General features: G+C 32.0%; 18 protein-coding genes and 1 long non-coding RNA gene across 39 annotated transcripts; 11 read left to right on the plus strand and 8 right to left on the minus strand.

Annotated features, from left to right (window-relative positions):
• Positions 1-11,762: 11,762 nt before the first annotated feature.
• LOC108329280 (UDP-glucose 6-dehydrogenase 1) lies at positions 11,763-14,546 on the plus strand. Its single transcript, XM_017563424.2, has 2 exons — positions 11,763-11,914; positions 12,837-14,546. Exon 2 carries the CDS (start codon positions 12,846-12,848, stop codon positions 14,286-14,288), a length of 1,443 nt encoding a protein of 480 aa, XP_017418913.1. The 5' UTR covers positions 11,763-11,914; positions 12,837-12,845; the 3' UTR covers positions 14,289-14,546.
• A 1,293-nt stretch (positions 14,547-15,839) lies between these two features.
• LOC108327784 (uncharacterized) lies at positions 15,840-18,875 on the plus strand. Its single transcript, XM_017561487.2, has 2 exons — positions 15,840-16,319; positions 18,102-18,875. The coding sequence occupies exons 1-2, from the start codon at positions 15,966-15,968 to the stop codon at positions 18,645-18,647; spliced, it is 900 nt and encodes a 299-aa protein (XP_017416976.1). The 5' UTR covers positions 15,840-15,965; the 3' UTR covers positions 18,648-18,875.
• Positions 18,876-26,210: 7,335 nt separating this feature from the next.
• Positions 26,211-28,058, plus strand: LOC108327825 (BAG family molecular chaperone regulator 8, chloroplastic). The gene is made up of 2 exons (XM_017561541.2): positions 26,211-26,826; positions 27,103-28,058. Exons 1-2 carry the CDS (start codon positions 26,266-26,268, stop codon positions 27,847-27,849), a joined length of 1,308 nt encoding a protein of 435 aa, XP_017417030.1. The 5' UTR covers positions 26,211-26,265; the 3' UTR covers positions 27,850-28,058.
• A 2,185-nt stretch (positions 28,059-30,243) lies between these two features.
• LOC108328325 (uncharacterized) lies at positions 30,244-31,039 on the minus strand. Its single transcript, XM_017562185.2, has 2 exons — positions 30,659-31,039; positions 30,244-30,556 (listed from the first exon to the last, which is right to left on the minus strand). The coding sequence occupies exon 1, from the start codon at positions 30,946-30,948 to the stop codon at positions 30,664-30,666; it is 285 nt and encodes a 94-aa protein (XP_017417674.1). The 5' UTR covers positions 30,949-31,039; the 3' UTR covers positions 30,244-30,556; positions 30,659-30,663.
• Positions 31,040-36,156: 5,117 nt separating this feature from the next.
• Positions 36,157-43,635, plus strand: LOC108329244 (probable galacturonosyltransferase 14). The gene is made up of 6 exons (XM_017563373.2): positions 36,157-36,718; positions 37,611-37,666; positions 37,758-37,913; positions 40,023-40,613; positions 42,034-42,336; positions 42,671-43,635. The coding sequence occupies exons 1-6, from the start codon at positions 36,502-36,504 to the stop codon at positions 42,953-42,955; spliced, it is 1,608 nt and encodes a 535-aa protein (XP_017418862.1). The 5' UTR covers positions 36,157-36,501; the 3' UTR covers positions 42,956-43,635.
• Positions 43,636-46,733: 3,098 nt separating this feature from the next.
• Positions 46,734-50,714, plus strand: LOC108329797 (membrane-anchored ubiquitin-fold protein 2). Its single transcript, XM_017564186.2, has 4 exons — positions 46,734-46,892; positions 47,338-47,627; positions 49,030-49,194; positions 50,083-50,714. Exons 2-4 carry the CDS (start codon positions 47,495-47,497, stop codon positions 50,136-50,138), a joined length of 354 nt encoding a protein of 117 aa, XP_017419675.1. The 5' UTR covers positions 46,734-46,892; positions 47,338-47,494; the 3' UTR covers positions 50,139-50,714.
• A 1,441-nt stretch (positions 50,715-52,155) lies between these two features.
• LOC108329110 (chaperone protein ClpB3, chloroplastic) lies at positions 52,156-58,595 on the plus strand. The gene is made up of 10 exons (XM_017563143.2): positions 52,156-52,669; positions 53,301-53,519; positions 53,633-53,870; positions 54,110-54,305; positions 54,912-54,966; positions 55,206-55,356; positions 55,619-55,927; positions 56,468-56,733; positions 56,977-57,903; positions 58,122-58,595. The coding sequence occupies exons 1-10, from the start codon at positions 52,439-52,441 to the stop codon at positions 58,455-58,457; spliced, it is 2,928 nt and encodes a 975-aa protein (XP_017418632.1). The 5' UTR covers positions 52,156-52,438; the 3' UTR covers positions 58,458-58,595.
• A 559-nt stretch (positions 58,596-59,154) lies between these two features.
• LOC108326854 (EID1-like F-box protein 2) lies at positions 59,155-64,155 on the minus strand. Of its 8 annotated transcripts, XR_008247026.1 has the most exons (5): positions 63,910-64,155; positions 61,123-61,299; positions 60,849-60,925; positions 60,143-60,739; positions 59,155-59,470 (listed from the first exon to the last, which is right to left on the minus strand). XR_008247026.1 is itself a non-coding variant. In XM_017560442.2 (4 exons), the coding sequence occupies exon 3, from the start codon at positions 60,905-60,907 to the stop codon at positions 60,161-60,163; it is 747 nt and encodes a 248-aa protein (XP_017415931.1). In that variant the 5' UTR covers positions 60,908-60,916; positions 61,123-61,299; positions 63,910-64,154; the 3' UTR covers positions 59,155-59,470; positions 60,143-60,160. The 8 variants fall into 8 exon arrangements, 7 of the variants coding, with proteins under 7 accessions (XP_017415931.1, XP_017415930.1, XP_052729090.1 ...); XM_017560442.2 differs by having other exon boundaries at positions 60,143-60,916; positions 63,910-64,154; XM_017560441.2 differs by having other exon boundaries at positions 60,143-60,925; positions 63,910-64,154.
• Positions 64,156-65,158: 1,003 nt separating this feature from the next.
• On the minus strand, positions 65,159-68,171 carry LOC108328329 (uncharacterized). Its single transcript, XM_052872143.1, has 3 exons — positions 67,971-68,171; positions 67,742-67,872; positions 65,159-67,038 (listed from the first exon to the last, which is right to left on the minus strand). Exon 3 carries the CDS (start codon positions 66,970-66,972, stop codon positions 65,416-65,418), a length of 1,557 nt encoding a protein of 518 aa, XP_052728103.1. The 5' UTR covers positions 66,973-67,038; positions 67,742-67,872; positions 67,971-68,171; the 3' UTR covers positions 65,159-65,415.
• Positions 68,172-76,439: 8,268 nt separating this feature from the next.
• On the minus strand, positions 76,440-78,334 carry LOC108327834 (uncharacterized). 4 transcript variants are annotated; one of them, XM_017561554.2, is made up of 2 exons: positions 78,301-78,334; positions 76,440-77,725 (listed from the first exon to the last, which is right to left on the minus strand). In XM_017561554.2, the coding sequence occupies exon 2, from the start codon at positions 77,623-77,625 to the stop codon at positions 76,819-76,821; it is 807 nt and encodes a 268-aa protein (XP_017417043.1). In that variant the 5' UTR covers positions 77,626-77,725; positions 78,301-78,334; the 3' UTR covers positions 76,440-76,818. The 4 variants fall into 4 exon arrangements, with proteins under 4 accessions (XP_017417043.1, XP_052729681.1, XP_017417042.1 ...); XM_052873721.1 differs by having other exon boundaries at positions 76,440-77,644; positions 78,301-78,321; XM_017561553.2 differs by having other exon boundaries at positions 78,193-78,317.
• An 18,717-nt stretch (positions 78,335-97,051) lies between these two features.
• LOC108329198 (cyclic nucleotide-gated ion channel 2) lies at positions 97,052-103,386 on the plus strand. Its single transcript, XM_017563293.2, has 8 exons — positions 97,052-97,337; positions 97,615-98,269; positions 100,187-100,402; positions 100,493-100,803; positions 101,390-101,501; positions 101,582-101,818; positions 102,431-102,517; positions 102,620-103,386. Exons 1-8 carry the CDS (start codon positions 97,309-97,311, stop codon positions 103,103-103,105), a joined length of 2,133 nt encoding a protein of 710 aa, XP_017418782.1. The 5' UTR covers positions 97,052-97,308; the 3' UTR covers positions 103,106-103,386.
• A 463-nt stretch (positions 103,387-103,849) lies between these two features.
• Positions 103,850-109,007, plus strand: LOC108328909 (phosphatidylinositol 3,4,5-trisphosphate 3-phosphatase and protein-tyrosine-phosphatase PTEN1). Its single transcript, XM_017562810.2, has 8 exons — positions 103,850-104,332; positions 105,219-105,530; positions 106,180-106,356; positions 106,876-106,989; positions 107,215-107,409; positions 107,696-107,932; positions 108,154-108,255; positions 108,596-109,007. Exons 2-8 carry the CDS (start codon positions 105,255-105,257, stop codon positions 108,746-108,748), a joined length of 1,254 nt encoding a protein of 417 aa, XP_017418299.1. The 5' UTR covers positions 103,850-104,332; positions 105,219-105,254; the 3' UTR covers positions 108,749-109,007.
• A 676-nt stretch (positions 109,008-109,683) lies between these two features.
• On the minus strand, positions 109,684-112,934 carry LOC108328911 (uncharacterized). Its single transcript, XM_017562814.2, has 5 exons — positions 112,329-112,934; positions 111,502-111,640; positions 111,147-111,208; positions 110,736-110,874; positions 109,684-110,142 (listed from the first exon to the last, which is right to left on the minus strand). Exons 1-5 carry the CDS (start codon positions 112,835-112,837, stop codon positions 110,014-110,016), a joined length of 978 nt encoding a protein of 325 aa, XP_017418303.1. The 5' UTR covers positions 112,838-112,934; the 3' UTR covers positions 109,684-110,013.
• A 157-nt stretch (positions 112,935-113,091) lies between these two features.
• LOC108328912 (isoliquiritigenin 2'-O-methyltransferase) lies at positions 113,092-115,914 on the plus strand. The gene is made up of 4 exons (XM_052873158.1): positions 113,092-113,605; positions 114,937-115,250; positions 115,335-115,399; positions 115,509-115,914. The coding sequence occupies exons 1-4, from the start codon at positions 113,154-113,156 to the stop codon at positions 115,803-115,805; spliced, it is 1,128 nt and encodes a 375-aa protein (XP_052729118.1). The 5' UTR covers positions 113,092-113,153; the 3' UTR covers positions 115,806-115,914.
• A 98-nt stretch (positions 115,915-116,012) lies between these two features.
• On the minus strand, positions 116,013-118,502 carry LOC108328908 (probable mitochondrial saccharopine dehydrogenase-like oxidoreductase At5g39410). The gene is made up of 2 exons (XM_017562809.2): positions 117,671-118,502; positions 116,013-116,787 (listed from the first exon to the last, which is right to left on the minus strand). Exons 1-2 carry the CDS (start codon positions 118,334-118,336, stop codon positions 116,095-116,097), a joined length of 1,359 nt encoding a protein of 452 aa, XP_017418298.1. The 5' UTR covers positions 118,337-118,502; the 3' UTR covers positions 116,013-116,094.
• Positions 118,503-118,645: 143 nt separating this feature from the next.
• Positions 118,646-119,781, minus strand: LOC108328910 (uncharacterized). Its single transcript, XM_017562813.2, has 2 exons — positions 119,567-119,781; positions 118,646-119,490 (listed from the first exon to the last, which is right to left on the minus strand). Exons 1-2 carry the CDS (start codon positions 119,712-119,714, stop codon positions 118,718-118,720), a joined length of 921 nt encoding a protein of 306 aa, XP_017418302.2. The 5' UTR covers positions 119,715-119,781; the 3' UTR covers positions 118,646-118,717.
• Positions 119,782-121,733: 1,952 nt separating this feature from the next.
• LOC128195462 (uncharacterized) lies at positions 121,734-122,527 on the plus strand. Its single transcript, XR_008247039.1, has 2 exons — positions 121,734-121,814; positions 121,928-122,527. It is a non-coding gene; the product is annotated as an uncharacterized LOC128195462 (long non-coding RNA).
• A 660-nt stretch (positions 122,528-123,187) lies between these two features.
• On the minus strand, positions 123,188-126,722 carry LOC108329704 (pentatricopeptide repeat-containing protein At3g29230). Of its 10 annotated transcripts, none has more exons than XM_052873157.1 (6): positions 126,172-126,722; positions 124,873-126,055; positions 124,677-124,792; positions 124,282-124,518; positions 123,959-124,060; positions 123,188-123,617 (listed from the first exon to the last, which is right to left on the minus strand). In XM_052873157.1, the coding sequence occupies exons 1-4, from the start codon at positions 126,447-126,449 to the stop codon at positions 124,356-124,358; spliced, it is 1,740 nt and encodes a 579-aa protein (XP_052729117.1). In that variant the 5' UTR covers positions 126,450-126,722; the 3' UTR covers positions 123,188-123,617; positions 123,959-124,060; positions 124,282-124,355. The 10 variants fall into 10 exon arrangements, with proteins under 10 accessions (XP_052729117.1, XP_052729116.1, XP_052729109.1 ...); XM_052873156.1 differs by having other exon boundaries at positions 126,142-126,722; XM_052873149.1 differs by having other exon boundaries at positions 124,888-126,721.
• Positions 126,723-136,124: 9,402 nt separating this feature from the next.
• LOC108329212 (probable WRKY transcription factor 3) lies at positions 136,125-141,458 on the plus strand. 2 transcript variants are annotated; one of them, XM_017563318.2, is made up of 4 exons: positions 136,125-136,635; positions 137,661-138,388; positions 138,474-138,632; positions 140,907-141,458. In XM_017563318.2, the coding sequence occupies exons 1-4, from the start codon at positions 136,249-136,251 to the stop codon at positions 141,187-141,189; spliced, it is 1,557 nt and encodes a 518-aa protein (XP_017418807.1). In that variant the 5' UTR covers positions 136,125-136,248; the 3' UTR covers positions 141,190-141,458. The 2 variants fall into 2 exon arrangements, with proteins under 2 accessions (XP_017418807.1, XP_052728344.1); XM_052872384.1 differs by lacking the exon at positions 136,125-136,635 and adding an exon at positions 136,666-137,120.
• Positions 141,459-142,317: the final 859 nt, after the last annotated feature.

Here is a 142,317-nt window from a genome sequence, read left to right on the forward strand (position 1 = left end):
ATTTGTGGGAGACAAAGAGCGCTGTGAGAATCTAGTCAGTGCCATCCTGGCTGAAGTTTATGGGACCCTTAATCGTTGTTACGAACTTAAGGGGGGAAAGATGTTATGTTGTCTACCAGTGTTTTATTTGTGGTTCATTTCCCGTGAGACTGGAGACGCCTAAAATTCCCTATACCCCATGGACGAGTTATTGCAGTATATGATCGATTACAAGGACACTGTAAACGATTACCCGAGATAAAATTGGATTTTGTACAGAAAGTCCATCACAGGTACTCAGTCAGGTGAACAGGGGTCACCATTGGAAAAAGAAGTGATTTTTAGGAACGTTCGTTCAGACAGCATCAGAGTTGGAAATAGCGTTCGGCAATAATGCATAATCCGTGGGTGTATTTTGAAGTAATTATTGAGAATTGTTGGTTATTTCCTTGATCCAATATTGGTTTAGTTATACATATTATTGAGAATATGTATGACTTCGTGATTGAGCACGTTTATTCTATTGGTTTAGTTATACATATTATTGGGAATATGTATGACTTCGTGATTGAGCACGTTTATTCTGTTAGAGGTGGTACATACACTATGTTATTTACTTGTAACTTTGTCTGTCTTTTGAGCATTTTTGCTAGTCTCACGCGTGAGACTGAGATTCGAGTGTCACCTTCTTCTGCGCGAGGAGGTGAATGTCTCGCCCAATGACTTCGGCTCGTGTTGAGTATAGTGCATCGTTACGCGTAGTATCGATGTTTTTACTCGTTAGTCCTTGAGGAGTCGGGGAGATAGGTCTGAAGTCGCGATGGATGACGGCTCGGGTCGCCTGTTATTGAGAGCAGGTTATGACGACGAATTACAAGTAAACGACATCAGTTTATGAAAGACTAGTGTGCAGTGTCATGTGAGTCGATTTATCATGGGAATTGTTATAGTATTTGTAGTGGGTTTATAGTGTGATAATTCTGGTTATTCATCTTGCATGTTGTGGCTGTGGTTTCTAACCGTGATGGTCGTACGGATACGAGAGAGATGGTAGTGTAGATAAAGTTGGATTTGGAGTACTTCTGCGAAAGAGACGGGGAGTAAAACTTGTTGAGTCTATAGGTAGTAACGAGCGTTCTTATTAGTGACGTTCGGTCTTGGTGTTAATTATTTTCCGGTAGCGAGCGTTATTAGATAACAGTTGATCTTGATGTTAGTGGATCTGAGGTAGCTAGCGTCCGATCTTAATTTGGTAACCTGAGGTTTAGTTTGATTACGTTCAGTCAATACTGAGGTGTTCAACAGAGTACTCTAGGCGTTTAACCCAGACTCAAGCGTTCCTTATTATAGTGTTCTGTCTAGTAGCGATGGTTCTCAGGGAATGATCTTTATTGGTGGTGTTGCTTTGAGGTTGTAATCATTTATAGGGAGTGACCGGCTTTGATAGTCGTTGAAGTATCGATCGATTGATAAATAGTGATTAGTCGTGATGATACATGATTCAGGAAATGATCATTCATAGGTAGTGCTCGGGTCGGATGATGCCTGTCTCGGGTAAAGATCATTAATAGTTAGTGGTTGTACGTAGGGAACATTCGGTCTCGATGAGGTTACTCTCAGATAGAATTAAATTCAGTAAAGTGATCAATTAAGTGTTCGTCCGAATGGTACTTAATCTGTGGTGTGCGAGATTTGATCTTTGAGCAATCGTTCGAATAGTGTTCGAAATAATAGTAATTGTTTTAGTAGAGTACATTGTCTTAACGTGAAGTCTATGTACTTGATCTTAATTAGCGTTTGATCTTTTGGTATTCGACCTAATGGTATTCGGTATAATAGCGTTTGATGCTCAGTTTCTAGCTTAAGTGATCAATCTTAATGTTCGTGTAAACAGTATCCGATGTAATATAAGTTCGTTGTTTTATCGTTTGATTCAGTAATGTTATGATATCTGGGTATGTATTGAGGTTGAGGGTACTGTAGTAGGATGTTTGATCTGTGGTTGATTGTGGACATATTGAGGAGACTAAGAATGAAATCACAAGTGGGGCACCTTCCGTTGATTTGCTCATCAACGTATCATCCGGATGAGAGTTTATTGTGTATTAGGTATTATTGTGGTACATTGGTTTGAGGATGTCGGACTTAATTATTATATGATATTTGTATTGAAATAACTATGCATGTTTTATAAATGATGTGTTTCAGGTTAGCTCACCCTTACTTTGCTTGTTTGTGCATGTGAATGCGATGATCGTATAATGTGTGATGTTATACGGGAGCAGTTGAAGGATTGTCACGTAATCTTGTGAAAATGGAGGAAGAGATGGAAGATCGAATTAGAAGGATTCAAGGTTATCTTTGTTGTTGCGTTTGAGCTTAAGACTGATGTATAGATTTTAGTTTATGCTCGGGATGTTATGTATTATTACAACATTTAAGTTTTTGAAAAATTTATTTGTTTTAGGGTGATTTTTTTTTTGGATGTTACAACGCGCGTTAGCAAACCCCATATATATATATATATATATATATATATATATATATATATATATATATATTATATTTAGATTATTCAAAATTGTATATCAAATTTTTTTCTCTTTTAAAATTATTTCAAGCTTTTCATTCTTTTAAAATGTTTAATTAAGATCCATTAGAAATGTTACAAGGCATTAACATATACATTTGTTCTTATATCTTCTTTTAATTATTTGTTTAAAATGATTGAAATAATTATTATTAGGCTTAAATGCTTACTTCGTCCTCATGTTAAGAGGTGAATTTTTGTTTAGTACCCGATTTTAAAAATGAAGACATTCGATCCCTATGTTATGAAAAATGTATGAATAAGGTCATGTCCATTAAGTTGACAACAACGGCGTTAAGTCCATGCTGATGCGCTCGTACTTTTTTTCTTCTCTCTTCTGCTATCTAACTTTTTCTCTCTCTTGTTTAGCTTTTTCTTTGATGATTTGTTGAACTTGTTCTTTCTTTGTGGACCTTATTCATATATTTTTCATAACATAGAGACCCAATGTCTTCATTTTTAAAACCGGATACTAAACAAAAATTCACCTCTTAACATGAGGACGAAGTAAGCATTTAAGCCTTATTATTATTACAGTTATTTAGATGAAAAATAGGTTTCAGGATTTAATTCTTATTTTTTTGTGTTAATTTTTAAATTAACGAGTTAGCATGTATAACTATAAACAAATCTAATAAACATAGGAGCAATACCCTTTTTTGGTTTTTTTGTGTTGAAAATTTTCAATATTCAAACTAGGGAAGATCATATAATTTCATTTATGGAAGTTGATGGCAATACTCTAGTTAGGACAAGCCAAATCTAGAAGTAACCAAGCCAAAAAGACCAAGGAGCTCAAAGTTTCATGTTTGCGAAATGGTAATGGATGAAGGTAGAAGGTTCACGATTTTGGTGTATTGAATGGTGAAGGATGAAGTGTTTAGAGTTTGTTAAGAGAGGTTGAGCCAACTTTTGAAAGAAGGTGGCTAGAGGACCACTTGGGTTGCTCTAGCCTAGGATGACCTTAGAAGAGGTTGTGTACACAAAATGGCAGCATAACTTTACTCTATTTCCAAAGGTGATTACATGATGGAGAGCACCTCTATTTATAGGCTAAGGTGTCTTAAAATGGGCAGAAACTAGGACTTAAAAGAGTCACCTTGGTTGGCATGGAGAGCAAGGAGAAATCTTCTCCAATAAGAGGGATACAAGTGACAAAAATCCTCTCAAATGAGAAAGTGACATATGGCCACTACCTATGGAAAAATGCTTCACTCCTAGAGTGACACATGGTCATTAACTATGAGGAAAAGTCTCCAATGGGAAGCCTCCACATGCCTTGGACGAAATTTGCTCCCTAGTCCTCCAAGCTTAGCCAAAATGTTGACTCTTTGGTCAACACCCCCATTTTGGACGTCCAAGCATAGTCAACTTTGGGCCTTGGCCTTTTGTTGACTTGTTTGGTCAAAATCTTATTATACTTGACCCAAAATATAAGGCCCAATTGAAATCCTACATTACTAGGCCCATAATACAAAGCCCAAATAAAATCTAGACTAGTTAACCCATAATATAAAGTCCAAATAAAATATAGACTACTTGGTCCAAAATACAAAGCTCAAAATTATTCTTACTCTTCTAAATCTTCATGATGGCTTAAGATGACCCAAGAGAAAGAGTCTAAGCCCATCTTCCATAGATGTCTCCAACTCTTCATGAATGTGTTAGGCCATGACTAGGGGACATGCCATCAGAAGTAATATGGCAAGTTACATATGCAAATTAATTTAAGATGAATAGTGATGCTAGGAATTGTTTTAGTTTGGCTTCATGTACTAGTATTTTTAGAAGAATATGTGAGTAGTTTTTTAGCTTTTTGAAGGATACAAACTTCTATTTATGCTGAATTTATGAGGGGTCATCTATGCACTGAAACATGCTTAGAGTGAGGGCTTTCAAAGACTTTGGTTGGAGAGTGATTCTTTTGGTCTTTTGGATCAATAAATGGTTTTGTGATGTCTTATAAGGAAATGGTGTCAATACTTACATTTTTGTAATTGTATACAGTTCAATGTTTCTCATGTTTTTCGTTAAAAAAATCATTGTGCATATAATTTAGCTAATTTAGCTTTAATTCATAGAAAACATATAAATGAACTCCATACATATTTTTCATAATATGTATAATTTATTTATGTTTCGTAAAGTATAATTTTATCATGAATTTAACGGTATCTTTTCATGCTTTGTATTTTTTATTTTTTTTAATAAATTTTTATATAATAACAAATAATTAATAATTTTTCGGGTATCAAAATAGCATAAATGTGAAAGTTCATAGTGATATCTAACCTAATCTTATTTGAAAAAGTGTCACAATACTATAAAAGTAGTAATAATATGTACTTATAAATAGATCATGATATGATAAAGATGTGTAACATACAACATAATTTATGCATCTCGTTACTCTAATAATATATATGCATTTTCATTACTCGTGCATATAATTTTCTGTCACACATTACATTAACGATTATTCTCAACTTAAGTAATCTTACTTTCTTAAATAGAAGGAGATTCCATGATTTAAGTGATATTATATCACTTAAGATACTAAATAAAATAAATAAATAAAAAGAAAGAAAGAAAGACAAGAGATATAATTAATATGGTATCTCGTGTCCAAGCAATTCATTGCTTAAGTAACCAAACCATATTAAGAATAAAAAGTCTTGATTTTATCTTTTCATTTAAAAAGTCTTGATTTACTTGATCTCACATATTCTAGAATCTCATGTACCACTAACACACTCCAACACTTTAATAACCCATTATCGTTTTAACACTATTTGTTTTATAAAAAATTTTGTCTCGGGAGCTCTATCAATAAAATCTTGAGTTATAACTTGAACAATATATTATAATGCTTACATACCTTATTGGTATTTGAGAAGCACTTAATAAAGTAACTCAATTTAAATATAAATATCACTTAACACATTTAGATGTAAATGTCACTTAACACATTTAAAAGTCAATGTTACACCAAGTCTTCAAGTTTTTTTCAGTAAGATATTCTTGTAACCCAGCAACCACATGCATGAAACTTTTACACTACAAACACCAAAATTGTTTAGAAATACGAACTCAAATATTTCTTCTGTCTTAAATGTTTTGATTTAAGGAATCAAGTTGAGATAATTTAAAAAAAAAATTACATAATCAGATGAATTTTCAGAGATTTTGTGTAAATATAAATTTTTTTAAATATTTGTATAAAAGAGTGTTAAGATTAAGATTTTATAGATTTACAAAATATTTCTAATATAGGATCGATCTTCACAATACACTTGTTCACACTTTTCTCCAATTCAGCTTAGGTAATTCTGAATACTCTTAATCAAAATCTTTTTCTGTTCACACTCCAGACCGTCCGGGTATACCTGTTAAAGACACTCTGACGTTCAAGTTACTGATTAATCTGATAGGGGGTCATAGTAAAATCTCAAATCCGTAATAAATGCAATCACCTACACTTTTACTTGGACCTCTATTTATAGGTTTCGATATAAGTTTGTGATTAGTGGAACCTAATTGCGACTCTATCATGGTCAATTTCCAACTAAATAATTCTTATCAGTAATCTTGATTAGAAATGATGTTTAGGAGTTTCTGTTGCTGAGACCATTCTACTGTCTTTTTGTCTTCCATTTTTGTGGTCGTGCAGTCAATTAGTATTTAACAAATAGTACTTAACAACGTTGGTTGTAGCCAATTAAGGTGTGTCATCCCCTCTCATAATTATATTCGATCGGTCACACTATAGATCTATATAATCAGACAATACACTAAACTAGCATATTTTAAAAAGGAGAAGGTATATTATAATGCAAACATTTAAACTTCACATATTTCATTTCATATCCATTCATTTCCCAATATTATTCAAATTAAATATTTATTACCATTGACTATGCTTACGAAAGAGTGGTGTTTTGAATATGCTTAGATTCTTTACATCACCCACACAGTGTCACAAATGGAAAACTAAGTTCTCCTTGTATAATAAAGTAATTATTTTTTACTATCTGGTTTTATTTTTTGACATCCCCATTAAGATATAAGAACATACTTCTTTAAATTTAACATTTGTTGTCTTATCTCATAAAATAAGTCGGTAAAATGCAAGCCATGACTTTTAAAGTTTAATTAAAATATATGTACTCTATTAAAAAAGTGTCATTATTGTCAAATTATACGTTTTACAATAACTATTTTAAGGTCAATATTTTAATTAATTAACAATGTACAATAGTGAAAATTCCTCTTTTATTTATATTTTTTAAATCATGGCATTGTTCAATTTTTTTGTTATTTTTTTTAAATCAAGATCAGCAAAAAAAATATGATTATGGTTTTTATTTTTTTAATATTCCTGCTCAATTGTCATAAGTTCATTTTGTAAAGTTGTTGTCAGCAACTATTAAAACTTTAATACCTACAAAAAATGAAATATGTTTATTTTCTTCTATCGATTTTAAAAAAAAAACTTTTCTCATTTTACTTTTTCTAAAATATATTAGGTATAATCACAGTAATTACTATACATATTAGTAATGTGTTTCATTATCCTTGTAGTTGCTAAGAAAAATGACAATGATCAAACTCATAGATCTTAGTTATGACGGGCCGATTCATGTCTTTGGCATGACTTGCAAAGTGGACTTATCATGTGGACATATTTATGCATTTTTCGTTTTTTTACACCCTATCATATTTTTCAAACTGCATTCTAGAACCTTCTCTTCGTTTTTTCCCCTATATCTCTAATTATTAACTGCACTTTAAAACACACAAGTTTTGATATTTTTTTTCAAACATTTTGTTCTGAAAAATCTGTTCAAGAAATTATGTTCTGAAATTCTAGAAAGCATTCTCTGGAAGATTTTCAGAGCAGGAAATATGAAAATCACATTTATGAAGGGTAAATAGATCATTTTCAAAATAATGGGGTGTGGGAAGAAATTATGGAAGTGCAAGAAGAAAAAAACACATTCTCAAAAATCCATGATATACAACTTGGGTTTGTAAAGGTAAATGTTTGGGCTTTGGTCTAATGATTTGTTCATGGGCACTTCTTCTTATACCTCATCGTTTCTTTCTACATCTTCTTCTTGTAATAGTTAACCATAAATAACTGTGATTAAGTGTATTGTGTGATACTATGATGGTCAAATAAGAATGGGCCGAGTCCGTATGAACATAGTAGTCCGACATTTATTTGGTCAGAGAAAAGTCTTATATTAGTATGGTTGAGAGGTACTCATATATAGTACAGAAAGTATATAATATTTTGGAATTTCATTAGTAGGATAAAATAAATAAAGAAAAATACTAACAAAATTGGTAATTAGGACGTCATATTAAGGTAGTATCATGACAACATTTGCGAGACCTATGAAATGTGTTTATCATAAGATTTTTTGTTCACAAGTACTAACTTATATAATTCGATATGGCAAACAATAAGAGGAATAATGAATCAACGAAAGTAATGCAAACTATTAAGGGCATAACTATTGCTCTATTAAGGAATCAATGACCTAAAGGAATCACTGAATTATAAGGTTTAGCTAAATTTAGGAGAAACAAACCTCCACAGTTTTCTAGAGGACATGACCAAGAAAAAGTTAAATTATGGAATAGAGAAAATATTTTGAGTTACGAACTATGATAACAAACAAAAGGTGAATTTTTTTATGTTTATGTGAATAGGAGAAGCTAAATACTAACGGGATAGTACCAGAAGACTACTCAAAGGAGGAAGAATAATCATTATCTTGAAAGTATTCATAATAAATTTTTTAGAAAAATATTTTTCAAATGATGTGAAGAGACCAAAAGAAATAAAGTTTATGCAATTGAAACAAGGAAGTATAAAATAGAAGAATATGCTTCCAAGTTTGAAGAATTAGTAGAATACGTTTCTTTTGTCACCGAGAGAAGGAGGTGATACATTGTATAAAGTTTGAAAATAAACTTGGGATTGAATTGGTCCCTAAACAAATGAAAAGAGAGACAATGAGAGAAAACATTATACTCTAAGGAAATCCCAACCCGATCACTCTTCTTTGATAATTCTAGTAGACATATGAATCATCATATCATATGTTTTAAGTGCGAACAACGTCATTATACTTAAAATTAACATATTAAAGAACATATTGATTTTAAGTTTGGAAAATATAGTTTATGTACATATTAACACTGTGTTCACTTCAGTGTTACTGTTCAAGTAAAAATGCGAGGAATGATTTGTGATTAAAGAACATATTTAATTTTTTTACATTTTAATAATTTTTTTAATTTTTTTCTCTTTATAAATATTTTTACAATTAAATATGACTTTAACAATTATTCTTTTATATTACTTTTATAGTTAGAGGCATTTTGGTAATCTTCAATTTTTATCAATTAAACAATTTTTTTTATCTGTCACATCATTCAAAATCTACACTAATTTTCAGAAACTTTACTTTCAAATTCACTTTCGATTACCTCGAAATCTACTCAAATAAACAACAAAAGATTCACCCCCAAATTCTGTTAAATCCATTCAGTCACTCTTCCACAAATCCTCTCCTCCAAAGTGAAGACACCCTAAGAGTCACATTTCAATCATCTTACACCTAAGAAAAGACCTACCACAATAGAAAGAATCTACACCAAGATTATGGTAAAATTGCTTAAAACCATGACCTGATTCAAGATATGTGTTCTATTAAAAGTAAAACTTTAAATATATTGTATGACTTAAGTGTTATTATTCATTTATTTATATTAATTATACTCAACACTTTGATTTGTCAATCTTTTTTTCTAAACACTTGATTGTAATTATCAATAAAGTTTATTTAAATTATTATATACTCATTAAAAATAATTTTTTTTTAATTTAGTTTGTTTATCATTATCTTAATTAGACGTAATATTAGGGATGACCTATAGTTCTTTTGAATTGTACATAAAATTCAGTAATATTTTGATATATTTTTTTGTTATCAGAAAAAGAAAGTTGATTTGGAAAATAATGGTTCAAAATTTTCCTCATAAAATTTGTTATTACAGAACAATTTAAAATATATTTTATTTTCTTAAAACATAAAATCTGAATCTTTTTATAAAACTTTAGATTTATTTTCCAAAAAGCACGTTTTTGGTGTGACAGTGTTGGTGAAATTAGCATATAGTCTGGTAGGACAAGGTAAGGAATATAATAATAAAAAAAATCTCATTATATTATTTTGCTACATTCTCTTAATTGGCAGACACGTGATCATCAAAAGAATTTAATTTTTTATAATTCAATATAAAAATTTGTTAATTTTTTGCTGTTTTATGTGTCTTCAAAAGCACTCTATATATTTATTTATTTACTAACTTCTGAAGCAAAGCCCATTCTTAGTTTTGAAGCTTGCTCCATCTGCTTCCATGAAAAAGCAGTATAATTATAGTGATTTGGTCAATTCATAAGTTCACCTAATCACTCTTAATGATCATATCATGAAAAACATTGTTTCTAATAATAATGAAAATATTACACAGGACTTAAGAAAATAACTTGTTTCATAAATAAAAGAAAATAAAACTAAGCCTTATTATATTCAAAACACAGTGGACAAATTTCACCCTTAGAAACAAGGAATAAAATTTCAATTATAAAATTAGACTCATGAATGTGACTCTTTAGATTTTTTGCTTCAATCAATTTTCAATTTATGCCTTATTTTGTAAGAAAATGTACTTGTACTTTATATTGTTAAATTAGACGTGAGAGAAAAGTTAGACGTTGTGGAATTTCTGGTAGATTACGTTAAAAGTAGGCAGAAAGACAAAATTAAGGGCATTGAAGAATTAATTGATTTAAACAATTGACCACTAAATCAATTAGATTAGGGAAAATAAAATATTGAATTTTGACACACAATGCATGGCTTCATTTCATGTCAATTTGAATGGCAAACATATCAATTTTTATTTTGAAAATTATATTAACTTGTGATTCATAATCTTTTGCTGATTTTTTTTACAATAATATTTAATCTTTTTTCTGATTATTTGTTTAACGAGTCTTGTCTTAAATATGAAAATTAGGCTGTAGAAGAATTCAGTATTACTTAGTCAAAGACTAATGAATCCTTGAAAATCATCAATTCAAGCAAACTTAGACAATAATTAAATTATAAACACCCTTATATTTTTTTTATCCTTCAAAGTCAATCCAAATTAAATTGTAAACATCCTTTTATTTTTATTTTTGACGATTATTAGTAATACCTTTTTCCTAAAGTTCTTATAATCAAATATATTCCAACGTCTTTACTTCAATCGCACATTATTTACGTCTAATGCATATTCTTTAATTCCCTTGCACGTGGTACAACTAATATGGGATTTCTTAATTAACAACTTAAACAATCAATTAAAGTTAGTTGCAAATCTAAGTTTGAACAAAAAAGACGAAAACAAAGGAAAATGTAATGAAGAGAATATGTTGTTATTATTATTGATTATAGTGTTAATTATATTTTAATGAAAGTATATTTAAGTTGGAGGATGTTGTTGTGAGAATGCTCAGCTTGAAGTTGACTCGCTCCCAGAAAAATGAAAGGAAGCAAAACGCGTGGAACGCGCGAATAAGCTGTAAACCCATCTTTGCCAGTTGCGTTAGAATCAAAACCATCAACTCATGCCCATTTCTGTAAAATCACTTCAATTTCCACTTTTAACCCTTTCCATAACACAAATTCAAATATATATCTAGGGGTATAATAGAAAACTACACTCATTTTATAATAATCAAATAGTAATAGATAATATGAATGAAAAATTTGTGATTATCACACCATCCTTCAGTAAATTCTTATATATATATATATATATATATATATATATATATATATATATATATATAATAAAGTTGATGAATATTTTTAGTTAAACACGATAATATAAAAATAATTAACACTAGTATATGTTTATCTTCTTTTTTTTAAACAAGTAGATTCATATTTGCTTCAAGATGCAAATTCAATCCATTCATTACGTGAGTGGTTTTATTTTTATATTATCTTATAAATAATAATGAAAACAAGGAATTATTTTTTAATAAATAAAATGATATATATATATATATATATATATATATGATATTCAATTTGAAAAGAATAGAAAGATTTTTTACACCGACTGCAATGGTGTCCGTTTTGGTAATAACATGTTTGGCTGGTGGATTTTCGTTGCGTATATATAACCTTGGTCACGCTCGTTCTCAGCATAACATAATTTTCTTCTTTCTCTCTCCCTTAGTCAAAGGGATTCATCTTTCTTTTTCCGGAGGAGGTATGTTTCCGACACTCTCATTTTCTGTTTTTACTGCCTCTCATGTGAAATATTATGCTCTGTTTGTTTGATCAAACATTCGAGGTTTGAAAGTTATGCTATGTTTGTGTGTGATCGTGCTGTTTTGCTTGTTTGCTGATATATTTTTTTATCTGTGATTGCTGGGTTTTGCTCTGGCTTGTGTGAAAGTGAGACAGATCTGTGGCAGTTTTCGCTTTCTTTTGTTGCTGTGTTGTTAAATTTCGATGCTTTAGTGGATTTTGTCGGTGGGTTTTGTTGTCACCTTGTTTTGAAGCAAAATTGACTGTGGATCTACTGGGATTGGTGGCATTTGGCTATGAAACCACGTGCATTTAGTTCATGCTTCTGCTCTTGGTGCTAGATCTGCTTTGATATTACTTGTTGTCTAGTAGTCATACTGAAGATTGTCATCAAATCACATGTGTTTGCATGTGTGTTTTAGATCTGGTTTCATATAAGCTCGCATATTGGTTCCTACTTCATCGTTGGGTCATGTTCATCTGTTGACTTTCGACTCTTTTAATCAGATTTCTTGTTTTCTGATATGAAATTTTTACATGGTATTGATTCCAAGATGCTGGGTAGGAACTGTTCGAAAATAGAAACATGCAATTCTGTTGGCCATGATTGGCCAGGTCTTAGATCCTGAAGTCTAGGTAGAACAAAAGGATGATACTTGATATGACTTCTCAAAAGTAAGAAACCTGGTAGATGTGGTGACCTGTTTCCTTTTTTTCCTAGATGATAATAGTTGCAATTCGCAGAATCTGATAGTGTATATCATACTGTTTTAATACTATTATGTAAAGTGATAGTTGTATAAGGCATGTAAGTGACTTATGTTGCAAGCTTGTGTTCTAACTCTGACCTGTTTAAAACCTGATTTCGATTGGTTATTTAGAAAAGCAAAATGGTGAAGATTTGCTGCATTGGCGCTGGTTATGTGGGGGGTCCTACAATGGCAGTTATTGCACTTAAGTGCCCATCCATTGAAGTGGCTGTTGTGGATATCTCTAAATCCCGCATTGCTGCCTGGAACAGTGACCAGCTTCCTATCTATGAACCTGGTCTTGATGGTGTTGTGAATCAATGCCGTGGCAAGAACCTCTTCTTTAGCACTGATGTTGAAAAGCATGTCTTCGAGGCTGACATAGTTTTTGTCTCTGTCAACACCCCAACTAAAACTCAGGGTCTTGGAGCTGGCAAAGCAGCAGATTTGACATATTGGGAGAGCGCAGCTCGCATGATTGCTGATGTCTCAAAGTCTGACAAGATTGTGGTAGAGAAATCCACAGTCCCAGTCAAAACTGCTGAGGCCATAGAGAAGATTCTAACCCACAACAGCAAGGGAATCAAATTCCAGATTCTATCAAACCCAGAATTCCTTGCTGAGGGAACTGCAATCCAGGATCTCTTTAAACCAGACCGTGTTCTTATTGGAGGCAGGGAGACCCCAGAGGGCCAAAAAGCTATTCAAGCTTTGAAGGATGTTTATTCTCAATGGGTTCCCGAAGAAAGAATACTCACCACAAATCTCTGGTCAGCAGAACTGTCTAAGCTTGCTGCCAATGCTTTCTTGGCCCAAAGGATTTCATCTGTTAATGCCATGTCAGCACTCTGTGAGGCTACGGGGGCAAATGTTCAACAGGTGTCCTATTCTGTTGGTACGGACTCAAGGATTGGACCCAAGTTCCTCAATGCTAGTGTTGGTTTTGGTGGATCATGCTTCCAGAAGGATATCTTGAACCTTGTTTACATCTGTGAGTGCAATGGCCTTCCAGAGGTGGCAGAGTATTGGAAACAAGTTATCAAGATCAATGACTATCAGAAGAGCCGGTTTGTGAACCGTGTAGTTTCATCAATGTTCAACACTGTTTCAAACAAAAAGATTGCTATTCTTGGATTTGCCTTCAAGAAAGACACTGGTGATACGAGGGAGACCCCTGCCATTGATGTATGCCAGGGACTACTTGGCGATAAGGCCAACCTGAGCATATATGATCCACAAGTAACTGAGGACCAAATCCAGAGGGATCTATCAATGAACAAGTTTGATTGGGATCATCCGATCCACCTGCAGCCCACAAGTCCCACTACTGTGAAGAAAGTCAGTGTGGTTTGGGATGCCTATGAAGCAACAAAGGATGCCCATGGTCTCTGCATTCTAACCGAGTGGGATGAGTTCAAGACTCTTGATTACCAGAAGATATTTGACAACATGCAAAAACCAGCATTTGTTTTTGATGGCAGAAACGTTGTGGATGCTGATAAGCTACGTGAGATTGGCTTCATAGTTTACTCAATTGGTAAGCCACTGGATCCATGGCTCAAAGACATGCCTGCTGTGGCATAAGATAGATCATTAATCAAGTATACTGCAATATCAGTCAAGTATTGAGGCAGTCAGTTTGATTCTTTATTATTTTTTAGTTTTTCTTTTCTTCCTTATCTTTCTCATAATAGTTGACATAAATGAGGTAAAAATTGTGGGGAAGTCGGAGGTTTTATGTTCTTCCTTGTTGCTTTACTCCAGTCTGTTATGAATGTACCAGAGAAACTTATTTTGTTTGATTAATCTTCTTTTAATATCACATAGTGAAAATTTATGTAATATTGAGAGTAATATTTGAGGTGGCAAGAAGGGCCTACAAGAAAATTTAGAGTGTATCAAAATTCATATAAATTTTAATGGTTGACGTTTCAATATACTTTAACTAAAATAATTATCAATGTACCTCTTATTCTGTACTCTAAAGAAAAGTTTACTTTGAGAAAGTTACAATATTAAAAGGATCTTGTAAATGCCTTTTTATGCACGACATTTGAAGCACCGCTCTTAGACTCAAAGGTGTTTTTTTTCTTTTCTTTTTGGACGAGAAGAAATTTTATGGAATTAATGTTAGGCGAATTTATTCTTGCAAGTGTTATAAAATTCTTGCAAGTGTAATAAAGGATTTGGTACGCATTAAATGTAATCAAGGTGGTCATTCTTAGGGATTGATCATGAATAATAGAATAATAAATTTTCATTTGAAGCTTTTGTTAGTTTGAGAATTTTGTAGGTAGAATTTTCTATATTTACTTCATTAAGCAAGCAAATTAAATGAAAATTTGGAGTCTTGTTAATCTGTGCCTTAAAAATTTACATTATAGGTAAGAAATCAATAAATAGAAAGCTTGTATTAAAAAACTGGTAAATAGAAATGTTTTAGTAAAAATTGTAAGAGATGTAGCCATATTAAAAGATTTGAGGAAATGTACAAGCATTTATCTTGTTAATTATAACTTTGTCGTTGAAATGTTAAAACTAATATTACTAAATTATAATAACGTTTGAGTATCAAACAAATTATAAAGGTTAAATCAATTCTAAGTCTTTTTTTAACATAATTGATTTTTAAAATATAAAATAACCAAATTGAACTATTTTTAAAATATAAAATAACTATCTATGATCAAAAAAAATATTTACAAAATAAATAAAAATTAAGGATAAACTTAAAAGAAAATGTATACGAACAAAAATTATTTTTTATATAGAAGTATAAATAATTACTAAAAAAATAAATATTATTTTATAATTTAACAAAAAATTTGCAATAGTAAAACAAAAGTGTTAAAGACTATTAGTTTTATTATTTGATATTTATTTTTTTACATACGACCGTTTTGTTTATTAATTAAATTATTTTATTTTCTAATTTCATAATTATTTTATAAAAATATATTTTATACAATCTAATAATATTTTTATTTTAGTAATAATTAGAATAATTAATGTTTATCTGTTATTATTATTATAAGGTAAATATGGAGATACATGCGTGTAAATAAAAAAGAAAAATAGTTATTATCTTTTTGTATTTGTTAATTTTGGGTATCTTATTAAAAAAGAACAAATAATTTTCAGAAACTTTGTAGACAAGTAGTTTTGTTTGAATTAGTGTAATCATACAGCATCTTCTCTTTCTTTTTCATCTTCTTCATCATCTTCAATTCAATTCTTCATGCTACTCAAACTCATTTAGTCATGGAGTACGGCAATTGGGCTGAATCGCTGCAAACAGAAACCCCACTCCTCTCTTTCCCCCAACCTTCCTCATCATCTTATGCTCCTCCACCATCTCAGACCACCCATTATCCCTCTTACCCTCAAAACCCTAACCCCTCTTCTTCTCTTCCCCTCAAACCTCCTGGGGTTGATTCCCTTCCGCCCTCCAACCCTATTATGTATTCGAATCATGAATCTGTTCCCATTCCCAGTTTGATCTATCCCCAGACCCATGTTGGGACTGGTTCTGATTCTGGGTACTATGTAAACCAGAACTGGGCTGCCAGAGAAGCTGTTAGGCAATTTGGTTCTGACCCAACTGTCTATGCGCCTGTAAGTGCCTGTTTCTTTCTCAGTTTTTGGCTAAAGTTTTGATCTTTTTAAGGGAAAAAGGCGGATTTGGATAATGTGTATGCATGAGTTTGATTCCTTTTATACTTGTGACTGGTTTATAATGACTGATTTGAATAATTTTATACTGTTTTGTGGTTGCATGTGTAGAGAGTAGAGCATAGAGCTATGTTTATAATGTTGGTCAACAATTATTGGTCTCTTTTAAACAGGGTTTTAAGTTGCAGTCTAGGTCCTAGTTTTGTTGAGATCCTTGATACTGTAGGAAATTGTGGTCAAATACGGATTACTGTCGAGGACGCCCCTGTATCCTTGCGTTGTTGTTCAAATTGTTCTGACACAGTTTTTAAATCTTTGCTTGTGTACATTTCAATTAGTTTCATGAAGTAGTTGAAAATTAAAATCGAAGTGAACATGTTCTTGTCCAGTGGCAGCTAGTTGAAGTGTTATAGGAAATTGATTTGTTGATAGTGATGATTGGATAACTATGCTTGTAGTGTCTACCAATGATGTATGACTGTTTTGTTTTTTATTTTGTTTAGATATAGGGAGGTAAAATCCATGTAGAAATCAGTGGATACCATGTTTGGACGCTTAGACATGCTCATTATATCTTTCATATTTTCATTCATTGACATTATTAGAATTTCTTGTATTATTAGAATTTACACTATTGGCTATAGCTAAATTGCAGATTATACAATGGTTTTGTATTTCAGTATTGAAATGACTCTGGACATATAGGGCCATGGATGGGTATGAGAGGAGTTAACATATTAGTCAATACTGTTTTACATAAACCTATTCTTCTGACCCATTATGTTCCTCTTGCTAATCTAAATACACATCCTCTATATCTGGGTAATGAAAGTTTTATGACTGCGACACTGTTATCTGATTGTTTGGGTTTCACATGAATCAATTTGACATTGTTTGTTATCTCGATATCAACTATCTTTCTGTCGTAGTTATCTGAAGTTAAGAATGTAACCAGAGGAATGTAAACATTTATTCTATTATATATTTCTGAAATAGAGTGGATTATGATTTTGAATTTATTTAAGTTGTCTATAGATTTCAAGTTACTATGAATTTTGTTTGGCAGCCATTTCCTTTGTGTCATTGACCGTGTTATTTTTGGTCTTCCATAAAAAATTGACCTAAACAATCTAAAAGGCAGAGAAAGTGAAAATGAAAGTGAACAAGTTTTACCTACTAATAGGATTGGAGTGGTAGCTCATGACATTGATTAAGTCATTCAGCCTATACTTTATGTTAGAAGTTCATTGTGTATTATCTTTTATAAATTACAGTCTCTGTAATTTTCTCTACATTCATAGTATTTGAAATCTGTTTTATAAAGAAGTGCTTAACAACCAACATGTTGGTTCGAGTAGAACTAAGTTTATAGAGACCTTAGTGGAGTAAAATGTATCTGGGAGGAGAGACCCGGCTAAGATGATCGGTTAGATTTTCATGAAATTAGTCAGGTTTTTGTGGGGAAGATTAGTCATTGTCAAATACGCTGCACAAATCACATGGTGACCCAAAAAGGCATACGCTGTGTTAAAAGAAAAATTCATTGAGTGACTCTGGGTTTTGATTGTATTGTTGTTTTTAAGATTGCTTGATTAAGGATTGGAATAGTATATTGAAGTTCGTTTGTTGGCTGTATGCAAGTCTGAGTTCTCCATTCATTTTTTTAAATTCCACTGTTATTATCTAGATTTGGAAATAAAAACATAAATACATGCAACCGTGCAGGGTATCTCTATACCATCCAATGGCTCAGAACAATCGGCTATGTGGTGGGCAAATACTGCAGCTCAACTTCATGGCAATGGAATACTGAATAAAAAACAAAAGAAAGCTAAAACTAAGGTTGTGCAACCTGCATATTGTGAAGTTTGCAAGATAGAATGCACTGGCAAGGAAGTGCTGGACCAACATAAATTAGGAAAGAAGCACAAAAGGAACTTGGAAAAACTAAGAGAATCATTGAAATCAACCCAAGTTCAACCATCTGGGTCATCTAATCCCGTAATAGGACCCCAATTACCAGACAACAAGAGCAAATCAACCACCAGTGGGAACAAGATTAAGAGAAAAAAAGCTGAAACCCATGAAGACTTGGAGAAAAAGAAAAAGAAGGTTCTTGATGGTGGGGCAGCAGCTGAAGCAGTTAAGATATGTGCTATATGTAACGTGGTGTGTAATAGTGAGACAGTCTATAATTTTCATCTTACTGGACAAAAGCATGCTGCTATGCTGAAGAAAGCATATGATCATACACAGTTCTATGCCAGTTGAAATCTCCCCTTATATTTAGGAACATAGCTTGTTTTGGCACCTTCATTCTGCATTGGAATAGAGTATCCAATTCTCAATTTTTAGTTTAGATATGAACTTGGGTGAGTATATACACTTTTAGATTGTTTTAGCAGATGAACACTCGAGATGTATGATACCTTCGTCTCAGCAAGAACATATAATCTTGCATGCTCAAAGGTATTTTTTTAATGGATATTGTGATCTAAATTAGTAGCCTTTATCATATAAACTAGGCGAGACAAACAAACTCTTAGCAAAGGCTTTCCAATTTACTCTATGTAATCAAATTATTATTATTAGTCTAAATTTATGAATTACATTTAAAGTAAAAAGAAAAACTACTTTATAATTTTTTAGAGGAAATAATGTGGTGCCTACAAACTTTGCCACCACCTTAATAATACTTCTACATACCCCAACCTCCTTTTTTTTGGGTCTTTCTTTTTTATGTTTTTAAGAATTATGTTTTCACAATATATAGGAACTTTCTATCATTACCGACACATTTGTCTGATTCTCTATACATACACTCAGCTATTTCAAAAATAAGTTGAAGCTATGGTATTTAATCAAAACTATACCTGAGTAAACTCACATTTAACTGTTAACCATCATAGTAAGTATGCAATTTTAGTTTAACTTATATTTTTTCCTAGTTAAAAATATTTGACAATTTTTAAATTAATTAACTAGTTTATATATTTAATATTTTTTACGTTCAGAGTTATATTAAATTATATTTTTTACATATGTAGATAGGTTATTTTGCCTTAGTAAGAATATAAAAGAAATTGATTATCTTTTTCTGTTATTTTATATTTTTCTCTTCTCTTTTTTTTTTTCTTATTGAAGATAGTTTCATTTAACAAACTCTAATAGAAAATACAACTAACAACGTTTTTCAACGAGAATACAGTAGAGATTGGATATTTGGCTTAACTTTATTCAGTAATTAAGTTTCATTTTGCAAATCATCTAGTAATTATGTTTTACTATATTAATTCTTGTATTTTTTTTTTCCAACAATGACTCGTGTATGCACTTTAAATACAAAGGTTATTAAATTCTTAACCAATTGGAAATAAGTGAATATCGATAATAAAGTTATTATTGTTTAAGTTATCAAATGTAACATATCTAATCATTTATGATCAGATAAGGTTCAAATATTTACCAATAATTGCTTCTTCTTCTTTTTACAAACTTCATTTTCAAATATATTTTGCATTTGTGTCTTTAAGAAAAAGTTGTTAAATTAAATTTTCAGTTAGACAAAAATGTATGACTTATTTACCAATAGTGAAAATTCAAATGCAGAGATATTTTAACTTATAATTTTACGAATGTAATTTTCATTACACACCAAATATTTTTATTGGTCTGTCTATTCAATGTTGGAATAGAACCCGTTAGTAATGTTGGTATTTCAATTTTCAGAATTGGATTAACGGCTACAATAAAACTTAGAAAACAGTAGCTGGTACATTAAAATTGAAATTAGTACCATTGGCGTGAGTTCATGAGATTTATTTAGTATTTAAAATTTGTTATTGAATAACAATTTTTTTCATAAAAACAAAATCTCTTAAATTTTTTTTTTATAAAAACAAAATCTCTGAAAAAAAAAATTAATTTTCAATTGAATAAACCTCTAACTATCTAACTGTACTAAATTGAGTCTTTATATTGATAAACCTATCTTCTTTTTTGGTGTTAGGTTTTGTTTTTTGGTGTTTTCTTTTTTTCAAATAGACATTAAGCCTGTATTAATAACTTCAATATATAAAAATAAAAATAGTTTTAAAACTACTTTCTTAATAATACATTGCTTAACCTCATATGAAAGGTACAATCAAAATGTCAACCAAATGCAAAAGGTAATTTATGTAATCAATTATTTCACCCAACAATGCTCTAATTGTTTTGTAGTTATAGAATTAGAAAAAGAAAGTTCACATGATACAATCAACTATAACAAATTTTGTTCTTAACCATACTTAACATGAAAAGCAAAACTCATCATAAAGTATATCAATACCATCATGTTCATCACACAATATTAATGGAGTAATGATATCAGTGGGATTAATATTTTCTAAATGCACTCACTCAAAATAAAGAAACAGAGGAAGAGTTTGATATTTGATTCACTTGACAAACTTGTGCGAATCAGTGCATTAGAGTTGCCTTTTTTATAGGCTACAATTACAATATAATAATAGCAAATGTTTCCTAAAGACAAAGAAAGATACACCCGTGAATCAAAAGCAGATATTATATGGTCCCATAACAAAGATGCGGTACACTACTTGATTTATTTCTGACATTGCCTCCCTTAAATCAAGTTTCTACCATTCCAAGCATTTTCTTCAACTTGTAAAATAACTCAGTTTTCAGTGGCTTTGTAAAAATATCTGCAACTTGTTCATCAGTTGGAAGATATTTGATTACTACTTCTTTCTTAGCTACTAGTTCTCGGATCTTGTGAAACCGAATATCAATGTGCTTGGATCGTCCATGAAAAACTGGATTTTTTGATAGTGAAATTGCAGACTTGTTATCACAATGTATCACTGTAGGAGTATCTTGCATCTGATGCATAGCTTCAAGCATCCTTCTCATCCATATTGCTTGTGTAGCACAACTTGTTACAGCTATATATTCTGCTTCGGCTGTTGAGAGTGCAATTGTTGGCTGCTTCTTTGAGGACCATGATACAACTCCAGTGCCTAGATGAAACGTGTACCCCGACGTGCTTTTCCTTGTTTCAATATCTCCTGCCCAGTCACTATCTGTGTATCCAACCAGCTTTACATTAGAATTATTAGAATAAAAAATTCCCTCAGTCAGAGTACCCTTGATGTATCTGAGAATTCTTTTTGCTCCTTGTAAATGACTTGCACGTGGCTCTTCCATGAATCTACTGAGCAATCCTACTCCAAATACAATATCTGGTCTAGTGGCAGTTAAGTATCTCAGACTTCCAATCAAACTTTTGTAGTATGTTGAATCAACCCTTCTTTCATCACTATCTCTTTTCAATTTCAACTTTTCCTCAACAGGTATTGAGATTGGCTTTGAATACTCCATTTTGAATTTCTTCAAAGTGTCTGTAGCATACTTCTTTTGAGATATAAGAATTCCATCATTCTGCTGAACCACCTCAATGCCAAGAAAATATGACATTAGACCCAAATCTGTCATCTCAAAACATTGAACCATGGCCTCCCTGAATTCTGCAATCATCTTTGGATTATTGCCAGTAAAGATTAGATCATCAACATAAAGGCATACTATAATAATATCATCTGGATCAACAACTTTAATATATAAAGTGTGCTCAAATGGACATCTCTGAAATCCATGTTGTAAAAAATAGGAATCAATCCTTTTGTACCATGCTCTGGGTGCCTGCTTCAAGCCATATAATGCTTTCTTCAATCTGTAGACTTTATTTTCTTTTCCTTTAACTTCATATCCTCCAGGCTGCTCAACATATACTTCTTCTTCCAAAGTACCATTCAGAAAAGCAGATTTAACATCCATTTGATGAATTTTCCAATTATTTTGAGCTGATAGAGAGATGAGCATACGAATTGTATCTAATCTTGCTACAGGAGCAAATACCTCAAAATAGTCAATTCCTGGCTTTTGTTTGTACCCTTTTGCTACCAACCTTGCTTTGAAACGATCAATTTCTCCGCTGGGCTTGTACTTAGTTTTGTACACCCACTTCACTCCAATTGGCCTTTTGTCTGCTGGTAAGTCTGTCAGCTCCCATGTTTGATTCTTCTCAATGGAATGAATTTCTTCATCCATTGCTTTTCTCCAATGTTGATTATTTGATGCTTCTTCAAATGATATAGGCTCGCAATCTGCAAATAAGGCAAAATTGATAATTTCTTCATTAAATGAGTCATTGTCATTACCCACAACATAATCCTCTAATCTGGCTGGTAGTCTCCTTTGCCTCTGTGGTCTGCTTGATGTTTCTGGCTCATCAGGTGTTGAATCTACATGTCCATTCTCCTCTTCATAATTTTCTAGAATTATTGTAGGCTTATTTTGGGATTTGGATAGCCAATCCCACATTCCTTCTTCATCAAAGGTCACATCTCTGCTGATAATTACCTTCTTTGTCTCCGGATTGTAGAGCCTGTATGCCTTTGAATTTGTGCAGTAGCCAATGAACACACATTTTTCTCCTTTATCATCGAGCTTCTTCCTTAGCTGATCTGGTACATGGGCGTAAGCTATACACCCAAAAACTTTGAGATGTCGAATTGATGGTCTCCTTCCACTCCAGGCTTCTTCTGGTGTTTTCTCACAAACACTCTTTGTTGGACATCTGTTCAGGATATACACAGCAGTAGCAACAGCTTCTGCCCAAAACTCTCTAGGCAATTGTTTTGCTTTTAACATGCACCTTACCATATCCATGATGGTCCTGTTCTTTCTTTCGGCAACTCCATTTTGTTGAGGAGTGTATCTGGTTGTTAGTTGATGATGTATTCCATGTTGCTCAAAATAATCTGCACAGACAAGGTATTCTTGACCTCTGTCTGTTCTCAATGCTTTAATCTTGCAGCCACTTTGTTTCTCCACAAATGCCTTAAATGACTTAAAGGCATCACAAGCATTTGATTTCTGCTTCAAAAAATATACCCATGTTTTTCTACTGAAATCATCAATAAAGGTAATAAAATACTTACTACCACCATGTGTTGGAATTTCAACTGTGCATAAATCTGAATGAACAATCTCCAGTGGCTTTCTTGCTCTCCATGACTTTCCTGTAGGAAATGATTCTCTGTGTTTCTTTCCCAATTGGCAAGTCTCACACACACTCTTGGGAATATTTATAACAGGCAAACCAGAAACATATTCTTTCTTTGACAGATAATTTAATCCAGAAAAATGAAAGTGTCCGAAGCGCATATGCCACAACCAATCATCATTTGGTATGATAGAACTCAAACAAGGATATTTTTCATGTTGAATTTTCAAAGGGAATAGGCGATTCGGAGTCATTTTTACCTTGGCTATAAATCTCCCACTCTTGTCAATCAATGTGCAGTTCCCATGATGAATCTGCATGTTGTATCCTTTTTCTGATAGTTGTCCCATGCTTAATAAATTATGATGAAGACCAGGAGCATAAAAAACATCAGAAATGAAATTCTGTGAACTATCTTTCAATCTAATCATTATTTGGCCTTTTCCCAAAATTGGAATATCGCTGTTGTTGCCAAACTTAACAGTTGAAGTAACTGTTTCATCTAGCAAAGAAAACAATTCCTTTTTTCCACACATATGATTACTACACCCAGTATCTAAGTACCAGATATTTTCATCTTCTGAGAAGTTATTGCTTGTCAAAAATAAACTTTGTGGGTTATTAGAATTCTCACCAATATCCTGGTACTGATTTTCTGCAATGTTTGCTTGCTGTCGGAATTTGCAATCTGCTACTCTGTGGCCATATTTTCCACAGTGGAAGCAATTAACATTACTTCTTTCTTGATAGCCACCTCTTCCTCTTCCTCGATGGGCAGGTACAAAACTATCTCCATCTCTTCCTTGATTGTTTGGTCTGAATTTGTTGTTTCTCCAGTGATTAAAATTATCACGACCTCTACCTCTTAAATTTCCACAACCTCTACTTCTGAAATTTCCTCTTCCTCTATTATTGAAATTATCACGACCTCTACTTTCTACTTCTTGATTGGACTCCGCAACTTTATTGAAATTCACTTGACTTTTCAATGCTTCGGCTCCTTTTTCTGTTTTCTCCAATATTCTGCTCACATGGCTTTCAATGCTTCCTTGCAATTCTGCAACTGTCATGGTGTCTGTGTCGTGAGACTCTATTATTGTAGTCACCACATGATCAAACTTCATCGGCATGGTGCGTAGAATTTTTTCAACCACCTTGCTTTCAGAAATATCTTCTCCATATACTCTCATCTTATTGACAAGATCTGTGATACGTGAAAAATATTGTTGAACAGTTTCTGAACTAGACATATCATACCTTTCATATTCTCTTCGCAAGGACTGCAGTTTGGATTTTTGAGCTTTCTCTACTCCTTTGTATGATAACTTCAATGTATCCCACGCATCTTTGGCAGTCTTGCAATTTGCAATTTTGCCAAAAATTGAATAATCTATTCCTTGTTGAATTTGTGATAGCGCCAACTGCCTCTTCCTTTGATTTTCTGCATTAGCTTGTTCTTGTAAGCCTGGTTCAATAAAGCTCCAAATGTTGTGAGCTTTCAAATGGGTGGACATCAACAATTCCCAATAATTGTAATCCATTTTGTCATCTAATTTGGGACCAGACCAAACAATATTGTAATTTGTGGCCATCTCTCTCTTTCTCAAATAGACTCAAAAATTTTGTTAAGGTGAGAACGCTTTTGTTCCTCACACACTCAGAAAATTTTATACTGCTCTCTCACAGACTTAAAAAACTAATGCTGGATCTAGCCTGCTCTGATACCAATTTGATATCAGTGGGATTAATATTTTCTAAATGCACTCACTCAAAATAAAGAAACAGAGGAAGAGTTTGATATTTGATTCACTTGACAAACTTGTGCGAATCAGTGCATTAGAGTTGCCTTTTTTATAGGCTACAATTACAATATAATAATAGCAAATGTTTCCTAAAGACAAAGAAAGATACACCCGTGAATCAAAAGCAGATATTATATGGTCCCATAACAAAGATGCGGTACACTACTTGATTTATTTCTGACAAGTAAGATTAAAAGTTTATTGTGCAAGACAACCATTACTCTTAAATGTATTTGAAAATGAAAACACATAATTAATTAAGATTGCTTTTATTTTACTTTTTTAAAATATATTTTTATTTTTATTTTTATTCCCTCTCTTATATTTTATTGTTCCAACCAAATCACCTTAATTCTTATTCATTTCTCACATATTTCATTTTCCTTTCACTCTCCTAATTTTTTCCGCCACATTAAACTACACAAATATAATATATGTACTGTAGGATCATTTATTCGGTTAGGCACAAGACGACTAATCATCCAATAAAAAAATATCGAATGGTTCGAAAATTAATTTGAACAATTATATTATTAATGGGCAATTAATCAAAATAATAATTATTAATTGACAATTAATATGAATAATATCATTTATTTATAATAAATAAGTCAGACTTATGATAACTTTAATATAATATTTATAAATATATATCTAAAAGAGAAGATAAGATAAACAAGAAAAGAAAGAAGGAACAATATAACTGTTGAAGGATCATGAATAAACTTATTAGTCTGCATGACAACTTTAAATGAATAAGAGACATGGTAGGAAACAATACAATATGTAGAACTAAAAACCTAAAGTTCAACATTCAAGTTTACCATATAAAAATATAATCAAAATATGTTTTCATCGTAAACTCTTTTACCAAAGAAAGTAAAATATCTTATTACTTTTGCAAATGGTAAACCAATTCGTCAGAGTGTCTTAAATACCCTTTGAATTGACCAAGCACTCGCCAACAACACCAAAACCCTTCTTCCGTCGGAGTGTTTCTGATTCTCCCACACGCTGAATGGCCTCTCACTGCCACTGTCACCACCACCACCATCACCAAGCTCCTCCTCCTCCTCCAACCACCACCCAATGCTGCTGCTACCACAACCCTCCTAATACCTGTTGCACAACCCCACCACCCCAACACCACCTTCTGCACCCCGTTGCATCACACCTCTCTCAGCCCCAACCTCACCCTGTTCTTCCCTCCCAACAAAACTACACCAAATCTCACATTCACCACAACCTTAACCTCCCCACCCATAACCACCACCTTCAACACCAACACCAAACCCATTCAGCCATCTCGTCTCTCCTTCACCGCATCGAATCCCTCGAGTCCTCTCTCAACCAATACACCCGCCACTCCCTTCGCCACACCGCGGCCACCGTCATCCAAACCCATTTTCGCTCCTTCCTTGTTCGCAGATCAAGAACCCTAACCCAGCTCAAACACCTCGCATCCATCAAATCCACATTCAACGCTCTCAAATCCTCTTGTTCCAGCCATGGTCATGTCGATTTCGCAGCCCTTTCTCTCAAAGCCATGAACTTGCTCCTCGAACTCGATTCTATTGAGGTAATCTAGTCATGGGCATTTTCTTTTGAGTTTATTACTTTTCAATAAAAAGTAGAAAAAAAAACTGTTAATGTTAGTTATGTGGATGAGGATCAGAATCCTATCCGTGAAGGAAATGACTCGGAAATCCTCTAGGAATGTTAAGATTTTGTTGGTGTGCAATGTGTAAATACTTTATAGAAAACTTTTCTAGTCTCTGAGATCTGTGCTTGTGCTTTTTAGCCTAATAGACTCTCCACCCACAACAAAACTCAAAAGTTTCAATTTTGATTCTAGGGTTGTGATCTGATGATTGTAGATGGGAAAAGGTCGATCAGCAGAGATTTGGTTCGGTTTTTGGACTCAATAGAAGAGGTTGCTTTGAGAAAGCACGTGCTTTATGTTAAAGAAGCAAGAAATGCGAGGTCTGGTAAGAAAGTTCAAACATCAAGAAATGCAGGTGATGACGAAAGGAGGAAGCTGCTGCATAATTTGAGGGATAGGGTTGAAAAACTTAGTAGACTATGTAAGATTTCTGCCAATGATGAAGAAGATTCTGAGTCTGAGGAGGGCATTCATGATGATGGGGTGACGAGTGTTTTGATCGGTGGAAGTAGGGACAAAAATGGCATCTTCCTTGGTAAGCAAGGAGTTCAACCTGGAGTGAAGAAGAGTGTGAGGTTTGCTGAGAATGGGAATATATATGAGGTTTATAGCAGGGATGTAAGATGTTCCGATGGAAGTTGTTCATCTAGTGATGAGCAAGGAGAGGTTTTGGATAATGTGAGCGGTGCAGTTGAAGATGATGGTGTAAATTTTTATCAGGGTGCTGATGAGGAGGAGGAAGTGTTGGTGTTGGAGAGTGGAGTAAGTGATGATGGTGAGAGGAGCAGTAGAAGGGTTGTGGAAAATGAAGGAAGAAATGCGGAGAAAGAGCAGCTTCATGCGCACCAAGAAAAGCTCCTGTTTTCTGCTCCTTTGCCACTTAAGATGGAAAACAGAAATGGTGTGAAGAAGAGTAAAGGTGTGAAAATTTTGACATGAATGGCCATGACATGTATCGTGTAAGACTGAGTATTCGTACTATTTGTATTGTTTGATTGTAATGTAGGAGTTTTTTTTTCATTGGATTTCAGATTGGAGGAGCTCATTTGTGTGTCTAACAGATCGCTGGTTCTGTAATGCAGTTGAAATGTTCAACTTCATTTGTTGTTTACTGTAAGAATGATTAGCACATTTTGGATTTTTTTTTACCATTCTTACTTAATTTCTCACCAAAATTATTAAAAGGACATATTCTAAACAATTTATGAGGGATAAGTGTGTCGCGCTTGCTATAAATGACTTCATTTTATAAAAGTCGTGTTCACAGAACATGGCTTTAGTTTCAACATAAAGATTAACAAAGGAATAGGATAGTCACAGAATGATCTTTGTTGCGGAAATCACAAATACAGAAATTGTTCTCACAAATACAGAAATTGTTCTCAATAAGCACGACTTTGATTTTCTCTCCCAACTTCTGCTAATTAACATCCTTGATTAACAAAATCAAAATCATGCTCTGTTAAATATGACTTTTGTAATTTAGATTTTCCCAACAAAAATCTTTTTCGAATTGCACGATTTCTTTATTAAATTTTAAGTTGAATTTTAAGACATGTTTTGTGACTTCCATAATATTAAGTCGTTCATGATAAACACAATTAAGCTAAGTTTTTGGATAAACACAATTAACCTAAATTTTTGGAAACCTACTCATTATGGTAATTTTGGTAAAAAGCAAGAAAAAAAACCCCCACATTTTGACTAAGCGGCTCAAATTTGAACTTTTCCAAAATAAAAGAAAAAAACTGATCTAATCCAATTTTCTTCAAACATTTTAAATTTAATGTTTCTTAAGCCAAACAATTCGCTTAGCCATAAAAAAATCAAACCGATAAAAACAGTTTATTGTATTAAAGTATAATGTTAATTAACAATTATGAAACATACATGCATATTTTACTTAAACATTGTTCTATAGTTCAATTATATTTTACTTTAAAAATAGTAAATATGTATGTATATGTGTTTACATAAAAACAAAATACCATAAACTTGTATAATTTATTTATAAATATGAAAGAAAGTTATACATTATAAATATAACACTAATCATATAAAACCATTCACAACTTATTTCTCTATAATAATCTTATATGGTAAAATGCTCTACCGTTTGGTTAACAAATTTATAATAACAAAGTATAAAAATAATTCACTGTATATCTCTTAATTTAATATTTTTTTCATTGTAAAATATTTTACATTTATATTCTTTTTTTTATAATTTTGGTTTAAACCTGATTATTTCTCGTGATTGTTAAAAATTTCAATTAAATAATCAAATTTTAATTGATCTTATTTTAAAAAATGTTATGCAGTTTAGTCTTTAAGAACAATAATTCATATGTAACGTATTAATTTATATTTTTTAATTTTTTTTTAAAATTACTTTTTTATTATATCATATATCAAATGAAAATTTGTTATGTGACATTTAAAATTTTAAAAATATTTATTTTAAATTATTATAAAACTATTTTAAAATTTTACATTTTGAATTTATAATATTATTATTTTTTAAATCAACTCTAATATTTTTATAAAAAGATTAATATATAAATATTTGAAACAAAATTTAAATAAAATTCAATATAAAATATAAATTTTTAACATTGTAAGAAATATTTAATAAATATATCAATTTTAATAAAAATATTATTATAATATTTATATAAAAGTTAAATTTGATTTTAGTTTTAAAAAAATGAAATAACTTTCGTTTAAAAATAAATTAGAATTGAATTAAGATAATATAAATAGAAAACCTAAATTTTATATGTCCTAATACACGTGATTAAAAAAAAAGCATGAATTAACATGTGACACAAATTATCTTATTAGTACTATTTTAACAAAAATAACTATATTACATCACATTTTAAAAAATAAGAATTCCATTAAAATCTGATGATCTAATTAAAATTTTTGAGCAAATAAGAATTCAATTAAAATCCGATGACCTAATTAAAATTTTTGAGCAAACAGAGATGTTCTAACTGAGAGTTTAAACCTATAATTTTATAATATCAAAAACAGCCCAAGCCAAGTTTCCCGTCCCAGTGTTATGATCCTCTATGTTTGGCCTCTCCAACAATATTTTCCAAAACACCTTCCTTCCTGAGCACTAAGGACACGCCCACATCTCTATGTGATCATGTATTTAACTAATAATTACACATTCCAAATTTCCAGTTTAAACTTCTTTTTTTTTCTGAATTTGCAATTCGAGTTTTAACCTATTTACACCCCATTTTATGAAATCCCAAAAGGAAAGACTTACAAAAATCACAGGAGTAGCCAATAATTAAGCAAAAGAAAACATTGCCCTGCTAATAATGAGGCATGACAACTTGATTATTAACAAGAGCTCAAAAAGATCAACTCTGAAGCATTTCACCAAATTGATATCACCATCAAACAAAAAATTATCAAATTTTCACACTAATCCGTCCCTTCTAAACCCTAGGAAACGATTTTCCATTTATTATAGAAAAGCACCACTCAAATTTTGAAAAATACGCATGAAGTTGTCCTAAAAGATGACTGCGGGAAATTAAAGAGCAACTCTAGGTTGAGACCTGAAAAGATCTTCACTTCCTTACAGATTATGAAAACACAAGTCTCTCGAATTAGTTCTCAGAACCTGAATCAATACCAACACAAACTATCATCAATCAATACAGCAAGTAACAAATTAGCGTCACAAAGAGGCATAAACCCTAAACCCTGTGATGCTAGAGGTTACCGTTACTAGAAAGGAACTTGCTGGAGTTCCATGACGCTGCGGAGCGGAGAGGCGTAGAGAGAGTACACTACGGCCTGCCGTTTGACGACGGCGAGCTGAGACTTGCCGTGGGAATAGGCGGAGGAAATTGAAGATGGATCGGAGAGAGAGGCGTTTTGCCGAAACGCATCGATGGTGCGTCGTTTGGTGTATTCCCTGATGTTGTAATCGGGAAAGTCTCGTGCGACGCGTAGGATGGAGCGGAAGAGAGAGAGGATTTGGTTGGGTGAAGGAGTAGAAGATGCACTCATGGCTGAGTTCAGATACAGAACACAGATTGAGAATAATAAGAGAGAGAAAATTGAAGGGAATTTGAGTGACTATGGGTTTATACCTATTGGGTCGAAAAACCTTGGCCAAAATCAATTCCAACTAAAACCTACTCTATTTTTTCCTGCCTCTTTCTTTTTTAATGTATTTACTTTTTTTTTCTATAATTGCACAGTTCATAATTTGATTCAATTTCTTTTTATTTTGATTTAATTGATTCTTATACCTAAAATATTTATCTAAGATGTTGTTAAAATTTAATGACTTAAAATATACGAATAAAAATATTAAAGACTAAGTCAAAGTTACGACTTTTTAAAATTTGTAAACAACAATTATTAAGAATATCAAAATTTCAGATAAAAAATTAGAAGGGTACCGAAATTTAAATGTAGCCTACGAATTATCGAGATGGTGGATGACTGATAAACTAGAGTAAATTATTTTTCATAGTTTAAAGTTAATGTATGTATTTTAATATTTAAAAAATTGTTAAAGTTTTTATAAGTTGCAAAATATTAATGATAATTTATAAATTGTATTGCAAAATAAATTAGTCTAAGTATCAAAGTGAAAACATACAATTTACTTTAAGAACGAATAATTGAATCATGCAGTAATTTATTGTTTTTGCTAGTTCAATAGATTTGTCGTTATATTGAATCATGCAGTTATATATTAACTTGATAGACTATTCTCAATCTAATTTCATAAATCTTGTTTAGGAAAAACTTTCCTTTTCTAGTTAATAACATTTTAGTGACGTGCAATAAAAAAACCAAGGCAAGATTTACTCTAAAAAAATTTATACTAATTTGTTTCTAAATAAAGATTGTATTGAGTTTTCTTTTATTAATGCAATTGAATTTATTTTCAAGATTAGGTGTTTTTGAGGTCAACTACTTCTAATTGAGAAAATATATATTATTTGAATTATAACTTTATGACGAAATTGTATGAAACACAACAATTTATAAATAACACAAACAACCATTGTTTAGATCTCAAACTTTTAGTTAAACTTAATTGTTTGAAGCACATTTACAAACAAAATTAGAGTGTAGTGGTATAATAGATGAACATATATACTTAATAAATATAATTAAATTTCTTAGATCATGCTATTATATATATATATATATATATATATATATATATATATATATATATTATTTTCATTATATAATGAAACACATGTTGAGATTATCTTTTTCTTGTATGATATCCTGAGTGTCTCTCTTATAAAAACATCGTCTATTTGCGTTTGATGTCATATACTTATTATTTTTTTCATACCTTTTCATAATTAAAGACTCTATTTCGTTGTCATCACTCCCAATCGTCGTCACACATTTCCTCTATTAAAAACTTGTTTCCGTACTTTCATTCACTTCCTTCTTCATAAACTCTAATATCGATTCTTTCTTTTTGAGTAAACTTAAATTTTATTCCATACTCTCGATTACTAATATTCGAAATTCTTTTAGATCAGCTAATGAACACACACATGGTTGAAATTTCAAAAGTAATAACTTAAGTTAAAGATTGCAAAAGTAGTATTAGTTTCATCATAGTCAACCTTCTTTATTATTTTAAAGTATCTTTAATTTATAAATTATTAGAAAAAAAAGTTGTTAAGAATCCTTTCTAATTGTCATATAATGTATTATTTTTTAAGTTGCACCTATCCACGTTCAAGTATAAAGATGTGTTAAGTGTTTTTCATGCAACACATTTTATAAAACGTAAGACAAATAACTTTTATCTAAATTGTAGTAAAATGTAAATTCGTACGAGATTGATGGTATTTGTAAAACATTAACTCTTTCTATGAAACATGATAACTGACATCAAACAACTTTAACATATTCTCAAAAAGAAAAAAAAAATTATTGATGTAGATAAGTCTTTGTGAGGAGATCCACTCGTGAGACATACAAAAAAAAACATTATTTACAAAAAAAAAAATAAAACAAACATTTGACATATTTAAATTGTACCAGCTTAAAAATCACATGTCTTTTGTCTTTTGTTCAAGTGCTAACTCACTAAATAAAAATATATACACAAGTTATTGTACATGTTGAAACAAGTGTTTTCACATTAAGATAAAATTTGTTTTGTATATTACACTTTATTATAAAAGCATTTGGTGAAACTATCCTCATGATAAATTTTTGTCATACTATTCCTTTCTTAAAACAATAAAATTTAAAACATAATAATTTTGAAAAAAAGATTTTGTTATATATTGAATTTTCTGTAAACATTTCCACATTAACCCATAAAATATGTACTCAATAATAGAAATTTGGAAAAATTTGAAACTTTGTCAATAAAATTTAATTGTGATAAATCTTTGCTTAAAAAGATTAATATATATATATATATATATATATATATATATATATAATACAATTTTATTTATATAAAACATGCTTCAATAATATCATTTTAGATTTAAATTTAACAACTTATTACTAGTCTCTAACTTCTAAACTGATTGTGCCAGACAAACTCTCTTAACAATATTGAGTTGTAAGTTATAAATATATAGTTATCTTACATAAAAAGAAGTATTCATTTATAATATCTAATAAAATATATAGAGATTTTTTTATAAATTTTGAATTCTTTTGACCTTTAATTGTATTTTAAAATCAAAAAGGAAAAAGTTATAACAATATACAAAGATTTATCCATCTAGTATAAACATCTCGTGTTCCATTTCTTGATCTCATTTTCAAATAAAACTTAAATCATTTAAACACTAAAACTAGATGTATATTCATTTTAAGAGCACAACAAACAATAACGCTTTTTCAAAAAGGATATAAAATATCACTTAAAGTTAGAGCTGTCAAAATGAGTCACAATCCGCGAGTCAATTCGGCCCACTACGGGTTTGAGTTGGATTGGGTTAGAAAAAATTGTATTTTTTTATGCGGGTCAAATTTCAACCCTGCTCGTTTAAATCGGCTCATGCGGGTTGAACCCGTAGTGGGTCGGATTGGCCCACCAACCCACCTATCTAATTTTATTTTATTAAAAATTAATTTTAATTTTATAAAAAAATATTTATTATTTTGTTTTTGCTTGAAAAAATTATTTAAGTTTTTTATTTTCAAAATTAATTAAACACCCATGGGAGTGAAATTTGTTTAGATTTGCATTGTAGAAAGTTTGTAATTTTTTTATTTAAAAAAAAATATAATTAAGTGAGTCAGTGAGCCAACCCGTTTACCCACCAACTTGTGGTGGGTCAAGCTGGGTTCAAATTTTTCTAGCTCGTTAATAAATGAGTCGGGTTGGGTTGACTCACTAAGTGACCAACCCGTGGTGGGCCGGGTCGGGTCAGGCCAGGAGTCCGGTTTTTACAGCTCTGGTTAAAGTTATTTGTTGGTTTATTTTAATTTAAATAAATGTTTAAAATAACTAGTTATTTTCAAAATAACTTTTTTAATAAGAATATAGAATTCACGTTTTAAAACGAGAAGAGAAAAAGATATATCATAAAATTTGTCTAGTATTTTCAAAAATAATTTATTTTAAAGACCAACAACAAATACATTGTCCTTTTTTTTTAATCAAGATATTCAATGAAGAGTATCTAATCCAAGCAGTGAAACACTCGATCGTATTTAAAAATTTATATGTTAATTATTCTCATTAAAATCAGGTTTCACAAAAATTAATTCCTAAGTATTATTCCAAATAATTATATATAATTGTAAGTAATTGCTAATTTACTATAATATTAAATTCCATAATTATATGCATTTTTCATAATTATCAATTTTGATATTTTACATAATTTCAAACAATTTGTTATATTGAAAGTTGGAATAAAATTGCTAGCAAATAATTTTTTTTATAATAAATTATAAAGAAAACAATGGTTGATAAGTATATACATGTTTTTGAATTTTATTTCCTAATTTATTCCAAATAATTTATCACATAAAAAATCAGAACAATATTACAAGTGTAGGTAAAAAACACCAATAAAATAGGGTAATTCCCTCTCCACATGCCTTTGGCTACATTCTTTCATATTGTTAACATTTATGGAACCTATGTTCTTCCTTTTTGTGGAGCTAATTTATCAACACTCAAATGTGGCTACAAAGAGAGACCAAAATAAAGAAAGATTAGATGGTTTTTAAAAGTTGCTCCAATGTTTTTTTTTAATATTTTTTTTACAAAAGATAAATTCACTAATTTAAAATTTTTCTTCTTTAAATATTTTAGACCCAATTTTTCATCTTTAAAAGAAAAAAAAATTGTATTATTCAATTTAATGAAAGAATATGATAATCCTTTAGCAATTTCCAAGTGTGGTGAAGGATAAGGGAGAATGAATCACCCTGCACATGAAAGCATGTTACTTTCATTGATTCCACACATTTCATTTTCTCAGATTTTGACACCTGTCATTGTTAATATAAATCGTTTTGTATTCTTTAATCATATCCTCCAAATTCCAACTCAGCTTAAGATGCTACTCTATACTTTGGATTTAAGTTGATTTAAAAGTAAATATAATTACACAATTATTTATATTTTATTTTTAAAATTGTATTACATAAATTCGTACAGGGTTTATTTTTCATTTGCAATATTACAACTAAGATTACCTTATATTCTCAACAAATATCGCGGTTTTTCTTACCTTATATTCTTCTTAAATTTAATTGATTCCAACTAAGTATATTATTTAAATGTGTAGTTAGAAGTTTCATCCTTAAATTAGTGTATTTAAGATAATACATATTAAGAGATTTCACATCTCATATTTCAGAAGAATTAGTCTGTAATTTCCTATCTCATAATCTAAACTAGTACTCTTCTTACATCCCAAGCTCTTAATAAAACTAATTTTCCCTAATCACCTTCCCTAACACAACCTCACACAAACGCAAAATCAAGAAACTTAAACCAAAACTAAGGACTAATTTCCACATAATGGTATTCACATAATGGTTTGAACATTGTCCATAAACATAGTAAACATCCAAATTTAGGTATTAAATCCCTAATCTCAAGGTCAAACACTCACCACATTTCTCTCTCTAAGCACAACACGCTTTTCAGATTTTGACTCATAATACAATTACAATGTTTTTTAATTTTTTTTGGGGGAAAACGAAATTTTAGATCGGACCAATAAGAAGGCTCCGCACAAAGTGAGAAAAAAATGAAAATAAAAATAAAAAATAAAAAGAAAAGAGAAAAAAAGACCCAAAAATTTCTCTCTTCTCTTTCTCCATCTTTTCTCCCTCCCACACACACTCTCTCTCATTGTTGATCGATCCATGGGAGAGGAACTGGAAGCTTAGCCCGAACGTGAACCTCAACCACGATCGATTATTTTTGACAATCTTGCGTGGGATTGACAGGGTTGGATAGGGCGTGTGGTTTTGAGATCGGAATAATGGGAATGTGATGGTGTGGGCATGGGGGTTGTCGTTGTCGTTTTGGGGTTGTGGTGGTGGTGGTAGGGTTGTTGCGGTGGTGGGGCTGCGCGAACGACGATGCAGCTTCACTTCTCGCCGAGCATGAGAAGCATCACGATATCGAGCAGCAACAACAATGGGTTTATTGACTTGATGAAGATCAAGGTCGCAGCTCGCCACATTTCCTATCGAACCCTCTTCCACACCATCCTCATCCTCGCTTTCTTGTTGCCTTTTGTCTTCATTCTCACCGCTCTCGTCACCCTCGAAGGTGTCAACAAGTGCTCCTCCTTTGGTACTCTTTCCCACTCCCTTTCATCTTTCCCCCTTCCGATTTTATTCTTCATTTCTTTTATAAGCTAGATCACGATTTGGACATTGTGTTTGTTGTTTGTATACATGTGATGGGATTTCTAAGAAATGAAGATTTGGCGGTGGAATTGTTTTAGATTTACATAGCAATAATTGTGTATGACCGCCTGATCCGTGTGACCGACCTCACCTGGTGGGATGCTTTGTTTTTGCAGTTGTTTGTTGTTAGTGATCTGTGTTTGGTGTTTAGGAGAATTGAGGGTGGCTTCTTATCCATGTAGTTGATTCTTAGTGAGATGGATAATAAAACTTTTGTTGAGGTAATGCAATTTCTGAAGGTGTTTTTCCTCTTGATAGTTTTGTAGCTGCTGGCTAGTGTTAATGTATTATGCGTCCTTATGTTTTAGGATCTAAATTTTGAAGTGTGACTGTGTTATTGAAGTGTTCTGTATGGGTGGTTCTTGATTTCATTTGAGCTTGAAAATTAGTGATGGGATGGAGATGCTTTTTGCCGCAAGTGTTTCTGAATTGTTTAGGCTGTTTAGTATTGCATTTGAGGAATGAAAATTTTCCTCTTGTTCTTGACTGGATAACTATTTGTGCTGGTGTGACATGTCAGGGAAAAACATTATGGGCGATGTTTGATTTTTTAAGTCCCTGCCTAAGCATGCTTGGTTCGGCTGTTTTCAGTATGTTGTTGATGATAGAAGTTTTGCTCTATCTGTTTCTGTCTTACCAAAACATTAGCTGTATGGCACTTTTTTAAGATATCCGGAATAGGTTCTGGAAATTTATTATTTATGCCTTTCTTTATCTCTCACCCTCCCATTGTGCTTGTTTTAGAACATTAATTGATTTCTTATTTTGTGCTCCAGATTGCTTAGGTAGGCGGTTGGGGCCAAGGCTTCTTGGTAGGGTTGACGATTCAGGGGTAAACAATTTTTATTATCATATCCAATATAGTTTTGGTTTAAGTTGCTTTCTGAACCTGAGTGGTTATAATGCAATCAATGATGTTGCAGAGACTAGTTAGAGACTTTTACAAGATCCTTAACGAAGTGAAGGCTGGGGAAATTCCACCTGATCTAAAGCTGCCAGATTCTTTTGATCAACTGGTTTCTGATATGAAGAACAATCAGTATGATGCAAAAACTTTTGCGATCATGCTAAGGGGAATGGTAAGTTGCTTGAATCGTTCAAGACGAAGTGTTGTCTGTTTCTTGATTAATTGATATTGTGCAACGAATAGGTTGTCTCAAATTGAATTCTATCAACATTTTAAAATTTCATGCGTTATGGCTTACTAGGAAGATACATTTTTTTATTATTTTGTTGTGTGTTCTGAATGATTTGAATGTACGGGTCTTTGGCTTTGGATGGAAGTCTTGCTAGACCTGATTTTGTATTGTTTGGTAGAATTGTATGAGTACTGACTGTTTGAGATTTAGATTTTCCTCAATTTTTACAATTAGACTGCTTTTTTTGGTTCATCTTTAAGTAATATTACAAAAGGAAAAGAAAAATCTAAACACGGTTTCGTTTTATCTAGGGAGAGATTTGACAACACTTTTGAGTTATGTAGATGCTATGCTTCGATGTTAATTTACTTTTTGACTGGGGGGAAAGGGTTGTCTTGCTTTTGTTGATGTTGCTGCTAACTTGGTTGATTTGTTCTTGACCAATATTATTTTATTGCTTTTATTATAGATATACTGGCTTTTCATCTACCATGAATGCCATTTATCATTTTACTTGAATTTGGTATGATGCCACTATTCCAAAAGATAGATAAAACCATGATTGTCCTTCCCTTCAGTTTTTCACCATGGGTTGTAAAGGAAACTGTAGAATGGAGAGGTTTCTTACATGTCTAGCACTAGTTAATCCTGCTGTCTATACTGGTAATGTGTCTTGTGTAGCTTATTGGAGACTTTTTGCAGGTGTTTTCCAAACAAATCATACTGCTATTAGATGGATAAAGTTCTCTGGTTGTTGCACTTTTCTTGTATATAGATAATAATAATAATAATATGTTGCACTTAGAAATACAATATTTTATCCTCAAGCTGCTTATATTATATCTGCGCATCTTTTAGCTTTTGTATATTTAATTTAACCTGCAACTGAAGCTGACGCCCTGTGTTTCATTTAAAAAGTAAATTAAGATGAAGTGAAGAAATTACGATGAATTTGGTGGATTAGGAATTCTCCTTAACATAAGTGCAAAACACTAAAACAACAAAGAAAAACTTTACATTAATGGAGCCAAGATGCCCTATCGCTCAACATATCTCATGGACGAGTTCCATCAAAAAGGCTTTGTACTTCAGACTAAACGGAAGCCAATTGTCTAATATTATCCCAAATCAGTTGCTGTGCACAAAAACAAAAATATCCTTAGGTACTATAGTTATGCTCCACCCGTATTCATTAAAATGTTGTGTATATTGCACATTATTACAATTTTAGCCTTGTTATTTCTTCCAAAACTGTTGAACTTGACCGTAAATAATTGTTCCAAGGATATATGCTAAAACTAGCTATGTAAGAATAGTTGTGGAACTGATTCTGAGCAAGCCCTGCAAATAACATTGACTTGGGGGAAAGAGTCTGATGTGTCCTTTGAACCTGCAACATTTTTATTAGTAATGTGCTAGTAAACATCATAGTTCAAGTGTAAAATAATCTGAAAATCTATGTATTTTCCTTAAATCTTTAACTAGTTTATTGTACTTTAAAGACTAATTAAATCCTTATATATAGTTTTAAAATTCTATAATTAAATCCTCAAAATTGATGCTGTTGAAACACACATTAGATATTGCTATCGTGATATTTTTTACATGACAATCTCTCACCTATTTTCCTCCATTCCCATCCACCCTCCACACCCACCAATATGTGATTCAAGTGTCATGTTCGTTCAAGTATTTTTTTTCTCTTTGTTATATCAGGGAGAAAGGCTCTTCCTTTTCATCTGTTATATATAACTGTAATCTTTCAAAAAACAAATATTCATTAGTACTGTCATTATCATCAGTCTGCAACGTTAACTACTCAAACTATAACCATCGGTTTATGCATCCCCATCAAGACCCTGAGAAATTGTATGAGTAGAGGCAAGGTTGATGTGTGAAACTTTAGCACGAGTATATCCATATTTTTAATTCATATTGCAATAGCTTAGTTGCACTTTTCAGACTATACATTACCGTTGTTGTATTGAAATTTGTGATAAATGGTGATTTTTTATTGATCTTTGTTAAAGTGCTGTGTTTCTTGAGCAGATGGAAAAACTTGAGAGAGAAATCAGAGAGTCTAAATTTGCAGAGCTGATGAATAAACATTTTGCTGCAAGTTCTATCCCTAAAGGGATTCATTGTCTGTCTTTGCGTCTCACTGATGAATATTCATCAAATGCCCATGCACGCAAACAATTGCCTCCTCCAGAATTACTTCCTTTACTTTCTGACAACTCGCACCACCATTTTATTCTGTCAACTGATAACATCTTGGCTGCTTCAGTAGTTGTTACTTCAACTGTCCAATCATCTCTGAAACCTGAGAAAATAGTCTTCCATGTGATCACTGATAAAAAAACGTATGCGGGTATGCACTCATGGTTTGCACTGAATCCAGTCAACCCTGCTGTAATCGAAATCAAAGGAATTCACCAATTTGACTGGTTAACTAGAGAGAATGTCCCTGTACTTGAAGCTGTAGAAAATCAAAACGGGATCAGGAATTACTACCATGGGAATCATCTAGCAGGAGCCAATCTCAGTGATACTAGTCCACGTAAATTTGCATCTAAATTGCAGGCGAGAAGTCCGAAGTACATATCTTTACTCAACCACCTCCGTATATACTTACCAGAGGTAAATTGCATTGATTACGATGCGCTTTCTGATTTCTTCCTTCGTCTTTCTCGTACACTCACTATATACTGTTGATACTTTTCAAGCCATAATTTACCCTAATGCAATTCATTGGTTTTTGTTATTATTTTTGTATCTTATATTATATGTGATTTTGTATGTTAAATTGAACGTAACATTAAAAAATGGACAATTAATCTAATATGAACAATTAACTGATCACTGAAGCTGAACATTTTGGTGTAAATTACTGCGTTGTACTTTTATGTGTGCTTTTATAAACTGAATTTGTAATGGTAAAAGTTCCTATGGGCACTGAATGCCTCTGAACATTTTACAAACTACAGTGATTTAAGAGAACATAAAACCCTGTTTTAAAACACAGAATATGTTGTGCAGACTTAATTCAAACCAAATATTTGCTATTTTGCCTAAGTTGCTTCTAGGAATTTATAGAACATGAAGCATGAAATATGATTGGAGATGAACAAAGAATAAAAGAAAGCCAACTGAAGTGAGACAAAGCAATTATAAGGAATATGACAGTTAAAACTTTTAGGCGGTTAAATAGTTGAAAGGGGCAGTATCAAAGCCTTAGCTTCAATTGAGGGGAAAAGTGCGGAAGAGAGGGCAGTCTTAGTTGTTAGTATTGGAGATCTGAATATTGGATCAACTGTAAAAGGGAAACCCTTGGAAGTTGCGTTATGTCCCTTTTTATTTAAGATAGAAGATATCCTTGCAAATTGTACAATTTCTCTATCTTTCAGTGCTATGAATAGAGTGAAGAGCACATGGGGAACTCACCTCTAAAAGCTAATTGTTAAGGGGGAAAACCAAGCTCTTAAGTACTGTGCTGAACATCCCATAGTAATTTATGTAAGACTTAGACACCCATAATACCCAAGTCCCTATCATAGCATATTCTTTAAAAGTGGAAGTCTACAACAACACTTCATTCAACTTTTTCATATGTCAGAAAACCTTCCATGGATCGAAAGCCTTTGTCCATGGGTAGCCTTTTTTTAAGACATTAACAACAGAATCTGATACCTATTAATAAGCACCCAAACACAAAGAACTCACCTTTAAAAGCTAAATGTCAGCTGTGGAATGCCAAACACTTAAATATTTCAGCAAGCATCCCATAATACTTGATATGAGACTTAGGCATCTTATAATTCCCAAGTCCCTATCATAGAGGAATGTTCCCCTCTCTCCCCTTCAGTTGTTTGTTCAATTAGATAATTATTAACTTTAATTTTTTTTGCGTTGTGTTGCTTTCATCAGTCTTTACTTTTTAATAATACTAATATTGACAATAGGTAAATATTCTTGTTATTGCAGTAATTCTCTTTTGAACATAAATTGTATTCTGTTTGATATATTTGTGCTGATTGTGTTAGTCTTGTATGTCAAACAGCTTTTCCCAAACCTTGACAAGGTGGTGTTTTTGGATGATGATGTGGTAATTCAGCGTGACTTGTCTCCACTTTGGGAAATTGACCTGGAAGGAAAAGTTAATGGAGCTGTGGAAACTTGCAGAGGTGAGGACGACTGGGTCATGTCTAAGCATTTTAGGAACTACTTCAATTTTTCTCACCCCCTCATTGCAAGGAATTTGGACCCTGATGAGTGTGCATGGGCTTATGGAATGAATATCTTTGATCTTCGGGCATGGAGAAGAACTAATATAAGAGAAACATATCATTCTTGGCTGAAAGAGGTAAAATTCCAAATAGATTCTGACTAATATAATTTTGGTTTTTCAAAACATTAAATTATTCTTTGATTTTCTATAAGTTGAGGTGCATACAAAATCCACGCATTATTATAAATTAACTTTGTGTGGCAACTGATTGAATGGCTTAAAATATCTGCATGGTCAATAAGGTGACCTTTTGTTTCCTTCTGTTTTTGTTCTTCTTATCGAGCCCCCTGTGAAGCTGAAAAAGGGGGGCTGGGGATTGGGAATTTTTGGGCATTTAGTTCTTGGGCATTTGGTCTTGCAATGTTCCTGTTACCCAAGAATATATTTATTGACAACTTCACTATGGCAGAATCTGAAGTCAAACCTGTCAATGTGGAAGCTAGGAACGCTGCCTCCTGCTTTGATTGCATTTAAAGGTCTCGTTCACCCAATTGATCCCTCTTGGCACATGCTTGGATTGGGTTATCAGAACAATACCAATATTGAGAGTGTGAAAAAGGCTGCAGTTATTCACTACAATGGTCAATCAAAACCTTGGTTGCAAATTGGCTTTGAACATCTTCGTCCATTTTGGACCAAATATGTCAATTATTCTAATGACTTTTTGAGGAACTGTCATATCCTGGAATCATAGTCTGCCAGCAAGGAGCGCAATATTTTGTACAACAGTGAATATGAAAGGGACGAGTAATACAGGTTTCATCTAAAATTTTTCAGCTTGAAATTTTCTTCAAGATGAATTTGACAAGGCAAATATAAAATTGGTTGAGAGGGCCAATTGGTAAAAAACACTGGGTGGATTTGCTTCCATTCCCTACATTTTTACATACGACACCACCGTCACTGCACGGCCTTAAAGAATCATTTGGGTCCTTGAGTTTTGACATAGAAACACATCCTCTAATTTTGGTTTGTGAAAGGATATACTATTATTGGTCTTCTATGGGACAAATGTAGCAAAGATTCCATAGTGGATTATTGGAGAATAAATTGGATGCTGGAGATAAAAAAATCAGGCATGTTTCATCAATCTAGTTGGTGTTGAGAACACAAGTGCTAGCTAGGGCAGTTAATTTGCGAGGTTCCCCCCTCTAGAGCAGCATTTTACCCTTCATTTTTTAGTTTCTTAATTTTTGTTAGTGTCAATTTTTACCTTCACCTGCTTTGATTTGATATCATGATGGTGAATTCTAGGAGTAGTTCATGAGATTGCTTCGTTACGGGTTCATTGAATTGGGGAACTGTTTGTAGGATATATAATATATATTGTTATTCGTTATGTACTATTACAAGACATTGCAAATGTGCAGAAAATTCATTTTTCTCTCTTCTCTATCCTTGCAATGCCGGGTCATAATTGTACTCAAATTTTGTGCCGCATGCTTTAACAACTTTGTTAGTGCACAATGTTCCCCATTTCCCCGCAGGAGAGTAATGAGCAAAATTAAAATGGAAATCTTTTGGAACTCAAGTGCTACTTACATGGTAACAAAAGCTTGTCTTTTTTGGTAAGAAATATTGAAGACGCTTCAATCACATTCGTTAAGAAAATTAATGAGAAAAAGACGTTGTACTACTCCTTTTAACTCAAGTGGGGGGTTATTAGGGTGAAGTGGTAGATCACTCCAAGTAGAGCTAGTATAGATAGCTAAGTTATGTGGGGTTAAAAGGCACTATTGGTGAATTATTTGTCACATGCTGCGTGTTAATCTGTCAAATATTCATCAGTTTCCTTTTTACTCAGGATAATAATTCATCTAGTTTATAATCATATCCTTACTTTCTTCCCAACTTTGTTCCTCCTTCTCCATGAAAAATTTCCCTTTCCTTTTCATACAACTTTCTTGCTTCTTCTGCCATAATCCGCCAAATATTACATGTGATGTGAAGTCGCACAAGAAAGCTTTGTAAGTAGAAAAGACAGCTCTGATCAGAGTTACAAACAACAACTTTCTTCGCTTTTTGTTTCTCAATACAGAGTACCCTCCTTAATACAAACAGAACGGAAGTGAAAGAACCATCGTATAAAAGGCTTATCATTATTTTTCCCCCTTTAATTTACCAAACCATCTGGTGTTTTCTGTTAGGACAATATTTAATCATAGTACTTTGTTGTTTTTAATACTGATCGATCTGTAATTGAAATTAAGATTTTACTTAAAAACATTGACCTTTAGTATTGACTTTTATAAACACTGATCATTTTAGACTCTTAACTTTTAATTTGCAAATTACGTAGGTAAAATTTTAGTTATATTATAAAATGAAAGAATATTTAAGTTTTGTGTCTAAATGTTTTACTCTTATCTAGTTATCACTTATTGTGTAGTTTTCTTTTTTAGGAAGCACTCTGCTTTTTATTTGCCGTAATCTCTTGTGTTTTTTAACTGACACTCGTACTAGAGTATTAATTTATTTTTAACAATGCATTGATAAATGATGACATTACTCACATGTAACAGATTTTGGAGACAGAGTTACTCCATTAATAAACTTTGCTATCATGAAAGTAGTTGTGGTAAGAGACATTTGTCAACCAGCTAAAGTATATTACATATCATTAAAATTATATATTTTTAGTCTTTGTTTGATTTAGAAAGTGTTTTATTTTTATAAAAGATATGGATATATAAAAAATCCTAAGTAAAAGCAACTAATCTTAATTAATATTTAAAATAAGAAAGAGGAGAATGATGTTGGAGGAGTTTGATAAGTTGATGATGACATGATTTCCAATTAGAACTATTTTAACGTAAAGCCTTCTTCATCGCTCTCTCTACAAAATTTGGCCGTAGTGTGGGTGCCTTCAAATTGCATGCAGATATTATCTTTTACGAGTTTTCCAACAAAATAGTATGGACCCACAAATAGGCCTCTTTCTGCGTTTTCTTTATCTAAGCTTTGTCAAATAATCGACAATTTTTGTGTGAATGATTGAAATTTAAGAGTTGTGTCTCTGTTTTAAACAAGTGTCAATTCACCCAAAATCTTACGTGAAACACTATCAAAGATTCTTTAGCCATGAAAGAGAAAGGAAATAACCATTATTATTACTATTACTACATATTACAACTTTATACCGTGTGCAAGAAATGGACCACAACTTTATCGATATCTACCATATTATTTATATTCTTTTATCTATTTCTATACATAAAAGTTAAATAAAAATAACTCATAACTATACTGTTTAAAGATTTTAAATTTAAGATAATGCCAATTTTTTTTTATGTCTTATTTGATACCAAATGTTTTTTCTTTTAAAAAAACAACATAAAGTAAATAAAATATAAAAAAATAATACACTGTTATTATTATAAATTAAAATTCTAGCCAAAACTATTAATTTAAAAGGTAAAATCATGAAACGAGAATAAAGATTTTTCATGACTTTCAGCAAATGAATTAAATGTGTTATTTTCTAACCATAGACTATTCTTCTTTTGAAAGAAATTGATTGTCCATAACAATGGATATTTTCCTTTCCACACTTTATTTCATAATGTAGTATCACTACATTCAAACCCGATTCAATTACTTAAATATATAAACCACTTTTACGAATTTAAATATTAACATTTCTTTAGTTATAAAAAGTCCATAATAATATTTCTTTTATAGGAAGTGAAAGACCATTTATTATGTTGCTTTTTTATTTTATTTTGTCTGACCCCGTAATCAAAGGACTTGGTGTTTTAAAGTATAAGAATGGATTTGAACATAGTAAGACCTTTTAGTATTAGTACTACTGTCTATAGGATTATATATATTTTTCCACTTCAATTTTTGTTTACCGCAGTCATAATTTTTGTGCGTATTATTTTATTTAATCACAATTTATAATATACGCACCTGACAAATTAAGTACTCATTATACAATGAGTAAAAATAGTATAAAAAACCGTTGTAATGTAAGAATATTTAAACTAAATTTTATATTTATACTAGTTTATGTTACTCTTAATCATTATTTTTGAAAATGTCTCTTGAAAGTACCTTGACTTGATTGTAATTTTTTTAATCTAAAAAAAATTAACTGAACCTTACATACACAAAGAGTACTTAATCAATGTTTGCATACAAACAAATTGCATGTGTATTATATATATATATATATATATATATATATATATATATATAAAACAAGTATTGTAAGAAAATAATAATTTTATATGATATGTTAAATCATGACCATTTCTGCATTTCCATTTTCCACAGCTTTGGGAGGCTATGAAGTGGGAAAAGCAAAGAAAGAAAGAAATGAGTGATTGACCAAACCAAAGATTTGCATGACTTTGAAAATTCCGAAGAAGCCTCCTTCCTTGTTACCTTATTTAATTTATTTTTTTCTCTTTCACTATTTATTTATTTATTATTATTATTATTATTATTATTATTATTATTATTATTGTCCAAACCAACCAAAATAAAATAAAGCATCCACTTTCCCTTTTTCTTCTTCTTGTTCTTCGTCTTCCATTTGGGTTTTCCCAAAAGTGAAAAGCCAATTCACCCCTCAGATCAGTGACGCACATACCCATCTAAGAAACCCCACATCAACAAAAACTCAGGTTTTTCCATAATCTGTTCTTTTTTTTTTCTTCCTTTTCTCAATCCTTGCTTGTTTTGCAGGTGACCCAGTTGAAAATTCGAGATTATTTTTTCTTGTTTGATGCGTACCCATTTCAAGATTGGATCTCTTCTTGATTTAGCTGTTTGAGATTCTCTCTTTTTTTTTTGGCTGGCGACAGTGTGTTGAATTATGTTATGATGTTGGATTTCAACAATTTCATTACCCTTTTTTGTAATTTGTTTTTATTTTGTGAGAAGATGTATCCACCTCAGTTATTCACGATTTCTTCGTTCATATTCTTATTAAACGATTTTTTTCATAAGAAATTTTCATACCTCTCCAAATTTTTCCTGATATAATAGATTCTAATATGTTTAGTGAGCATGGATGCGTGCATGAGAGGGCTCTAACTCAACCTTTTCTTTTGTGTCTGAACTTTGCAGAACTCACAAGATTGGCTTTGAATGAAATCCTGTTTTTCACTGATGAAACTTAGCTGAACGAATTGATTCAGTGGAAAACCTATTTTTCATAATATTTGACGTAAAACTGAAGCTGTAATATTTCTTTTAACTACACGAGTTCGTTGGATCTCCGAACATGGCTGGGAATCAAGATCAGTTTGAGATCAAGTTTCGGCTGACTGATGGCTCTGATATTGGCCCGAAAAGTTTTCCTGCAGCTACTAGTATTGCAACATTAAAGGAGAGTGTTCTTGCTCAGTGGCCAAAAGGTTACTCGTGTTACTGTTGTTTTTTTTCTTTTTACTTCTCTTTTTTGTTCTTCTGGTTTAATAGCTAAATTTCCATGTTAGAACTGAGAAGATGTAATATTGTTCTGGTGCTGTGCGGAACTCTGTGGTATAAATTAAGAGACTTCTGGTTTGGGTGGTTTCGAAACAGGGTGATTGAGGGTGCATGAATATTTATGTTGGTTGTATTATTTTGGTTATAAAAAAGTTCTAAGACCTGGTATGGGCAAGCATAGTGGGCTGAAGAAGGTACAAAGTGACCTTAGAAAGATTGTTAACAGGATGAAGTAGTCCCTTAAGGAACCTGATGTCACCTCAGTTGAGGCTCTTGGGCTTAACGAACTTTTATTTTAGAAGATTTACGCTGGGGGCGAATAATTTATAAATTCCTTTTAACATATAACTATTACTTCTTGAGTGAGTGCAGAAGTGGTCTCCGTTTTCCATTGCCAAAATGATGAAGAGCAATTGAAATAGTTCATTCTTTTGATGAGATAAGAAAATTAACTATATGAACAAAAATATTTTCCATTTAGTGTTATACAGTTACTTTTAATATTAGTCAAAGATATGCCGTCCGGCATATATGCATACTTATGTTTAATGCGTCAATGTTGGTCAATTCCTTGAGAAGACTTTACTAACATTAACAGAACGGCATTTTGTTTTCATATAAAGGCTCTTTTGGGAGTTTATAAATTCTGAAAGTATCTAAGGTGATAAGACCTGTATAACAGCCTTAAATTAAAAATGTGGGCAGTCTTGGCATAAGTCCCTTTTTTTTATAGTTCATCACCAAGGAGTATCACCCGTCAAACGCCCGAACTAGCTTCATTAGGGGGTTTGGTAGACTCTGAATAGGTGGACATTCCCTCCCAGCTTGAGTATAGGTCCCTAGTTTAGTTGTTTATTTCTTAAACCTCAATTTCTTCTCCCATGTACTGGCTTTACTTGCTTAGGAGGATTGATGCCTACCGATTGTTAGCAGTGTAGTTACAAGGAGATATTATGTGTCTTATGATTTTCCTATTTCTTTAAACTGAAACTTTCTAAATTTTGAGAGGATGTTTGTAGCTTAGAGTCCACGCAATTGTTCATTGTTTATGGATAGATGTGTGTAAACATAGTATTTATGTCCTTATATTGAGAATCAAGGTACCATTTTCCATGGTACGCTACAACTTTCTGGCATATTATAAGATATAACTAAAATGACATTTTCCAATAGTTGTATTTCACAAAGTTAGCAAGACTAAAACTGATATCTTCAATTAGATTCTGTGGTGAATTCTGATGTTGGTCATATTGTGAGCTTCTTGCTAAAATTTTTCCGTGGTGTTTTTGTGATATATGAGATTTATAAGTTTGTGTTTTTGTTTTGAAGACAAGGAGAATGGACCAAGGACCATAAAAGATGTGAAGTTGATCAGCGCAGGAAAAATATTGGAGAACAACAGAACAGTTGGGGAATGCCAGAGCCCATTATGTGATACTCCTGATACAGTTACGACAATGCATGTGGTTGTCCAACATCCTGCTACAGAGAAAGGTCTTTTATTTTTTGTTTATTTGAGACATGCCTAAAGCTAGTCTTAATAGCTTTTGTATTTTTTTTAGTAAGCAATTTTTTTTTTTTTGCTCATTTCAGCAAAAAATGCCTTCGTAATTACACTTTCTTAGTACAAGAAATAGTTAAATTCTTTTGTGTCATCTTTTTATTTGGGATTGTCGTTTAATCACTTGAGGGTCAAATATCACTTACATTGTTGGCATAAATTTATTTTTTAAGAGTATTTGTAGAAATTATAGGTTTTTAGGTATAGAGGGAATAACAGAAGATCAAAGAAACTAATTCACTAAAATATAGACCCTAAGCTTCTTTTAGAAAAGTGATTTTATGATATAAGTTATATATATATATATATATATATATATATATATATATATATATATATATATATATATATATATATATATATATATATATATAGAAATAAATCTTTCTTGCTCGAGAAATCCACTGAGGTTCTTTTTGCCTAAAAAGTTGTTTTTCTTCGTGAGAGAGAAACAAACAAATGGGTCATTGATGTGTGTCAAATTACTATTTGTTCTAATGCATTTCTTAGACTTATCTTGTGTCGGACAAAACAGTAACCATCTTTTTGAAAAATTCAAATAAAAAGACAGTCTTTCCTGAAAATTATGGGAGAAATAGAAAACTGAAAGATAAAATTTGTAGTAGGTACTTAATAACTAGAAGAACTTCTTTGGGAACAATTTTGTTTTAATTGTCAGTTAGTAGCATTTCCAGAACTAAAATAACCACTCGCATCTAAATGAAAAAGTGGTGCTATTCTGTTTGACTGATTTTGTTTTCATTCAGTCATGGTGCCTTATCCGGTAGTTGCTGATAATTTAATATTTTTGCCCGATACAGAGAAGAAAGCTGCAAGCCAAGCAACACAGAACAAATGTATGTGTATTATCTTATAGCATCCAGATTGAATAGCAGATGTCATCTATCTTAGAAGGTTAGGGACACTTCATTTTTACGTAACCTGCGGCGTTGAAGATTTCAACATACACAGATTATTTGGTTGCATGTGTCATTCATACTACAGGCAAAGAGTACTGGACTGTTTACCTAAAAAAAGCACTTTACTTGGTGAAGATTGTGAAACTAGTAGTTCCCTGATTCCTCTGCGGCTCTATATTTCTTGCACAATTTGATAGGAGATGTTCTTCTGCTGGTCTCAACATGTATTAGGTGTTGCCTCATCAGGCACTTGTTATATTGAAATGAACAATACTAGTTTGCCATCTTGCACCTCATATATACTTTACAATTCCTCTCTTGCATCTGTCTGATACAACATGCTTTCAGACATGTATGTGTTGAACATTTGAATGCGTTTTAATTTGCTTGTTATTTATTTGGTACCCTTGCCACTCTTGTATAGCAGTTGTTGGAATAGTGGTTTGCCCACACACCTCTTACAAAATGGAGATTTGATGCTTGAATTAAATCTCCCTGGCCTTCATTTATTGTTTATATTTTAGAAAAAGAAAGTCTCATGTCTTACAATTCAAGTTTCATGCTAGAAGTCGCATACAAAATGATTTAATCCTCTTACACCATTACTATTTTACCACAAGATATGCAGTATGTCTTGCCAAGATTGTAGGCCTACAAAAAAAAAAAGATTCTTGTGGCATGCCCTATTTCTTGTCAGAAATATAATGAAATTACCTTTCCTATTATTTGCTCGTGTTCAACTATTGGGAGAGGTGTTCATTTCTTATAACATTCTAATTTCTCACTGCTTGAGGTTGTTATTATAACCTTATACTGATTTTTGGGAGTAATATCTCATGCACACTAAACAACAGCTGCAGTTCCAGTCTCAAACATGGTTCTACAGTAATTACATCCTTGTTTTTTCAAAGTAGGGATACATTAGGGGCAAAAGACCTCAGGTTCGAACATGTTGGTTACCTTTTTCTAAATAGTTTCTGAATTATTGTAGCCATACTTTTTGCAGTCTTCAATATACGAAAAACACAAGAATGAAATAAACATAAGTTCATCTTACAAACATTTTATTTCTTATAGTTTTTCCTTTAATACCATTGTTTATATTTGTGTTCATTTTGGTTTTGATCCTCGGTGTTTAAATCAAGCGAAATTATAAGTACTAATTGCTTATTTCATGACGAAATAAACAATACTAAATAATAGTACTTATCGCAATGGTTTGGAAGAAAGACATCTAAGAAAAGGAAGGAAAAGAAAAAAAGAAAGAACATAAATTAGAGAGAGAAACGATTCTTCGATTATTTTGTCATAAAAAAAATGAAAGTGAAAGAGTTTATACTACTAATTATTATAATACTTTTATTAATACTATTGTAACCACAATTAAGTACTGAAACTTAAACTAGTCTCTTTACCAGTTTAATTTTCACTTGACAGCAATTACTTTTACTTCTCAATTTTCAACTTTCAAAATTTAAATAAGTGCAACAGAGAAGGCAAAATTTAATGATGTCCACAACAGATTTTGAAAGACTCATAACATCATATATTGTTGGACCGGTTCGATGAACAGCATTTCCGGTCTAAAGGATCTTATGGACCAGCCATTCTACAGGTTTTCATTCAGATGCAGGAAGATAATAATTTTTGTATAGGAATATAATAAATTATTTATTAAGGAATCATTCTTTGTTAATTATAATTCAAGTTCAAATTCCAATAATTCTTATATAATTCATTAAAACGATATAGCAGTATCACTAGTAGTCCATTAACAAAATTCATGAAACTTTGAAATAAATCGTACAGGCAAAATACACTGAAATATTCTTATAATTACACTACCGATTTCAAATTATCTGTCCTTTAAAGTTGTAAAACATTACCAGTAATAAATATATAACTTTTGCAGGATAAATTTCACGTGATGAAGGTAGACATTTTCACAGCAACTGCATAGTTCCAAAAGGAACAAGAACACGTGTTGAGTGGCTGCATATCGATACAAATCACCATTTCAAGAACCTCCCAGAAAGCTCCACTCTCCACTCTATTCCATGTCCAAGTCTCTCAGTCTTTCATTCCAAGCTCTGTTTCAATTCAGTATCACGCTTTTCCCTTTCTCTCTGTTTCTCTTTTTCTTTTCTCAATACCCACGCAACACAAAGTTCCTTCTTCCTTCTTCCCTTCTTTAATTTTCCACTCTCATTCTTTCTTTCCACTCCCTCTTTCCTCAACGCTTTCTTCCTCCTCGCCAATGGCCTCTACGACGTCGTTTTCTCTCTCCCACGTCGCTGCCCCCTTCTCCTGCAACGCTAACCGTGCTCGCTTTTCTCACCGCCGTTGTGCCTCCTTCTCAAAACCCATTTCCCTTAAGCCACTCCAATCGCTCCCCGTCAACAAACGACACCCTTTTGCAAATGGGTTTTTGACAATTCGGAGAAATTCCTCACCTTTCACCGTTCGCTGTGAAGCTTCAAGTGGAAAGGTAACACTTCCCAAATAATTAAATAAACGAATAGCGCATTTGCTTCTACTTTATTCTTTTTCCTTTCCTTTCGAAACATGCAATCACCATGTTTGAGTCAGGTTCAGAATCGTTTTACTAGGTCCAGTTGGATTAATTGCTATCTAAGAACTCTTAGAAAAATGAAACAAGAAAGTAATTGAACTAAGCTAAGTTAAAATTCATTGATGAAAGTTTAGGTAATTGAGAGAACTGCTGTTTTTAAATTATGAGATATCTTAATTGATTTCATCTTTTTATTCCTTCATCTAAAAGTGTTTATGGAAAAATTTATCCCGATCTGAACAACTGGTTTAAGTTTTCTCTATTTTTAAATTGTCTTCATTGGAAAACATGGTGAAGAGGAGAGACAGTTGAGAGAGAAAAAGAAAGGTTGAACGGAGAAAAGTGGTTCAAAATTGAACTTCTATTTAGTAGCAGAGAAGCACGCAGTTATCAACTAACTAACCAAACTCAACCAATTTAACTATGTTTGTCATTTTTGTCAGCTTATTTAGAATTTTGAATGTTTGTGAATTTGGGTTGTATGATGGCCTTAGAGCTTGTTAAGTAGGGTGAAGTGGTTGATGCTGAGGTTTTGATGCTATGGCAGATTACGCAGCAAGAGTTCACAGAGATGGCGTGGCAGGCGGTAGTTTCGTCGCCGGAAGTGGCCAAAGAGAACAAGCATCAGATTGTGGAGACAGAGCACTTGATGAAGGCTTTATTAGAGCAGAAGAATGGGCTTGCTCGTAGGATCTTTTCTAAGGTTGGGGTGGATAACACTCGTCTTCTAGAAGCTACTGATAAGTACATTCAGCGGCAACCCAAGGTTGAATTACATATTCAATTAAGATTGCAATTATTTTGTTGTCTGGTTGAGTTTAACTGCTAGTTATTCCTCCCGAGAACCCCAGACGTTTAATGCATGTTCAATTATGTTAGGTTCTAGGGGAATCGTCTGGTTCAATGTTGGGACGTGATTTGGAGGCATTGATTCAGAGAGCTAGGGACCACAAGAAAAAGTTCGGGGATTCATTTGTTTCAGTTGAGCACTTGGTTCTTGCTTTTACCCAAGATCAGCGATTTGGGAAGCAATTATTTAGAGATTTTCAAATATCTGAGCCCGCTTTAAAATCTGCAATAGAGTCCATTAGGGGACCTCAGTCAGTTATTGATCAAGGTAGTCATATTTTTCCATTTCTCTTCTTTTTATAACTTTTAGTATGTCATATGTAACCAGGTGTTGTCTTCTTTTTATCTTCATATCTCTTTTCTTTTTGGAGGAAGGTTAGTTAGAGATTTTCGATATATACATTTGTTGTTGTTGTCCTTCATTTTTTTTTTCCTTGAGTTTGAACTGTATGCTTAAATGATTGGCAACTTTGCATTGCTTAAGCCTCATTTTAAGTTTCTATACAGATCCTGAAGGGAAATATGAAGCCTTGGAAAAATATGGAAAAGATTTAACTGCAATGGCAAAAGCTGGAAAACTTGATCCAGTCATAGGAAGAGATGATGAAATACGTAGATGCATCCAAATTCTCTCCAGGAGGACAAAGAACAATCCTGTGCTGATTGGTGAGCCTGGTGTTGGAAAGACTGCCATTTCTGAAGGGTAAGTGCGTAGACCTTTATCCTCCATTGCCTATTATTGATTACATTACCATTTGTTTAACATTATTGCTGTTAAGATCTTTTTAAATGGAATGGAAAATTAAGCTTAACTAGTTTATAGCAATATTGACTAGCCTTAATTTCAATGTCTAACCTGCTTCATAAATACCAGCAATGCCATCTGTTAAACAGGTTAAAGAGTAATAAAATCTTGTCTGAACATACGGAGTTATATTATGAAAAAAGGTAAATGAAATTTTAATGAAAATATGTAATATTGTAAAATTAAATTTTAAAGGTAAATTTTTGAATGGTCTTTTGGAGGTTGCCCAAGAGATATTTTAGATAACGATTTTTTCCACATAGTTGTATAAATTAGAATGGAAAAATAAATTTGTTTCATTTGCATACTCATTACTCAATACGTAGTGTGAACATAATCACCTTTGGAGCACACATTTAGCAAAATTTAGCAAGGCTTTTCTTAACCTTATTGGAAAACAATCGGGTTAACTAGTTTTGTCTTCTTGCTTGTATCTTATTTGATACTTTTGTTAATGTTCCTTTCTTTGTTCTGTTTATTGATCTAATTCGACCTTTGAAACAGACTAGCTCAGAGAATAGTGCAAGGTGATGTTCCTCAAGCTTTGATGAACCGTAGGGTATGTGCTTAATCCAAATGAATTGGCTATTTCTGATAGAGCTGTAAATGAATGGAACTTAATTTCAAGTGTCTATTCCCATTTCAATTTCATATAATATTCTCTTTGACTTTATTCTATCCTCTGCCACCCTAGTTTTACTGTCATTTCTAAAGTAAAACGCCATATTTCCCTTTTCGGAAGTTTGTAGATTGTCTAGTAATTGTAAACTTAGTCTTTTTGCACTGGTTTCTCTTCAGCTTATATCGCTTGATATGGGTGCACTGATTGCTGGTGCAAAGTACCGTGGAGAATTTGAAGATAGGCTGAAAGCTGTGCTTAAAGAAGTAACAGAATCTGATGGTCAGACTATCCTTTTCATTGATGAGATTCATACTGTTGTTGGGGCAGGTAAGAAGCTTGAAACTCAACCATTTTGAACAGCTTATTTTGGGTATTGTTAAAGATGCTCAAAGGGTCAGACTACTACTTGATGCAAAGTTTTAAATATCAAGACCCTTGGGATCAGTTGGGATTCTTATCGTGGATGATGCATTTTAGTTCACATCATTTTCCTGGGATGTGTTTTTTTTTGTATCTGATGCCATATAGAGAGTTAAAATTAACATGTTGGGTGTTGAATTTGATTGCAATTATTATCTATTCCTGTTAGGAGCTACAAATGGTGCTATGGATGCTGGTAATCTCTTAAAGCCTATGCTTGGTCGAGGTGAGCTTCGATGTATTGGTGCAACAACATTGGACGAGTATAGGAAGTATATTGAGAAGGACCCAGCACTAGAGAGACGTTTCCAGCAAGTTTATGTTGACCAACCTACGGTTGAAGACACAATTTCAATACTAAGGGGACTGCGGGAAAGGTATGAGCTACATCATGGAGTTCGAATTTCTGACAGTGCACTTGTGGAAGCTGCAATTCTTTCAGATAGATATATCAGCGGGAGATTTTTGCCGGACAAAGGTGATAATACTTATTTTAAACTCTAAATATTGTGCATGAGGATTGAGAAGATTCTGGAGCATTGACATTCATGCTACTGATTAGTACTATAATGACACAAGTTTTACTTGAAAGAGATTTGAATTCCAAATTAGAATATTTTCTAAATGATGAAAGCATGCTTTTGAGATTTTATTAATTCAGTTGAGTTTGATGGAAAACAATTAATTTACAGATGATTGTTAGAAAATTAATGGTTCTTGATACCCTTGAAATGACAATGCTTAGAGAATCTTTTGCTGCTACAAAGGGATTGATAATATTAAAGTTTAAAATCATTTGTAAAACCCTCAAGTCTTTAGCACTTGGCTGCTGTTAGTAACATACATAGACCACATTATTGGTTTCTGAAGGGTTTGGCCTTTAATGATCCTAATATAGTTCTGACTTGTGAGTGATTCATCTCTTTTTGTTACACATCTAAGTTAAACTTTCACTGGAATGGTATCAGCATCAACAATGCCCATGAAGCACTAATTGCTAGCTTCATCTAAATTGCAGCTATTGATCTGGTTGATGAGGCAGCTGCCAAACTGAAAATGGAAATCACTTCTAAACCAACTGCACTTGACGAGATCAACCGGTCAGTCCTAAAACTGGAGATGGAAAGACTCTCTCTCATGAATGATACAGATAAGGCTACTAAAGATAGGCTGAATCGTCTTGAGACTGAGCTCTCTCTCTTAAAAGAGAAACAGGCTGAACTGACTGAACAGTGGGAGCATGAAAAGTCTGTAATGACTCGTATTCAATCAATCAAGGAAGAGGTGTGTTGTTTATGTCTTTCCTGCTGGAGATTTTTTTTTTCATTTTGAATTAAGCAATTGTTCAGAAGAGGGGTAGGATTAATTTTGCATTCTGAAGTATTTTCTGCACATATAACTGGTGCAACTATTTGGGTTGATTTGGCTATTATAATCTAAGATACCAATTCAATCAAGTAAAAGATCACTGTATTTTTAATATATGATTTACAGCTGATAGTCATGATTTCTGCATTTATGCAACAGATAGACAGGGTGAATCTTGAGATCCAACAGGCTGAGCGGGAGTATGATCTTAATAGGGCTGCTGAATTAAAGTATGGCAGTCTAAACTCCTTGCAAAAACAGCTTGAAAGTGCAGAGAAGGAACTAGATGAGTATATGAATTCAGGGAAGTCTATGCTTAGAGAGGAAGTTTCAGGAAATGATATTGCTGAAATTGTAAGCAAGTGGACTGGGATCCCTGTTGCAAAGCTTCAACAATCAGAGAGGGAGAAGTTATTGTATTTGGAGGAAGTACTTCATAAGCGTGTTGTAGGTCAAGACCCTGCTGTTAAAGCAGTTGCTGAGGCTATCCAACGCTCAAGAGCAGGTCTTTCAGATCCCCATCGGCCAATTGCCAGCTTTATGTTTATGGGACCGACTGGTGTAGGAAAGACAGAGCTTGCTAAGGCACTTGCAGCCTACTTGTTCAACACAGAAGAAGCTCTTGTACGAATTGATATGAGTGAGTACATGGAAAAACATGCTGTTTCAAGATTGATTGGGGCTCCACCTGGATATGTTGGGTACGAAGAAGGAGGGCAACTTACTGAGATAGTTCGCCGCAGACCATATGCCGTTATTTTGTTTGATGAGATTGAGAAGGCACACTCGGATGTCTTCAATGTATTCCTTCAAATTTTGGATGATGGAAGAGTAACCGACTCGCAAGGTCGTACCGTGAGTTTTACCAACACTGTTATCATTATGACCTCTAATGTTGGATCGCAGTATATTCTGAACACGGATGATGACACCGTGCCAAAAGAGTTGGCTTATGGAACCATAAAACAGCGAGTAATGGATGCTGCAAGATCCATCTTCCGCCCTGAGTTTATGAATAGAGTTGATGAATATATCGTTTTCCAGCCTCTAGACCGTGAACAAATAAGTAGCATTGTCAGGTTACAGGTAATATATTCTTGTTACCACATTCTCAATGAGTTCAAGCCTTCCCATTTCCTAAAATTGCTTGATTCATATGTTCATATTGATTGTCCATGCTTCTAAGGATGACAGTGGTTATTGCAAAGTGTCAACTTCATTAAACCATATTGAATTATTTTCATGGTGCTGTTACATGGTTTTAACATCCCTAATAACAAGTTTCCCTTTGTGGTGTATTGCAGTTGGAGCGTGTGCAGAAGAGAATTGCAGACCGCAAGATGAAAATCCAAATGACAGATGCTGCTGTCCAACTTCTTGGAAGCTTGGGGTATGACCCTAATTATGGTGCTAGGCCAGTGAAGCGAGTGATTCAGCAGAATGTGGAGAATGAACTTGCCAAGGGTATTCTCAGAGGAGAATTTAAGGAAGAGGACGCAATTTTGATAGACACAGAACTCACTGCATTTACCAACGGCCAACTTCCCCAGCAAAAGCTTGTTTTTAAGAAGCTTGCAGCTGAATCAGAATCTACCACTCAAGAAGACTCTTCCTTGGAACCCTTTCCACAGGCTCCGTGAACTCCTACTACTCTTCCTTATTTTTTCCTTCACACAAATTTGAGTATACAGTTTCCTTATACTATTGAACAATGATCCTTCTGCACTTTGCATCTGATGTATATTTTCTATTACCAATACGAATAACATTTGTCACTCGATAGCAGTGTAATTGCCAGGTCACCCCATCATATAATGATATAATTGTGATAATGTACATGAGCTAGGCTGAGTTTTATTAAAGAATTAGTATGAGAAGCATCAAACTGTTCCTGATATAAGCTATAAGACTGGATTTAATTCAATGATTTGGTAAAGTACTTCTTTAAATAAATTTATATTTAAATTCTTATGTAAATTGAAAAGTTCATTTACAAGTTTGTTCTTTACGAGTTTTTAATATTTGATAAACAACTACTTTATATGTAACAATGATTTTATAAATAGTTTTTTAAAAAAAAATCCATTTCCGTATAAACTTTAGTTAGAAACTTATATCCTTCCAGGATCCATTTGAGTGTTTATTTAATTACTGATAAAATAAAATAAAAAAGGTATACGTTTCCTAAACTTCATGAATTTATGGAATAACTAGAGTCATCCTTTTATCCTTTTATAAATTGATACAAGTTCTACAGGAGTTCTAGTTATATCTCAAATACATTTGTATCCCTAATCTCACGCATTCTTATTTAGACCTATGAAGACCGAGAGAATATTTTTTCTCATTTAAATCCAATTTATTTTGTATTGTTCAGCTGGAGGGTTGGATAAAGGATTCATTACATTGAACTAGTGCGAAGTATTGCAGAGACATCTCGTATCAATCAATATATTTGGGATATCACATATTTCACACTAAACCTTGTCTATTAATCATTCCAACAAATGCTTAATATCTCTGTATCGTTGGAAATATTGGCTTGGAGAGACTGAAGCAACAAGCTCGATGTAACAACCACGACTTTACCAGCTCCGATTGGCTGAATTTACCACCAAAGTTTTCAACCAACTTGTGAAGATTTTCTGCCAACCTGTCCAAGGATAATAAGATGTGTCATATTGCCAGTTCTTCAGAATAATTCTGTACTCTTGTTGTCGTAAGTAGAAGGGAAGAATTTCAAGAATGACAGCAAATAACACATCTTTAGAAGAGACAGATTATCATTATTAAGAGAATTATGTACCACACAATAATTATTTGGTTTTGGCTGTTCGTACCACTGGCCCCACCACCTCCCATCCAGGGGTCAATAAACATTCTACAAATATCCCTAGTATCGAATCTACGTGGAGGAACCCTATACCAATTTGATACTTTGAAAAGCGATTTAACTTGAAAACATTCAAACTACTGCCGGTGATGAAATACAATTTTTATTTTCAATGTTCAATTTTAAATATAATGTAAAGTTTCTTATTTGTAATCTTTGAATATTAACATAATCAAATTATATACTTTATAATCCATTTTAGGAAATATTATTTCATTATTAAAAGAAAAGAATAAATATTAACTACAAGTAAAACATCCAATTAAATTCCACCTAATGGCATTCTAAGTGGGTTCAGTTCTCAATGAAATCCAATTGTTACAATTACTAATACACATTTCAAACCTTATTTCCTTTCCATATTGAAATGTGAACAGATAACATAAACATCAGAGTAAAATAAGTTATGATTTTACAGATAAACAAAAATACCTGAGAATTATTTTGGTGTTATCTCAATTCAGATGCCTCTTCTGAATCTGACAGTGGTAACAGAGTACATATCCCAAGCACATGGCCGTTGAGGCACACATAATACTCAATACAGTCATCATAAGAACCCAATCTGAGACTAGCACTTTGAGGTATCATTTCGGCTTGCAGCATGCTCCACAACTTTGCCTTACAATAAGGGCAGACTTCACTTGGATGGAGTTTGGCACCTTTATTAATAAGCATCTTTCTGACCTTTGAGGTAGCAAACGACTTAAAAATTCCACGGAAGAACCCTACATCCCCTTCTTCACCTTGGTCAAGATGCTCACAGGGATCAGACACATACAAAACATCAGTTCTGCATTGAGGCAAAAGAAAGCTCTTTCCTGATGTTCTAGAAAATCGGGTTTGATAAACAAAGTGACCAGGGATCTGAATGCTATTGAACAAGCCACCTTTTGTGCATCCTGAACAGTATATCAGCAACTTCCCTAAAGCTCTCCAGTTTCCATCAACGATGTGGCTCCCATTAGATTGCAGATCCTGCAGCATCTTTGGAGCTCTCGTTCGACAAAACTCTTTCCATAGAACTCGCTTGGCAAGATCATCAAACCATTTGCACACACAGGATAGAGTAGCAATCAGCCTGGGATTCCAGTTCAAATTATGAAATACTAAGAATATCACATCTTCACTTAAATACCCTTTGGTACATTGACAGCTAGCCGAGTGTATGCATCGGTACTGCTTTGTGAGAATCATTTTCTTCACCTAGAAAGACTAAAAAACTATCAGTTCATGACAACCCTTTATTGGAAAATACAAGGGTATTCACATAAAGTTGACAAATTCTAAATACCAAATTTATTAATTGAATACTTCTTAGTGATGAGGAGAAATCAAACCAACAGATGAAGCCAATATTGAACAATTCAAACAACAAATTAACGATTATACATTTAAAGCAAATAACTTACAATAAAGAAATAACCTAAGCAAGTTCCTTTTTATGTTACGCCAAAGTTAGCTCAAGAAAAGAATACAAGAAATTCTCTTCTCCTTCCAATGCTTTGGTATGGAGTGGATTTCCAGTGAACAGTAACTTCGATTACTTCTAGTCATGCAATCCATAAAATACCTTGTCTGTCGCCAAACTGAAAATGAAGACTGCACATTAGAGTGTTTCTTTTGGCCATTTTCAGTTTATATGTTTTTATCATAATTACAAAATAACAGTGTTTTTATTTTTCTCACTACATGCTGAACAAGATGACTATAAGGGATTGGCCAGGTATCAAAAGGGCACTCGATCAATCATGAGGCTTTGGACCAAGGGTTAAACATATTTGGTAGTGTGGTGAGTCAAAGCACGAAACATAAGGTAAAGGTTAAAAGGGAGAGATATAAATCACAGTCCTTGTGTAAAAACCTGAAAATTGAATGCACACATACATATAAACGAAGTGTATGTTACAGCACTTGACAGATTATACCAAATTCTAATGCTTCAAGAAAAGAAGTATATACTTGTTATAGGTATAAGAAAGAAAGACAAGAAAAAGAAGGTAAACTTGTACCGTTATAGTCATAGAAAAAGATACAAGGAAAAGTGGAAGCGTTACTTTGAAAAGCCACTTAAAAAATGACAGAATTTTATTTCATCATGAGAGGCTAAACCAAACAGACACGAAGCATGACTAAAATTGTACTTCTTTTAGTAGAATATAGAAGTCTGAGGTGAAAAAAGAAAAGATGAGAATGAATAATGATAAAATAAAATAGTTGGATATCGTAATAACTATAACTATTGAGATACAAATGGGTTAAGGAGACAGACATAAAATTTACCATAAATATTTAACAAGATTGTAACTCTAAGATAACATCAGACAAGTTCGAGAGTAGTTATAACCCTATCTAAGAATAAGAGTGACTGGCAAAAATTGTACAAATCATAGAAAGATTAAGCTTATAGTCATACTAAGAAGTTATAGGAAAAGGGTAATAGAGCAAAGACTCAAATGATATTGACAGTATAGAAGATTAATTAGATTTTGTTATGGCGAGCTGATCAAGTATGAAATCAATACACTTGCTATGAATGTTGAAGAGTGGTAACAATGATTGATCGAAGGATATTATAGGAATAAAACTATAAAGTAGATATTAGACGAATAAAACTATAAAAGGACAAACATGGTTTCCACATTGATATGAAAAGTGTATAATAGGGTGCATAGGGAATTATCGTGGAATACGGGACAAGAAAATTTTTTATATTGTATATATTCAAGCAATCAAATATGCAAGGATTTTGTGAGAACACAAGACCAAGTAATATATAATTGCAGAACTGAATCAAGGGCAACTGCAAGCCCTATCTTTTTAACCAGGTTTTGATGAGTTTACTGAATGTATACAAGTGCCAGGGCAATGAAGCAAACTTTATGCAGATACTATGGTCCTAGAAGGGAGGTCCAGAAAAGAAATAAATTAGAGGTCAGAGCTGTGACGAAAAGCTATGGAAAGACAGATTTTGTAGAACTAGAACAGAAAATATGAAATAAGTTTATCAGAAGGCATAATAGTTCTAGCATAGATGTTATACCATACTATAAGTCACATGGTATAAGTATCTTGTGTCAACCATATTACATTGACAGGTATGTAGAGGAAATTATAAATCAAAAGATTCAAGTGGGTTCGATGAAGGTGAGGAGGACTTCAAGTGTTATTTGTTGCATAAGTAAAAAAGCACCACTCAAGCATAAAAGGAACATTTTATATATAACTATGCAGCCTACAATGTGAAGTAGAGCTGAATATTAATTTGTAAAAGGGCAACAAAAAAGGAAGCTCAGTGTTGCATAGATGAGAATGCAACGATGGATGAGGGGACACACGCTGAAATAAGATTTGAAATGAATGGATTAGAAAGAAGACTTAATTTAGCTACTTGTCCATTGTGATTTGGGTATAATATTGTCCTATGTGATTTGGGTATGTTTGAAGAGTTAGAGAAGATCCAGTAAGAAAAGTAGATCAAATGGAGGGTGGTCCAATGGTTAAGAGGTGAGAAATCAAGAAAAACAGCAAGTCAAACCGATAAGAAGACTTAATTTAGCTCGTTAAAATAGCTATCTATTTATAGACATAACGTACACTAAAACGTAATGATATTGTCTAACCCACGTAGTTAGTGGGAAAAGGCATTTGGACATTATCGCTACCTCAAAATTTAGTTTCAAACTTTCTCTTACATCTAAGCTCCAAACCTAACAACGAAAACACCATGTCAATGGACATAAAATGGTGTTCAGTTGTTCAGTTCTCGCAGTGATGCACAATCTTACACCAAATGTTCAACATACTCATATTTGATACACCTACGAGTTCAAACTGCCCCAAATGCCTTGTGTCACACCAATATTTCCTCCACGACATATAATATATCCAAACACCATAGGGGAAAGGCTAATCAGAGCTTCGGGCAACAGAGAAACACATTTTCAAATCTCCCAAAGTACCAGCCCCAAAATCTCAAATTCCAGACTCGCGTTAATAAAATGCTCCCTAAATCAATCACAATCCCTCGCAGACACAAATTCAAATCCACCCCCAAAGCAGAAATTCGCTCACAAACTAGAAACTTCAAAAAGAAAAGAAAAACATACAAATAAAAAAAAACCGAATTTGAGAATTACATGGCTGCTTACAAATTAAAAAACTAAAAATATATAAAGAAGGAGACATATTTTCCTTACCTAAGCTTATTTAACCCGCTTTCGGCATAGCCTCCAAACCCTAGAAAAACCCACTTCTGCATGCAAATTCCAAAACCCAGACAAGAAAAAAAAAAGTTAGAAAAAATGAAGTAATTTCACTTCTGAGCAGGGGCAATTTGGTAAAGAGATGCATAGAATAGAACACAGTGAAAGTTGCAACAGTGGCAACAACAAGAGAGGAAGTTGCAAGTGTACAATTGCAAGATTGAACTGATAGATATGTAATGATTTATGGCAGCGTTTCTTATATATTTCAGGATAATCATTGATTCACAATATTGGTGCAATCCAAAATCAAGGTCCAATTATGTGATGAAACGTGTCATGTGACGTCATCAACACTTAGTTGTCACCAGATAGAGGCGGGAGGTGGGTCCACATGTAGTGAAATGCCATGAAGACAATGGAGGGTCTTTTTCGTAAAATGAGGTGTGCGAGAAGCACGCCACACACAACCTTATTTTCAACAATAAAAATACACAGATAGATTTCTTTGTCGGAAGAACACAGAACTTTTTTATGACCATTATGCCACGTGTTTGGTCAATGATTTTCTCTCGTTTTCTGGTCAAACTCAGCATTTTTAGTCAGAAGTTCTGTTATACGTGGCTGAATCAATAGTGAGATGCACAATTACAATTATTTTTTACCCCTTTAGATTGAAACTCCTAATTCAATTTCTAATGTCACATGTGTATGTTTTTCATAGATGAAAAAATGTACTTGAAAATAAATGATTTTTTAGTGGTGTGATGTTTTAATAGAAATTAATTATTAATAAATTTGGAGAATAATTTACATTTATAATACTATAGAAAACACGCGTGTATTTTTTATATGATAATAAAAAAAAGTATAATTTTATTGTAAATATAAATATTTTTTAAAACTTTTATTGTAAATAGATTATTTAATTTTTAGATAATTTTATAATTAAAAAATGGTTTGTGTGTGACTTGTAGCTATCACATTCAGAATATCTAACTTTGCATCAATCCTATCCTAATCAATCCAAATTCGCGAAGTGCTGGAAGCAATTGCCCTCCTTTAGTATGGCAAGAAAACAGCCACTTTGATTTGGGAAGATACACAATGTTTTTCCTAAACATATGCACAGTGCCAACAACTATTACTACACAGAATTGAAATTTTCACAAGTTCAGAGCACTTTTCATTTGCTGGCTAAATGAATTCCTAATCCATGCTATATTTTTTGAGTCAGATAAAATCAATAACAACAACAGATATGAATTTCAAGAACAGGATAAAGAGTGAACATAGTATTTTGAGCAATCTAATGAGTGGTGGTGAACAGAGATTCCTCTTTCAACTCTACACACCCAGGTTTTCTACAGGCAAGGCCAATCTATCTTTACTTCAGCTGAACCAACAGCTTGTTGGTTAACATTTACTGCAACAAGCTTGGATTTATTTTCCTATCATCTCTTTATAGAGTAAGAGAAATCTGGAAAATGTCTACCCAGATCAGTTGAAAATGTTTGCCAAAGTCCTTTTCTCTTCAAGAGATATTATATTTTCAAAGGCATCAATCAATGCTTTAACCTTGCCCTCTTCAACAAGCTTACTTGCTGCTGCTTCAATCACATTATCATACAATCCTTCTCCATCTTTCTTGTCCTTCACATCTTCAGGTCTCAAAACAACCTTCTCTGGACCAGTTCTAGCAGCAGACTTGGCATCAGTGCCGTTGTCCCTTGACACCTGTCCTCCCTCCATTTTAAGGATTTTCAGATTATCTTCATCAATTTGAGTTTCAGCTAATTCTCCACTCAACTTTTGCCCGTCCTTGTCTTCAGAAAAAGCAACCTCAACATCTTTTTGAGTCCTTCCATTCTCCTCAGTTTCCAGTGTATCCACATTAGCCTGGTATTCAAATTCATGATTTTGGGGAAGAACATCCTCTTCAGATTCAGTATTTGCACATTCAGAGTCCTCTTGGTCTTCTTGGGGTGAGGTTTGAGAAACTGAGGAGGGTGATAAGGAATTAGAACGGGGCAATTCAATTTCCTGGCTTTCGTTTTGATCAGATTGTGGACTTTGGTTTGCACTTTCTATCTTGATGACATACAAAGTCTTTTCCCGAGCCTCCTTATTGTGCTCTTCAGGTTCTACTCCTATAGCGGGTTGATTCATAAGATGAGGCACAATTTTCAGGCCTCTGTGCTTTCTTGCACTAACGCTTCCAATGCCTCCGGGTGAAGACCTTGGTGAGGTTTTTCTCTTTTTTAACTTAATCTTACTAATCCTTTGGCCACCAAGTCCCTCAGAAGAATTCATAGAAGATGTGATCTTCATTGAAGTAGCATGCTTTTCGGACAACTGCATTTCTTTATCTTCAAAAGAAGACACCTTTGGTGAAGCTTGCTTCATCGTAGACATAGATTTTGATGAAGCTTTGACTATTTTGGGAGTTAATTTGGGATGAGTTTGCACCCTCTCAGAAGTTGCTGCTGGTGAAGATTCCACCCTTTTGGAAGTTGGTTTTGATGGAATCTCCCCCTCAAAATTTGAAGATTTTTCCCCTCTCCTTGTTTCGATGATTGAAGAAATGTGTGATTTTGAAAGGAATGATGATTCGGCCCTGAGCAGTGATGCTTTGCCCGTGTTTTCCAGAACTTTATTCCCTATCTGCTTTTGGCTGCCAGTTGATTTTGATTGGAGTTCCACCTTATTTGTTTCAGAGTCATCAGAAATCTGAATGACAGAATTAACTGATTCACTGCTTTTCACTGTTGAAATCTGTGTTGGCTTGGAATGAAGTGAAGCTTTCTGTTTGGCAACTGATATCGTTATCCCACCATTACTGTCCTCTGAACTTCTAGAAAGTGATTTTCTTCCAGCTCTCTTAAGCATGGAGAGTGTCTCCTTTGCTTCCTCCACATTCATCCTCCCATATTTACAAATATCATGACAGGAGCCAATAGATGCTCTGAGATAACGAGGAACAACAACTTTTCTTTCATTATTTCCAGAGCTTTCTATTCCAACTGAGTGCCTTCTTAATTCGGCACCACTTGACATTGTTACTTCTGAGATCAGAGATGAATCAACCCTTTGCTACGCAGAACAAGATCTGCGGCAAATATCCTTAAATAAAGAAACAAAGCTATTTTTAAATAAAACCAAAAACGAAGTAATGACTGATTAACAGCAAAAAGCAATATAATGATCAATATTCAAATTTGTTAAGATTAGAAGCAACAAAATTTATCAACCGTGCTTCAAAACTAAATACGAGATAATGTCAGATAACAAGAAAAGTACCGTTCTCAGCGCAATCTTTGGAAGCTAACAAAAACAGAATATGTTTAAAGCAAATCTCAATTTAGGCTAGAAAGTTCCATAGTGTTCAGAAAAAAAAAATGATTTTATAATTTTTTATGATTTGAAACTCACTGAAAATGAACAAAAAATCTTTACTGCACAAAATGAATTTGATTCAAACATATCATTCAATAAATAATACTCTCACGTCTAACACTTTTTCTTATAATATAAGCGTCTCGACCATGCAGCTATAAACTGACCATAATGAAAAAAGAAGAAGGCACGTATGAAGCACATCAATAACAAAAGTACCAACGCAATCAACTAAGGGGAAAAGAACTAGAAGATTACATTACAAACAGGTACATTTTGATCGCGATCAACGTAAACTATACTTGAGATAGAGTCTAATAATATTCATCCAAACAAAATTATGCATGCATCACTGATCATCACCCATTTCACGCAAACGAAAAAACACACAATTGAAGAAATTCACATTTATATTCTAATTAAAGCATACCTTAAGCCGATTCTTCAAGCTTCAGAGCACACAGCTAGAAACCGTAACGGCCAAGCAAACTTCTCAGCAAAACACACACCGAAATTAACCAATCCAAGACAAAGCAGCAGGGACAAATATCCAAGCATGATCTTAAAATTCACCAATATCACATATTTTTCAGCAAATCCATTCGTTTTGGGGAGAAAACCTGCAAAACCCAGATGATGATATTTTCAAAATAAGGTACCTTTGTTTTATACGTTCAAAGCGGAGCCTCGGAAGCAAAAGGGTGCTTCAACAGAAAAGCGAGGCAAAGGGAAACGGAACGTAACAAATAGAACACTGAGCCATTCCTTTTGAAGGGTTTTCTCTTTTGGGAAGAGAACGTGCGTGCAAGAAAGCAACAGTTTCTGTTTTTTGTTTCTTCTGCTTCGTTCGTTCAGCTTGTTACTTCACTGCGCGTTTCTATTGTTATGTTATCTTATCATTTATCATCATTATATAATACAAAATAGAAAATATAACGAAAATAGAAAAATAAATAAATAATTTTTTTATTTTTGGTGTCCCATTCGAAATCTAATATTTAATGCACTCATGAACTGGTTTAATGACTTTTTTTTTTCAAACTTTGCAAGCATTAAAAGGAAAATATGATAATCTTGTCAAAATGTGAAAATGTATTTTTAAAATTTGATGATATGGAAAATTAATTTTGGATTTTAATTATTTTTTCAATTCAAATTTCAAATTGTTAATAAGAAATTGAAATTCCTACATTAATTATCTTTTTATTTTTTTTTTACTGAAACACACACAAAATTTTAAAATCCAATACATTCACTTCAAGACATTAAAATTCTCCAAAAATAATAGAAATTCAAAATTTGAACTAAAAAAATCAACAAACACATTCACTTCAACACATTTTTTATTATTAACCAAATTAAAATTTAGCAAGAATCATAAATACGTGGTCCACATCTTGTCATTTAATATTATCACACCAAATGAATGTTTTCATTTATTTTGATCATTTAATATTTTTTTCAGTTAAAATTTGAATGAACATAACGTTTGGTTAACGGCATGTTGTTAAAGACGTCAAAAAAAAGTATATTTTAGGACATTAATACACAATTCTTTTGGTTTGAAATTCATTTACCAAACTCTTTTGGCAATAGGTTTTAATGTTAAATAATTTATTATTAACAATACGTGATATTGCAGTAAATAAAATCAAATAGATGTGAAGTAAATTATTAAAACTAAGATATCTCATATTTATTAATATAACTATAATTCATTAAAATTTTAGTAATTCAAAATTCTAATTATCTGAAAAAACATTTCGTCAATTTGAATGTGTATTAGCAAAGGTATTCAAAATAGAAAAATACAAAATAAAATTAAATATTCAATGTAAGAAAAGGGTATAATAATATTACTATATAAGGATTTCCATGGATTCATTAATCGTGCTATTAGGGTTTCTATATATATATATATATATATATATATATATATATATATATATATATATATATATATATATATATATATATATATATATATATATATATATATATATATATATATATATATATATATATATATATATATATATATATATATTATTAATCAAAACCCTTTTTTAAGATATCAATTTAAATATAGGTCAATGTTTTATGTAACAAAAATAATCCTTTATAATATAAGAGGTTGAATTAACACTTAATGTATGTAAAAAGCTGAAACAAATGTTTTATATAATTTTTAAAAACAAAATAAATTGATTTTTATATTAAAGTAAATCGATCCAACAATTGAATTTGAAAGCACCAACAAAAATGTGTAATTTTTTATTTTATCCTCAAATAATAATATATTGTATTATATTTGAAAATGACTTAATTTTTGTAACAATTACTTGAAAATTTATACATGAAATATTTTTTGGTGTAAAAAATCATATTTACAATATATTAAAATTAGGTTTATTAGGTTCGGAAGTCCCTATATTTGCGGGTTTGTTTCAATTGGGTCCTTCAATTTTGGAAGTGATCAATTGGGTCCCCACCACCGGCCTAATTTAATATTTTTAATAATTTCTAATTATATTTTCATTTATTAATATATATAACAATTAAAATGTTAAAAATTCATCTATACAGCTCAAACGGTGCCACCTGGATGCCATTTATATTTAACGAAAATGCTATTATTGAATCAAATTGACCAAATTAGGTACCCAATTGATCAATTCCAAAATTAGAGGATCCAATTGAAACAAACTCACAAATATAGGGACCTCCGAACCTATTAAACCTTAAAATTATATTCTAAAAATGTAGTTCATTTTTCTTGAAAAGAAAATAATTCAAACGAAATGGAATATGATAGAGAGTGGGAATGAACTCTCAAAAGCTATATGACTATTTAAATTTATAAACATCTGATTTACATATATTTTACCACAAGTAATTTAATAGAAGAAAGTTTTTAGCATAAATATTATAGTAACAAGTTTTTTTAAAAAAATTAAAAAGTTGTAAACAAAAGATAAATCATTTTACTAATTTTTCATAAAAGCTATTTTAAATGAAATTTGATTTCTATACACGACCAGTATATAGAGTTTTAATTACAGTGTGGAATGTTTTTTAAGAACAACGAGATCATTATAAACATACTATATTTCGAAATAATTGTTATAAAAACTTACAAAAGTTATCATCATATACGTCGATTTGTGATTAAATGATAATGTAAAAAACCTGGTACATGAACTATTTATTCATATTTTACAAAAATAAATATAAATAGATTATCTTGTCTAATTATGGTTTTGGTGGTCTAGCTAAGTTTTTTTTATGTAATTAATTAGATCTGGAATTTGTAATATGATCATAAATTTTAAATTCAATAAATCAGATTCAACCTAACAATGTAATAAAATGTTATTTTATCATTTCAATATTATTAATATATGTTATAAAGATTATTTATCGTGTAAAATATTAAAAAAAATATATATTTATTTTGAAGTACTTATTTCTTAAAAATTTAATGTTTTTCTTTATAGTTACTCAAATTGATGATCCACACAACTTAATTTAATACGGTTCCGATTTCAAATCCGATGAGTGATATATTTAGGTCAATCACTTTATATATATAAATTGTCTATTTTGAAACTCTGTCATAGTTTTATTCTTAAGAAACACATTAAAAGGTGAAAAGAAAAATAAGTGTTTAAATTATGTTTGACATCGACTCCAAGAGTATTAGGTGTGATAGAAACATAAGGCATATTTGAGGTTTAAATGGAATGTTCTCTTATCTTCAACGAAGGACTTGAAAAATTGAATATTCCATTATTGATTTAAGAACGAAATTTTCTCTTATCAACCTCATGGTGGGTGTCACCTTCTTTATTAGATTTTAGAGCGTGACCTTTTACTAAATGACAACGTTTAATTGATCCAAAAGAATTTAAATATGTATTCCGAAAAATAAAAAAGTGAGAGAAAATTCACCTTTATAATTAAACTTAATTAGGATAAATAAAATAGTATATTACACTTCAATCATACTCTTATTACCATATTCTTTCATTTCAATAATATTTTTATCATTGAGTGCTTCAACTTCAAAACCTTGAAAACAAACAAGTCTTCCACTATGATATATATATATATATATATATATATATATATATATATATATATATATATATATATATATATGTCTTCCTACCTTTAAATTTTGGTAAAAGTAAGAAAAAAAAAAAGAACTCTGATTTTCTTAAGCAAATAAGAACATTTTAAAAAAAAATTAAAGTATGATTCCTTTTGATCTTTCACCAAAATTTATAACAAACAAAATAAGCTAAAATTTGTTGAATTTCAGCTGGTAAAATATAGGATTTAATACTTATAATACTTAAACTTCACTAGAATTTAGGCTTAATTTGTTTTACCCAAGCACTTAAGATTGCAACCTATATCCGATTGGCTTACCTAATTACCTAATAACATGTTTTATCATTTTCGCAAAAGTCAATTAACTTTGACACCATACATGTTAAAAACCCCTAGTAACAATTAACTAAAAATATGTATTTTGTTTAAATGATAAATTATTTACTAAACTTGACAAAACAAAACGGCGAAAGAGAACACAAAAGGAATTTTCAAGGAAAAGGAAAGAATTGAGGTTGTGTTTGGTATTGTTTGGAATCACCCATACTATGTCCAAACACTTTTCTTAATTTCTTACTATGTTCCAAAAATATCATTACCTGAATTTCTGTAACTTAGTTTGTAGTAATATTTAATCATTGATTGAACACACTTTATAATACAAAAACAGCATATACTATGTTATATATAACATTCAAATAAAGGTTAAATTTCAAAATGTTAAAAAATTTACGTCGAGAATAAATCAGTTTAAAATATATAAATAATACAAACTTTATTTTATATAAAATTAAATTAAATTTAAAGTCTATTTTTCTTATAAAAAAACCAACATATATTAAAAGATGTAAAAATTGTATGCTCGAAAGCATTCAAAGAGACAGGTAATGGATAAAATCCTTGCTAAATTTATATAAAATATTTAAACACTTTACTTTCATGATCTTTTAACAAATAAATTTTTCCTTCCATATTTTTTATTTATAATCATCAAAAACACTAGTCCGTTGTATCCAAAACTTGCTAAATTCCAGAAATATGTTTGGGTTAGTTTGAAAATAAAAATATGGAAATTTAATTCAATTCAATGTTTTAACAATAAATATTTGGTCTTAAGTAACAGTTTAAAATTTAAATTCCTTACGAAATTTCTAGACAGCTTCCTATTGAGTTTTAGAGAAGGTGAATACGTATATGCAACCATTCACTTCACGTCTATTTATGAAAATTACAATTTAAATCATCACAGAAAACAATTTTTTATTTAAACCTCAAACAAACACAATAATTAAAATTAACTAAACGAAGAAATTTAAATACAAATATAATTTTAAAAATACCACCAAATATGGTACACACCTTTCATTTGCTTAAAAAAGTCCCTATTATTCTTCTGCAAAAAAAAAAATTCTGATTATAACCCAAATGTAGAAAATCTGTTGACAGTCTTTTATTTCTCAGAATTCTATTTTTATGTTAATTTTGTTGGTTTATTTATAAATTGTGTAAAATTTGTCAAACATGTTTATCTTCAAATACTCAAAATAGTTTACGATTGAATAAAACATATTGAATTTCGTTTACCTATGAAAATGATTCCAAAGATGCACGAAGAAAAAAAAAGTTTTGAAATTATTCAATTGTGCTAATTCTGGTTGAAATTTTTTCTTTAGACATTGATATAAATAATTCATTTAATTATTAATTATTATTTACAGGGTGAAGTGATATTGATTTATTGATTTAATGATTTACCATGTATTCATCTCTCTCTAATGAGATTAGATTTTCATAAAGTAATTCAAAAACACTTTATTACCAATTTAATCAGTTTACCAATTTTATTGATTCAATGGAAATGAAGATACAAAAAAAAAAAAAAAAAACTAGAGACTAGAACCCCGTACAACAAATTTTTAAAAAATGAAATTTCATAAGTAAAAGTTTATATAATGGATAACAGACACCTAAAATCAATAAGAAAAAAAACATTTATTGTGTATCTTTGTTAATTCTCCTTATGTTAAATTTGTCATTCCAAAGTCAAATTTATTTTTAATATATTAATTAAAACAAATATAATTTGAATTAAAATAATTCCACCAAAACTTCTAACAAAAATTAGTTTCAGATTTTAAAATTTTCAAACATAAGCTTGAAAATTTGAAAATTTTAAGTGTGCCTTTTGAATTTAAATTTGAAAATTTTAAGTGTGCTTTTTGAATTTAAAGTGGAATAAATAGAAATGAATTACATGAATAACTTAATATTTTGAATAAAAAAAAAACAAAACATACAAAACATTTAAACGAAGATAATAATTATACATTTCAATATAAGTTAGTGAAACCACTTAAATGCTTATGTTTTCCATATTGTGTATCTATTAAAACATAATTTCTTCTTTTATAGATGAAATTATTTTAGTCTTAGGAAAATGTTATATGTGTGTTTCAATGCAATATATCATAACTAGGAAAAGTAAAAATAATGAATAAATAAATAAAATTCAAACTTTAACAAATGAAAAAAAATATATATATATATATATATATATATATATATAATTTACTATATAGATATAGTATTTATCAAACAAATCCTATTATATTATTATTTGTTTTCTATAAAATTATATATGAAATAAAATATGTCAATAAATGATATATATATATATATATATTTAATTTCATATATTTTAAAACTTTAATTAGATTTTACTTTATATTATTTATAGAAAAATTCTTTTACAAAATTCATATTAAATTTTTTTACTGCATAAATTAAATAGAGAAAAAAAACTTAAGTTACATTTTTGTAACTATTTAAAAAAATCAATTTCAGTTTGAAATTTATGATAAGTAACAATTTAATTTCAATATTTTAAAAAAATAATATTCATATTTTAAATAATGTAGAAATTTTAAAATTTGAAATATATGATAAGAAAGTTTAATGTAGAAAATTTGAAATATATAATAATAAAATTTAAATATGAAATTTGAAATAGTAAAAAACTGTACAAAAAATTGTAACAAAATTTGAATTTGAACTCAATTTAAAAAATTTACAGAAAATTTAAGTCTCTTTAATATCTCCAGACAATTTTCACATATTTATTAATTACAGAAAATAAATTACTAGACCACCAAAACCATAATTAAATTAAGATAATCTATTTATATTTCTTTTAGTTAAAGTAATTTTGAAATTACATATTAATTACTCTCTTTGTTGTTTATTGCATGACATCTCAATTTAATAATATGAAACTAATAAAATAAAGAAACTATGATACAATGATATAAAAGTTTTTCTTAAGATTATAGGATTGAAGAAAAATAACATAGTCATGAGACGAAAGCAACACATTCGTTCTGAGATAGGTTTTCTCCAAAACTCACAAATCATTAAAGAAAAAACACAAACCAAATAACATAAAAGAAATGGTAAGTTAGTGTGCAAAAAAAAGATTTCATACAACAATCACAAAATTATCATTATACATCATTCATTCACAAAAATAATCATATCATATATGATGGCTCATATTAGACTCAATTATTCAGATAACATATTGATGCAAAATCTTAGAAGTTCGTGGTGGTGGAACAAATCGTCCACCCAATTATCACACACAAGGTTAGTATGTTAACATTTTTTTACAAGGTAATGTTGTAGAAGCTGACAATAAAAGAAAAAAGATTACGAATAAATGATTTCTTGAGACGTGTAGATCACTATCCTTAAGGACTTATCCACGATGTATTGCGCAAACCCCCTAGAATACAATAGGAACTTCGAGAAGAAAGAATGAGAGAAGAGTGATTTCTGATGATGGGTGATGGGTTTTGGAGTGAATGAAGTGCTATATTTATAGAGCTCGGAAAGCAGGCCCATGATCCAAAAGATCCAAAATACCTGCTAGAGAAAATTATTTTTTAATAAAATAAAACGTTGCAAACTAAAAAGACGTTGGCAACCGTGTGAAGCATGAGAGTTGCGGTGAAATATCTCACAACTTTAAGATAATAACGTTCATATGCAAAAAAGGCAAGGTATTTTGCAATACCTTATCCTACGTGTACAACCGATAAAACTCTTAGATTAAGACCTTTTGCATCTCTCACCAAATACTTCATTCTAATCTACTTAAGTTTGAATGGTTATTAAAGCAACATGATAATCTCCAACGTCCCCACTCCCTCATCAATACGTGCATTAATGAAACATCACTATAAAATCTTCCCAAAAGAGATTCATGAAATTCTGTCAAACATATATACAATGCTCATAACTAATAACAATAATATCATCGTCATAATATCATATATGAATACCCACTTTAAACTCATAAACATGCATAAAATACATTACAAAATATATATTAAACAATCATAAAATAAGAAAATTCAAACGTGTATACTTACACCGAGAAATAACCCGGTGTTAGGCTTTAGTCTTGTCGTTTAGCGACAGACTCTTGCCACTCAACATCATGGAACAAAATGCTTCATACTTAAAGTGAGAGATGGTACTCAATAGTGTCTTGTTATCACTCTCAAAGCCAAATAATTTTGCATTTGAGTACGTTCAACGGTAAAAAAACTAACTTCAAAAATAAACTAAATAATAAAATATGAAAAATAACATTTCATTTAAAAATACAATCTACATTCTTTAAAATTAATGTTTCTCATTAAAGCGTGAACATTGTTAAATTAATGTCTCTTATTTTAAATCATATTTATCATTAGTAGTTAATGTATGATATTTATTTTTAATATACTTCTAATTGTAATAAAAACAGAATTAAATGGTATTAAAAATAATCCCTTGCTAAATACTAGTAAAAGATACATTTCAAACTAGATTGCAAGGCCTTTTCCAGTATCAACCCTCGGGAATATCTCTATAAATAAAGCATACAATGTTATATATGGAACCCGGCAAACAACTCCACTAATAATAATATTACAAATTACAATTAGTAAAAATGACACTGTGAGCAATTTAATAAAAATAATTTTCTGTTATTGATCCACTTGATAACTACAATACATCAGGGAGTTCTTATGAAGTTCAAATACTGATAAAGCAACCATTTGCCACAGGAAATGGCAAAATCATTATTTACTACCTTATTCATTCCATGGCCTTGGTCGTCATCAAAATAGTTTGTGCCAGAAACTGATATCCCTCCTACCAACCAGCCAAGCTCAACCAGAGCTAAAAACCCAAAAACTGTACTGAGATTGACTGGGGCTATATATGATAAGATAAACGATACATGTTATAAATGGAGATGTTGACACTGGATGAAGGTGGCCACAAGTTGAAGCAAACTAACATTCATTATGCTTTCAAAGCATAAGACATACAACCTCAATCTCAATTGATAATTTCCCTGACAAGCCAATCCAAACTAGGATATGCAAAGTACAAGGTGAGAAACGACGGGAGAGCAAACAGAACGGTAATTAGAATATACAGAGCCAAAATGGCTGCACTGGCTGGTATTGCATATAAGACAATCAAAAGAAAAATAATTATCAGTGGGAACTTTGCAGTCAAGTGAATAAATAAAACCAGCGACTTCCGCAGAGATGTATGCAGGGTTTCTATACTAAGGTAATTACTGGTATTGCCATGATACTGATCGGAAATTGAAGACTCTGAATGGCAAATTTGTTCTCTCTGATGACTGCCATGGCTTACTTGGCTTACTGTTGTTAAGCTGTCTTTAATTGGCCAAACATGTTGATGATCCCCACACACAGTAGAATGTGACTTTACTCCATCACCGTTCATGCTCTCAACCATCCAAAGAAGGAAATAGTTCTTGCGAGGGAATTTCAAATTTCCCTGGTACACTAAACGGAGAGACAAAAGGTTACACCATGGGCAGGAGATAAACAGTGGAAGCTGAATTGGCAGTGTTGGAAATTTCACCACAGCCCATTGTAATCCAAGGATGCAATTTTTACAAAGAGTGTGACCACACCATAAGACATAAGGCACATTTTCAACAATGTTAAAGGATTCCCAGCATATTGGGCATTCCAGCCTTTCCTCTCTGCTCACCATAGAAGTCTCGTCATCAGAATATTCTGAAACAGGGTGATTAGGCTTTGGAGAATCATATTCATTTTTCAGACCCTGGCTTCCAGAAATGAGACTAGATGCAAAGTTCCACATTCTGAATCACGTTACAATACTACAGCAATAACCATGAATAAGACATCATTTGGTCCTTATCGATAACATCAAAGCATCAAAACAAGTGTCAGAACACACCCTGCAACACGTTCACATTATATTGAGAAGTGACGTATCAACAGAAATGAAACATTTCCTTAAAATAAAATATTATACACATAGATCAGATCATAATACATGCACTTCTAGCAGATTCTATAAGCATTATCGACTATGATGCACAAATACGACACGTATCGGATTGAAGGGAAATATGACGCTTAAATACTAACATCCCCTTATCATCCATTTCCTTTCATTTTAATACGAATTGTTTGCCACAATTAGCTTCTTAAAGCATAATCGCATCAGAAAGAAACACTAACATTCAATCAACAAGTGAATACACACAATACACACACCTAGGGAAACTGAATCAGGTGATTAAAACGAAAATCAGTGTTTTGTTGTGAAGAAAAAAGAACCCTAATAGAAGGAGGTGAGAGAAAGAATGTGAAATGAGATGATAATAACCGCTGCAACAGGTGAGGAAATAGAAAAACGAACCGAAGACGGAAGCGATTGCAAGAAAAATTCATGATAGATTGGCACAACCAGAGATTGGAATTCCTTAACAAAATGGAAAGGAAAAGAAGCTTAAGGGAGAACCGGTACCATGTGTTCGGTCACCATTTCTGGAAAATTAAAAAACATTTCCATTTTTTTCTATTTAAATCTATTTTCAAATACTATATTTGAATAAAACAATTTAAATAAAATAAAGTTTAATTTTTTGCATAGATAAAACATTTTAATTATTATTAAATACATAAAAAAAATCTTTAATTGAATGAATATGACTCTTATATAAATATGTAAATAGGATATTGAATTGTATATGTAATGGATTTAATTTTATTCTTTGACTTATTTATGTTATATAAAAAAATAGTGTTGATATTGACAAGAAATGTATGAATATAAAGATATAATATAGAATAATATGAGGACCATTTTTTCATTTTGTATATTAAGTAAAAATGCTTATATTATAAAATATATTTTCTTGTTTCTCTAACTGTAGTCTAAGTCACATACATTTTAAGATATTAAGATGTGAAAGGTAAGAGGAATTCTTTTACATTATTACTTATATGAATATACAATTTGAATTGTAATGAACTTCTCTTTGTCGATTAATTTTAGGTTTGCTCGTTAATATAAATCAGAAATGAGTCTATATAAAAAAAGATATTCAAACACAGAGAATATTAACTAATGTTTTTTTAGAAAATGATTAATTAATTTACAAACTTATAATAGAAAGAAAAATCGATAGAAAGGATTGAGAAGATAACCAAAGTAGATTAGAGTATAAAAAATAGGGTTTAGGGTTTAGGCATTGCAATTTTATTTAGATAAGAAGGTGTATTAAGTAATAACAAAAGTAAAATGAAGGTGGATGCAATAAAAATTTAGGGAAGTGTAAATAGTAAACAAGATTGAGATTTCTGAGAGGGAGGCCCAACCTAGATACGGTGTCGAATGCACAGTAACACTGGAATATATTCCCTGCATTGCATATATATATATATATATATATATATATATATATATATATATATATATATATATATATATATATATATATATATATTATAATCAATCTTCTCTCACTTTATTTTCTTTTATCATTTATACTTTTTTTTTCTGAAAAAAGATAAAAACTGCAACTTAGTCTCGGTGGTGATCATGAAAATTGAACCAATCTTAAAATCATGATTTGGTTTACAATTATTGGGTGGATTATCTTAGAATAATCAATTAGTTAAAATAATCACGTCGAGTGGGGTCAAAGTTCATCTAATTATTTATTATCAAATTTTTCTTCTTTTTTCAATTACGAATTACTCAATTTAAAATATCACTTCTTCCGTTATTTTTTTTTTCATTTATATTTGTAAATGTATATAAATAACTATAATATGAAATATTTAAAACCTTTCTATGGGAATTCGAGGACGTTATTCAAGCCAAGTTTCATTGCAATTTTTACATAGCGCAGTTATGTGTATATGTAATACTCAATATTCAGTAACACAATTCAAATGAAAAAAATATTTTTTGTATCCATTATGCTAAAAGGATTTATGCATAAAAGATGTTGAAGAAAATATTAACTCACACTTAAGTTAATATTTTAAAATCTCATTAGGCCCCGATAATAGTTAACCTACTTACATTCATTGAAATAGAAAAAAAAGTTTAATTCTTATGTTGATATTTCCTTCATTATTTAATTAAATTATTAGTATTATTATATAGCTTAATTGTAATACTTCTACACTGTCCAACAATTAATTGGAATGTATATTACTATATGTAATAATTGATGAAACATGATTTAGGCATAACAAAAGATATTGAAAAAATAACTTAAAGAACTATTTTTGGTTATTTTCTAGTAGTATTTTAGTCCAACTATATGAACTATTTTTTAATAAATACTATGATAAGTTTACATATATTGTAATTATAATGTATAGTTTTGTTCATTTAGTTAATTTTAAATATGGGTTTCATAGCATAAGTAATTATATTACATAACATATAAGTAATGAAAATACTAAACTTATATTAAATAACATATAATTGATAAAAATACTAAATTTTTGTTTGAAACTCACATATTTCTCGTATTATATTTATAATTTCATTACAGGATACTTATAATGTTATATATTATATTGGAAATATAAATATGAATCTATGTTATACATTTAGTTAAAATAAAAAAACTTAAACAATATATAAAAAAATTATAAATTTATTGTCTTAAAATTTTGGATATCTTTGTGAGTTGAGTTTATTTTTTATTAGTATTATCTCTTCTCAGTTAATCTTTTCTCGAAAGAACTATAAACTAAGATACATCTTTGCATGAAGCTTTTTTTTTTTTAAAGTTAATAGTTAATTTTGATAACTAAGAGAAGTATCTCTTTTATGACGAGCAACTGTGCAAATAAAAAATATTCTTAATTTGAATCATTTATGCTCATATCAATAAATTCATTGTGAAATCTTTATATATAAGTTGGAATCGTATATCCTTAATATTGTTTGTTTTTAACAAATGATTCCTCGATAGAAACATGATTCTTATTTAGTGGTTTGTTTCATTATACATTATTCTAAGAATGTTATGTAAATTATGTATATGGCCACTTTGGATGAATGAAATGTATGGCATGATATGACGGGGAAAATAGCGAACAATAACATGTCAGAGATCAATATCTTTCAGTGGGCTCTACATTTTAGCATATTAAAGTGATATTAGAAAATTTTCACATCATAATAATATCATATAGTATGACTCTAAAACAAAATCAAAGACATGAAATATATTCATAGTGCATCATCTTCATCTAACCAAAATAATAGTTAAGAGATAGGAACTCTTGTCGTGTCTAAAAAAATTCAATGATTACTTTGTACTAGAAGAAGCTTCATTGCGTTGTTGGTTACGTAGGAGTAAAACAAGCTCCACAAATCACGACAAGAACAAACACTACATACCAATTAAGAACTCGCCAATTTCACGTTTTCTACATTTTTTTTGTTGGGTCACAAAAATTTCTTTAACTTGCCATAATTTTAATTAGAAATTCTTGTAATCGAGTAAATATTATAATTTCTAATTCCTTTAAAATTATAGACTGACAGAACACGGTCTGATCAAACCGTCGTATGTACAATACATAAATATAATGGTTTTACTTTGCATGATTACAAACGGTCATTGTAACACGACCACCTCTGATCGTCGTCAGAGGTTGAATTTTATAATTTTAGTGTAAAATTGAGCGAATAAAACTTAGCCACGTGTGTTCGTACTATGACCGTACTACCGGAAAAAATAACAGTAAAACTTATACCAAATAATTGAAGCCTTGCCAGAAAAACTACTCCATGGAAAGTGATGTTTAGAAGCTATAGAAGGAATCAAACTACTACCATTTTTATGGTTTCATTACTCTCCACAGAGTCCTCTCGAATTTGTCTTTCTATCATCGATACATTACTAGATAAGCATTGTTTAGGCATTTATTTCTGCAACACTAACACATCAATCACACTTCATTCAATCTCATCACGTCAAAATCTGGCCTAACACCCATGTTTTTTATTTCTTTAGTTAAATTTTCCTTCTAATAAAAAGTTAAACACAAAAATTATTAATATACTAAATTAAAGTTACATCAGTACAAGAAAAATTAATAAAAAATGTAAAAAAAAAAATGCTTTTGTTTGTCGTAAGTAATAGGAAGCAAGAATTGCTTGCTTCGATTTTACTTCAAGAATGGAAAAGAGAAAAGTACGATATTTAATTTGTACCATGTTTGAAAAGGACAGCGGCATTATTTGATGGTCCCACGAAAGATAAGGGTTTTGTTGTTTTGTAATTATTGACGGAATTTAGACATATGCATGTGTCTGTTATTTTCCACTTAAAAAATAATAATGTGGTTGTGGCCATGGATGTTCATGAACTCTTTCAAAACTTCTTTCTTCGTCTCTCAAACTTCCAACGGAGATAATACATATCATTTTCCGAAGACCTGAATGATACGAATTTGTACTACGAATGTTATTTTAGAAACTTTGATGCATACTTTCACAATTTAACCTGTATGTCGTTCGTGGGATAGTGATAACTTATATATATCTCAATCGAAAAATTGTATTGAGGAAGAATGGTTTGATGAAAATAATAATAAGCATATGATGATGATACAATGGTGATCAGGAGTGAATTTACGTTACTGTTTTAATTTATGTCTAATTTTTCTTTCTTTACCCACAAATTTCAAATTAAAAAAAATGATGACATAAATATTAAAATAATAATTATTGAAGTATCAAAAAATTATAAAAATTAATAAATAATTACATATACTTCAAATTTTATAGCAACTCAATATTTTTTTCTGATGAGAGGAAAAACATTTAATAAACTTAAAAGAATTTTTTGGACATCAAACTAGTCAAATTGTTGAAAAGGTCAATAAAAGATATTGTGTAATCAAAGAATATATTTTGAAAAGAAATTAAGTTAAAAAAATCATTTTTAAATTATTTGATAATTTAAAGATTTAAACCAATAAACACTTAAAATTGATAATCAAACTTTTTCAAGTGAAAAAACTAAATAAAACATAAATAATGATAACTCGAATAATAACCATTTAATTTAATAAAATTAATATTTATATTTTTCTGAAATGTAATATATAGTATGAACGATCCAAACAATTTAGAGAGATTAAAAAAATGTAAACTGGAAGAAAATATTCTTTAGATGAAATGAAATAAAAAAAAGTTATATATTACTTAATAAAAATAAAGACAGATATGAAACAAGATATGCATATCTTACAAGTTTTAAAAATTGAATATTTCTCATATTTCTTTTGTCCACATCTTATTGGAGTGTTTCATTGGTGCATGCATGGTGATAGCCATCACCCTATAATTAATGCTTTTAATTTTTTTTATCAACAACACAAATTTTATAAATATAAATACTTACAAATAATTACAAAACCAGACATAGAGTTAAAATTAGAAAAATGTTTTTTAACAATTTTTTGATAACAACTTACGTGGTAGGTTGTGATTGGTTTGTTTTAAACATATGAATCAATAAAATAGTGACACATAGTCTATTGTCAAAAAGTTGTTAACATATCATGGTCGTTAAAATTAGTCTACCTTCATTTGAGATCCAGATTTGTCTTTTGTGTCTTAGTCAATAGTATGACAACCCATTCTTATATTGTGTGTAATGTGCTTCTTCCTCTGTTGTGTAACATTTCGAAATCAAGTAACTCAAACAAGTTTATATATGATTTTAACCACCAGTAGTGATTAGCTTTTAAATGGACTTGATTATCTCACTATTAAATATATCGATTAAGAGTGAAATTTGAATATAATTTAATTTCATAAAATTATTTTGTAAGACTTTCACATATTTTAAATTGAATTTATCTATAGTTAATGTAATATTTCCAATACACTTCTTTATATGGTGGTATATACATATCATAGACATTAATGAAGGATTCGATAATAATTTGATATATATGAAATAAAATGATATGTTCAATAAACATAAAATTCATTAAGATAAACTCTAATTCATGATATGATATCATATTAAAAAGTAAATTTTAATTCTAATTTATAAAAATAGCTTGAAATTTGAGATTTGTAATATATATATATATATATATATATATATATATATATATATATATATATATATATATATATATATATATATATATATATATATAAAACTTGAAAGTATAATATTGTAAATATTAATCTTCATTTAAAAAATATTATTGTTCTTTAATCTAATATCTTCCCAATCTCAAAGCTTACTTAAAACTTTGGAATTTAGGTTCACTCTATCCATGAGAGTGATACCATTGTAATAATAAAATGTCGGTATCAAATTTTCACTACATTAAAATACATAAATTTATTAAAAAAAAATATATGTTCTCTGTGTGCACATTTCAATAATATTGAAGATTTGTAAGGTGAAAATAACAGTTGAATGATAAATGGGGCAATAACTTTAGGGTTTCGCTTTCAGGTTTGAGTTTGATGAAAAACTTTGATTTGAAGAAAAAACATGATCTGTTCCTTTTGCTATCCTTCTAGCTTTTACCCTCGATGTCTGAAATCGTGCACCACGTTTCACTTTAAGAGGATTTAAAGGTCGAAAAAGACAAATTTTGATTCATCCTTTTTTTACAAAGATTCTTCATTCTTTATTACAAACACTACTCACTCTAGTTCATTAACAAATCACAAAAAGATTCTGCAACGGCAAAGGCACCTTCTTGCTTTCTCATTCGAAAATGACTTACGATATCTTCTGTCTTCCAAAACAAAACGATTCCTTCATAAATTATAATCATCATTACACAAACAAAATGTTACATCCAATTACAGTGCCTTTTAATTATATTTGTAGTACTTTCTCCTAAATAAACTACCTTTTCGGGAAGGAGAAAGAATATTTATAAAAAAAAATTATTTGTTTCTATCTCTACATAGTTCTTGCTATTTATAAAGGTCGATGAAAGAAACATTATGCAAATCCAACCCTTTAAGAATCACGTGTATCACTAACATTATTTAGTCTTTTGTTCTAAAGTTTCAATAAGTTATCATTAGAGTTCTTTTTTACTAGAATGTAACAACCCTTTTATTTCATGTCTTATTTTCTATATTCAAATTAAAATTTGACATATTATATTTAGAATAATCCATATTTTAGTTGTTATAGTTTATGTTACATTAATAAATTTATATTAAATATTTTTTAATTCAATTTGACGTATATAATGATGATGCGTGAACTAGATGAATTAAAACCAAAGGTTACCAGAGTGGAAAATAATGTATTTTGTAAATTTTAATATCGGAGAAAAATATTTTGACATTAGTAGAGAATTGGACCAATACTGAATTATGGATAAGAAAGGACAAAATGGAATGAAAAGTTTTATATATATTTAACATTTTCAAGCTATTTATTTATTTGCATAAATCCCCACCATATATATATATACATATATATATATATATATATATATATATATATATATATATATATATATATATATACATATATACATATATATGCAAATATTTTTTCTATTATATAGTTTAAAAAAATGTGATTTACCTACTTAATTTTACGTATAGATTTGAATTTATAGGTAAAACATAACTTATTTACGAAATTTACATATGAATTATTATTTAAGTTATCATACATACAAATTTATTTGTAGATAACACGCAAAATATTTTGTAGAAACTATTCGTAAATATAATCTTCTACATAAACTTAAAGTTAAGGCGGGAAAATACTTAACACCAAAATATGTATGTAAATATAATTAGATCCGTAAGTATATAAAAACATCATTAACATATAGATTGTTTCTTACATACTTTAAAAAGTAATTATTAAAAAATAAATGAGGTTAATGAAATAAACATATTTTTTCTTCCAATTTGTCTTAATTGGTCATGACCATACTTTTGTGTTGATTTATGATGTAATATCAATTGCTTACTTTATAAAAAAAATGTTTGCAAATAGAGAAGTTTGGTGCGTTCAGTCTATGTTGATAAAGTCTTTTAACAAACACATATATGTTAGTTTCTTCCATGTTTATTATAGTTTGACACATCAATTATTTATTTATTATTTTAATACAAACATGTCTTATTTCAATTGAAAGATTTTCAAAGTAGATTTTCTCAAGCATTACTTGAGACTAGTTTTATCAGTGTCTCACAATGCACTCCCTTATGCTGAGGAGGAGAGATTAAAGAACGAATGTTAGTTACCACCAACAAATGGAAGGTACAAAGAACGAATAGATGAGGTTGGACATGTCATTCTTGAGATAACATATTCACATTTACTTATAATAGGCACATACATATTTTAGCCAACAAGTTCCTTTTGGAGGGATTAATAAACTTCGACAATGACTAGTAATTATTGAGAATCAAATGTTCGAGCAATGATATCAAATGAGTTTCCAATTTTAAAACCAAATGTAAACCCAATTTCAAACCTTCACTAATACAAAAACAGAGAATATTTTGAGTCTTTCACGTCGAATTCGAGAACAACGTCATATCGGGAAACGTTAAATTGACGTCGAATTTTATCAATAAATGACGTTAAATATATATTTTTTTAATTAATTGTGATCTTTTTTTACAACTCTACTAGACCTGAAAAGCAGAAAAACAACAAATTTCAGTTTTTGGTATCTTGTAAAGCATGAATTATGAACGTGTGATATAGTATCAACAACAAACAACAATGACAAACAACACACAAGTTCAATCAAACAACAACAACAAACAAGTTCAACCAAAAACCAACAACAAACAAGTTCAACAAAAAATAACAACTAATAAGTTTTTCAAAACGAAAACGAAAACTAACATTGGTTCATCGGAATAAAGTATTGCCACAAGTGAGAGAGAAAGGAGAATGTGCCTATGAAGGACAAGAACACGAAAATAATCGGTCAAAACAAACGGAAATCATACATAAAATAGTAAATTAACATGCATTTGTATCAAATGAAAGAAAGATTACATGTGATGGTAGTCAAACTTCGTTCGAGAAAAGTTTGAGCATAGAAGAGGGTTTCACGCGCTAAGATAAAGTGAATGGATTTTCAATCTCCCGCTCAAATTTTTATTGAATTCACTAACCTTTTGACATCTAACGTTGGGACATTCAACGTTTTATATCCTTTTACGCGGAATTACAATTCTAAACGACGGTTAATAATTACATTTATTTACAAAAATGTTACCGATCATTTTTAACGTTGGCTATTAAGTGGTTCGACATTGAACGCATGATGTTATATGTTGTTTTTGCACTAGTGCTTATAGAATTTTATTGGTACAATATCATCCAATATCTCCTGTCCCTAGTAGTAGCAATTGCACAAAATATTTGTCAACCACCAAAAACTCAACAACAACGAAATCAAGTGCAGGATAATCGACAGCTGCAACAACACGATGAAGAAAAGCTAATTCACCTCGTGCTTATACTGATTATTACCATATGTCAGGAGCTTTTTCTATATTATTGCTGGAACTTTTTAATAAGAAGTTTCAATTTTATAATGTTTGTATTGTTTACGATGTTAACTTTGATAAAGAATAATGTATGTTTAAATATTTTCTACTCTTAATTATATATTATAAATTCTATACATTTTTTTAGTGCAATAATTATTTTAAACTTTATGAGAAATTTCAAATGTCTAGGATTGCAAAACTAATGCAAGAAAAAACCCGTAATGATATGAGTATTATGGGAAGATTTTGTAATGGTATAGTATGAGTTGAGGAATATGAGCGTGATATGAGTCTCGTAGATTCTGTAATAACATGGTATTATTGTATATGTTGATGTTGAGGGTCCTGTTGTTGGAGGTTATCCTGATACTCTAATAATCATATGATCTCAAGTAGAGAAGGATGAGTTATGTGGTGAGAGGGGTAGGAGGTCCTGGTCTATGTGCCAATTTTGGACATAGTGTTGAGGACTAACCTTGTGGATGGTATGGAGTATTTTGGAAGTGTATTTGTAAGGAGGAGTAGAGATCAACACAAGTACAAAACCTCCCGTGACCACTGTAAGACCCTTGAAATTTGATGTAATTAAGATACTAGATATTTTTGAAATAAAATAATAATAATTTTATAAATGCTACAGTAAAATGCTACAGTAAAATACGTATAATGCTACAGTAAAATATGTACAGTGCTACAGTAAAAATACCTCGTGAATCATGTGTTGCTACAGTACTGCTACAGGAAAAATGTAGTACAAGCTACAGTACCGCTACAGTGAATAGTAGTACAGCTACAGTACTGCTACAATAATTGTAGTACAATTACAGTACTACTACAGTAACCACTAACTTCAACTATAAAAAGGGGTGAGAAATGAAGTTTTAAGGGAGGGGAGTGAAATTGAGTAAGACTTTTGTCAAAAATAAGGAGATATTAGGAATAAAATCTGAGTTGTAGAGAAGGTAGCGAGAGCTTCTGAAGAAGTGCTCTTCATTCAGAAAGGATCGAGAATCAGGTAAGGGAAGCCACTCTTGAATCTTGATTATACAATACTTTGCTTTTGTCTAATCCTAAATCTTGAATATGGAGTATTTTGTTTCTGGATGATCTTGAATTTTGAATGAGAACATGCTTTGAGACCCAAGTTTGATGGTTGTAAAACGTGATATTGATTCTGTTATGCTAATTGTACGTTATTATTACTTAGAACATTTAGTTATTTCTTTTGCAATTTTGGAAGGATGAGAAGTTGTCTAACCGGCTCTGCCAGATTCAACTTCTTGTTTCCCCAAACCTTTTATTGTTTCTTATCTCTTTATATTGTAATTTTGGAAGGATGAGAAGTTGTCTAACCGGCTCTGCCAGATTCAACTTCTTATTTCCCCAGACCTTTTATTTCTTATTTATTTATATTGTAATTTTGGAAGGATGAGAAGTTGTCTAACCGGCTCTGCCAGATTCAACTTCTTGTTTCCCCAAAAATTTTATTGTTTTATCTATTTTTTTTTATTGCATCTTTCTGGAAGGATGGGAAGTTGTATAACCGGCTCTGCCAGATTTAACTTCTTGTTTCCTTTGAATTTTTATATTAAGATTATTTTGATGGTAGGGGAGCTAATCCTTTCTTACATATGATATTTATACATATTATGATCATGAATATGAGTTATGAACATGTTAAAATTTTGGTAATGGTAGTTACCTATTCACTTGTGTAAATTTAGTTTTCATGATTATAATTTTTCTTATTTTCGAGTTACTGTGGTAAAACATTCCTTTTAATTGTTTTTACCGTTGGATTTAGCTAAAATTTTAATATATGAATCCTAAGACATATTTCTTCACTTTGACCGTTCAGATCATTAATTAAGAGTCTGTACTTGGAGAAATAAGTTCTGCATGTTTGAGTAAATTAATTACCCTATTATTGTGTTACTGAGTCCTCTCAATAAAATATAAATTCTATTCTATTTGACCGTTAGATCAACCTGAAAATTTGATATATGATTCCTAAGATATATTACTATAATTTGACCGTTCGGATTTGTAATTGGAAGCCTATGTGTTGAGAAATAAATTTCGAAATTTTGAAAAGTATGATGAACACTATATTTTTGTTCTTAAGTTATCATGGTAAAAACTGCATATATATTTCATTTACCGTTACATTGAGCCCAAACTTTAATATGTAGTTCCTAAGACATGTTGATGTATTTTGGCTAATCTATGACCTTTGATTGGTGAAAATATGTTGAGTTATACTCGTTATAAAAAAAAATGAGTTTATAATATAAAGTATGATATCTGGCAATATGTTTACTTATTTTTGGGTATTGACACCAAAACGGGTTATTGTCAATTTATGATTAAAGAATGAACATGATTGAGTTAGGTGGATAAGAGGGTATGATTTGTTGATTTTAGGAAATGTTGGAGTGGATATAAGAAATCATTACTTATGAAATGATGTTTACTACTGGGAGTATCATGTTCGGTTTATACCATGAGAGCTTGATATGAGCAAAGTAACACCCGAGGTTTATGAAAGCAGGCAGAAAGTGGTCTGATCATAAGGATTTGACATAAACATATGATTCGTAAGTTTTATAGAAGCAGGCAGAGAGATGTCTGACCATAAGGCTTCAGAAAGTAAGACATAGTATACACGTAAGGCTTAAGGAAGCAGGCAGAGAACGGTCTGACCATAAGGCTTTGTGAGTAAGCATGGTATACTTGTAAGGTTTATGAAAATGAGAAATATGATTTTGAAGAAGTTAAAAAAAAAATGAATTAATGACATCGGGATAATGGTATTTATAAATTGCAGAAATACATGATTGAAACATTTATATTATAAGTAAGTTTAATGATTGCATGATATGATTGACTTACCCTTATTTGTTTGTGCTACGATCATATAACTCATGTTATATGTGAGCAGATAATGTTGCAGATGCGGTTGAAAAAGCTTAGAGATGATGAGAGAGATGCAGGGAAAAACTTTCAGGGATTTTTGTAAAAAAAATAAATTTGCATTAAAAAAAATGTTGTGTAAGACTTATAAGTTTAATTTCGAATTTATGTTAAGTGGTGAAGACTATATTGTTTAAAGTTTGTAAGTTTGGAATTGTACTTTGGAGGAATTGAAATAAAGTTTGATTGTTTATATCAGATATCAAATTAATTTAGTCTTTACTACTAGTAATACCCTTTAAATTATTTGGGTGTTACAACCACTCATCAACGTATCATCCGGATGAGTGTCTATTAGGGATTATGGTATGATGGGATGAGTGTCTATGGTGCGATTGTTGTATGATGGTATGAGGGTGTCTGACATAATTATTATATGATGTTTGTTGAGTGTATCAATGTAATTATGCATGTTTTATAAATGATTTATTGCATGTTAACTCACCCTACTTGTTTGTGTTTGTGTTTGTGCGATGATCGTATAATTCGTTATACGAGAGCAGATGAAGGAATGTCGTCCGATTCAGTGCCAATGAAGAAAGAGATAGAAGAATAAATTAGAAGAGTTCGAGTTATATCTATGAGTTTGTAGTTGAAATATGAGTTTAAACATATATATATCATGTATGAAATCCTTTATATTCATTGTGAATGGTGGTGTAATGCTACAATATATCAACTATGAACTATCAAGTGTGAGATTATAGGATGTTACAGTTGTTGAATGTCATGTTTTTGTTTTGTAGGGGCATTTAGTTGCAATTGGCTGCAAGTTCAAAGATTTTAGCTTTTCTTAGCTCCTGCTCAAGATCAAGTAAGATGAAAATGAAAGCTTTGTTTTAAGCATTTGTTTTCCTTAACAAGTATTGTGTTTTCATGATGATTTTTAATTGTTTTGAGTGAGGGTATCTCAATTTATTTTAACTTGTACACGATGTTATAATTTTATTTATATATGAAGCTTTGAAATGTTTTTATGTGGCTTTACTATATCAATCTGCATATTATAATAATCACCAGACCAATCTGCATGTTATAATAATCTGCAAAACATTTTTTTGGCTTTAACCATGTCAGGATTATTGGCGAGAAAGAAAAAAAAAGTAAAAAGAGAGGTAATAAGTATGTACAATTGAAGCTACATATTAAGGGAGGTTAGTTTTTAGCCTACAAACTTTCTATGTGATTTTAGATCATTAATCCCAATGGATTTAATGTTAAACCTTTTTGGCCTCATTATTGATGTAAACCTGTTGTATCTTCTACTATTGATAATTGGATATGTTAAGTTTATGCTTAAACTAGGCTTATCAAGGTTTGTAATTGCTTAATTCTGTCATTATGACAGTATCAACAAAATTGATTTTCTTTTAAATAATTGCTTCTAAGTTTAAATACTTATGTACTACATTACAACTTGTGTTTTTATCGTGATTTGGAATCTATATAAATGAAGGAAAAAAAACTATCTGATATGAATAGACAACATAATTAATCTTCTCTTTTCTAACAGGGTGAAAGACTGCGTCAATCTTAGAAAAGGTTCAAGCAACACAGCTTCAGAGTGTCTCACTTATAGAAGACAAAGTACTTCAAAAACTTCGCGTAAAAGAAGCTGAGCTCGAAAGCATCAACAAGAGGAACATGAAACTTGAAGACCGAATGGAGCAATTGACTGTAGAAGCTGGTTCATAGCAGCAGCGAGCAAAATACAACGAAAACATGATTGTTGCTCTCAAGTTCAGCCTTCAGCAAACATATGTCCAAAGTAGAGATAGTAAAGAAGGATGTGGTGACAGTAAAGAACTATTTTATTTTATTTTTTTTAAAATGTTTTTCGGCGGTTTTGAAAAACCCCTGGAAATATGGGCGGTTCCACATAACCCCGGTTAATTCCGACGGTTCAGAAACCCCTGGAAATAGGGGCGATTTCGCAGAAAACTGCCGGTAATTTTGCGATGCTGATTTTTTCAGTGGTTTTTGTAACCGCGGAAAATGTATTTTTCAGGGATTAAAACCCTCGATAACGTAAAAAATAACCCTACTAAAATTGCAGATTTTTGTAGTGGATTACTGTCAAAATACTCATTCAGATTTTTTTTTAAGTTTCTTAAAATTTTCACAGATTTAGTTATGAAGTTTTTTCAAGTCCTTCACTTTTTTTTCCAAATCGTACCGAATGTATATAAGAAAGGTATTCTAACACTTAAGTCAATAATAGATTAACAAAATCAAATATTAAATTCACAATAAATATAATTACATTTCTTCTTAATTGTATTTATAAATTCAACTTATAATTAATATATATTTAATAATGATCTCACCTGTAAACTTAATTATTAGTGATACTTAAAATGTTTAAAAGTTTATAACCGACTATCCCATATATATGACGAGTAGCTCTAATGCATTATTGTCATCATTTGGTCGATATCAAAGAACGAGTTGCTTTTAATGAATATTTTAATTATTTTATGTTTTTCTCAGTTTCGCACACTTTCATAATTTCCTGCTAATCTTCGTACTCACGGTTCAAATACCTGACATCGTAAAATCTCTTAAACTGTTAAAGTTACAACATACTTTTGATCTCTTGGAGTTTTCATAATCGTTAACAAATACATAGGAGAAATAAAACAAAACATTGATGAAAACATGGAAGTGGTTTGGTTTTCTGGTAGGAAGAGGAAAACAAATGAGTACTCTTAGGGAATCTTGTAACAGTGTCATTACCATGTTTATTATTACAGTAGCAACATTTTGGAATATAGTTCATATCATACTCCTAAAATAACCTTCACCATGGGTCACTCTCCGAAAACCTAAAAGGATACAATAATGGAGAATATCGTGTTACAAACGGGACCCATATTATGTTTTTCCACTTTAATTCAAATATACTTTTCTTTTCTTTTTCAAAAAAAATATTTTTTTTATCGTAAATCCATGTAAAATAAATCTTAATTTACTCTATATAACCTTTGATTTTTATGTAACTTAAAAACACTAAATATTATTCAAAATTTCACGTTAGATAGCAGTAAGCTTGATTTTTAATATATAAGTGGAACAAATCATTTTTTTCATTATACTAATTTAATGAAATTGAGTAAACTACGATTTAAATTATATAAAAATTATTTAAAGTTTATTATAATCTATCATATCTTCTACTATTAAACCTTTTCATTTCTGATATTTAATATTCTCATATAGATTTAAATAATGATCTTGCATAAGTTAATATAGTGAGCTGGTTTAAAAGTTGCCCAATTATTGTGTATTGAAAAGATGTGAGAATATGTGTGCGTCAGTTTATGATGGCATGCAATTCATATATATGTCGAAATTTGATGTGTAATAATTCAGACACTACGAACCTTCCACCTGCAGAAAGTTGTTCCCTACCACTTCGCACACTCACTCAACCCCGACACGCAAAATCTACATTAGATTATAGTAATATTTTATTATTATAATAATAATAATTTAAGATTATACAAATTTGTTAATTGTATATATATTTTAGCATTGTTAAGCTTAATACGACAAGATAAAACTAATTATATTATGTTGATAAAAATACTGGTTCATCACAAACACCAAAGCAAATGAGGGGCCATTGCTTCTTGCGTCGCAATGAAGCTTCATCTCTTAATTATATATATATATATATATATATATATATATATATATATATATATATATATATATATATATATTTTAAAGAATTCATATTTATTTTGTTTTATGAATTTATTATTTTGTTATCATTATTCATTCTTTCACATTTTTTTCTTTGGTTTTAATGATGGTGTCATTTTTCTCTTTTTCTCGTACTCCTAAAACTATATTTGATTATGGAGTAATGGTATTATAACAGATTTCTATATTTATTTGACACTTTGACGCAAAGTATAAGGATAAAATGGTTATAAAAATATAAATTTTTATATTTTTTCAAGAAAGAAAAAAATAAAAAATAAAAAAAGTAGTGTGAAATGAATGCAAAAAATTTAGGTGAGTCAAAAAATTATTTTTCTTGATTATACAACTTACATTTTCATTTAGGTGTGTCAAACAATTGGAAGGTAATAACACAAAAATGGAAAATGTTGGCTAATAACTAAATGTCCATCATAGTGAAAGTGAAATGCTAAAAAAGTTGTATATTTTAGTTGATACAAGCACGTGGTGATGTCCTTCTACAACAAATCTTTTTTTCTTAATTAATTCTAACACTTCCACTTTCCCATTTTGTCTTTCATTCTCAAATATATTATAGTTTCCATCGGAGTGCTGCTTCCATCATGATTCAATTCTAAGTAACCTAGTTTAAGTTCGTGCTCATGAAAAATAACTAATTAAATCAACCACTCAATTTTTGAGTCCCTTTGTTAATTTCCCGGCACGTCAATTTGAAAGCAACTATAGCTTATAAGAGAGAAAAGGAGAATCAACTTATTTTCTCAAAAACGTTAAAACTAATTGGATTTTGCTATTATTAGTCTCGTTTTATTATCTTTATATTGTAAATATTCTTTTGGTAACTAAGTTAAATAGGAGAGTTGATCATTTTGATCTAATTAATTGATTAATTATTTCGATTCAATTGATTGACGGATCGATCAATTAACTGTTATGATTGATTGATAAAACTGACTGATTACAAAATAAATTATTGACAAAACTTAGTCATTGATAACCACGAATCAATCAATTAATATTGATTAAAGTATGATTAGACCATTAAAAAAATAAAACTCATAACAATTACTATAAATAAAAGTTTAAAGTATGATTATTCATATATATGCAAGATACATTTAATACTTTTACAATCGATCACTTACTGAATTAAATATTTGAAAAACGATTTTAGACGAATAAAAGACTTTAGAGAGTACTGAACAAACAAGAAATAAGATCAATCAAGAAAAACTATTTAAAAATTAAGAGATTGTTGAATTATGTAGAAACATTATCTTTTATTAATTTTTTTTTATAAATCACAGAACACACAATTATATAGATCACACGATTTATTTAATAAATATCTTCTATGGTTTCATAATTATGAATAAGCCATTTGCTCCACTGTGGATTGAAAAGGATAGGACCGTGCTCCGATTGACAATAGCTTGGATTAGTTTGTATTTATTTTATTCATATTAATTTATTTTTTTTAAAAAGTTGTAACTTAATTGCTCCGATACAGTCATTATCTTACTGCCAAATTACATCATGTAATACTTCAATTTTGTCCTACGTTAACCCTTTTTTCTTTCAGGAAATTATCACTTGAAAAAAGTCTAGAAAAATACAGAGTATTTATAATGTATTTTTTCAACTACAAATATTTTTTACAAAAGACAGTTTTCTAGGAGTATGTAGAACTATTGTAAAACAAACATCTATTTCTGATATTATATACAAAGAGAGAGGAATTTTATGGTATTATGACAAACACAATATATAAGATAAAAATGTTGAAATTTATGCTTTTAATTAATTCAGTAAAAATTAATCTATGACTGTATTGATATGTATAATTCTTGAAAATTAAATATTTAGTTTTACATTTTACATGATGAAGATTCACATATATATTATACAACTAGAAAGAGTTGTTAAGTGGTTAACATATAAACAACAACATACATTCATAAATACCTTTTTAAGAGAAATAAATTGTACTTTTACTATATTTAAGATAATCATGAATGTAAGAAAAATATATTATACTAAAAGTATATAAGCATATGTAATTATGTATACTAAAAGTATATGTTACTATCAAGGCCATAATACGCTACTCTATTAGTATAAACTAAAAAAAAAAAATCTTTAACACTATTATTCCTTCAATGTAATATGAAAAGATTTTAATTATTTCAGTAGCATCTTATCAAAATTGTAATCAATGAAAATAAGTTATAATTTCTAAAATTAAAATAGTTAATTAGATTCTTTTTGCGGAAACAAATTATTAAAAATATAAATGAAACGTAGTAGGAATAGAAATAGTACGTAGCCAGTAACTCAAAACTAGTCTTATTCATTTTCAAACAAAAAATGTTCTTTTTTTACTTATTAACCTATTTCATCAATATTTGAAAGTTTGATCTTATGTCAATTTAATTGAATCGAAAATAAACCCAAAATGTCAATTACTATGACATTTTGGGTTAAAGATCGTTGAGAGAGAATAAAAAATAAATTTTTCAACGAACATGATAATACTCAAAATAAAATAAAATAAAACAAAACAATACATATATTAATTAATAGTATCCTTCTACAGTGCATATAAAACATGTGATAGCAGAAATGTTTGGATTTAAAAATATTATGTATCGTTTAATGTGGTTTGTTTTTATTGATCGAGCAGAAAAATAGCCAGCTGTGGGGAGATTGGTAGAATGTTTTCTTGTTTAATCATTGAACATTTGGCAGTCTGAAAATATAAAATATTTAATTTATTTTTTGAAATAATGTCATCCTATCATGATTGACAGAAGCATACGAGTATTTGCAATGTTAAAGAGAAAAGAAGTATTATCTGAATTTGTATGTTTGAGATACATAGATCAAGGTTGCTGAACGGGAAGAGATAAGAAGAAGGTGAGAGTGTATAGTAGGGAATGGCAAAGGGAAGAGAAGGAAGAAACAAAGAAGGTGGTCCCAAAGGTGTGAGAAAAGGGCAAAAGACCAAACAGAGGGTAGAGTAGAACCACGTAATGACATTCACACACACAAGAGAGAGAGAGAGAGAGTTGTACCAACCAACCCCACCATCACTTCATCAACGTTGCGTAACCGTAAGCTCCATTTCCCTACACTCCTTACTTCACATGCAAAATCATCATCTTCTTCCAATGCTCTTTCTTATATACTCTTCTTCCATGTGATTCCCCTGACACACTTCAACCCCACTTCAACTTTTCTCCTTCTAACTCCCCCTCCTCCCATGGTTTCTCTCCATCGTCAACCATGCCCAACACCTTCTCCTCTCTCTTCTGGTAATCTCACACTCATACCATCTTTCGTTCGTTTCATGCTTTCACTTTCTATGCCCAACATGTCATTTCTTCACCCTCAACCAATTTTCCAAAATGGGCACCTATCTAAATGAAAAAGATTCAAATTATTTTTGGCAGTGTCTCAAAACTAATCATGGGTTCCAGACAGATATTCCAAAGCATTCTGTGTTTATAAATTATATCACATGTTCAAACGAGTTCTTATATATATATAAGGTTTGTTTTGGCGTGATTTTATTGTTGTTCGTCTTGGCAGGTGGATTGGTAAAAAGTTGCGAGGAAGGAACACGGTTAGTAATGGAGAGAGTGGGAACAACGACAACGTTGTCGCTGCCGTTGTCGTGGATGATAATCCGTTTGGCAGCACGGTAGAGTGTTACGCTTGCACGCAGGTTGGCGTGCCGGCGTTTCACTCAACCAGCTGCGACAGTTTTAACCAGCCGGAATGGGAGGCTTCGGCCGGGTCTTCCCTCGTTCCGATTCAGAATCGGCCCAATAAGGTTCTCGGGTTTCGGGCCACGTCCGGTTCGAATATTGGACCGTTTGGGCGGGTTTTGGATCCACGGAGCAAGCGCGTCCAAAAGTGGAATCGTGCGCTGCTGCTGGCGCGTGGTGTGGCGTTGGCGATTGACCCGCTGTTCTTCTACTCGCTTTCGATCGGGAGGGAGGGGTCGCCGTGCCTGTACATGGACGGAGGGCTGGCGGCGATGGTGACGGTGGCGCGGACTTGCGTGGACGCGGTGCACCTCTTGCACGTGTGGCTGCAATTCAGGCTGGCGTACGTATCGCGCGAGTCGCTGGTAGTTGGGTGCGGGAAACTAGTGTGGGACGCGCGTGAGATTGCGTCGCATTACCTGCGATCGTTGAAGGGGTTCTGGTTCGACGCATTCGTGATCCTCCCAGTTCCCCAGGTGAGAGGATTTTTCGTAATTTTCTCCTTGCTCACGCGCACACACACTAACAATAACGTCTTCGCTTCTATCTAGGCTTTGGGTGAGTGAGTGTAAGAAAAATTCACACAAAATAAAATAATATCAATCGGGATTGTTTTTTTATTTACTTGAAAAGAAAATATAAGAAAATTAATTTTTCTAATTAAGTGAAATTGATTTTTTTCTCTCTTATTTGCTTTCTATCCACACTTGCAAACATATAGTTTGGCTATAGATTCTGTAATGATAAGAGAATTAAAAAAACTATGGGAAACACATTCCTACCCTCATCCGTATTTTAAATTTAAATAATACAATTAAAAAATGTAGAATGCTAACATAATTTAAAAATTTAAAAATGTATGTTTATATTATTTTAAACAGAAAAGTTAGACAGTTATATTTGGTAAAAAAGTAAAATAGCATATATAGAAACATTAGAAGTAGTTAAGAAAAATATATCTCTCTTTTCATTAAAGGATAAAATTGTTAAATAAAAAAAAATAACATTAAAGGAAGGTAAAAAAACCATCTCCTTTCTATCATGATAATGATGATTATAGGAAACATATTTACTTTTAAGATGTATATTTGTATTTTTTTAATTTGAATAATACAATTTAAAATAGTATATAATTTTATAAAAAACATTTATGTTATTTGAAGTGGGGAAAAATTAGATATATATATATATATATATATATATATATATATATATATATATATATATATATATATATATATATATATATATATATATATATATATATATAAGGACAATAGAGATAGTTGAAAAATATATATTTCCTTTTCTTAAAAGAATAAAATCATCTTATAAAATAATATATCCACTTTATATAAAATATAGGCGATGATATAGATGAAAAAACTTCTTTAAAATTAAGGAGAATTTCAAATCCAAATTATAATGAAAATAATGGTAAGGAATGTCATATGCACTCTTTAAAAAATATTGAAGTTTAAATATTTAACTAGTAATTTGGATAAATTTGTTAATTTTTTACTATTATAAAAAAATTTCTAACTTTAGAAGTTATAAATTTCTCGTGAAAAATTAATAAAATTTGCAGGATTTTGTAGGATGTGAAATTAGGGTTTATAGATGGAAAATTTATTAATTTTTGGGTGGAAAAAGGTTAAAGACAATTCGATCGATTCCATCTGTGAAAGCGTAGGAATGTAAAAATGAGAATTTAGGGATTTCAGATAGCACAAAACCTCTACAGGAACCAAATATGCTTAGTTTTAAACACGGGATGTACCAGAAAAAGGATATTGGAAGAGCAAACTGTTCATAATCTAAATAAAAGTAAACAAAAGTGTATATATACATTTTTCTCTGTAATCTTCTTTATCCATTTTCTGTGTAGCATATAACATGTGTTATCTTAATATATCACTCATTATTTTATAATAGTTTTATACATAATAATTGAAGTGACCAAATTGCAATTTTTCCTGAAGTGAAAACAATAGTTATTGAATATTGTGTTAACATCTTTGACAATTTTTGAGATACAGTTAAAACTAAAATTCATTTCAAATTTTTTCCAACTCCTATTAAATTCAACTCAAGTTAATTTTTAAGTAAAATCTAAGCATACACTTAGTAATCAAACAGTCTGCACATACAGTATTGAAAGTTTGATTTAACTGTCTGCTACATTGCATCGAGTGTTACTGGAAATATATTTAACAGTGTGACAATGTTTCACAGTCACAAACACAATTGTCTTCATCCAAATGCTGTCACCTTCTTAATAGAATATACTTGAAAAGGCCAATAAAATAAACATATACCCTATTGCATGCCGTGTCTCTTCCTGTTTAAAGGATGTCAACTCCCTTTTGACTACATTCTCCTTCTGTTTGCAGGCTGTGTTTTGGTTGATAGTGCCAAAATTGATAAGAGAAGAGCGAATTAAAATCATTATGACCATAATGCTATTGATTTTTTTGTTCCAATTTCTCCCCAAAGTTTACCACAGCATCTGCATGATGAGAAGAATGCAAAAAGTCACGGGCTACATCTTTGGTACCATTTGGTGGGGCTTTGGTCTCAATCTCATAGCTTATTTTATTGCTTCCCATGTAAGTAAACCCCCTCTAACTAAAGTTTGAACCTTTCTATGATCAAGTTGTCACTAAATTCATTGCTAAAAAAGTGAACATTCTTTATAGGTTGCTGGAGGGTGCTGGTATGTCCTTGCAATTCAACGAGTTGCGTCGTGCCTTCGTCAGCAGTGTCAGAGAACTAATGGATGCAACCTTTCTGTGTCGTGCTCAGAGGAGATATGCTACCAGTCTTTGTCAGGCGCAATAGGAGATTCTTGTGGTGGAAACTCAACAGTAGTGTTAAAAAAGCCTTATTGCTTAGACGTTGAAGGACCTTTCAAATATGGGATCTACCAATGGGCACTTCCAGTCATATCAAGCAACTCTTTGGCTGTAAAGATTCTTTATCCCATTTTTTGGGGTTTGATGACCCTCAGGTAATTTGGTTAATTACCAGACTTTATGCTAATATTTCTCAAGTTAAGAAGTTCGTGCTTGTTCATGTTAGAATATGTATAAATCCATGCATCTGACTCAATGAACATTTATTATGCCTATGGGTTTGGCTCATGATGCTTCTCTCTCAAACCTGTATAGACATTTCGTTTGAATAACTCCTTTTCTATCCACCAGAACACATTCAATTTGGTGAAAACTAACAGTGCGTTTTGATAATTGTACTTGTGAAGTTTTTTTAGTGCAATTCTTTTAACAGTGTGTTTGATATATATTTTGTATTTTCGGTTTCATCTTATTTGATATTGCTTTCTTAGTTTCAATTTGTGATTTTCCAGTGGTCATTTTATATCTAAATACCGTATAGTTAATCAGTTAAACAGAAACATGTAGCATTGTTTTATCTAGTTGGTAGTTTTTTAATGAATTAAGATAATAGAATGGATTTGGGTTCATACAAAAAAATGTTTCCTAAATGCGTTTGATTGAGATGTATCCAAATGTCATAAAGCTTCTCGCTTGTTTGACTGAACATCTGTGTTTGAATAATACCTACTGTTCTTGCAGCACTTTCGGAAATGATCTTGAACCCACAAGCAACTGGCTGGAAGTAATTTTCAGCATATGCATCGTACTCAGTGGACTATTGCTTTTCACATTATTGATTGGTAACATTCAGGTATGCAAAAACCATTATTATTATAAGTATGAAAAGGTGCTCGTACTCAAACATGTTGTAACAAATGGGGTCATTCCCAGGTATTCTTACATGCTGTCATGGCAAAGAAGAGAAAGATGCAGCTTAGATGTCGAGATATGGAATGGTGGATGAGGAGGAGGCAGCTGCCATCACGATTAAGACAAAGAGTTCGCCATTTTGAACGTCAGAGATGGGCTGCGATGGGAGGAGAAGATGAGATGGAAATGATCAAAGACTTGCCTGAGGGGCTGAGGAGGGACATCAAGCGCCATCTTTGCCTCGACCTCATTAGAAAGGTAAGTAGTATTCACTCCCGAAAAGTAAAACATGTTGGATAGTATAATGCCTATAATAGTTGGTTAGTATCCTTAGATGTTAAATCAAGAAAAACAAACGAAAGAAGCTCGTATGTAAAACATTAGTTAATTTAACATTTTGTTATTAATAACAATGTTGTTGAAGCATTGACTACATCAGAAATCATAACAACTTTTAATCACTTTCCCAAGAGAAATTATTTTCTTGTGCAGCTGCTACATGTGTTTCTCAATGTTTGCATTCTATGCAATTCATAATTTCTTCTGGGTTTTTTCGCCACTTCTATAACCTTCTAATCTAAAACGTTTAGATAATCATTTTATGGATTTTTCTTCTTACAGTCACTTCAGTGGTAACTCAATAAAGTTTTTATTGGGCTACCACCACTTAACCGACAACCTACAGATATTTAATGTTGCAAACTTCATGCTTTAAGATGCCTACTTGTTTGTAAAAAGCAATATTACAGCAGAGGGAAATTTACATCATCACTTTGTGATGTGCAAAATAATAAGAGCAATGTGCAAATACCCTTTTGATATGGCTATTTAATCAACCATAACTAAAAAGTAGTTATTTCTGTTTGACAGGTTCCTTTGTTCCACAACTTGGATGAACTTATTCTTGACAACATCTGTGATAGGGTGAGGCCCTTAGTGTTCTCTAAAGATGAAAAGGTATTAATCACGTAAACAATTTACATCACCCTTTGCCAAATTTTCTTCCAAGCATTCCATGTGCAAAAGACTTGTCATTTTGTTAATGCCCTTGTGAAACAGATAATAAGAGAAGGTGATCCTGTACCAAGGATGGTGTTCATTGTCCGAGGACGCATGAAACGCAGCCAAAGTCTGAGCAAAGGCATGGTAGCCTCAAGCATTCTTGAGCCAGGAGGGTTTTTGGGTGACGAGCTACTTTCATGGTGCCTTCGCCGGCCGTTTATAGATAGACTTCCGGCCTCCTCAGCCACATTTGTGTGTCTTGAATCAGTAGAAGCCTTTGGCCTTGATGCAGAGCACTTGAGATACATCACTGATCACTTCAGGTACAAGTTTGCCAACGAGAGGCTGAAGAGAACAGCAAGATATTACTCATCCAATTGGAGAACCTGGGCTGCTGTCAACATTCAATTTGCTTGGAGACGTTACAGGCAGAGGACTAGAGGTCCGGTGACGCCTGTAAGGGAGAGTGGAGGCACTGAGCGCAGGCTCTTGCAATATGCTGCAATGTTCATGTCAATAAGGCCACATGACCATCTTGAATAAAGGCTGCTGTCCATGTTCTTCAAATTGTTGTTGCTTCCTGATCCTCAATAAAACTGTCTCAGGTCCATTAAACCTTATGATTTTTGAAGTTGTGGAAGCCATGGAATCATTCATGAAATGTATACTAGAAAGCAAGAAAGTGTGAGTAATTGCAAAATCATTTATTCCCTGTTTGTTCATTTTATTGTAAGTTTGACAGTGATTTTTTTCATGGGATTTGCATCTTGAGCAATCTCCTGTCGAGGCTTCTAGTGTTTAATATAATAACTGATTGAGAAGAACTAGTCAGATTTAGTTACATTATTGTACGAGAATTTACCCTGCTATACGAAAGGGTGACATAGGTTCAATTCTTACGGAATTCATGTTTAGAGAGAGACACAATGAACTTTAGATGGGACCAAGTCTCACACTTGATCCAATATTTATGGAATACTTTAAGATCTAACCAAGAAGTCCAAAACTCTAAATATGAGATTACATAAGAAAAAAGAGGGAAGGAAAATGAATTTTAGTGAGTAAACTATGTTCGAGTAATTATTTGATTTCAGAATATATACAGACTAAATTGAGGTCATACCATACAGTAATTTAAATGTGAATTTAGTTTATACATACAATTTGCCTAAATTTAATACTTATGATTTCTAATTGTTTGAGAATAGCATTAAATTATTTAAATAATTGAAATTTAAGTGAAAAACATCAGAGACACATCGATTTTTAATTTAATGCATGTCTCTCACATGACTAGTAAGATCTTAATCTATAAAAATTGGCAATTTTGGAAACCAGGAAATTTTACGAAATCATGAGTGAAGTGAATGAAGAGCATAAAGTGGTTTGCTTCCTTGTGAAATTCCTTATAACAGAAGAGAAAAACTAGTGGGGAAGAACAGAGTTAAGACAGGACAGAACAGAACAAAACAGAGCCTTTCCTATGTTTTCGGCTGTGTTGTGTCCAAATTTGGTGATATTGTGATGAAATGAGGTCATCATTACCTCTAAATATGGCAAATCATTTCTGCCAATCCCATTCCCAAATTTTTCTCTCTTTTTGTTACCAACCTAACCTATCACAACATGGGTCACGAAGGTCCTCATCATCTCACCTCCTCATCAGCATCTCTAGGGTCTCCTACATTCCTTTGGAGCCCTAGGTTTTGCTGTTTTATGCTATTCCAATTTCAGAGCCCCGATCTGCAGCTACATGTTCCGCTTAATTAAGTATCATCATTGATCACAACCAATTTCTCTCTCTCCCTCTCTGTCTTTTGTTTTCGTTTTTTCGTTGTTGGATAATGTGGCTGTGAAAAATCACATATTTGTTTGACGGTAGTAATCTGGGAAGGAAAATTTATGCCCAAATGTTTTATCTTTTTGAAAAGGGAATCTTAGAACAAAAAATATACAAAATTTGATAACTTTAGCCCGACCGTTTGTTCATCTTCTACCGATCATAAATGCAATTTATGATTGATACTTTTGGAGGATGTACTCTCTTGCTTATTTCTGTGATATTGTGTCGCAATTATCAACATTATGGAAAATTGCGGACAAATATGGTCCCGTTGCGTTGTGGAGACCTCAAAAACCATAATATCAAAGACTATGGTTTAAAACCTTTAACAGCCTGATGTTGCTTAAAACCTATATTTTTTGTTAAATGATTAGTATAATGGCACTTCTATATAATGTTGTTTGAATTCTATTTAATTCTTAGTATAATATGAAAAAAAGAACCGACAAATACTTGTAATGCTTCCATGTTTTCTGAGTTAGTTGAGAATGAATATTATTTTCCTATAAGGTTTTGTTGCTTCCATGAATACTTGTAATATATAGAGTAGAATATGTTCCATAAAGCTTCATGAATCAATGATCAATAATGGCTTAAAATAAGTCAAGTTTCTCAACATTTTTGTTTTATGTTTGTCTTTCCCATCAACTATGATAAGAATAGTGTCTCCTTTGAACCAAATCTCATCTCTCTTAATATTTATTGTTGACATTATCTCACTTCCCTTTTAGACAGTTCACTGTTTTTCTTTTCTTTTTCTTTTTGATTGTGATTCTAACCCTTATCACTATATTTTACAACCTTTTGTCATAGGTTCCTTGTCAGTGTGGAACCTGGCATATCAACCTAATGGGATTGAAACTTACAAAGCAGGAACCACCCAAAGCTGAGGACCTAAGTGTACATCATCACATGATTAATTACCTAACCAAGAATTTTATTCGTAACTTGGTATCTAAGCAACGTAGAAGAATGCTTATAGCTGGTTATGATCTTGACATGTCATATATCACCGATAGAGTATTAGCAATGTCATTTCCTTCTCAACGAATGCGAGCAATGTATCGAAATCCTCTCTGGCAGGTTAAATCTGTGTTGGACATGAGACATTATGAGCATTATAAGGTGCACCTTCAACTCATAGTCATGTATAGTGCATATCTTTTTTCTTGTCTACAATGTATTGGAAATTCATCATGATTATCCATACTTGTATAGTGGTACTCTAATTTGTATGTCTATTGAACTATATTGTTCATTTGCATTTTTTGGATATAAAGTATTGGTTGTTTTGTTCTATAAATTCAGAATTTCTTTTAGTGTGTCTTTGTCATTTAATCTAGGCTTGGGCATTGGCAGTGTTAGTTTCTTGTACCAATCTTTCAAATGGAACTGATGTGATGTTTATTTGATGAAAAAGACCAGATTTGCCCCCTTGAATTCAGACCAATTATTTGTGTACTTGTGATACATAGAGGTCGCTTGTGGGTTATTATGATTTTGGTTTTTCATTTCTTGTTACTGATATTTATTTTTCTTCATTTGTCTGATATAACTTACATCTTCATGAAAGTGGATGAAACTATCATTACCTATTTTTTCATGTTTACTGTGAAGACTAATCAATAATCTTTTTCTTGTTCAATCTTCTGACTTGGTATCAATGACAAATGACAGTTGTAGAGGCTGTTGTTTGTACTTATCATTCTACTTGTTTCCTATCCCACTATCACTCATTGCTATAGCTAATGAATACCACTTCTAAAACTTTCAGATCTACAATCTCTGTATAGAAGAAAGTTATGATCCTGCTCACTTTTATGGACGTGTGGAAGCATACCCCTTTGATGATAACCATGTGCCATCTCTTGAAATGGTTAGAGATTTCTGTGAAAGTGTGGATTCATGGCTGTCAAGTGACCCAAAAAATATTGCTGTTATTCATTGCATGGTATGACAGGTCACACTTCCTGTTAGAATCATTAGCAAATTTCAAATAAGATTTAGAATTCATCACATTAAATTTTGGGGAAATAAATAACTCAATAAATATCACAATATGCTACAAATGGGCTTATGTTGTTATGGACTTCACTTCATCTTCAGAATTAAGCCTTCACTTATCTAAATTAGTTTTAAAGTTGTTTGAAAGTTTGCCACAAATGGCCTTAAGTTCTTATGGACTTATGGCTAGCACTCTTGATGATCCTAGAAGCTTGTATTTGATATTTGATAAAGATTGTGCAGATTTGTTCCACTTTAAACTACGTATAAATCAGAGCCCTCTTAAATATAAATGTCATTTAAAAGTAAGCGAAATTTTGGTTGGATGCTTCCAAGATTAATTAGTTTGCTACAAAGCAGAAAATTATTTAGATGTTAAGTTTACAAGCAAAATACTTTCTCCTCTAGCACATCAAACTACAACTAGCTACATTTTTTCTTATTTGTATTCTTTTACATTATGCAGGCAGGAAAAGGTAGAACAGGATTAATGGTGTGTGCATACTTAACTTATTGCGGCATGTCAGCAGATGAGGCTCTTCAACTGTATGCAGACAGACGAACAACCAATAATGAAGGAGTAAGTTAAATTAGGTATAGTTCCAACAATTTTAAAAGTAAATCTATCTTCACTAACAAAAGTTTTTGCTAATGTTTATCATTTTCAAGAAAGCAATGACTATACACTAATGGTAAACTGATAAGAAATGGTTCTGAATGTGAAAATAATATGTACTTTCTTTCAAATCAAGGAAGTTAATCAAAGAATTTAGTTCACTTAATGTTATTGCCTATGTGGGATCAGGTATCAATACCAAGTCAAAGACGATATGTGGCATATTGGGACAGTCTACTTTCAAATTGTGTCCCAAGAGAAACTGGAAATGGAACACTAAAAGTGAAGTTGCCTCCACCGTCTAGCAGAGAATTACGGCGTATCCGGCTTTATGATACAGTCAACATTGACACTATATTCTTTGTCATCTCAGAGCTACAAGAGGCTAGTTCACCACTATTTATGATACAACAATGTTTTTAATACTGCATTATCTTTCTGGAATGGTTTATAAAGGCCACGTTATATTTATTTTCTTGTTGGCATGCTAATTTTCACTTACTGAGGGCATGCTAATTTGGATTGTTTACATGTTAATAGTCTCATTTAGGTTGGAATACTTGTACAAAACTGGTAATTGAGCTAATTATTACTATTATGAACATCCCTAAATAATGAATTAGATATAAAAGTTGGTTTTTATTCTCATCAAGATGGGTTTTGTTCACAGATTCCTAATCAGGTGTATCGTCCACCAGTTGAAGCTTACCGTAGCAGCTGTAGACAGATTAAGAAAGGGTATCAGAGAAACAACAGCCCTCGGTATTATATATCTGTTCTTGAAGATGATAGTGATGGAAAGCAATCAGAAACAGAAGAACCTCGTATTGTAGTTCAAATGGACACAGAGAGTCCTGTTATATACCAGAAGTCATGTTTGGACCATTACTTTGATAAACCTATACAAGTAAGTAATCAATGACCAAGAATTTAGTCCTTTTGTAATCAGTTTCTTTCCTAGCACCCTTGTATTGGTTTTGCTCATTTATGTTTTACAAATTGTGAAAAAATAATATGAAACTGCACAACATCAAGAAGTATTGGTTTTTTGTCATGGAATTCTTTTACTAATATCCATTTTCACTTCTACCAGCAAATGTTCTGATTTCACTTTAAATATTTGGACAGGTAAGTGGAGATGTACGTGTCATATTCTATGAGAAAATGATAGGTGGTCGCCTTTTCTACTGCTGTTTTAATACAGCTTTTATTAAGAACAGCTTGCTTCAGGTAATCTCATCGCATCCTTTATTCTTGGTATTTTTTGTATGCTGATATATTTAGATGGAAGGGAATTATAGCTTCAAATTTGATCAAAACCAAAATAGCAAGAGTATGTCCTTTGTCATGCAAAATCTTTTCAAGGTGAGGCTTATAAAACACTGGTATTATGTTAGTAAGCAAGGAAATGTAAGTGAGTAGACAAAACAAACTAGGTTATCATGATTTAACTACAGGATATTATTTTAGCAATACAGCTTTGAATATGAAATGAACTTCATATGGCATGTCATGTACAGTTAAGTAGAAAATCTAGGGTGTTGACAGTGTTCCCTTTTGAAATTTGTAGCTCACAGTACAAGAGTTGGACAAAGTTGGGAAGAAGGGAAGCTCAATATGTGGTCCTGACTTCTGCCTAGAATTATTGTTTGGTCCTGCTAATACAGGATATTCGTCATCAAATATATCCAATGATGAACACTCTAGTGATGATTCTTTATAATACTATTTCTAAAAATCTTTACATAATATGAAAAGTCCATATCCAATTAACTTGTGTAACGTATTCCTGCAAAATGATCCCAACCATGAGTCCCTCACAGTGCCATGTAGCAAGTGCATTCATTCCTCCAACTGTCTTGCTGTATATGTTTTCATTGGCGAAAGGCATGGGGAGTAAGTGTAATTTTTTGTATTATGTTAGTCATTGAGTAGCATTTGGCTGAAGATGAGGTTGAGAGCCTTTTAATGCAAAATTTCACCAATTTTCTTGTTGGATTTAGTTTCAATGTTTAAACTAATTAAAGAATCACCCATTCGTGTAAAAATACATCAAGGGTTTGATGACAACAGTTTAAAAATTAGCATTCTTATAATGGTTTAGCAACCTTTTAATGATAGTGTAAAGTTCTTTTTACTGAGGGTGGACCAAAAGTAAACACTTTCAGTACAGTTTAGTCCAACATGGAAATATTTTCAGTGCAATTCTATCAAGATTTAGACACTTAATAAAAAAATTAGCAGTTTAGTGATTTTCTGGTACATCTGTTTCTTCCTCGTGGGGCGATTCTCTTATGGTAAAACAAAATATCCAGTGCGTTCAAAAAAGGATGTTTGATTAACATTTCTCAGCATTACTATTATGGTCAACACGCCCACCACCTTCGTTTCTTTAGTTAATCAAAAGTCTGAGAAAACAGCTATGCCAATTCAAAGTCATGGTAAATGCAAATTGTTTTCAATGATCCTTTCAAATTTGTTATAATAGAGAATCAGAAGAGATAGATGGAGTTTTGGCACACTCAACATAAATAGTTAGTAGTGATTTATAGAAAGTAATAGGAACCTTAAGTTATGGAATGTCATAAGTTGGAAGCGAAAAGAGTTGAAAGGAAATAAAAATGGGTGAGAAGAATACAAAGATTTTACTCAGGCAAGTAAAAAAAATTCACTTTTCATTTTCTACTCTCATCCAAATAATACATTAGACATGGTAATGCCCAGAAAAATCCACATAAAGAAAATACCATTACAATTTGGATGGAATCATTCCCCGTTTCTAAGTACATTGGTTAAGGAAATAATCTATACTCTTAAACAAGCGGGTGGTTGGTAAGGTCCCCATTGTAATCTGCGAGCCTTGCCCACCATGTTTCAGCTTAAGCTACTTTGTCGGAATCAATCAGAACAATCTAGTATCTGGTTTGTCTCCTTGTCGAGGACAAACAAGCACACAATCAGAAGAATTTTGACTTCCTGTTGTTGCTGTTAGGTCAATGTTGCTGCTTTACGCGTTGCATAATCCTCCACAATACTGATCGAACTTTTGCTATGGCGGAGTGAAAACTCTGCAAGTAGAATCTGGCATTCTTCTACAGTCAGATCACCATGATGGCCCTGCATATGTTGCAGAAAATTCAGCCCCTAAGATGTCACAAGGCATGCAGCAAACTTTGATGATGGCATAAAAAATTGATTGAACAATAAATCTTTTTTATATCTTTATTTACATGAAAAATCTATTGCGATTATGTGCTATGCTCACAAATATTTCCAAAAAGTTTCCATTTCCTATTTGTATATGCAGGGATTAAACAGCTCTGATGTAATTTTATGATCCTTTTTGGCTCACTGCTGTTTTTTTTTTGGTTCAGGACACCTGGTTTCCCCTCAACCCCATTTGTACAATTGTATCTTTTATCGGTTCTATCAATTCCTTCTTTGAAACAAAAAAATTCTATGATAAACTTAAATAATTTAATCTATGGGTTTTCACGATTAATCAAATTTAGAAGTACAAAACTGAGAAGCAGCTTTTTCAATTCCTTGAATTCAGACTAAATGAAATATGCTCTTTAATTCATCAGATGGAGACAGTAAAGAATACAGATTTGCTAGAATCACTATTAATATGACAAAATCCAGATATAAGATTCAAATATACGAGTCTTCATTGATCACCTCATAAAGTACATAACTAAAATCATTACCATGTGAGATATTCTATTACAAACAGCATGATGCATGAGGATTCCTGCAGCAACTGAAACATTGAAAGAGTCCACCATTCCTGCCATTGGAATACTGCAGTGCAAATCTGACAACTCCAATGCCTCATCACTAATACCCCTGAAACGTGAACATAATCATTGTTAAATACATACGAAACCTGAACAAAAGTAGAACCCAAGTCACGGGATATATAACAACTATTTAACATTTTCTTTAAAAGTAAAGACTGTTGGTGATTCCCTGACCACTTCAGTTAATATTCAGTAAACATGAACAAATGACAGTTCATTGGGCTCACATTTGCGTTGTCTAAAGTATTACACGGAATTTTCTTTATCCAATGGTTTATAAAATTAAGTATAGCACATCAAGAAAAGGCAGGAATTAACCTATTTTCATTTCCGACCACGATTGCAGTTGGGTGCGACCAGTCTAAGTCATGAATAGAAACCTATACACAACAAGAAAAATGTTAATAACATAAACTAACATATCAATTGAAAATTTTCAACATTTAGCTTTACGATTTATGATAATGAAAATCAACAATGAATATAAGGCACTAGTATATACTATGATTACAGGCTGCACAAAATATCTCTAAAAATACGCATGTTAGAGATTCAACAAAGTTTTAACTTTTACTTAACACAATACGCACCTTTAACCAGACTTGGGATCATATATGTAAGTATCTGAAACAAAGCACAATAGGCAAAGAAATATAGTATAAACAAATCATACCGCATCCATTCCCACATGAGTAGTGGCAATTCGATAACCACGTGATTTTAACATTTTAAAGCACTCCTTCGTAGAATCCCACAGCTCAATGTCCAACCATTTCTCTGCACCCATGCTTACATGTCGATTATCCTTATACCTGCAACAAGGAAGCCAGACAAAACATTTCAACCAAAAGAGTCTCCTAACTTCAGTTACACTTGATAATAACGAAATCATAACCTAAGACCCATCCCATAATCACCAGAGATAACACCAGCAGTTTCAACAATGACTAAACAACACAATTCAGAACTCATAATAATAATGCCTTAACATATTTCCGAAACTTAATGCAAATTGACATCAGTTTTCTAATATCTAACAGCACCAGGGACAAAAAAAATGAAGTCCCAAAAAGGTATAGTGTCATGACATTAGTTACTAATCCTAAGAAAACTCCAACGAAGTCTGAAATTTCAAGTTGCTTCACGTGAGTCCCTAAAATCCTAAACCACTTACTGTTATGTTAATCCCTAAACATACCTTAATATTATTACATAATCAATTTATTTTTTAATTTTGGATTAATGCTATTGATAGATTACACTTATTGATGGATTGATGTTATTTAAAAATGTAACAGTCATATTTCCTTTCGGGAACTAAAATGATGTTTTACTCTCTCTAAACTCGAAGCTAACATATCGACATTACTGATTTAAATCACGGCTACTTACTATGAATTATAATACTCTCTGATAAGTCAAATCTGAGTAGAAAAACTAAACCTATGAGAGCGAAACGAGAGTGCTCCTAAAATTTCACCTCTACAATGTCAACAACACCTTTTGTTGGTGTCACACGACACGACGTGGACGGACTGAACGCCGAGCGCGTCGGCGGACCGGAAAGCAGCAGAGACGTTGCCAAAGTCGCAGAGCCCTTCGACGACAAGGCAGACGGAATAGCTCCGGTTCCGAACCACGCTCCCAAACCTCCGCCACCGGTCCTCCGATATGCAGGGCGCGAGGACCTCGACGACCTCGGCGCTGGTCAAAACGGTGCCGTTTTGACAGCGGAAGGCATCGAGGTAGGGGAACCAGCGAGGCACATGAGATTGGTGAGGGAGAAGAGGCTTGCGGTCCATCTTCATGAGCGTGGAGACACCGTCGGGGCTGGTGAGGAGGTGTTGGACGGTCAGAGATTGGAGTTCGGATTCTTCCGCGGTTAGGGCTGACGTGGAACATTTCCGAGTGAGGGTTAGACGTTGATGTGGGACGATAAAGGTTCGTTTGAAGAAGGAAGAAGAAGAAGAAGCGAGTGGAAAACACGTGAGGGTTTTGCAAGCACTCATTTGCAGTTGCAGAGTTCAACCACACGATTCTCGTTTTCCGTTGATAACAAAAATAGTAGGAGACAGAGGCAACAAATTTAAAATTAGGGCTAAATATGATATTTGGTAGTATTCATAGGGTAAAAAATGATTGCAATTTAAAAATCATTATTTTATTTAATTAACAACAATTTGGAAATATCATAGTAGCGAAGGGCTGAAAGCAAAACCATACGTTACCCCACAACTGTTAAAGTGGCTATAAAAACAGCACGTAAATAAGGAAACCAAAACAGAGAAAAAAAACAAATACAGAGCTGCATTAACCGAAATTAACATGGGATTGTGTTTCTCAGAGAAGGAGAACCATGTTGTGGTGGAAAGAGCCGACACTGAGACCACCCTCCGTGCCATGGTGCTGGGTTCCAACGTGGTGTTTCCCGCGGTTCTAAACGCTGCAATTGAGCTCAACGTGTTTGACATAATTGCGAAGGAAGGTTCAGCGGAGAGTGGTGGGTTCATGTCACCCTCTGAAATCGCTTCCAAGTTATTGATACCAACACAGCAACAACACCGCCGTTATTTGGCCAATCGACTGGAGCGTTTGTTGCGATTGCTTGCTAGCTACTCTCTTCTCACTGTTTCTTCTCGCAGCGACGGAGATGGTGGCAGCGTTAGAGTATATGGAGTTTCCGCATCGGGTAAATACTTCGTGCGTGATGAAAATGGTGATGGTTACCTCGCTTCTTTCACTTCGTTTCTGTGTCACCCTGCATTATCAGGGGTGTGGTAAGTGTTTTCATTGGTAAATTAGTATGTCATTATTTGCAAGATATATTTGTATAAATTGAACTGCACGAAATTTATTATAATATCAGATAAGTATAAATTAACCATTATTTTTACTGTTTAAGTTAATAGCTATGATTTAAAGAAAACTCCTATTAGTAGAGCACCCTGACCAGAAGTGTTTGGAAATAAGAATTGGCTCTTACAGTAATTTGATTCAAGTTGCTCAAGTGCATTGTTTAAATTAAGAGACTGATCTGCTTTTTCATTTGAGATTAAGTAGGTGAAAGAGCGAGGTGATTAAGTTTAGAGGTTTTTAAATTAAGAATTTGCTTTCATGAATAGAGTTGTCAAAATAGGTCATCTGACCCACCTAGTATGATCCACCATAGGTTAGTTACTTAGTGAACTAATCCACTCCGATTCACACTGAGTCAAAAAAAATTCGAAAAAAGTTGATGAGTTAAATGGATGGATTCACGCTCACTCAATTATAAGTTTTTTTAAATTAAAAAAAATTATAATTTAAATTTAAAAAATTTTTACTTTAAGATGATGTTAAACTCCAAACACAACTCAAAATAAAAAAAATAACATACAATTCAAATGTAATCTAAAATCAAACTCAAAAAGTGAATAAATAAATTTTTAATATTAATTATTTTTATCTCACTTAAGTTTTGAATGGATAAATGTATAATATTTTGCTCTTTTGAAATATGTTCTTCTTTATCTTCATCTACAATACTATAAGAACATGTTAACTAATAAAAAATCAAAATACAAAATAATAAATAAATAAATTAAATTAAGTGGATTGATGTGAACCGAGTTCTAAGTACATCAGATTGAAAATTGACTCTTATAAAAAAAATTATTTCAAACCCAACCTGATCCAAACCTATGGAAGACCAGATTGACCTGCGAATTCTAACCCATTTTGACGGTGTGAAATCTTAATAATGTAATCTAGATTTAACAACATCAATGTTTTTAAGAATGAAAAAGTAACTTCTTGTTATAAAATCAATATTTTAAGGTAAAAACAAATTATCTATTGATAAAAATAAATAAAACTTACGTTACTTAGACATTACATTATTAGAGTGGATTGTGTAAATGTGAGATGAATTAGTGAGACTCATCCTGAATTCTCTGAATGGTACTACGGAAAATGCTCTTATTTAAAAAGATCATTGTGATGAATTGATTTAACACTCATAATGTAAGCATGAATCTTATCAATGGGGTGATCTAAAAGCTTTTGCAATATTTTCTTATTAAAATAAGAAGAAATATGATTTAGAAATTCTGACTTTGTCGTAATGTAGGCTGAATTTTAAGGAGGTGGTTATTGATCCTGAGATTGACCTATTCAAGAAGGTTCATGGAATGTCCAAGTTCGAATACTTTGGGAAATATCCTGAAATAAACCACGTATTTAACACAGCAATGTATGACATTTGCACCACCCACATGAAAAAAATACTCGAAGTATACACAGGATACGAGGGCATATCAATTTTGGTTGATGTAGGAGGTGGAACTGGACAGTGCCTCAAAATGATCATCTCCAAATACCCTTCAATTAAGGGAATTAATTTTGACCTCCCACATGTAATTGAAAACTCATCACCCATTCCAGGTAAATCAATATAAAACTTAATTATTTCTGGGCATGTAATTGATCAATCACCTTTGCCATAACTATGACGGCTTGTTCATTTAGGGGTTGAGCATGTTGGGGGGAATATGTTTGAAGGTGTTCCACAGGGTGACGCAATTATGCTTAAGGTTAGTAAACATATTACCTAAACTTCAATGATCTTTTTCTATCAGATGTCTAATGAAGAGCCAAACAATTTTTATTTCCTGTGTTTGTACTTGGCTAACATTGTTCCAGGCTGTAACCCATAATTGGTCCGATGAAAAAGTCATAGAACTTTTGAGCAATTGTCACAAAGCTTTGCCACCAAAGGGAAAGGTCATTGTTGGGGATTTCATACTGCCAGAACATCCAGAACCCACAAATGAACATAAAATGATTTCAATTCTTGATAGCATCATGTTTATTACTCCTGGTGGAAGGGAAAGAACTGAGAAAGAATTTGATAGTCTGGGCAAGAGTTCTGGATTTTCTAGGTTTGAAGTTGTCTGTCGAGCTTTCTCTACAATGGCGGTGATGGAATTTTACAAATAAGTAAACCATGTCAGTAATAATTTGGCAGTTTAAATTCGAATAAAGGGAACATGAATTTCCTTATGCCACTATTGTACCAAATAGTGAGTAAAAAAAATATCTTTTGATACATATGTTTTTATATTCTGCTTAACGTGATTCTGCCATTGTTTGAACTATCACTAGATAAAAGTAAATGAGTAGGTATAAGATATAACAGATGACGAATGAATGACTGAAAGCATATCAAGCCAAATCTTAGTATAAAAGTTCGTTTTAAGGAGTACATTTCTATGAAACAGCAAAAGAGTCAAGAAGAAATATTGCTTTTTGAGATGACATCAAAGGATATTCCATTTTGTTGAAGTCTTTCCTGGAGATCAGTTGGACCAAAGATAATCCCAGGAGGGTAAACTCCTCCTTTTGGAAGGTTCTCGCGTTGGCTGAGAAGAATGAGAGCACACTGAATAAGAATTATTGGTGTAGTTAGATATCCAACTTCAGGTCCCATTACCCTTGTTACAATCTCCATGTTAGGTTTTGTGTTTCCCTGAGCAGCAATAGTCCTATCAGTAAAACCATGTCCAACAAACCACATCTTGAAGGAAGCACTTGCCACCTCCTCTTCAGAGGGGCCATTCTTCCTGAACCAACCAAGGCTGAATATTTCAGGAAATTTCAAAAGAAGCCACCTTCCAAAACTAGTGCTTCCTAAAAGACCAATGAAAACTCCAACCATGATGATTCGGAGAATGCCCAACAAAGATTTTGTGCCTATTTTCACACCAAAATGAGCTGGCTTCACAGTTGACCAGAAGGCTTCTCTTTTCTCAACCATTTTAGCGCTCTCACTCAGCCCAGGGAGACCCTGGGGGTTTTCTGTCAGAGTTGACAGAGTTCTCCGAACTACAATTGAATCTGCTGAAGGTAGCTTCACTGCCCAAACGCCAATTTTCTTCTGGTTCTCTATAGTTTCTCCTTTTGAAGGAGGAGGTCCAGGGATCTACAACCATGAAAATGTAAGTTATTAAATGACACAATGTTAACGAGTTAGTAGTCAACATTATAAACAATAACTTAAATTAATCTCCGTCAAGGACATGGTGATTAAATTAGAGAAGAAAAGCAAGAAAGAAGAAGGGAAAAAGGATGATAGTGTGCTCAAGTAATTATAGATATTAGGAAAAAATATGACAATAATCCACTATGAAAGTAAGAACTAAGAAACATACTTTTACACGACAGCATATTTTCCGTTAACAAGAATTTGCACAGGTAACAATAATCGAAAACAACATTTACACATAATAATACCTGTCGAATTCTCATTCATATATACCTATAACTGTTATTTCCATAGAGACCTTCGAAAATCAGATTTCTATAATAACTAAATGAACTTCTATTGTTCTGACAATGTATACCTATAACTGTTATTTCCGTAGCCATCATTTACAGACAGCGGTAGGCAGCAGGTGAATCCAAAACACTGTAGTGAGATAGCATCCAGCAAGAATGCTACTATTTTAAATTTGTTTACATATTCAATAATTATTACTAGACACCTATAGATGCTGAAGAATTGAAAAAGAAAAAGAAAAATCCATAAAGTATTCATTATCAACAATAAAAAGTTAAACATCTCAAGCAAAACATACAAGTATAGCAACAAAATCAAGGAAATAAACGTGTCTTGAAGTAACCGAACATTAAAATTCAAATAAAAGTTTTTTAATACCACTTTCGTTACTGCTAAAGTTCTATAGATCTTTTCTTATCCCTCGTTTTCAGTTTCATAACATCCATGACCTTCTGTGGTTATGTTGATTTTGAATCCAAGAAAAAAAAAAGTGGGAAAAAAAAAGAACAAGAAATGGTAGTGTCACCTGAGGCCTAGGTTTTCTAGGCCGCGACCTTCTGAGTTGCTGCAACTTGTGCGCATTGGCGACGCCGAGAACCGCGGATTCGTAAGTGGCAAAGTTTCCCACAATCCTCTTCTCCGATTCCAGCGCCACGTAAGCCTCCACGCGGTTCGGCGCCGCGGGCTCCACCCACTGCCTCGAGTTGAACATCACGCCGAGCTCCGCGGGCACGGAGTCGAAGCCGCAAGCCGAGATCACAAGCGCCCCGCTCTCCTTCGCGTGGTCGTGGTACGCGGCCTCGACGCGCTCCATGAACTCGGGCTCGCCGGAGATGTCAAGGTAGTCGCAGCCGGCGGCCGCGCAGGCAGCGACGACAGGATCGCCGTGGAGGCGGAAGGGACCGACACAGTTGAGGAGGAGGCGCGTGCGGGCGCAGAGGGCGCGGAGGGAGGAAGGGTCGGAGGTGTCGGCGGTGAGGATGGGGAGCGAGAGTTGAGCGTTGGGCTGGGAGGCCCATTCCAGGGCCTGGGAAAGCTTTCGTGGGCTTCGGCCCGCTATGGCGATGGACTTGAGCGGCGAGGATGGGGTGTTAAGGAATTTGAGGGCTTCTCGGAGAACGTATTTGCCTGTGAATCCCGACGCCCCAAGTATTACAACATCGAAACGGCCACCGTTTTGTTCTTCTTCCATTTCTGCAACAAGTAAGTAACCCAACCACACCACACTCTTCTTCTCCTCGACTTTCGGTGGTTCCCCCAATAAATATGTATTTATGTGTGATTATTCTTCGATAATTGTTTTATAATATACAATATTTGACATGTTTATTATGGTGATGGTAATCTAAATCCCAAGTCATTTTTGAACGAGCAATAGATTTAGGAATTGTGTAAATTGAGTAGATGTTTGGTAGCGGAGTTAGATTAAGTTCAATTGAAATCCATTAATTAGGACAATAATATTCATTACTTTTAAGGCAAAAATTTGGACAGTTAAACATACCAAAAGACAATAATTAGGAAAATAATTATAATTTACAACGCTGACAGATAGTAACTGTCACATTTCGATTCACATCACCTTTCTTCTGGACATAAGCCCAAGAACTTCATCCCAAAGCCCAACACTTCCGACTCTCCCAAGCCCAACAACACTTGGGCTACAGGCAGCCACGGTCCAATAGCCAGCCCTTATCTCATCTCTGAGTTGCTCTCTCTCCCAGCCACAGTAGCCATCAAAGAACCTAAACTCCCCAAGCCCAACGACATTTCTCTTGACCATTTCCGCAGCACAACCCACACTCTCTTTTGCCCCATAATACAAGCCCTTCATCACTTCCTCAAACACCCCACTCTTCCCCACCCCGTCATCACCACCCTCACCCTCACCCTCTTTTGGACTCAATAGAAACAGCCCTTCCTCCAAGGGTCCCCCAAAGAACAAGGGACTGTTGGAAAACGTCCCCTCCACATCTAGCGCCGTTGATCTCGTCTCTTTGATGGACATCAGGGACGGTCTATTCAGGATGATCCCTGATGGCCCTATGGGCCCGGTTGACAGCAGAAGGATCACCGTCCGCTCGAAGATGTGGACCCCATCCAGCTTTTCGGTCGCAATTAGCAAGCACCCCTTTTCCGGCTCGTGGATTACGTGGGCCCATTTATCGGCAATGGTGATGGCTGGAGGATGATCCACCACAGTGTCTGGATCATTCACCTTAGAAACCTCCTCCGGCCTTTGCAACTGCTCTCCTGCCACCAGTTTTGCACGGAAAGATCGCCAATCACCACTCAGTCTGGGCTTCTCATCATCATACAACGGTGACGATGATGACATGTGGCAACCTATCATGAGATTTCAAGTTTTTTTAAAGATTAAAAACATTGTATTAAGAGCAAGATGTTAGTGTGAGGAACTTACATGATATGGGAAATGGGGTTCTAACTTTTGTAGAGTGGAAAGGTTGAGAAGATCGCTTGGAGTTTGATAGAGAGGCGTTTCTGGTAGTGGGGATGAGTTGATCTGTGGATATGGCGAAGGAATTGTGGGAGAGAAAACATGCTTCCATGTTTGTTGAGTTGTTTGTTTTTGAACAGATAATAAGAGTGAAATGAAATGAAGTGATGAGAATTTGGTGGAATGTGTATAAATGTAGAACGAGGCTTAATGTGAACCACAAAATTTTTTTGTACGGCATCTACATCCTTTTTGTTTTTTTTTTGACAGTGGCATCTAATCCAAGTTGGGTGTCTCTGAAGTATGGGCCATTGGATAGAGTTTGATAAACACGTAGGGTTCTCCAGAGCTTTATTTGGTAGTGTTGGATGGATCAAACCCTTTTTCGGCTATGTGTCAACTTCTTTGCCACTAACTTGTTTCTACACCAACTTCCAACTTTGAAATTGTTCACAACTTGTAGACGTTGGAAACTGTCATAGAGAAGTACACGTAGGATTCAAAAGATAAAGAGAGAGTGGGATATTAGTCTTGTATTACTATTAGACTCAAATTTATCTCTTATCATGCTCAAGTACCCAAGACCACCCAATGGGTCAGTTTCACAACATTAATGTCCATGGATGATGAGAAAGTTTATCATTTGATTAGCTGTTTATTTTGATTTATCATTCAAAACAATCCAGTTGCATGATAAGATGATTATGATCCCAATATAGAAAATGGTGCTTGCATTTATTCATGAGAGGATTGGTATACTTTAAATTGGATTAAACTATTATAGCAAGATGAATCTTGAAGATCCGAAATACTAGCTTATATCTCATGACCAAAACTAATCCTTCTTTCAGATCCTCACATAACATATGTAGAGTCTACCCACCTACTGGCCCAACATGAAATTAAAATAAAGAGCTAGGTTGATTAATTTTGTTTATATCACCTTATATAAATAAATTATTATTTAAAACATATTAGTATTTAATAAATTAACAGTATTCAACTTTTTTATTGACACGGTCTTTTGATTCTCGAAGCCGTGACTCAATTACGTGTTATCTATTCAGCAAACCCAAATTGAAATTCACCGAACCTTCACTTTTTTTTTAAGAAATTAAGCTGAAACTTTCTGAGGATTCGTCAAAATTACCATGAAACTCCTTTTATCCATAATTCAATAATATATTTATGTATTACGTTATGTATTCCTTGAGGTTCCTTCAGAATTTTGAAAAAAAAAATCAAGTGATTTATTTTTATTTTTTTCATGTCATTGTTGGAAGCAAAGATAATATATTAAGTAATTTGTTGAACAGACGTACTCTAACCTTACAGAGTAATTAGAATGAAAGCTACTTAATAAATGTACTATAAAAATAATTGTAAGATGGTTATATGGGGTAACAAATTGTCATAATATCATAACTATATTATCTATTTTTACAAAATAAGGTACTTAATTTTTCTAGAGCTTTTATATAAGGAATATTTGGCACAGGTTTTTCCTTTAATTGAAAAGAAAACAAAAAGCTAGAAATAAGCCAGGCCAAACATACCTAGTACACTACCCAGAGAAAATAATTCAGAATCAAAAGTCTTAGTCGGATCAGCCACCAAATGTATCGAATAACATTTAATGCAGAAAATGAAAGGGGTTTCAAGCTACTTACTGTTCAGAGTGTCATCATGAGATCTTTTGGCCATCATGAGAAATTAACAGGGATGGATAAACATAAAAAGCATACGCTGAGAGAGAAGTTAACACAGAAAAACACATGTTAAATGTAGAGCAGCGTGCATATTAAAGATAGCAAGTGGCTCTGGAAATAACCCCACTGAAGTAAAGTTTAATAAAAAAAGGCTGAATTGGTTCCGTGCTATTGCCAAGAGCCAGCACACACAAATATAGGTAGAGTCCAGAGAATTGCCACCCAATATACATATGTTAAGTGTAGCTTCTTTTTACAAGTTGAAGACAGGAAGATCGGAGCATTTTCTCTTTGCAACTTTCCCTTACATTACCTTTACTAAAAGATCTCCTGCAGCATTAGTAGGAATGCAGATGATGCTTGCACCATAAGCATTGGTTCTTCCATTTATACAACTTTGTTGCCGAACAAGTGGTTGCGACCGATAACATGATTTGTATACTCGTTTTTCGCAAAACAAGCAATGCGCTGAGCATAGCACATAATCACAATTGATTTTTCGTGTAAATAAAGATATAAACAAGATTCATTGTTCAATCAATTTTTTATGCCATGATCCAAGTTTGCTGCATGCCTTGTGACATCTCAGGGGCTGAATTTTCTGCAACATATGCAGGGCCATCATGGTGATCTGACTGTAGAAGAATGCCAGATTCTACTTGCAGAGTTTTCACTCCGCCATAGCAAGAGTTCGATCAGTATTGTGGAGGATTATGCAACGCGTAAAGCAGCAACATTGACCTAACAGCAACAACAGGAAGCCAAACTTCTGATTGTGTGCTTGGCTGCTTGTTTGCCCTCGACAAGGAGACAAACCAGATACTAGATTCGATCAGTATTGTGGAGGATTATGCAACGCGTAAAGCAGCAACATTGACCTAACAGCAACAACAGGAAGCCAAACTTCTGATTGTGTGCTTGGCTGCTTGTTTGCCCTCGACAAGGAGACAAACCAGATACTAGATTGTTCTGATTGATTCCACAAAGTAGCTTAAGCTGAAACATGGTGTGCAAGGCTCGCAGATTACAATGGGGACCTTACCAACCACCCGCTTGTTTAAGAGTATAGATTATTTCCTTAACCAATGTACTTAGAAACGGGGAATGATTCCATCCAAATTGTAATGGTATTTTCTTTATGTGGATTTTTCCGGGCATTACCATGTCTAATGTATTATTTGGATGAGAGTAGAAAATGAAAAGTTAATTTTTTTTATTTGCCTGAGAAAAATCTTTGCATTCTTCTCACCCATTTTTATTTCCTTCCAACTCTTTTCGCTTCAAACTTATGACATGCCATAACTTATGGTTCCTATTACTTTCTTTAAATCACTACTAACTATTTATGTTAAGTGTGCCAAAACTCCATCTATCTCTTCTGATTCTCTATTATAACAAATTTGAAAGGATCATTGAAAACAATTTGCATTTACCACCATGACTTTGAATTGGCATAGCTGTTTTCTCAGACTTTTGATTAACTAAAGAAACGAAGGTGGGGGGCGTGTTGACCATAATAATAATGCTGAGAAATGTCAATCAAACATCCTTTTTTGAACGCACTGGATATTTGTTTTACCATAAGAGAATCGCCCCACGAGGAAGAAACAGATGTACCAGAAAATCACTAAACTGCTAATTTTTTTATTAAGTGTCTAAAACTTGATAGAATTGCACTGAAAATATTTCCATGTTGGACTAAACTGTACTGAAAGTGTTTACTTTTGGTCCACCCTCAGTAAAAAGAACTTTACACTATCATTAAAAGGTTGCTAAACCGTTATAAGAATGCTAATTTTTAAACTGTTGTCATCAAACCCTTGATGTATTTTTACACGAATGGATGATTCTTTAATTAGTTTAAACATTGAAACTAAATCCAACAAGAAAATTGGTGAAATTTTGCATTAAAAGGCTCTCAACCTCATCTTCAGCCAAATGCTACTCAATGACTAACATAATACAAAAAATTACACTTACTCCCCATGCCTTTCGCCAATGAAAACATATACAGCAAGACAGTTGGAGGAATGAATGCACTTGCTACATGGCACTGTGAGGGACTCATGGTTGGGATCATTTTGCAGGAATACGTTACACAAGTTAATTGGATATGGACTTTCCATATTATGTAAAGATTTTTAGAAATAGTATTATAAAGAATCATCACTAGAGTGTTCATCATTGGATATATTTGATGACGAATATCCTGTATTAGCAGGACCAAACAATAATTCTATGCAGAAGTCAGGACCACATATTGAGCTTCCCTTCTTCCCAACTTTGTCCAACTCTTGTACTGTGAGCTACAAAATACAAAAGGGAACACTGTCAACACCCTAGATTTTCTACTTAAGTGTACATGACATGCCGTATGAAGTTCATTTCATATTCACAGTTGTATTTCTAAAATAATATCCTGTAGTTAAAATCATGATAACCTAGTTCGTTTTGTCTACTCACTTATATTTCCTTGTTTACTAGCATAATACCAGTGTTTTATAGGCCTCACCTTGAAAAGATTTTGCATGACAAAGGACTTATTCTTGCTATTTTGGTTTTGATCAAATTTGAAGCTATATTTCCCTTCCATCTAAATATATCAGCATACAAAAAATACCAAGAATAAAGGATGCGATGAGATTACCTGTAGCAAGCTGTTCTTAATAAAAGCTGTATTAAAACAGCAGTAGAAAAGGCGACCACCTATCATTTTCTCATAGAATATGACACGTACATCTCCACTTACCTGTCCAAATATTTAAAGTGAAATCAGAACATTTGCTGGTAGAAGTGAAAAGGGATATTAGTAAAAGAATTCCATTAGCAAAAACCAATACTTCTTGATGTTGTGCAGTTTCCTATTCTTTTTTCACAATTTGTAAAACATAAATGAGCAAAACCAATACAAGGGTGCTAGGAAAGAAACTGATTACAAAAGGATTAAATTCTTGGTCATTGATTACTTACTTGTATAGGTTTATCAAAGTAATGGTCCAAACATGACTTCTGGTATATAACAGGACTCTCTGTGTCCATTTGAACTACAATGCGAGGTTCTTCTGTTTCTGATTGCTTTCCATCACTATCATCTTCAAGAACAGATATATAATAGCGAGGGCTGTTGTTTCTCTGATACCCTTTCTTAATCTGTCTACAGCTGCTACGGTAAGCTTCCACTGGTGGACGATACACCTGATTAGGAATCTGTGAACAAAACCCATCTTGATGAGAATAAAAAACAACTCTTATATCTAATTCATTATTTAGGGATGTTCATACATCCTACAGATGTGTTGGGGAATAGTAATAATTAGCTCAATTACCAGTTTTACACAAGTATTCCAACCTAAATAATCATATACATGTCTTGAAGCATCAAATCAGCTGTGCTGTGCATGCTAATGCAACCAATGATTTCATTCGCCTCTATTGCTGTATCATTGGAACAGATCCAACCTGTTGGAGGTCTTCTACCAATCTGTCAATCATCCGATATATATAATCTGATTTAGGGTGTGACCGATCAAATACAGTAAATTCATGCACTTCTTCCTCTACCTCAATGAAACTAACCCCTGAAGGCTTTTGACTTCCTGTATTCTTCATTTGTAACCTTACATTGGCCACATTCATCCAATCTCCTGCTTGAGCATAAATATTTGACAGAAGGGAGTAATTCCCAGCATCTGATGGCTCCAACTTAAACAGTTGTTCACACACGGCTCTTGCAAGATCTACATCATTATGCATACGACAAGCATTTAGAAGAGTGCCCAATATAATGGCATTTGGTTCCATAGGCATGCTGTGCAGAAGCGTGAAAGCTTCTTCTAGGTGTCCCCCACGTCCAAGAAGGTCCACCATGCAACCATAATGCTCAATTTCAGGAACGATCCCGTACATTTTCTCCATTGAATAAAAGCATTTGCGCCCTTCGTTAACAAGTCCTGCATGGGTGCAAGCACACAAGAGGCCAATAAATGTACATCTATCTGGCTCAAAACCTTCGTCTACCATCCTAGAGAAAAGCTCAAGCGCTTTCTTGCCATGTCCATGCAGGGCAAACCCCTGAATCATGGAATTCCAAGACACCAGATCTCTCTTCGCCATCATTCCACTAAAGACTTCAGACGCAGCATCCAAACAACCACACTTCGCGTACATATCAATAAACGCATTCAACACCTTACTGCTACATCTAAACCTCCACTTCTTCACAGACGCGTGAATTCTACTCCCCAACTCAAGCATTCCAGATTCAGCACAGGCAGCCAAAATACTAAACAAAAACCCATCATCAGGCCTCAACCCAGCCTCCTCCATTTTCCCATATAACTCGGTCGCCTCCCTCGCATTCCCCTTCTCAGCATACCCCGCTATTATCGTCGTCCAAAGCACCACATTCTTCCCCGGACACCTATCAAACAGCACCCTCGCCATATCCATGTCACCTGCCTTACTATACCCACAAACCATAGTCGACCATGAAACAACATTCCTCTCAGGCATTCTCTCAAACAGCTCAAACGCCTTCTCCATCTCCCCAGCCTTGGTGTACCCATCCAACATCGTGTTCCAACTAACCGTATCCCTTTCAGGCATTTCATCAAACAGCTTGCACGCACACTCCAATTCTCCAAATCGGACCAACCCACCAATCATGGAGTTCCAAGTGACCACATCCCTGTCCTCCATGACCAAAAACAAGCTCATGGCCGCATCAAGCCCGGAACTCCCGCACCTGGAATACGAATCAATGAGTGAATTGGGCACGAAAATATCTCCGTAGAGACCAAATTTTTCAACATGGGCATGAATCATTCGGACCAAGGGAAGCGAGGAAGAGTCGATACAAGCCTTAAGGAGAGAAGGGTAGGTAAAGTTATCAGGAAAGAGACCGCTTTTCTGCATTTGGAGGAAAGCGTTGAATGGTAGAGATGGGTGTGAGTGGTTATTGGCGTGAGCTCTGATGATGGAATTGTAGAGGTGGACATTGGGGTGGGGAAGCTGGTTGAAGACGTTGACGGCGGAAGTGAGGTGGCGGCAGAGGGAGAAGGCGGCGATGAGTTTGGGAGCGACGAAGAGATCATGGTGTAGATTGGCTTTGAGAATTTGAGCAAAGATTTGGTTGACATGGTTGAGGTTGGTGCACTTGTGGAGGTGGCAGAGCTTCTCTTCCAGTAATCTCCGACGAGAAAACCATGTGGGCACTCTCCCTCCCATCGGAACTTGCATTTGCATAACCACTCAAGCACCGGAACTTGTGATCTCGGCTTGCGGCTTCGACTCCCCGCGGAGCTCGGCCTGATGTTCAACTGGAGGCAGTGGGGGAGAATCAATATAAGAGTAGAAGAAAAGGTTAGATCTTTTGGGCATAAAGTGTTCTGGAATTAATATAAGGACCAATTGAATCGAGATGTTTATAAATTGCTGAAGAGCGTAGCTCCCTCCACCACCTTCTCACGTTCTTTTATTTTCAAAAGACTTAATACCTTATTATTTTAGTTCGAAAATGTCAAATTAGTCCATCCTTTAAATAAATGTCGTTCTCACTTAATAAAATTTTATTAAGTGAGAACGTAATTATTGACACATTTTTTAAAGAATTGACTAATTTGACATTTTCGAGCAAAACTGAGGACAATATAAAGTATTAAGCCTTTTCAAAACTATATTTGGGTTAAAAAGTTAAAATAAATTTACTTTTATTATAAACTTTTTGTTTATTTCTCATATTCCATGTAACTTATTCATATTCTTTAGCTATATCCTCATTTCCATATCAACTCAATCTTTTTCTATTTACTTATATCTTTTTCTACTTACTTATATTCATGTTATATATAGATTTTTAATTATCTTTTGTTGATGAATTAGATAAAGCTATTATGTATTCGATTATATCTACTAATTATTATTAAATTTTAGTTCATTAATCTTTTAAATTTGAATGATGAAAATTCATATCTAACATGGATATAAGTAAGTAGAAGAAGATTGAGTTGACATGGAATGGAATACAACTGCTGCGTTCAGGGAATATAAATGAAATGAAACTAGGGTTTGAAAAATAAATTAAAAATTTATGATAAAAGAAAAAAAAAATTAACCTTTAATTTTTGGAAATAAAAGAATTTAAGAAGGTGTAAGGAGGAACACCCATTACTGAAATGATTCAGATAGGCTCATTTGTGTTGACAAAGCCCACTTCCCAAATTCTTTTTGGACTTTCATTATGAATTCTAGTACATTTCAAAAATACAATTTTACCTTATAATTTAAAATTTTTATTTTAAATTCTAGACAATCCAGAAATGTTTTGACTGCACAATATAAAATAAACAATTTAGATTTTAGATTTTACTTTCAAAATACAAAATTATATTTTAGATTGTATGTTTCAAAATATAAAATAAAAAATACATTGTGGAATGTACAACCTAATGTGTATATATACATTCTATAAACGAAATATAATTTATTTTTATTTTAGAATATAAACTTCTGTTTTAGAATATACAACCTAATGTATCAATTTATATTTTAAAATATACAACCTAATATGTATAAATTTATATTTTTGACTAAATATTTAAAACACAAAATTAAATTTCTAATTATACATTATAAATAAATAAATAAAATACATTTTAAATTATATAATACGAATTACATGCAAAATTTAAAAATAAATTCTTAATTATAGAATTCAAATATCTTTTGAAATAAACGTATACAATAATAAACACAGAAATAGTTAACCCCTTCATCCGACATTGTGTCAGAAACAAAATTCAAGGAAGAATGAAAGAAATGTGTGCATAGAAAAGGAAAAAAAATAAAGTCAAAATGGGTCATTTTACCATCCCACCTCACGGATACAGATTGGAATTACATGGTGCAGAAATAAATGACCTTCAGTTACTCATTACAGTGTGCAGAAAAATAAACAAATGACAAAAATAACATGCTAATGCAGTGATAGGATTAAAAAATTTATCTCATTTTTTATTTAGTCGTTTTTTTAGTACGATCATTTGTTTTAAATGTTTACTTTTATTTGAAACATTTTGTTTATATGTTCTCAGTTTTGCTTAGTATTTATTGATAAAAGTAGTATTTCTTTTTCTTACTTCATATTTCTAATAGTTTGATAATTATCAGTCTTAATAGATACTTTTAAGAAAACCATGTTTTTTTACTTTGCTTAATTTTCTACTCACAATAATTTATAGTTTTATTATTATTATACCATACAGTATAAGTATCATTGAGACTGTCTATTTAGATTATCTATCCAGGTCGTCCACACAAATCGACTATCCAAGTCGTTCATCTAGGTCGTGCTAGTATGATATAATACTATAGTCAAATTATTAGTGGTAATGACTCATTAAGTCCCTAATGCAGATTAGTATGTGATTGGATAATCATTAGGTCAACAAAAAGATAAAAGCTCATTACATCTTACTGACTTAGCATCGAAGTGTCTTTGACAGGATCCACGCGGCTTGGACAAGAAAGAAAAAGAGCAAACAATATAATTTGAATGATGAAGAATCATTAGAGAACTCAATCGATCTTTATGACAGCTTTGAGTGGTTTAAGTAAAGAATTTCAATTTCATATCCAAAATAAATATTTACCAATCTTAATCCTAACTTATTAGTTAATTAAATGTTTGACTTAAACCTTATTAATTTTTAAACCATTTAGTATATTGATTTCTCTGAAATATATTAAGACGAGTTTTGAAAAAAAAAGAGAGTATTTTTTGCATAATTATCATTACGTATAAAATCTGTTATTATTTATTTATTTTATTTTTAATAATAAAATAGTAATTTATTTAACCAATAATTGTCTTACACAAATATATATATATATATATATATATATATATATATATATATATATATATATACTATCTTAAATTATAAATAATTTAAAATGGATAGAACACGTTTTTTAAACCTCGAAATATTACTTGAGAGAAACAACTAAGTTTCGTAACGTGTCAATTCTCATAAATCACTTTCATGTACAAGGAAAGAAAAACGTTAATTAGTTAACTTTGTATAGGCATAATATATTAATACTATTGATGAGTATTACTAGATAATATTAATATATCATTAGAGGAATAATTTACACAACACAGTTTTAATTGTGTATGGATTTCTATAACGCAATGAAATCCTATGAAAATTTTGATTAACCAAGTTTATTTTAAAAACAAAATTTTTATGAATGTCAAAATATATTTTCATCACAAAATTATATATATATACAAGTTTATGGATGATAATCAGATGAACAAATTCGCCTAATATTTAATGTTATTTTTATTTAACTAGTATATAGACACATTTATCTAATATATATTATTATACTTATATAATGTTTATGGATGATAATATTTATTTTTGTTTATTTTTATGTTTTTATTGTTATGAATAAATGAACTATTTTTTAATTTTTGTGGAAGTTTTTCTGTGGAGAATTTTAATTTGTTTTATTAGTGTGAAGGTTTGAAACAAAATGATCTTAAGGGTATAAATCTCTATCTATAGAATAAAATGTGCTCATGTTAGGAAACAAAAGACACAACTATTACTGCACACATTTTCTACTCAAGAGAAACACATAATATCTATTGCTCCTAATCAGATCAAGGGAGTGCTCAGAAGAACTTTCACCAAACTTATTTCAACTTATCTTCTCATATTATAACAACTTAAAGCTGAAAATCCCTAACATCTACTGTACAACCAATACTATTTATGTTTAACTCAGCAGTCTTTTTAGTCAATATGCAGTATTAATAGTAAATAAGCTCACTGCCCTAAGTAAAAAAAATAGATAAAAAGATAAAATAACTTCTATACAAAAAAAAAATTGTATACACATATAACAACAAAATAAATATAAATACAAAATAAATTAAAATATCAATAACTAAAAGCCTAATTTTATAGATAGTTATCAAAATAATAATAATAAATATTAAAATAAATTTATTAGTATCTTCGTTTCTTATATTATAATAAATAATTATAAATTCAGCATTTTAAACTCAATCCTTTTACTTTTAACGAGTTCTTAAAGACGAAAAGAACTTACAATTTTTCCGTCCAAAAACTACTTAAAAAAATGAAATGTAATAAAATTTTAAGATTATTGGTGTCTCCAGTTGAGAGGTAGGAGATGATGAATTTAATATAAATTACTGACAGAAGAAAAACAAATCACTTTATATATTCAAACAAATACATTTAAATTTTATTATATTTCTTATCTCTTTTATTTTCGTTCAATTTATCCTCACATTTCCTTCACACAAACAAATGAACAGTTTAATCTATCATTTAATGATATTTTAGTGTATGTTTTACAAACCAATTAAATTCACTACTGATATAAACCCAATATTAGATCAACCAACCATTTGAATCTGTTTTAAACAAAAAAAAATAAAAAATATTTAAAATTTAAATCTCATCAATAAAATCAATTTTCTCTTTTTTTATTAAATTATTTTAATAAAACAGTATCAGTCCTATTTTTCAATTATATAATTATTAGTTGAGAAAAACGAGACTGACCCACGAGTCTACGAAGTAGACCAACCTAGACTTATATAACCTAAACGTCTTAAGACAAAAAAAAAATAATATGTTGACAGTGAAAGTGTGGCATTTGGCAAGTTGGTTGGAAGCACGTTTTGCCAAATACATGTATTAGCAAGTGGCAGTGTCATGCCATTTCACCAACTAACCAAACTCAACTTGCTTTATACCAAACTATCTCACACTTTCATATTCATATACCTCAAACTACAACATTCTATAAAAACATTCTTAATCCACTCACTTCACTTCTCTACTTTTTATCAAACTCATTCGATAAACACTATCAACTCTACTTTATTATTTTATTATTATAATGCGTATAAGGATAACTAAAGTATGTGTAGATTAATATAAGTGATTTTCTATTTTAAAGGTAATTAATACTTGAACACAACTCATCATCCAAATTTCAAGTATTCACATTAAGATTGTAAGAGAAAATTCACTAAAAAGACTTTAGACGTCTGTTATTTTGGGTTTTTAACGTCTGATCTCTGTCCATCGTCTATATAGGTCAGACGTCTATATATATGTCGGGTCTGTATAGGTTAGACATCTATATAGACGTCCGATCCATACAGGTCAGACATCTTTGAGGTTGCTCCTGACTCATGGTGATTCGAGTTTACAACTTTATATTTTAGTTGAAGAGAATGTATTGTACATTTTTTGTTGTATTAGATGATTTTAAAAATGTAGTAGAGGGAATTGGAGGAGTGCAAAACACAAGAAATCGTCGCCGAAAAATGCCGCCTAAGGACACGAAAATAACTGCACCAAAACCCAACGAAAACACATTTTAATCGGTTCAAATGAAAGGTAATGCATCAAAGAGTGATGTAATCGGAGTAAAATTAATTTAAAACGGTGCAAAAGTGAGAAAACGAACTTGAAAAGCGTAACCCATAGAGAGAAAACGCGATGAAGATAATGAACAATGAGTGCGCCTAACGGTTGTCTCGTATTTGCGGTGTTTTAATGTCGACATTTAGAAGTCGATTCCCCCATAACAGACGTCTAAAGGGCTTTAGAAGTCGGTTCCCCCCATAACATACGTCTAGATGGAGTCAAAAAATGACTTTTTAAATTCCTGGGCTGCGTATTTAGTCGTCGGTTCCCCCATAAAAGACGTCTAAATGGCTTTAGAAATCGGAGTTGCGTGATCAGACGTCTAAATAGAGTCAAAAAGTGACTTTTTAAATTCTTGGGCTGCGTATTTAGACGTCGGTTCCCCCATAACAGAGGTCGAAATGGCTTTAGAAATCGGAGTGGCGGGATCAAACGTCTAAATAGAGTCAAAAAGTGACTTTTTAAATTTCTGGGCTGAGTATTTAAATGTCGGTTCCCCGAATAACAGATGTATAAAGGGCTTTAGAAGTCAGTTCCCCCATAACAGATGTCTAAATAGAATAAAAAAATATATTTTTTTACTTTTTCGTTTAGTTTTAGCATCTATTCGGAGGAGCCGACGTATCTGAGTATTTAGACGTAGAGACCCTCCATAGCCGACGTCTAAATAGTTGTTTATTTACGAAAAATGTCACCGATCATTTTTTACATTGGATATTCGAGGGTTAGATGTTTAAAGAATGACGTTAAAAGTCTTTTCTGTACTAGTGATTTAAGTACGAGTTTGAGTTTGAGTTTCATACAATATAAAAATATAAAGTTAAATAATATATAAAAAAGAATATTTATAAACTTAAATGTCTTAAATATTTAGATTGGATTTATGTGTGTTGTAAAATGTTAACAAAAATTACCAATAAAATTTTTCAAAACATATAAATATATTGTTTTTAAAGATTTATTGTATGTTATGCAAACTTCCTAAAATATAATAGGAATTTCTAAAAAAAAAAGTAAGATATTAAAACTAGCAAAAACTTTAAAAATAATAAAAACATAAATCCAAAATATTATAAAAAATAAATAAAAAGAAGAAGAGAATAAGCGAACTATTGATAGATTAAAAAGGTCAACTAGAATGTAAAATGAGTGACTTGCTAAGGAGCACTTTGTCCTCCCATTCATAGTGCATGATAATGAACTCAAATTTAATGTACCTTTAAAATTTAGGCCACTTGCTCCTTTATTCAGGACCCACTCTCCTTCTTCCCTTTAGCTGGCATTGCTATTTATTGCTACTTTAGTTAGATTACTTCTTTATTGCCACTTTAGTTTATTGAATTCATATTTTATAGTTAAAGAAATGTAATTAATTTTACATGATAAAATTTGTGAACTATAGAAGTATATAACTTCCATTTTATATCATAAATAGCACATTTCTTTTTCAGATAAAATACTTCCTTTTTAGCATGGGTTTGTTCTTCAACTTGCTTTCATTTATTTATTTGATTTTGATTTGTGAATTTAAAGCAGACAATAATTTTGCAGGGCATTGAATTGATGCATGGTTTACCATGCTCCACGTGCACATATCTATCAAACTAAACTATATTCCAGGTGCTTAGAACATCACTTATTCTGCAAATTAAATTAATTGATTTTTATCCAAAATTAAGATATTCATTTAGTTTTACATTTTTAATCCGATTTAGTGAAAACAAATTAATTCAATCGTTTTGGGTGAAAAAACTATTTTAAAATATCTTTATACTGCATCAAACACTATTTCACCCAACATATATGTAAAAGACAATGATTTTATAAATATAGTTAAAAATTTCCAAAGACCATACTTTTTATAGATGTAGTTTAAAAATTACTACATTTTTTCTAAAACAATGATTATTTATAGCACACTTTTGAAAATGTTGCCTTCAAAGTATGTAACCAAAACAATACAAATGTTGCCTCATATTTACACATAACATTTAATTAAGATAACATTACATAAAAATAGTTATAATTTTTTTACATGTATTTGTAAAAAGAATAGTATGTTAGGAGACACATATCATAATCAGTTATAAAAAAAAGAAATACATAATAAATAATTTATCAGGATTACTCTAGTATATATTTGTTGACATTAATAAAAGTATTAAGAAAACTTTCTTATGCTACAATTTAAACCATTTAGGTAAAATTTTCAAGTTGTTTTGTTAAAGAGAACAAAATAAATTGAATTTAATAGATATATAGTTCAGTTGATAGTACCATATATTGTGAGGAATACCTAAACCTAGAGGAACAATGAACTTCAAATATCACCCAGCCTTGAATAGTAAATTTAAATCTAAGTTGAGAAATTCATTATTAAAAGTTATTTTAATATTAAGAATGTAGTCCTAATAAATTAAACCTAAAAATATATTTCAATTTTAAAAAATCACTATAACATATAATATTTATATTCGATGAGTCACATATCAAACGATCAGTTATAATTTAGATTATCTAACAAATTATCAATGAACCTATTTGACTACTGAGTAAATTGATCCGTCATAAATTAAGATTAATATTATCAATTTAAAAATAAAATATAATTACATACAATTAAGTCATAATTATGTCAATATTAATAAAAAACTTACTTAAAATTTATAATAAAGATTTTAGATAAAAAAAAACAAATTATGTATATTTACTGTCCCATTTATTACTAATTATCAAAAATTAAGGTAATTTTGACATTGAAATATTTTTTTGCAAATATCCTTCCATAAGTTTGGATGAACGGTAACACGTAAACTTACAAAAAATATTTGAACTTTTGACAATACAATTAACATGACTATCTAACAGAAAGAGATATCATTTGCAGCAACCAAGTTACTAAATTCAGATTAATTAATAATAAAATTTAATTAATATATTTGAATAGATAATATCAAACAAGTGGAATATTCTATTTGTACGTGGAAAAAAGTGTGGAAAACTAAATTACTTTGAAGATTTTAACAAGATCTTTATGTAGAAGTGAAAGAATATCTTTAGAAAGGGTTCATTTTGTCTGTGTTAAATGGGACCCTTCAATGAAGTTATGAATTTTATAGTTGAATATGTTGAAGGAAGGGTAACAGCATAAAGCAATATCTGTTTCAGAAATGTGAAAGCATGGTGTCCCACTCTGTTCATCATGCTCGCACGTTAATATAACCAAAATTATTATCTGTTTTGTTCATTAAGAAAGAAAGAAAAATAATAATAAAAAAAAGGTTTTTATTTTACTTTTTTTAAGGTCATGGTAAAAGATTAATCTCTTCAGTGTTATTCAATCTTCATTTACAAAACTTGTTCTTTGAATAGTTTCTTTTACTATTCACCTTAGAAATTTCTGTAAGGTAACACATTTCTGGGTTTTTTCAAAGGTTTACAAATATGAATAACAAAAAGGAATATTAATAAAAGTAATTAAAAATCTGTATATTTCAAAATTCCATGAATTGACTACCTTTTGAATAATTAAATATTTATTAAAATTCCATGTATACTACCTCCATTCCTATATTTAAAGTATCTATTTATAGTTAAATATTTGCTAAACCTATTAATCTCTTTATATAATTTATTTTGATCTGTCTTTTATATTAATAGTTTTTGACTGTTCTCTTTTTTTTTTTAGTCAACAAACAATAAATATTAATTAACAAGGTAAACTCAATTTCTCTTATAATTAGAAAGAAATAGAAAACGTATTAATTAATTTAATGGAAAATAATTATTCAAACCGTCTCTTATATTAATTACATTTACCAAAATATTTTTAAACGTTTAGAATTTGTATAGTCAATAGACAAAAAAATAAATATAATTAATAAGATAAACTCCACATCCCTTTTAAGAAAAAGAAAACCACCTACACTAATTAATGAATTGAAAGAGAAAATTATAAATTATATAGATTATTAATAAATTTAATATTACTGACAACATTAATCAAACTATTAATTTTATAAATCCTATATCAGTAACAAGAGCTGCAAGATGGGTGAAAATAAATGTGAACTTAGTAAAACAAACAAAAAGAAGAGAAAGCAAACACAAAAACCAGTAATTTATATCATATTATAGATATTATTATATGAAAGCATATATATTAACTATATTTAGTATATTTTTTATAATTTTATCTTTTAATAAACAATAAATGTATTTTTTATAACTAATATCTAATTAAATAGTTTTGTTTTTTAATAAGTTATTTTATTTAATAAAATAGATAATTTTCATCCAATAATAATAATAATATTATTGAGTTTTGCACGACACCAATTGGACTTTGCGCTGAGAGAAGATAACAACACAAAACGAAACCCATAGTTTCGTGCCTTTCTCGCACTATCTATCCATTTTATTTTCTCTTCCATAATTTTCTCACCCACCACCCATGTCCACTCCCAACGCCGACTCCGGCATGGCGCCGCATCCGCGCCCCACCATCACACTTCCTCCTCGTCCCTCCGCGGAGGCCTTTTTCTCCGCCGCTGGCGGCGCTAGCCCCGGTCCCATGACCCTCGTCTCCAGCTTCTTCGGTTCTGATGCCGCCGCCGACTGTCGCTCCTTCTCCCAGCTTCTTGCTGGCGCCATGGCCTCCCCGATGGCCTTCTCTGCCACCGTGGCCGACAACTCCGACAAGGACGATGATGGGCCCCACAAGGGCTTCAAGCAGAGCAGACCCATGAATTTGGTCATTGCTCGTTCCCCTGTCTTCACTGTTCCACCCGGGTTGAGCCCTTCTGGGTTTCTTAACTCTCCTGGCTTCTTTTCCCCTCAGGTGATTAATTTCATTAGTGATAGCGCTTCCTGAAGGTGGTTGTGAGGATGAATTTCAGAAGGGTTGTGGTGTTTTTGTGAAGATGTGGTTTTTTTGAAAGAAGGGTGTGGGATCGGTTGATGGGTATGGGGGATTGGAGTTTGGTGTTTTTGGGGTTATCAGTGTCTTTGTAGGAACGTGCTTGTGGACTGTGATTGTAGTATAGTACTCTCCACAGTTCAGATTTGATCTGGATTTTATTACAATTGTATTGTGCCGTGTGTTATGTTTTCAGTGGACTACTTCACTAGTGCGAAGGATTTCTGGGTTGTGGAGTTGTATGTGTGGATTTTCAGACAAGGGGTGGATTTTTTAGCGCATTCAACTGCGTGAAAAATATTGATTTGGAGTAATACGATTACGAAGTTGGTGTTGTTGGATGGGTTGCTCTAGTGAAGCCAGTGGGATTTAGATCACACTTTTTCAAAATGTCAAAAGTTTTAGAGGTATTGTGTCAAAGTAAAATGGTTTTTGGTTGCATTACCCTGATTCGTTAGTGATAATTCTGATATGGTTTTTTTGGCAATAACCGAAAATGAAGACAAAATTCGTGGCTGAAAAATGCGATCTCCGTGAGTCACTCGACAGTGAAAATAATCGAGATATTTTCGTTGTCCATGTCTATGTTGACTAAGAAACTCAATGATTGGATACATTTGTCTTCTATTAAGGGCTGTTTTAGCTTTGCATTCTACTTGTTCATTACTACATGGTAAAGATATCATAAATGTTGTTGAAGATTCGTTTTGCCCTTAAAAATTTGTCTCTTTTATTTCTGGAATACTGTGCATGGTTATGTATGCATTCTATTACACATTTTGCTGGTCCTGCTGTTGGGATGTTTATTCATCATCATTATTATTATTGTTATTATTATTATTATTATTATTATTATTATTATTATTATTTAATGTGATATTTTTGCCTTGGGATGGTGGATATGCTTGTCGGAGGTTCTCACCATCTCTTCAATTTGATGTATACAGAGCCCCTTTGGGATGTCTCACCAACAGGCTTTAGCACAGGTTACAGCTCAAGCTGTCCTAGCGCAATCTCATATGCACATGCAAGCTGATTACCAGATGCATCCAGTAACTGCCCCTACTGAACCACCTGTACAACAGCCATCTTTTGCTCTAAATGAAGCTTCAGAGCAGAAAATAGTTCCATCTGTATCAGAAGCTAAAAATGCTCAACTGGAAACGTCGGATATCTCACAGGCTGATAAGAAATATCAGCTGGCTTCTCAGGCCATTGACAAGCCTGCAGATGATGGCTACAACTGGCGCAAGTATGGGCAGAAGCAGGTTAAAGGCAGCGAGTATCCAAGGAGCTACTACAAATGTACACATCTGAATTGCCTAGTGAAGAAAAAAGTTGAGCGTGCCCCTGATGGACACATAACTGAAATTATATATAAAGGTCAGCATAACCATGAAAAGCCTCAGGCAAATAGACGTGTCAAGGATAATAGTGATTCAAATGGAAGTGCAATTGTTCAGCCTAAGTCTGAGTCAAACTCACAAGGTTGGGTTGGACAACAAGTAAACAAGTTTAGTGAAAACATTCCTGATTGTTCAGTTCCTGAAAGTGACCAGATCTCCAATCAAGGGGCACCTAGGCAACTACTACCTGGGTCAAGTGGGAGCGAGGAAGTGGGTGATGTAGATAATAGGGAAGAGGCGGATGACATTGAGCCAAACCCTAAGAGAAGGCAAGTTTAGTCATGTTGATCCTTTATCATAGAGCTATGCACCTCTATAATTCTTCTCAATATAGGCTAAATTTCTACTTTTCAGGAATACTGATGTTGCGGTTTCTGAAGTACCTCTTTCTCAGAAGACTGTCACAGAACCCAAAATTATTGTGCAAACAAGAAGCGAAGTTGATCTTTTGGATGATGGTTACAGGTGGAGAAAGTATGGTCAAAAAGTGGTGAAGGGAAATCCTCATCCGAGGTGATTCTTTAACTCTTTGCTACAATATATCTTCTAAAAGACTTGTATGTCCATATTTCTCAAAACTTCAGAATGTGTTTAATTCTCAACAGTATATCACATTGGAATTATGTAACTAATTGTATAAAGTTTGATTACCTTAATAGATATGATATTAATCATAGATACAAGAATCCTTGATTAGTTTTTCTGTTTCTTTTGAATTCTACTATAAAAATATCGAAGTCAAATTAATTAGCAAGCATGAATTTTTATGGTATAAGGTGAATAAGTGCAACCCAGTTTTAAGAAGTTTAGGTTTGCTTTTGCTTACATGAAATCCAGTCTGTGCTAAGTGTGTATAATGTGTGGTAACTTGTACTGTGAAATGACTTTCTCTATTTGTATATTATGCATTCACTTTAGTTGTTTTTAAATGGGTACTATGTTCCTGAACAAATATAACACAATAGGTATGTCTTTGCAAAACTTCTAAATTTTATGCTAGGGTTATTCGTCTAATATAACAACTTTACTCTCAGTGTAATTTCTGAAACTTAAAAGGGAGTTTGCATGTGTTTCTTATACCTCAAGGAGGTTAATGTAAAATATACTCACAGACAAATCTGTGTTGATTGATACTACCTCTTTCAAAAATATCATTTTGTTTTGGATTATGAACATCTTAAATAAAGTGTATTTGATAATTTGACAATATTTCCCTTGTACTTTTTGATGTTTTGCTATCATTTCATTCAGTGGGAGATCTCAAGAAATAAGGATGAAGTTAGAGAAATTAATAGACATCTTCGTAGTTTCCTAAAGTAACAGATAAAATGAAACGAAATTTCTTCTGTAAGACTACTATTATTGTGAGAAGGAGTATTATCTTTCCGTCTTACTGCTAAATTAACTTCACGTGCTTTTAGTTTTCTTCATATTGTGTATTATAAGTATTCGCTTAGAAATTTGCTTTCGCCTATCCTTGATTTCTGGCTTTTCATTTCTCTGTACAAATGATTTTCTGTGTCGGAATGTCTGCTTCTGCTTCCAGATTCGATTATAGAATTTTATCTGTCAGCTTCTATAAGTAATATGATTGGGGACTACAACCCCAAATGTTGTGCTTGACAAATTTTTACTGGAAATTTGGGAGAAGCTTGACATTTTATCTCGACGGTGGAGACTAATAGCCACCAGGAATAAGTATATTATGTTTGTCACTTTTCATATTATTTTCAAGTCTTTCTTTAAATGAATCTAGTTAGTGGTACATTTGATGGGAAATTTGGAATGCAATATGCAACGTATTTTAGTTGTTAATTCAGTTTCTATCCAATTTTTTAAATTTAAAATTAGAGAACTTTGTTGTTTCATCTTATAATTTAATTAAAAAAAAACTAAATTATCTTGTTACACAAAGAGTTCTATTTATTTTCACATTATGTGTGCTCCTTTGATTCTAAAGTGTTTTCACTTTTTTTTTTCTGTACTCTTGTATTTATATTCTTACCTGGGAGAATCTGCTGTGTTTCCCCATCTACATGGATGTTATTGAAACTTTTGCTGTTGTTTCTCGCAGCATTAGTCAGCGATCTGATTATCAGCACCACTTCAACTGTGTGATTAGTCTCTGAATTTCTGTATTCATTATAGCAGTTTTTTTTTACCATGAGATAATCGTAACATCAAGATTCAAGTTTTGTTCCTGTGCCCTCAACCCTCACTGAAATGTATGATGTTCGATAGAAAATGTTTCTTTCTCTTGTTTCCTTGAAGCCAGTGTGTTCTCATCTTTTGATGCATAACTGTTACCCTTAGATATACAGTTAGGACATGGAGGGTTTATGAAAGGAGAAAGATAATAGAGAATAAAGATGAGTACTTAACTGTTGAGCAGTTAAGGGGACGGGAAAAGGTCTATAAAAAGGACCTCTTTTGTAGTTACGGGTAGACAGTTTTTACCTTTGAGTTTGTAGACCGGTTCAGACCTGGTGAAGGAGGTTAAGCTCCTGGGTTTCCAGTTGTATTCTTGATTCTTTGATATGAATAAAATTCAATTCATTACCATTTCTTGTTGTGAAATTGATTGAAGTGTGCGAGTGAGGGAGATAGTTAGGATTCTTACCCAGATTCCTAACATATACACACTTACTTTTGTCAATATATATGAGGAGACAGTCACTCATTCTTTCAATCTGAATACAATTCGATAACCAGTGTTGTTTATAAGCCTTGAATGTATTATGTTTTGTAGTACTTTTAACTTGTCTGGTACTGAATTTGTATGGGCAGGAGTTATTACAAATGCACAAGTGCAGGATGCAACGTGCGTAAGCATGTTGAGAGAGCTTCAACCGACCCCAAAGCTGTCATAACCACGTACGAGGGTAAGCATAATCATGATGTGCCTGCTGCTAGAAATAGCAGCCACAACACAGCTAATACAAATTCAGTGCCATTAAAACCGCACAATGTCGTACCGGAGAAGCACCCTTTACTTAAAGACATGGATTTTGGAAGCAATGACCAAAGGCCTGTACATTTGCGCTTAAAAGAAGAGCAAATCATAGTATAAAAGTGTGGCGTCGTGATTACTCATTCCACCTAAAGTACAGAATGAAGTTGTCTAGAAGATGAAATGGATAATACAAAGGTGTAGTCACTAGTCAGTTGGCAATGGTCAGTGCATGTTTATTGTTTTCTATTTTCACTGTATGTAACACCTTTTGTACATCTAAATTATGGAATTGGTTGTATAAGATATCGTTTACAGGTATGAAGATCATTTAAGCTAATGTACGAACATTATTATATAATTTATAAAATACTCCTTGTAAGCTGTAAGGCAGTTCTAGAGAGTACAAATAATTGGAATGCTTGTACTGAATTCCTTTTTATATGTTATGGAAGTTTAAAGAATGACTTTGATAACTCCAATCATCTTGAATGGATTTATCTTATTTAGCCGTCCCCACTAAGTGGGACAGTGCTTAGATTTTTTTATTACAACCATGTAAACTGGTTTTGTTAAGATTCCAGCAATGTGAAGTTGTTGCATAATGTTTAACTCATTATTGTTCACAAGAGATAAGTTAAGTTAAATCTAACAAATTTTGTCACTACTTTCAGCTGCCTTGTACTTGATAACACACTGAACTTGTATCTAGGATCTGTGTGTGTGACGAAGTCTAGAGAAATTGATGGGATGAAAATAAAAAATTGAATGAAAATAGATGAGACATAAAGTAGAAATTAATGCATATTTGGTAGGTAGGAGATGGAGATAGATGAAAAGAAGTTTGTGTTTGTAAGAAAAGAAAAAATACGGAATTATATTGTATTATCTTTCACACACATATTTCTATTTTCTTATTTATATATATACACACACGTATTGAATTTCTCTTTCCTCAAGCAGGTTCTTCCTTTTCCTTCCATCGAACGAACATGTTTAACTTATTTTATAAAATTGCCACAATTTAAACTCTTTATGATTATATTCTTATGTAAAATTCTGCATTTTCTCTGAGGGATGTTTTAGCAGGATGAGATTTAGGTTGGAGTGGATAATGTGTAATAGAGAAAGCATAGCTCCACTTACTACTTTTATTCTGTCTACTTTAGTGTCAGACTTTGCTCCTTGGTGTTACACCTCAAACAATTGTGGATATTGATTTTGTTCTTAAGAGTTAAAAAATTCTTT

This window comes from Vigna angularis, chromosome 2 (assembly GCF_016808095.1).
Source record: "Vigna angularis cultivar LongXiaoDou No.4 chromosome 2, ASM1680809v1, whole genome shotgun sequence".
Taxonomy (NCBI): Eukaryota; Viridiplantae; Streptophyta; class Magnoliopsida; order Fabales; family Fabaceae; genus Vigna; species Vigna angularis.

Excerpts from the sequence above, each read along its gene's own strand:
- LOC108329704 (XM_052873148.1), bottom strand. The coding sequence starts at position 126,555 with ATGCAAATGCAAGTTCCGATGGGAGGGAGAGTGCCCACATGGTTTTCT. Across the intron at positions 124,793-124,872 it reads CAGGGGTTAGTTTCATTGAG|ATTGGTAGAAGACCTCCAAC; the intron begins GTAGAGGAAGAA and ends GATGATTGACAG. Across the intron at positions 124,519-124,676 it reads GATTTGATGCTTCAAGACAT|ATTCCTAATCAGGTGTATCG; the intron begins GTATATGATTAT and ends TTTTGTTCACAG.
- LOC108328910 (XM_017562813.2), bottom strand. The coding sequence starts at position 119,714 with ATGGAAGCATGTTTTCTCTCCCACAATTCCTTCGCCATATCCACAGAT. Across the intron at positions 119,491-119,566 it reads AACCCCATTTCCCATATCAT|GTTGCCACATGTCATCATCG; the intron begins GTAAGTTCCTCA and ends ATCTCATGATAG.
- LOC108329198 (XM_017563293.2), top strand. The coding sequence starts at position 97,309 with ATGCCCAACACCTTCTCCTCTCTCTTCTG. Across the intron at positions 98,270-100,186 it reads TGATCCTCCCAGTTCCCCAG|GCTGTGTTTTGGTTGATAGT; the intron begins GTGAGAGGATTT and ends TTCTGTTTGCAG. Across the intron at positions 101,819-102,430 it reads GCCTCGACCTCATTAGAAAG|GTTCCTTTGTTCCACAACTT; the intron begins GTAAGTAGTATT and ends TCTGTTTGACAG.
- LOC108328911 (XM_017562814.2), bottom strand. The coding sequence starts at position 112,837 with ATGAGTGCTTGCAAAACCCTCACGTGTTTTCCACTCGCTTCTTCTTCT. Across the intron at positions 111,641-112,328 it reads TCGTGTGACACCAACAAAAG|GTATAAGGATAATCGACATG; the intron begins GTGTTGTTGACA and ends TCCTTGTTGCAG. Across the intron at positions 110,875-111,146 it reads GTGGTCGGAAATGAAAATAG|GGGTATTAGTGATGAGGCAT; the intron begins GTTAATTCCTGC and ends TTCACGTTTCAG.
- LOC108328908 (XM_017562809.2), bottom strand. The coding sequence starts at position 118,336 with ATGGAAGAAGAACAAAACGGTGGCCGTTTCGATGTTGTAATACTTGGG. Across the intron at positions 116,788-117,670 it reads CTAGAAAACCTAGGCCTCAG|ATCCCTGGACCTCCTCCTTC; the intron begins GTGACACTACCA and ends TCATGGTTGTAG.
- LOC108328329 (XM_052872143.1), bottom strand. The coding sequence starts at position 66,972 with ATGTCAAGTGGTGCCGAATTAAGAAGGCACTCAGTTGGAATAGAAAGC.
- LOC108327784 (XM_017561487.2), top strand. The coding sequence starts at position 15,966 with ATGGAGTACGGCAATTGGGCTGAATCGCTGCAAACAGAAACCCCACTC. Across the intron at positions 16,320-18,101 it reads ACCCAACTGTCTATGCGCCT|GGTATCTCTATACCATCCAA; the intron begins GTAAGTGCCTGT and ends GCAACCGTGCAG.
- LOC108329244 (XM_017563373.2), top strand. The coding sequence starts at position 36,502 with ATGCAGCTTCACTTCTCGCCGAGCATGAGAAGCATCACGATATCGAGC. Across the intron at positions 36,719-37,610 it reads CAACAAGTGCTCCTCCTTTG|ATTGCTTAGGTAGGCGGTTG; the intron begins GTACTCTTTCCC and ends TTTGTGCTCCAG. Across the intron at positions 37,667-37,757 it reads GTAGGGTTGACGATTCAGGG|AGACTAGTTAGAGACTTTTA; the intron begins GTAAACAATTTT and ends ATGATGTTGCAG.
- LOC108328909 (XM_017562810.2), top strand. The coding sequence starts at position 105,255 with ATGGGATTGAAACTTACAAAGCAGGAACCACCCAAAGCTGAGGACCTA. Across the intron at positions 107,410-107,695 it reads TCATCTCAGAGCTACAAGAG|ATTCCTAATCAGGTGTATCG; the intron begins GCTAGTTCACCA and ends TTTTGTTCACAG. Across the intron at positions 107,933-108,153 it reads ACTTTGATAAACCTATACAA|GTAAGTGGAGATGTACGTGT; the intron begins GTAAGTAATCAA and ends ATATTTGGACAG.
- LOC108329212 (XM_017563318.2), top strand. The coding sequence starts at position 136,249 with ATGTCCACTCCCAACGCCGACTCCGGCATGGCGCCGCATCCGCGCCCC. Across the intron at positions 136,636-137,660 it reads CTGGCTTCTTTTCCCCTCAG|AGCCCCTTTGGGATGTCTCA; the intron begins GTGATTAATTTC and ends TGATGTATACAG. Across the intron at positions 138,633-140,906 it reads AAGGGAAATCCTCATCCGAG|GAGTTATTACAAATGCACAA; the intron begins GTGATTCTTTAA and ends TTGTATGGGCAG.
- LOC108327834 (XM_017561554.2), bottom strand. The coding sequence starts at position 77,625 with ATGTGGAACTTTGCATCTAGTCTCATTTCTGGAAGCCAGGGTCTGAAA.
- LOC108328912 (XM_052873158.1), top strand. The coding sequence starts at position 113,154 with ATGGGATTGTGTTTCTCAGAGAAGGAGAACCATGTTGTGGTGGAAAGA. Across the intron at positions 113,606-114,936 it reads CCTGCATTATCAGGGGTGTG|GCTGAATTTTAAGGAGGTGG; the intron begins GTAAGTGTTTTC and ends GTCGTAATGTAG. Across the intron at positions 115,400-115,508 it reads GTGACGCAATTATGCTTAAG|GCTGTAACCCATAATTGGTC; the intron begins GTTAGTAAACAT and ends ACATTGTTCCAG.
- LOC108329797 (XM_017564186.2), top strand. The coding sequence starts at position 47,495 with ATGGCTGGGAATCAAGATCAGTTTGAGATCAAGTTTCGGCTGACTGAT. Across the intron at positions 47,628-49,029 it reads TCTTGCTCAGTGGCCAAAAG|ACAAGGAGAATGGACCAAGG; the intron begins GTTACTCGTGTT and ends TTTGTTTTGAAG. Across the intron at positions 49,195-50,082 it reads ACATCCTGCTACAGAGAAAG|AGAAGAAAGCTGCAAGCCAA; the intron begins GTCTTTTATTTT and ends TGCCCGATACAG.
- LOC108329110 (XM_017563143.2), top strand. The coding sequence starts at position 52,439 with ATGGCCTCTACGACGTCGTTTTCTCTCTCCCACGTCGCTGCCCCCTTC. Across the intron at positions 52,670-53,300 it reads GTGAAGCTTCAAGTGGAAAG|ATTACGCAGCAAGAGTTCAC; the intron begins GTAACACTTCCC and ends ATGCTATGGCAG. Across the intron at positions 55,928-56,467 it reads GAGATTTTTGCCGGACAAAG|CTATTGATCTGGTTGATGAG; the intron begins GTGATAATACTT and ends TCTAAATTGCAG.
- LOC108326854 (XM_017560444.2), bottom strand. The coding sequence starts at position 60,907 with ATGATTCTCACAAAGCAGTACCGATGCATACACTCGGCTAGCTGTCAA.
- LOC108329280 (XM_017563424.2), top strand. The coding sequence starts at position 12,846 with ATGGTGAAGATTTGCTGCATTGGCGCTGGTTATGTGGGGGGTCCTACA.
- LOC108327825 (XM_017561541.2), top strand. The coding sequence starts at position 26,266 with ATGGCCTCTCACTGCCACTGTCACCACCACCACCATCACCAAGCTCCT. Across the intron at positions 26,827-27,102 it reads TCGAACTCGATTCTATTGAG|GGTTGTGATCTGATGATTGT; the intron begins GTAATCTAGTCA and ends TTTTGATTCTAG.
- LOC108328325 (XM_017562185.2), bottom strand. The coding sequence starts at position 30,948 with ATGAGTGCATCTTCTACTCCTTCACCCAACCAAATCCTCTCTCTCTTC.